The sequence below is a fragment of the Alligator mississippiensis genome, chromosome 7 (genome assembly GCF_030867095.1).
Source record: "Alligator mississippiensis isolate rAllMis1 chromosome 7, rAllMis1, whole genome shotgun sequence".
Taxonomy (NCBI): Eukaryota; Metazoa; Chordata; order Crocodylia; family Alligatoridae; genus Alligator; species Alligator mississippiensis.
The window spans coordinates 87,445,231-87,587,437 of NC_081830.1; the positions used below are offsets into that span (position 1 = coordinate 87,445,231).

At 50.5% G+C, this 142,207-nt stretch overlaps 1 protein-coding gene, 1 long non-coding RNA gene and 2 other non-coding genes across 7 annotated transcripts; 3 read left to right on the forward strand and 1 right to left on the reverse strand.

The window, feature by feature from the left end:
- Positions 1-742: 742 nt before the first annotated feature.
- LOC109286064 (uncharacterized) lies at positions 743-24,864 on the reverse strand. Its single transcript, XR_009463554.1, has 6 exons — positions 21,603-24,864; positions 11,457-12,355; positions 9,040-9,077; positions 4,937-4,981; positions 4,154-4,296; positions 743-3,435 (listed from the first exon to the last, which is right to left on the reverse strand). It is a non-coding gene; the product is annotated as an uncharacterized LOC109286064 (transcript).
- On the forward strand, positions 5,619-5,712 carry TRNAI-UAU (transfer RNA isoleucine (anticodon UAU)). Its single transcript has 2 exons — positions 5,619-5,656; positions 5,677-5,712. It is a non-coding gene; the product is annotated as a tRNA-Ile (tRNA).
- LOC132251456 (uncharacterized) lies at positions 24,310-25,893 on the forward strand. The gene is made up of 2 exons (XR_009463555.1): positions 24,310-24,393; positions 25,736-25,893. It is a non-coding gene; the product is annotated as an uncharacterized LOC132251456 (long non-coding RNA).
- Positions 25,894-43,085: 17,192 nt separating this feature from the next.
- On the forward strand, positions 43,086-99,361 carry IL1RAP (interleukin 1 receptor accessory protein). 4 transcript variants are annotated; one of them, XM_014607112.3, is made up of 11 exons: positions 43,086-43,156; positions 59,940-60,007; positions 69,357-69,642; positions 70,438-70,630; positions 73,542-73,707; positions 74,734-74,805; positions 75,642-75,771; positions 77,741-77,889; positions 82,130-82,279; positions 83,385-83,528; positions 94,573-99,361. In XM_014607112.3, exons 2-11 carry the CDS (start codon positions 59,941-59,943, stop codon positions 95,268-95,270), a joined length of 2,055 nt encoding a protein of 684 aa, XP_014462598.1. In that variant the 5' UTR covers positions 43,086-43,156; position 59,940; the 3' UTR covers positions 95,271-99,361. The 4 variants fall into 4 exon arrangements, with proteins under 4 accessions (XP_014462598.1, XP_014462599.2, XP_014462600.1 ...); XM_014607113.3 differs by lacking the exon at positions 94,573-99,361 and adding an exon at positions 87,460-91,257; XM_014607114.3 differs by lacking the exons at positions 82,130-82,279; positions 83,385-83,528; positions 94,573-99,361 and adding an exon at positions 80,898-81,231.
- Positions 99,362-142,207: the final 42,846 nt, after the last annotated feature.

The following is a 142,207-nucleotide window of genomic DNA, read 5'->3' on the forward strand; positions in this document are numbered from 1 at the left end:
TGCCTGTGCCCAAAGCTTGCAATTTTTTTTGCAAATATCTATTTGGTCTAATAAAACATATCACCTCTGCCATGAGTTTTGATTCCTATATGTTGCCTCATGCATGTGAATACAGTTAGAAGCTTTCCTCTGGGATGCCTTATGCCTTGCTGTCTGTTGCCCCCATCACCCCTGCAGATTTACTGGGCTCTGGCTTGCTTTACATCATGTTATTTAAAGCACACCAGCCTGAAACAGCTCAGACTGAAACCCCACTAAGGAGCACAGCAAAATGATCCCCAGCTGCCATCAATGCTACATAAAAACGTGGACACGGACTGAATCAGACCCTGGGTCCATCTTGCTCAGTCTCCTGTGTCACTGCCCTCGCCTACATGGCCCAGGTCTTGCACGAGGACAATCCCTGCCCCTCCAGTATCCTCCAGACCCCCACATTTTGGCAGACCCCACAACTGTCCCCATCCCACCATCTTAACAGGTGGGGGGATACCAAGCTGATCCACTTCTGAACCACACATCGCTGCCAGCTCTACATGCTCGTGGTCCGCACCCTCCACCATCCCGTCCTCGTGTCCCGTCTGCACACCCTCGGCAAGCATGGGAGTCCAGCTTTCAATGCCACGGAGGGTGAAAAGACCTGCCTTAAGTCCATTTTAAACTTCCCACCTACTAGTTTTATGTTGTGACCCCTTGTTCTTGGTCTGGTGAGAAAGTCTATAATAAATCCCTATTGACTCTTCACTGTTTTGTAAACTTCCCTTTTAATGTTGATGGACACCCGACTTCCTCTCTGATTACTCATTATATATTGCCCCCCAGCTGGGCATTTTGAAGCCTTTTTGGCAAAATTTGGCAGGCTCCTATTCCTGAACCTCGGGGTGCAGGGACTCCGACCGATGAAGCTTGGGGCATGAAAGCTTGGGGCTCGTTAGCCGCTCCAGTAATATAATCGGAAGGTGACTTCTGGTGAAATTAAAAAGGCAGGGACATATTTTGAACCAAGCAATTAATAAGCAGCAGACAATCGTGTTTTATGCAGCATGTAATGCAGACAACCTGTGGAGCTCCTCGCTGCCAGGGGTCGTTGCGGCAAATGTGCTGGCTGGCTTACAGGAAACGATGTGTAAATTTAATGCCCACTCCGAGGCAATGCAAGCTCTGATGACAAGTGTCATTTAGGATCGAGCTTCAGGGCATAAACTGGACGGGGTGGCGCGGAGGAGGTGACACACTGGGCCCGATCCTGAGAGAGCAGGGCCACCTCCAGCTCCTGTTGAGGGCAAGAGGCCGCTCAAGAGAGACGCGGTGATAGAGCAGAGAGGCCTGGGGGTGAGCGCGTTGAGGGTGAGAAGAGCTCGGGGCTCTTGAAGCTGTGACTGTGACCCTGTGAACACCACTAGTGTTGCCTTTCTGGGTCCTGTGCACATGAATTCTTCTTGCTAGTCGTAGTGCTTGTACTCTCACCCCAGGCACAGACGCCGGTTTTGCTACAGCCGTGTTTATGACCTCCTGTGCATGAGTCAAGCGTTTGAGCAGCTGCTAACAGAAGGTTTGATGGGGATCATTTGCTTGAACAGAGATTTCTTCTCTCGGACCGTGCCGTCATCCTGTGGCTGTTTCTGCAAAATCCCTAACGGGTTTACGCTCCCCCGGCTCTGCTTCTCTCTCTTGTGCAGATGGGGGCTGGGGCAGAGAGCTGGTTGCATGACTCGTCTTTGGAAGGAGCAAAGGAAGTCCCTGATTTAACAAGCAGCAGGAGCCAGGTGTTTCGGGTCCAGCTCCAGCGCCCTAGCCATCCTTCTAGACCTGAAATGCGGGAGGGTGCAAGTGGGAGAGGAACAGCGAGGAAAACCCTGATCGGAGCCACTCAGCATCCTGTTCAGCACCCACTCTCTGACCCCGGGGGTGCACATTTAGTGCGCAGTAACCAAAATCACTGCGCAGTACAGGCGCACGTCTACACGTGCATGCCCATACTGCACAATAAATATGGTGACTTATGCCGACTTGAGTGTAAATTTGATATCCACATCATGCAGGTATCAAATTTACACCCAATTATTTACTGCACAGTAATGCATGTGTGGACGCCTTGCCGTGCAGTAACACTGTGAGTGTGGACTGACCTGGGACTAGTTTTAGTCCCAAGTCAGTGCACATGCAGTGTTAATGCGCTTTAATGTCTGCATGTGTGGAGGCCTGCCTATTCCACTTACTGTGCAGTAATTTACTGCGCAGTAAATTTAAGCCAGCATAAATGCACATGTAGACATGCCCTGTGTGACACAGGAGGCTGGGCAAGAAGGACCTAGGGTGTGACCCAGGCAATGGCTATTCATAGTCTTATGTCTGGATCCCATGTCCAGTATTAGAGAAACAATGAACCATTCTCATTACTCAATCCACCCCCAAATCCTAGAGCTCCAGCTGTGGAAGTGGCCAGGCCAACTAGATAGCTCCCAGGAAGAGCTGAGGGAGCACAGCTGGATGGAGCCATAGGAGATAAGTGGGTGTTTGCGGCAGGGGGGAAAGGCCTCCGAGCCCCTGCAGCCTGCTCTAGCCAGGGTAGCAATGACGTGGCCCTGGAGAAGTGAGCTGCTGGGTTGTCTGTGGGTCTCTTGTGTGGACGGTGGAGCTGGCCCAGCTCACAGGGTGTCAACACAAGTCACCACCCCTTTGGGGTCCACGGGGCTGACACTGAAATCCAGAGCATCTGCACAGAGCAAAAGACCCCAAACCACCCCCCAGTTTGGCCCTTGTTGCAAACCCAGCAAGCCTGCCTGCACCTTCTAAACCGTGCTAAGTGCTTCAGAGGAGACAGACGGTCCCTCCTCCGTATGCAGCACCTCGGCATTGCCCTGCACATTACAACCCTGGGGCTCTTCCCAGCAGTGCCCTGCTGCCCCCGTGCCAGGCAAAGGAAGCCATGCCAGCTTGAAGCTACCGAGCCATTCATCAGCCTTCACTTCACAGAGGTGCAATATAGGTTCAAGCAGCCATAAGAGGCCAAATTTTGCAGCTGAGCCAAAATGAGACCCCTCTCCCCCCCCCCCATGGACGGATCCAGATTGACCCAAAGTAGGATGTCTGGAGCAAGTTTGCATTGCACAGGAAAATCTGCTCCGGGCAAGCATGAAAGGCCAGGGCCATTTGTGTGTTGTGTCCCTTTGTAGTTTGCAGTTCGGTGCTTCCTCCTTGCTGTTCTCACGGCAGAGTCGGGGAAGGGCCTGGGTTCGAAACACCTGCATGGAAGCCAGGAGCATCCTCAAGGCACCAGAGCTGGGCCTCAGTGCTCATGTGTCTTCATGGTATCCTCATAGGAAGGAGGGGACCCAGGTCCCGTGGTGTGGAAAGGGGGCAGGGGAGCAGAGCATGGCTCTGGATGTGCAGGGTGGGTACGAGCTTCAGACCAGGGGCACCGAGACATCGTGCTGGCTGGGGAAGAGAAGAGACAGCTGGTCTTGGTAACATTATACCCTCCTGACTTGGGAAGAAGAGAGGGGTGTGCGTGTAGATGTGGTGGGATGCTGTCTGCATGCATGTGGGAATGTGCAAGTGTGCGTGCACGCGTGTCTGTGAGGGAGTGGACGTGTAATCTACACTGATTTATGAGACTGAAATAGCAAACGTGTTTACACAGCTGCTGCAGCTCAGGGCCGGCACATCAGGCCCCCAAAACTGGGGAAGCCCTGACCTCAAGCAGCCAAAATGATGGGATCTGATGTGCTTTCAAGGCACCAGAGAGCACGCCTCACTCACAGCAGTCCTGTTCCCATGCAAGCAAGTGCAATTCCCCCCTGGTCAATGAAGATCTCTCATCAAACAGCAACTTGCCCCTATCCTTGTCCTTTGAGGAGCTCCCAGCCAAAAGTCGATGTGACCCACTGAGGTTAAAGGAGAGATTCCCTTCGACTTCTCCAGGGGCCGTATCACATCCTCATCACCCAACCCTGCACGGGTTTGGATGCTTCTTGGGGGCAGATGAGACACAAAGGGATTTGAACGTAGCATCACTTGATCTACTAACCCCATGACAGTGCCCCAGTGATGGCTTTGATCCCACCGAATCCAATAGGACCCTCCCCGCAAGGGCCAAATGGGTCATAAAATATTCACAATAAGGGGCACCAAAACGACAGAGATGGAAACCAACCACAAAAAGTGTCGGCATCACTGAGGGCAAACACAGCCAGGGCGCGCCGGGAAGGCAGCCGGCTCCGCTGCTCGAGCCAGCACTGCAGGCAGAGGAGGATCCCGCAGGACAGGATCAGGCCCAGGACAAACAACATCAGGAACCTGGTGCAGAAGATACGGAGGAGTGGGGGATGTCTCTATTCTGCCTATTGAGAGTCTAAGTGGATGTAGGGTGTGTGGTTTTTATCCTGCCTTGACTGCTATAACAACTCCGTCATCTGCCCCTTAAGCTGAAGTCACAAAGCAGCACCAAGGAAAGGTCAGACCCACCCGCCTTTTGCATTAACTGGGTCTGACTCTTCCTTGGCTAGCTCTGGGAAGATCAGGGCCGCGCCGTTTTTTTTTAAGTGTGGGTGAACTTTCTTTTTTCCCATTTTTCTGCATTTTAGGTTGCATGGAGAGGTCTCAGCCCTCCAAAAACAACAGCCTGCCAGGGGCCAGGCCCTGGGTCTTGTGAGGGTGGAGGGGAAGAAAACCTGAAAAGTTTGACATTGGTTTTTTGCCCATGAAAAATGTTCATCTATCAGCTTGACTGTCTGCAGCTAGTGAGGGAGGATAGAAAGAAATGATTCCCATTCATCGGTAAAGACAGAACACAAAATCATGGGCTCCAAGCGGGGAAAATGTGGGTGAAATACTAAGAGAAATGCTCTCTCCCCATTCCTTCCTGTCTCTTGCACTGTCTCAGCGTAGGCTGTTTTGCCAGCTCTTTCTTCAGAGAGGAGTCCGAGTCCGTACTTACCAGACATACCAGGTGCTGAGGTTTTCCTCGTGGTGACCGACACACCTGAGTGTTAAGAAAAAATATTGGAGAGTCAGCATGAGGGGATTTTATGGAGTCCAGTCCTATGATCTGTGAAGGCAATGGAAAGTGGTCCTAACGTCAGTGGCGGATGGAGTCATCCCATTAAGGAAGCGCTATTAGTAACCTAACTTTTCCTGTGACTAGATGCAAGTGGTACAGCACTGTTTCCCTTTAATTATATATAGATATGTCACCTATGAGACTTGTGCGCTTGCTATCCCTGCTTTATGGCTCAGAAATGTGGACTGCATATGCTAGACATCAAGAGACCGATCAGCTCCCATGTGACATGTCTGGGTAACATCCTGAACATAAAGTGGGAAGACAGATACCGAACGGAGGTGCTGGAAAGCGCAGGACTGACGCACTTCAAAACAACCATCAGGAAAAGGAGGTTGGGATGGGTGGGCTATGCTCAGAAATTGGGAGGAGACCATATCCCCAAGAATATTTTGTAGGGGAGATTCAAGATGGCTCTAGAAAGAGGGGTCGGCCTCTATGGGTGTACTCCGATGTGTGCAAAATGTTCACAGGTCCTTGGTAGTCTAGTGGTTAGGATTCAGCACTCGCACTGCCGCAGCCAGGTTCGACTCCCAGTCAAGGAAAAGCACTTTCAAGTGCTCCAGTGGCGCAATCGGTTAGCGCACGGTACTTATACAGCAGTACTTTGGTGAGCCATGCCGAGGTTGTGAGTTCGATCCTCACCTGGAGCAAAATTTTTATGGGGCATGGTTTTCCAGCCAGTGTTTTTGAAGATTGGAGGTGCACTGAGTGACAGTGATTGCATTTTGATTAGATTTGCCATCCACTTCAGACGGGCGGACTTTGGAAAACTCAGGAGTTTGGTTGGAAACCAGCGATGGACGATTCGGGAGCTCACGAAGGATGGCGCTTCCTTAAGGAGGCTCAGAAAGAAGCCATCCCCATGCGCTCAAAACGAGGGAACGGAGCCAAGAGACCCGCCTGGCTCCACAGGGACATTAGGGAATGTCTCAAAAAGAAGCGTACATGCGATGGAAAAACGATTCAGCATCCAGAGAAGAGTACACTCCTGCGGCCAGGGTCTGCAGACATGAGACAAGGGAAGCCAAGGCATGCATGGAAATCAAGCCGCTGACTGGAATGAAAGAGAACAAAAAATATTTCTACAGGTACATAGGGAGCAAGAAAGAAATCAAGCCCCACTGTGGCACCCTATGGAAGCCCACAGTTGACCCCGTGAAAAGGCAGAGCTCCTTAATACTTTCTTCACATCAGTATTCCTGAAACCAGGTGAGAACGCATCACCTGTCCAGAGGCACCGAGAGTACGGTGATGACAGCAGACCCCATAAAAATCGGTCCCAAACAGGTGAAGATACTCTTAGATCACATGAATGTTTACAAGTTGGCTGGGCCAGACAACCCACATCCAAGAGTGCTGAAAGAGCTGGCCGAGCTCATAACGGGGCCTCTGGCGAGGCTGTTCAGAGTCGTGGATCTCAGGAGTGGTCCTGAACAACTGGAAGACGTGAACGTGGTTCCCATCTTTAAGAAAGGAAAAGAGGGATGACACTGATAATTATAGACCGGTCAGTCTGACTTCGGTCCTGGGAAAAATCTTTGAAAAATTTGTCAAGGAAGTCATCTACCACAAGCTCGCAGCTGGTGGGGTGCTGAGTAACATCCAGCATGGCTTTGCCGAGGAGAGGTCATGCCTAACAAACCTGGTGCCCTTTTATGACCAGGTAACTCACCAGTTGGACTTGGGACAGGAGGTGGACATCATCTACCTAGATTTCAGCAAGGCCTTTGATACTGTTTCCCATGAAATCCTCTCAACTAAGTTGGAGAGGACTGGCCTAGACCAGGCTACAGTAAGGTGGGTGGGCAACTGGCTCAGCGGCTGATCCCAGCAAGTCATAATTGATGGGGTGGCCTCATCCTGGAGGGCCGTCTCCAGTGGTGTCCCCCAGGGCCTGTGCTCTTTAATGTCTTTATCAATGGACGAGGGAATGAAAAGTGCAATGATTAAGTCTGCAGATGACACCAAGCTGTGGGGACAAGCAGGCATGTCTGAGGACAGGCAAAGATCCAGGATGACCTTGACAGGTCCTATGGGCCGAACGCAATCAGATGAGATTCAACAGGGTCCTACATCTGGCTAGGAAAAACCCTCACCATATCTACATGATGGCTGCTGGTCCACTGCCTGGCACTGCATCCGAAAGGGACCTGGGAGTGAAAATTGCCCAGAGGAATACAAGCCAAAAGTGGGATGAAGTCGCCAACAGAGTAAATAGGACTCTGGCGTGCATCAGCTGATGCGTCGCCAGTAGATCCAGGGAGTTGCTCTCTCCCCTTTATTCGGCGTTGATGAGGCCAGAGCTGGAGTACTGTGTCCAGGTCCGGGCAGTACACATCAAGAAGGATGTGGACAAGTTCAACATGGTGCAGAGAAGGGCCACCCGCATGATCAAGGGCCTGGGGGACAGGCCCTGTGAGGAGAGACTTTGGGATCTGGGTTTGTTCAGTTGGAGTAAAAGAAGGCGGAGGGGCGACTCGATAGCTACCTACAAATATGTCAAGGGAGAACACCGGGATCTAGGACCCCATAAAATTCAGTCCCAAACAGGTGAAATACATGCAACTTTTCAGACAAGCACCCCGTGGAAGGATGACGTCCAATGGGCACAAGTTAGTTGAGGAAAAGTTTTGGCTGGACATAAGGAAAAACATCTTCTCCGTATGGGTAACTCGAATCTGGAACATCCTGCCAGCAGAGGTGGTGCAGTCGCCATCCCTGGCAGCGTTCAAGAGGAGGATGGGCAAGCACCACGTTGAGCTCGTTTGAGCCCAAGGACCTCCTGCCCATGGCAGGGGACAGGACTTGGTGATCTTACAGGTCCCTTCTGGTCCTTTGATTCTATGATTTTATGATAGGAAGTTGTTCAACATCAATGTAGAAAGCTGGGAGGAGGGCGCAGAAGCCTGTCCGGTCTGGAGGGAACATCTGGCACTGGGTGCAGGTCGGCGTGGCGTGGCTTTGAACCAGAGGATGGAAGCAAAGTGAGAGAGAAGAAATCGGCGTGCTAGAAACTTGGACTCCAACTCAGACCCCACCTGGATCTGTGACACCTGTTGCAAGCCACGCCGTTCTCAAATTGGCCTCGTCAGCCACAGCCAGGTCCATCAGGCATCCAACTAGATGTCTTATGTGTACACCATGACCATTGCCCACTCTGTGAAACTCATAGTTATTCTTGCAACGTGTAAAACAGCAAAATTATAAATGAACCTGACAGCAGACCTTTGCTGTGCTTCCCTCTGTCTCCTGTCAAAGAGAAATTCAAAGAGCCTTTGCTACCCCTTACCACCCTCTTTGCATTAATATCTATGGCACGAAAAAACCAAAGAGCCTTTGCTATCCCTTACTACCCCCTTTGCATTAATATCTATGGCACGAAAAAACCAAAGAGCCTTTGCTACCCCTCACTACCCCCTTTGCATTAATATCTATGGCACAAAAAAAAACACAGAGCCTTTGCTATCTCTCACTATCCTCTTTGCATTAATATCTATGGCACGAAAAAACCAAAGAGCCTTTGCTACCCCTCACTACCCCCTTTTCATGAATATCCATGGCACGAAAAAACCAAAGAGCCTTTGCTACCCCTTACCACCCCCTTTGCATTAATATCTATGGCATGAAAAACCAAAGAGCCTTTGCTACCCCTCACTACCCCCTTTGCATTAATATCTATGGTTCTCTTAGTTAAAGCATCTAGGGTTTCCTAGGTCACAACTCGGGAAGACGGTGGAGAGCAGCACCTGGGCAGACACAGTTCTTTGGGTAGATGTGATATCTTTTTATTAGACCAACTAAATAGTTGGCAAAATAGTTCTTTGCAAACTTTCGGGCACGCACCCTTGCAAAGAACTATTTTTCCAACTATTTGCTTGGTCTAATAAAAGATATTGGATTCACCCAAAGAACCTTGTCTTTAGACCAACACAGCTACAACTTACACCCCTAAAGCATGGAAAAGAGCAGCTACTTACGTTTCATCAAGTTCACATTTAGGGTCGGAGTCCGCCAGCTGAAACACACACACACACACACGATCCCAATCAGGGCAAGCATCATAGCAATATAAGCTTTTTTTTTTCTATTTGAAGGGTGACGCTCATATGAACATGGAAAGGGCCCCATCCTGGGACTGTAGGCTGTCCCGTTGAAATCACGTCCTTGACTGAACACTAATCGCACCTGTAGAGGTTGTAGGACAGTGAATATCTGGCATAGGAATTACTGTGGAGAGGGTCAGTGTGGCAGTACACTGGGTGTGCCTGCCACTTTAAGGGCCTGGAGCTGGCAGCCTCCAGGTGCCTGAGGATGGCTGCCCTCGTCAGGCACCTGGAGGCTGCCAGCTCCAGGCCCTTAAAGTGGCAGGCACACCCAGTGCACTGCCACACTTGGTAACGAGTGATAGGTTGAAATCCCAGATACAAACGAGTCTAACAGACAAATTTAGGAGAGTGGAATTATTTTGTTATTAAATAAATGGTTGCTGAATAATTTCTGGGAATAATTCTTGGTCTGCAGCCCACCGAACAAGCAGCTAATTGAGACTGTTTGCTATTCATAATTGGAGGTGTTTTTGCTACACCTGGAGATGGCACACAAAGTTTTTTGCATGACCCCAGGTGCGTTTAACTCTTCGAGTCAGGTGCCAGCATGAATATTTGCAGTGATGAATCTGGAACGTGTTTATAGACTATTTTCCATTATTTGCTTAAAAAATAATTGTTCCAGCACACATTTCGGCTGCTATCTCCATTTCCAAGCTTAATTGTGGAAAATGGGCAAAGCGTCTCATGAGCGCAAACTGAATCAAATCCATTTAAAATCTCAAGTGAATCTCAGTGGAAATGTTTTGACGCTTCCCCAGCTCCGCTACAGAAAACATTAAACCCGACAGAGAAATGCAATAATGTAACGGCAGAGGGCAAATAAAATGTGGAAGAAATGTGTTTCTCAGATAAAAGTATTATTTTACAATTTGCAGATAATTAATGCACTTTATAGTTCATTTTGCATGCATCTGACATACCTATAGATTTCTGTCCTCCTCCGAGGCAAATTAAAATCCCTTTTGTATAAGGAACAAGTGTTTGCATGGACAGACCCCGTGTTGTATTTCTAATTAACAGGGATCATTTTTAAGGGCTTTGTTGTACAATGCTAGCAGCACTTTAAGCAGCAAAAAAATCATCCTGAAAATCTCTATCCTGGGCCCAATCCTGATTGCTTTGTCATTTATTTCAATAGGGGCAGGCTCCATCTCCAGCGTTCACAAAAGTCCTTAGGTAGAATGAATCCCGCGGATAAAGCATTATCTATGAAATTTCACGGATGGTTTAAAAAGAAGCTTGGAACAAAGGGAGAGATCGAGAATTCACAATGAACTTTTTCCAGCCTTGTCCTTGTGTAAATGGCACTCGTTTGCTATGTCTCACATACACACGGGTGCAGAATATTTTAATTGTTTTCCTCACTTCTGCTGATTGCTAGGATAGCAGGTCAAACCACAGACAGTTCATTGCCAGGATTAAACGTGGCTCTGAGAATTATTTTTAATGGATGAATGGAGGCCATTAGCTTATATTTTACATTCCTTAAGTATTTACTGCTATCGCACTTTGTTAGCAATACCCTAGTGATGCCAGTCATTGCCTGGATACACGGTGACTGGTGCCTTCTAAATGAATTACCTAGCTAGCTAGTTAGTAATGTCTGCATGTAAAAACTATCTATCTATCTATCTATCTATCTATCTATCTATCTATCTATCTATCTAGATCAATGTCCATCTGTATCAGTGTCTATCAACATATCAATATCTAGCTATATCAATATTTATCTATCTAGATCAATGTCCATCTGTATCAATGTCTATCGATATATCAGTATCTATCTATAACAATATTTATCTACCTATATCAAGGTGCATCTGTATCAATGTCTATCAAAATATCAATATCTATCTATATTAATATTTATCTGTCTAGATCAATGTCCATCTGTATCAATGTCTATTGCTATATCAATATCTATCTAGATCAATGTCCATCTAGATCAATGTCTATCGATATATCAATATCTATCTATATCAATATTTATCTATTTATTTAGATCAATGTCCATCTGTATCAATGTCTCTCTATATCAATATCAATCTCTATCTGTCTATCTACCCAGTTCAGCCAGAGAAAAACTCCCTTACCTCAACAGCAATATAGGCTAGTTTACAAGAAGAAACATTACTCACGTATTAGGCGGAGCTAAACATATAAAATCCCAACAACTTGGCGAGCTTCTAAAAAAGGTAAATATTTTAAAGGACTCTGCTTATCCAAGTCCCCTTCCCGACAGAACCATACCAATCAAGTCGGATCTCAAGACAAGGGCTGGTTACCTGGAACACCATCAAGCACAGGCCTCCGATTTCTGAGATTAGCAAGGTGAAACGCGAAGCTCTGGGTTCCCACATTATCGATGCACGGGGCCCAGGTAGGGTAGGAGCTTGTTTGCAGCTCTGTTTTATTCCCCGGTGGGCGGATTGGACCTTTTAAACTTCTCTAGAAACGAGCCCCCAGGCCGTGGCATATATTATCCAGTGGCTCCTCATGATGCAGAACGATGGCTGGGGGACGAACACCGGTTTGCTCCAACACACTCTGCTGCCAGGAATGAAATGCTGATTAGTGTAAGGACAGCACTTTACAAGTGTTCAGATGCTCTGAGAGCCGTTCAAAGGCTCCTTTGGCGAGTCCCAGTGCCGTGCTGATACAGTGCTGTCCATTTGCCGGCACCTACCGCAATTAGGCGTCCACAGGCTGAAGAAGACCGTGTCCTCAGAAGTCCTCCTTCTACAAACTCCCAGGGGTTTGCTATTGGCTTCACTTTCCTCCTTTGTTGGTGACGGGCCTTGAACGCTTTATCTTTACATGGACTCGTGGTAGAGGTGATATCTTGTATTAGACCAACTAGATTTTTGCAAAACAACAACAATTCTTTAATTGCAAGCTTCCAGGCACTGACACCCTTCATCAGGCATTGAAGAAAAGATTGTAACAGTTCTCCTGGGTAGAAATGAAAGTTCATATTTCATGGGAGAGTTGAAGGCGGTAAAATCTCCTCTTTGGAAAGTTCATTTGATATGCAGATTTGGCTCAGAGAAAAGTTGGAATAGTCTGTTTACTTCCAAGTTGTTTGCTGGAAATTTCCTTCTGGCGATGGTGGTTCATATTTCACAGAGGAGTAAATGGATGGGATGCTCCTCTGGGCAGGAATTTCTTATCTGGTGAGGTGTCTCTGTTGGGAAGATGCAAATTACTTCAAACAAAGGCAGGAGCAGGATCTCAGGTGTCAGGTGCTCAAAGTTGCTTGTAAAATTATGAAGATTTCATTTTTTAAAATGGCCTAAAATTCAATATCTTCCATGTGTCATTTATCCAGGCTGTCACCATATGGTGATCTATGACCATATGGTGGTCTAGAGGAAAAAGTAATCAGGACTCGTGGTAGAGGCGATATCTTTTATTAAACCGACTAGATTTTTGCAAACAAAAATTCTTGAATTGCAAGCTTTAAATATACAGGTTAAGTTACTGCCTGTGAGCTCAGCAGGACTATGAGTTTACTGCCTGGATGATATGCACTGAGTTACAACAGCTAGAGGAAGAGGGGAAGCATCCCATCAAGGCCAGACCTGGAGGTAGCTACTGCCGATGGAAGAACACCCAGTGGATTGCAAGGGTTTGGGATCCTGTCATTACCGTGTTCAGGAGAGAGAGAATTAGGCAGCTACGATTTTGGTGCTGAGTTAGGCAAGTAGGCTCCCTGTACCATGCATGGGGAGAGCATCTCAAAAGAGCAAGCCCATGCAGTAAGCAGGGAGCCGGTCGGACCCGACATGCAACAGATGTGTTGGCCATGCTGTCCTCTCTCAAGAGCTTGGCTCTGTGACGCAGGGCGGTGGGAAAACATCTCTGGGCTCTTGGCCCCAAATACACTCCCGAAGGTGAGGACCTCCCATTGAGGTGTAAAAATCAGGGTGGGCTCACTGCTTGCTTGCACGATGCTATAGGGTTGGTGCTGGCACTACCCTTCTTTTACACCATAGCCTACAGCCTAGATCACACGTAGGAGACCCAGGCTCAGTGCCATTATCTGCCTAAGGGGATCCAGACTCTCCCAAGTGCTATCTTTTGGTACAACAGGATCTAGCCCCCACCTTGATGGGGCTGCTGATCTGCCCACATTAGCATGTAAACCCTGATGAAACACAAGGTCCAGCCATGAGAGCATGACGGGACAGTAAACACCTTGAGTTTGAGACTCCCCTTCTACTAGCTGCAGCCTCAGGTGTTCGTGCTAAATGAGTAAAGAATATCTGTGCTCAAATGGCACAAGCATGGCTTGTGCTCAAATAAAATTGAGCACAAGAAGCCTGGGAACCAAAGGTCCTCATGGCTTTGATAAATGGAGCTTAGGCACCTAGGGCAGATGCATATAATTGGCAGAGTGAAAGCATGGATGGAAAATTCTTTGCACATTTGCTTTGTTTGCATCAAAACAGCTGATACAGGTTTGTTCTACATCCATTACTAGATTGTCACCGAGGCTTACAACCTGGGGCTGAAACGCACCATTAATTTTGGTCCTTCCAGCTCTAACACGAAGGGTGTTGTTGTGAATAAGTTGCCCTGTAATTTCAGGTTAAACATTAGGCTGAGCTGCCCTGGCTTGTGGCAATGAGTGACGAAGCGGAGGGATAACTAAAGTGAACTTCTTTGATTTGGCTTCATCTCAAAGAGCTGTGCAGTGCGGACAGTGTTAGTGTATGTAACTAATGCAGTTGTGGGCATTATTAAAGCTTCCAGTGGACTACATGATTTCCTGAGGTCCCTTCCAACCCTAATTTTCTATGAGTCTATGACTTTTTCAAAGCTCAGGCTTGTTTCTGGAGATGATTTGAGGCCCATCTAATTAGAGGTTTAGCTCTGCCCCTACGGCACCCTTTGGGGTAGGTATGCTACCCATACACGGCTGCTCTGAGACCCATGTAGAGAAGTGCTTTGAACAACATCCTCTCCTAAACACGGAGAAATAAGCTAACGACGTTATTCAAATCCTTCTGCTGAACCTCGGGGACATCTTGAACCGTCAGGCCCATTCCTTAGCTTTTTCTTTAAAATAAATAAAAACCTAACCGCATAAAAATGTGTCTGCAACATTGATGGGAAAACCTCGTTACTTCTACCATTTCAGCCTTCAAAGGGATCATCCATCACAGAACTAATTTCAGATTTCTTCCTTTTGCAATTATTTCCCCTGAAATGTCCTCCCTGCGCTTCAGTAAGATACTTCTATCAAGAACTCCAGTGCAGAACACCGAATTGCTTCAATTAAGAGTTGGCCAATGCATCATCCATGCAATGTTTCATGGGTGAAGTGAGCTCGCTTGTTGAAAAGTAAGAGAGAAAGGGGCTTTTTTTACCCTCTTAGGAGGGGGGCAGGAGGAGCTGGACTGGACCCACTCTTACCACCCTGCAATCATAGGCAGCTGGCCCAGTACTGATGGATCATTCACACTCCTTTCTCTAGGGCTAGGGACAGAAGTTGCACAGAAACTGGTTCAAGTAATCAGAAACTGGTTTAAATTTGTAACCAAACAGAAGTTCAGTGAACGTGAACCAGTTTCAAAATGGCTGAAAGATAAACCTGGTTGAATGGAGTATCAGACTTCACTGATTTGGGTCAAACCAGTTTATGAAACTTCTGGCCAGACCCTAAAACAATGTGAATCCCACCTCGAATTTCCTGGCCAGAGATGCAGCTCTCAAATGATGGCTCATGGGCCATCGTCACGTTTGGGGAGCCCTGAAACATGGAACTGGAAATCACACTGAGAGATTTCCAGCCACATCTCCCATCCTCCACGACTCCCGTGTGCCGTGCTTTAGACCCAATCCCATTGCCACTAATATTTTGCCGGAGCGGGCATCTAATTTCTTGGGTCTCTTAAGTGTTTTCTCCATCCTGACCATTGCTATGGACTCTTCTTATTCCCTCCAGAAGAACTTGTGTCAAACCGACCTTCCAGTCCTCATGCTTTTGCTGAAGAACAAGTTTTATTTCTCCTTCTTCCTTAATTAATGGTGTCCATGTCTTCACCTTAATGCTGGAAGCTACCTTGGAGGCATAGCAGTTTGCTGTTTGAGCAAGACTTTCTGCTCAGCATTTGCTCACTTCCATCATACTAACAACCCGTTATTTCCCAGTCATCATATGCCGTTGCTAAGTGACAAATGGACCACTTACCTGGCAGAAGGGACAACAGAAACATGCAGCAATTTGGGACCGTCCATTATCCCCTGGCTGAAATTGCGTGGTCTTTATGAGAGGAGAGAGAGCTGTGACCTGAGGACATGCCGAAGGGTGACTCTTGAGGGACCGCACTTGAAATCAAGCCAGGTGGAAGCAAGACTCGTGGACAGACAAGGGGCCTCTAAAGCAACAACAACAACAAAACTTCCTTAATTGCAAGTTTTTGGGTACTGACACCCTTCATCAGGCATCGGAGAAAAGAGTGTAACAGTTCTCCTGGGTAGAAATGAAAGTTCGTATTTCATGGGAGAGTTGAAGGATCAACATCTGGATAGGGCCACAGCTGGAGTGTGCAGCTGCGTGCAGCTGCTTGGGGGCGGGATTGGATGTTCTTCCATTCATACCAACATATTTAATGCATGTAAATAAGGGAGACATTTATTCTCTCTGCCATTTAGCTGATATTAAGCAGAAGCTTGTTCTGTCCTTTATTTCATGCTAGACGTTGTGAAGAATATTCTGGTATTATTTTCCACCCCTTTCTCCCTCGCTCCCATGCATGCTTCTCATAGCCTCACATTGTGATCTTTCTACACATAACTACAACAAGGTTGATTGTGTCAATTTTAGGAATAAGTCAAAACAAAGACTTGTATAGGATGGCTTGGGATGAGCCTACCTTGAGCAAGGGGATGACTAAATGACCTCCAAAGGTCCCTTCGAGCCTACTTTTCTGTGATTCGGTTACTCAAAGTGCTCACCTCGCTTTGTAAACTCGTTATACCTAATTAAGGGAGAGCACAGAAAATAAGTCAGCTTAATTCTGGCCTGTCCTCAAACTAACACTACATAAGGCAGCCTTGGGAGTTTCCATTCTGCTCTGAACACCTTCAAATCCAAGCAGCTGATGAGCAGCAAGGATCTCTCCTGCAATAACCTCCAGAGGCATGTCCTAGTTACATGTCGATTCTTCCTTCCAGATGTCCTCATCATTTATCTGTCCACCCGTGTTGCAGATGGCTAACCAGGGTTTCTTCTTCTCCCTTGTTCCACTCATATTGTGCGGTAGGTCTTGCCAGCTGGAGAGAACATGCATGAGCACAGACAATGCATATTCAAGACCACGAGAGAGGCCTGGGAGCTGAAAGAGTATGAGGCAGGCGGAGGAGATGGTGAAGCTGTTGCTCTGCTACGACTTTGCTTGAATAATACATTAATCCAGTTTCATCCTGTTAATTCCTTGCCAGCTTGAGAAGAGCTGCAGCCTGGCTCCTGTTTATCCCAGCCCTTCTTGCAGAGGGGTCAAAAGATGACTACGAGGCTCTCGCTCTGATTTAACCCTTGTATTTTCATGCATTTCCATGACTGCTTTTGTTCTGCAGCAGCTTCCCTAGGTGCTTCGTGGTTTCTCATTTCTTGGCCTCTGCCTGTTGTAGGCTCCTGTCAGCCTCATGCCAGGAGAAAGTGTGTGTGTCACAGCTCGGCACTGGGGCTGTGTTTGCACTTACCCGTCACCACTTTCTCTCCTGCCTTTGCTGTTTGGTAGCCCCTCAATTCAGGGTCTGATGGCCACTGCAGCTCAGGCCAGTGCTATGCTACAGACCTTTAGCTATACCAGGGAGGAGTGCAATGAGGTGTAATCTTGGACTTAGCGGGCTGATCAAAACCCCTTGTATAAACATACTGTTCCTGACCATGCAGCTTGTGTGGACTGTTTGGACTGGGATGAGCTATGCTGGTGATAACACAGCCTCCCTGTAAAAGACACATCAGGCGTGTCTACACGTGATGCTTTAATGCACATTAGTCTAAGTTAATGCGCATTAAGGGCACACGTATACACATGCACAACCTTAATGCACGTTAAAATGGTGAATTTAGGTGTGACTAATTAAAGCACTTTAATGAACATGTAGACACATGCAAGCACATTAACACTGTGTATGTCAACTGACTTGGGACTAACTTTTAAACCTGCTTAAAGCGCATTAAGCTAATGCGCATTAAATTCAGGTGCACTTAAATGCACGTGTAGACATACCCATGCACCCTCAGCATGCTTGCCCAGTGCATTGTACAGGAGTATTACTTGGGACTAACTTTTAAACCTACTTAATGTGCATTAAACTGATGCACATTAAATTCAGGTGCGCTTAAAAGCACATGTAGACATACTCATGCACCCTCAGCATGCTTGCCCAGTGCATTGTACAGGAGTATTACTTGGGACTAACTTTTAAACCTGCTTAAGGCGCATTAAGATAATGTGCATTAAATTCAGGTGCACTTAAATGCACGTGTGGACATACCCATCCACCCTCAGCATGCTTGCCCAGTGCAGCGTGCAGGGGTAGCTATCTAGGTAAAGAGCTTCTAGGGTGGACCTGACCTGACATCAATCTGGTCAGCTCCTCTGCACTTTGGACAGAGCTGTTGACTGGCCAGGCAAAGCAGGGACTTGCTTTCAATGGAGGGTGATGTCTGCTTGACCTTAACACCCTCGTGTTGCAAAGCTGCAAGAGACTAGCTCCAAAGTCAAAAGGGATCTTTTTGACCTCTCAGGACAGATCTGTACACTTGAAAAGCTGCCTGCACTGCAAAGGTTGGTCATCCCCCGTGTCCAGCTTATCTGGTCTCCCTGCACCATTGCTAAAATAGGCAGAGTCCAGCCAGAGCTCTGCTAGGGGTGCAGACACTCTTGTGAGAGGGGAAAAGACTGCAGGTCAGAGATGCCAGCACATCCCCCATTGAGGGGCTTGCAAAGCAGATGGAGAAACCAACATGAAGGCACATCATCACCACCCTGAAAGGGTCTGCAGGACCAAATAGGACTCAAGTCCTACCCAGGGAGCTTATCCTTCTCAGTGGCCTCCATGCAACCTCTCTGTTTGGTGACCCACATCAGTGGGTTAACACTGGCAGAAAGCAGGGATGAAGTGAGCCGACCGTGCTGGATTCAGAGGTCAAGCCAAGCAATCCGTTAAGGTCAGTCATTTGTACTGTGGACCTCTCCTTTGGTTTGTTTGGGTTTCTTTATACATCGTGCTTCAGTCCAGCGGATGTCGGCTTTCAGCAAACATCGATCTAGCTGAATGCTGGTCTTTTTAATCAAAGAATCGTAGAAAATGAGGCTTGAAGGGATGTCAGGAGGTCACATCTAGTGCAACCCCTGCTTCAAGCAGGACCAGCCCCAACTGCATCATCCCAGCCAAGGCTTTGTCTACCCCGGTCTTCAACACCTCCAAGGACGGAGATCCCACCACCGCTCTGGGTGACCCATTCCAGTGCTTCACCACCCTCCTAATGAAAAAGTTTTTCCTAATATCCAACCTCAACTTCCCTTGCTGCAACTTGAGCCCATTGCTCCTTGTTCTGTCAATTAAAGGGACCATTAAAGGGTCCCCTAATAGGAAATATAACCTTGTAGTACCTCCAAAGCACTGCTGTGAGAGACTGTGGTGAATTGTCCAAAATGCCCATTTTCAATATGGATAATACGCACCTTGGTGCAGAGAAGCTGGAATGACCAAGGTGCTAAAAATCCTCTGATGGGGCTGAGCAAGAGACTGAATAATTCATAAGGGGTGCAGCGCTTACAGCACAACCTGTCCAGCAGCTCTGCCGGGCCTGGGTTTGCGAGCTGGGTATTAGCTCTGCTCTGTGGGTCTCTAGCACAGCAGTTGTGTGTGTGCACTGGGTTGTGACAGAGGGGTGAAAAGGCTAACAAAGGAGGTAGAAGCAAAGCCTGCACTTGAATTTTGCTCATGCATAAGGCAGACCTAAATTATATCTTCTTGTGCACTGTAACAGGATGAATAGGACTAGCCTGGCCAAGTACTGAGCCCTGCAGGAGCTGGAAGGGTCCAGGATAAGACCTCAGTGATACCAGGAATGAAGACTTACTGCTGAGTGGGGACCAGGACCCAGGCATCTTGGTTTAATCCTCAGCTCTGCCACTGACTGCCCGTGTAACCACAATCAAGTCCCTGGACCTCTCCGTGCCTCCTGTCTCGCCTCTCCCCACCTTTCTCACTCTCCACCTCTGTCTTGAGACTAAAGGGACTGTGTTGGACTGTGTCGGGGTGTAGGATTCGGCTCCTACTGGCTCTACCACCAATGAAGAGTGAAGGAAATGGAAACAAAGAAAGCCGACGTGACCGCACAGACTGACGAGTGGGCCATAAATACAGTCAATTAATCAGCAGTGAAAACATTCCCCTTCAGGTTTGGTTTGCTTTTTTTAAAGTAAAATCGCATCTGCTAGCTAACAGGTTCGATGCCGAAAGCCACGCAGGCCTATTTACATCTCCTCGCTCTCTTACCATCCTTCAAGCTGTATTTGTATTTTAATCCTTTTTCTTCTGATTTCCCTTCTTCTTAACTGTGTTGCACAGAGCTGAGAAATTACAGTAAAAAAGGGAAATGAAAGGTCTTTTATATTTGAATCCCTGTAATTTACTTAGCTGCTGGATGTAAAAAAGACAAAAGGAGACTAAATTGCATGAAAATGGATAGGGGCTTCATTTTTTTCCCCTTGGCTTTTGGGTTAGTGATATGGTATTGGACACCACATGGGAGGTTTGGATGCAGAAATTAGTATGAGACTATCTGGCACATCCTGAAATACATTTTCAAGTCTGTTTCCTAGGCAGAATCATTTAGCAACTGGGGCTGAAATATGTCATCTTATCAGCCGAGACATGCACCGTGTACAGGAGAAGTCCCACGGCTCTTGGGACAGCAGGACAAAAGGGCTGGCAGAGGACAGAGCGGTGCACGGGTGCCCCTGAAGGGAACAACCCTGCATCCTGCTGCTCTTCACCCGGAGCTGTCCTTAACTCAGGCGGGAGCCCTGCTGCGCCAGAAAAGTTGCAAGAACGGGGGTTAGTTAGGAGGAGGAAGAGAAACCCGAGGGGGGATTCGATAGCAGCTTGCAAAGGCAAAAAGTGTGCTGATGATGAAGTGGATGGCAATCAATTATTCCCGGTGGGGACAGAACAAAGGGATGGGCTGGAATTGCAGCAAGCAAGAGTGAGGTTGGCTGTTAGGATGAGCTCTCCAAGTGTGAAGTTATATTATATATTCCACTAGGTGTGTCTACTTGTGAAATTGGTGCCACGCAGTAAACTCCTGCGTGAACTTGTGGCTCTTCTCCGGCAGAGGCGGGGAGCTGCGGTGCATGCAGAAGAGCCGCTCGAGTTCATCTCATGAAAGCCACCTCGATGTGCAGCCTGGCCCTCCTGCTCTGGTCTTCTTCCTATTGCCCTTAGACCCACCCTGCCCTCCATAAAGCACCCCACAACGCCTCACCCTTCTTCCATTCATCCTCATCAAATATGCCCAGGCCATTGCTAGACTAAGCCCCCCTCTGACACATGGACACCATTTCAGTGCTGGCATTACTATGCACCATCAGGCTTCCAGGCCCTATAAACTCACACTCAGCCCCCCCAAGCCTGGCCCAGACAGCTAGAGAAAGCAGGATGCTTTAGCCTCCCATATCCCACGGTCCTCTGCATCCGTGGGAAGCAAACAGTAAGAATGCCCCACACTTTATTAACCAGGAGGGTCCCCCAGAAGGACCAGTATGGACATTTTACATACTGGGCAATTTGCACAGAGGTCCTGTGACTTGCTTGAGGTCACAGACACTTGAGGGCAGAGACCAGTGCAGAAAACCCAGGTGCTCCTATATTAACCATTAGTCACGCTGCATCATATCGGGGACTCCCTAGAGCCTGGGTGGTGGGGGACAAAGTAAATGCATCTATTAAGCTGCTGGAAAGCTTCAATACATGCACCCTGTCTCACACATGGACATTCACGTATACCAACCCCACCCTTTTAAAGCATCCTAGATAAGGTCTATGTTGTGTTCTGCTCAAATGCACTGATTTGGGCTAGAGTCAGTAAAACTGGGGAGGCTCCCTAGGGTTTGGGGCTGGACCTGATGGACTTCATTTTCCCCACATCAGGCCTGATTGTGTGCAGGCTAATGCTGCCAGAGGCCCCCCGACAGCAGTGAGCTCCTATGCCCTGGCTGAGCGGAGCGTAAGCATCTTTGGATTTACTATTCCTTCTCTGGTGGTAATTAGTTATTTACGTAAAACTCTGGAGCATTTTAATTAGCCGCGTTCATTTAGAAAGCATCGAAATGGAGCCGTAAAAGCCTATTATAGGGGACACTTATTCAAATGAAGCCTGAAATGGTGCGTGGGAACATACTCACAAATCTCCAGTGAGCGCAGCAGGTCAAGGCAGGGAGCTTTGACGAATGCCGTTCACTTCTTGGTGTGTCTTCTGCCTCTGCACCGGGCAGAGAGGGCTGGGACCGGGACGATCAATCGTCCCTGCTTGTGCTCTTGGGGTTATCTGTGCAGGGCCATTTCCCAGCAGCTGGGAAAACCCTCCTTGGGGCCTTTCAGAGTGGGAGAGGATGCTCATGGGGAATCAGAGGTTGGTCCTTGGAGGTCTTGTGTGACCCTGCAGCTCAGCTAATGCTAAGTGCTGGCTGGATGGAGAAGGGACTTCAGCTTGCAAACTTTCCCATCCCCCAGCACTAAATTCAATTAAAGCCACGCTGCAAGTATGCAGCTGGACTGAAAACTCAGTTAATCCATCTGTATCAGGTGGGCAGGCTAGCTCCACAGTCTAAATTGCACCATCGCTATTAATTCCCAGATAGAGGACTGTCCAGGGAGCTGGATAATATAGAAGGCACTTCCCTATGATTTTGTCTGCTGGGGGAAATTGTTTCCTGGGTAAAATACAGCTCAGAGGGCCCGATTGTGTAAACCTTAAACTACGCACAGCGTGTGCTTGCTTGGAAACCCATTTCCTGGGAAGAGGGTAAAGTCACACAGTGTATTGAACCGCAGTAGTGTCATGCACTGATCTAAGGGCTGGTGAAGAGAAGGGGGATGGAGGCTGTAGGCAATGGGCAGTGGGTCTAATTCACTGGTAATGAAGCTAATGGGGAGAGTCACTGGTGACCCATCTACTCCCTTGGGATGCGTGAGGCTGCTGTGCTGGTCCAGGGGAGGAAGGGGCTGAGCACACTCCAGCCACCCACGTCTGCTGCCGTGCATCGGGCCCAGGGCTGACAACGGGTGTAGCTCTCAGGCTGGATGGAGACCAGGAGCAAGTGCCAGGGTGAAGCCTCAGCCAGCCTGGGAGGCAAACTTTCTGCCTGGAGCTGCTTGCAAGCTAGCAGAGCTTGCTCCATAACTGGCTGGGGAAGGGAGAGGAGCTGGCAAGCAGTTCACAGGAGCCACCTCCACTCCTCCAGCCCCTGGAGCAAAGGAAAATCTTTGCCTGACAAGGCAGCAGCTGCATAAAAGAATGAATGGACACCAATTCAACATCAATCCCAGACATAAAAGCCTGTCCAGCTTCCCTGGGCTTTTCATCACTGGCTTTAAGAGTAAAGAACAAATTTTAGCAACCAATGGGTCTATGAAATTGCAGAAGAAGAAACCATCCACAGACAGGATGGTGTTAACCTTGGTCTCAGCCGGGGCTGTGGTCTCTTATTGCATTCCCTGGGCTAGCTGTTTACTTCGGTGTCCTTCCCACCGGTGTTCAAGGTTAACTGCCTTGTTCCTCTAATCCAGCCCTGTATTACCTCTCTTTGCTCTGCCCCCTACCTCTATCCCTTTCCCTTCTACATTTCTTTCCACCAGCCCATTCCTAGCATCGGAGGGAGTCGTTTGTGGCAGAGCAAAGCCCACGGCTTTCTGAATGGGTTAGTCTTAAAGGTACCACCTGGCCCTGCCTCCTGTTTGTCCACACCATGTGCAAATGAGCCGTGCACCTCATTGCCACTGAATACCACCGAGAGCAAGAACCGAGCCAGGCTCCCAAAAGAGGGATTGGATGTCTCTATGGGAAACGAGACCATGCAGAACAGCATCCCCAAGTACTGAAGTCACAAGAAATGCTGGAAAGGATAGAAACCCTCTCATTTCAGGGCATGAGCTGCATTGGCATTTGGACAAATCTTAGCTCATAATCACCTTGTGCAGAGGTTGTTGCAGTCTGGTGCTGGCTAGTCTTAGAGATGAGGATACCGGGTCTCGCAGATCGGTCCCTACATCATTAGTCCTGACCATGGCTATTTATTAAGTGTTCTCCCCCTTGACCCGTCTGCCGGTTGTGACAAGTTGATTAAGTGCACACGCCAAGAGGACTTTCCCTGCAACATCAAGCAGCCAGAGTGGTGCATGGAGACAGACGGACAGCTGCAAAATGAGTGACTTTTGCTTTCGAGTGCGCTGCACGGTAGCTGGGAGTCACAGCAGCGCAGCTGCATAGAGGAGGATGTACTGGGAGCAAGAGCTGTGGAGTTTAATTCAGAGCAGTGTCACACACAGCCCGAGTTACAGGGAAGGCTGGGACACAGGCAGGGTTGCCTGAAGCCCCCCAAATTTCAGAGGAGTATCTGGCATAGCAATGCTGTGTGCAAAGAGGCTGCAACCCTTTGCATTTGAGGGCTTCAAAAGCATGGAGCGATTCCAGAGACCTGCAGCAATTTTCCTCATTTAGCAGCTTTGCTGCTAGAAGCCCCGAGGGAAGGGTGCCAGCAGGGCAGTGGGCTCCTGCACGGCTCACCAGTCCCTTGGGACAGACAGAAGGAGATCCTGTTTGCATCACATGCTCATCCCAACCACAAGCCCTAGAGCCTTCCTGCATCCCCTGCCTCCACTGCTGTTTGTTCCACATTTGGGGTTTGTTTTTGCGGAGGCCGGGGTTGTGTTGTCTGGAGAAGGAAGGCCTTCTCTTCTTGGGGTACAACCCCCTGGCTCTGCTTCTGACTCCTCAGCTGAGCGGACTCAAAGGTAGGGTTTAACTCCATAGCACAGGGGGAGGCAGGAAGGGAATCAGAAGAGCATGAGTTGTCTTTAAAGTCTAGGCTCTCAGGTACAACACAGCCCTGTGGTGCATTGCTGCTCTTCCCAGAGAGCGAGGAGACACTGGACCTTGAAGACCTCCTGGATCTCCAGAGCTGAGCAACAACACAGGTGAGTTATCAGTGTGATGGAGCTGCGTATAGGTTACCAAGCCTCCCAGGCTGGGGAGCTCCTGCTCCCAGACTCCAGTGAATGCATAAAGGTGAAGCTACGTTATACCTAGAGCTTACAAAAGGCCCTCGCAGTGCCAACAGCTCCACATTAAAGCTCATTAACTCAGGGTAAGTACCCCATGAGCGTATCAAAGTGGCTCCACTTCAGGTGAGGGTTTATTCTGGGCCATGCAACCTAGCTCATGTTAGGATAAGCTCATTAACTCATGCTAAGTACCCCGTGAGTGTATCAAAGCTACACCACTTCAGGTGAGGGTTAAATTTGGGCCGTGCTACCTTGTGTTAAGGTAAGTTTAGTCTCCTCCAGGGAGATAAAATGATCAGTTTTCCATCCTCCAGTATCCCAAGATGCCATGCTCTCAATGTCCTGCTCCCCCAGCAGTGATAGAGGCCCAGTCTCCTGGCTCCTATCCCCTCCCCTGCTCACCAGCCCTCTAGTGGCAAGTCAGAGCAGTGCAGGCAAGAAGTATAATTAACCCTTAACGAGAGACAGCTCACGTTCTAACTTTAACACCGCTGAACCAGCCGCAGAGTCAGCGTGGACTAAGTGTAACGTGCAGCTTCACCCTAAATGCATCCTCAACACCCAGGAAAGGTGAGTAGAGCTAACTCCATCAGAAACCAGGCTTGCAACAGCTCCTGAAAGGCTTGCACTTGGCAGCTAAAAAATGCAAAGCACATCCTGTAAATCCTACTTAAAAGGGCAGTGAAAATTAATCTCCCTGCCGGAGTTCTTCATTCATTAGAGCATCATTTATCAATTTAATTTAACATTAGTTTATCTGCTAAAAAGCCCGGAGAGAAAACCTGCATCACACATGTTTGAGCGTTAATGCCTAAGGATCTAATTGGGAAATACTTGAAATACCAAGTGAGGGCTTTTTCCTCTCCAGACACATTGTAATCAGAGATGCAGAAATGCGTCCTGCTATATATAATAACAACGTGTATTAGTCAAGACTTGTAATCGGTGAAGAGAATAGCAAAATAACAAAAGATTTGATAAAAGTGACTCACAAATGAATCTCATTAGGTGTGAAATGGAACAGCTCTACGTTCCCGGTGTAGATGTTTCAAGGATATTATTATTATCTGCACTTCTGCAATGCCTTTCATTTGACAAACTTAGTACTTAACAAAGAGTAATTTATTAAGGCTCCCGCATTGGAGAGGGGGTGGGGGTTGGGGGCAGAGAAATGTATAACTTGTGATGTACAAAGACAGCATGCAAACAGTCCATGAAATTGTGCAAAAGAAAAATAAAACTCTTTTCATTTCAGGGCCATTTTGTGATGAAGAATTTTGCCTCTTGACTCATCTTCAGGGAAGTGGCTGGGGTTATGTATGAACATTAATGTGAAAAAAGCCCAATGTGTGTGCTTTTTATCTGAAAATTGCTCTTCAATTGAATTAAACCTTGACCTGTTTCCCATCAGAAGCACCTTGGATTTCCTAGCCTTCTCACTCCTGGACTACCTCTGCGGCATTGCAGCAAGGTGCTCAGACCTCCTGGCATAACTGCAGGTTTCCCAAGAGCAACCCCATGCCTTGCACGTTTCTGCACTGGTGCCATGGGGAATCAGGGGTCCAGAGCTCTGAATTTCCTTGAGGAGGGATCATAGAGTCTCCAGTGTACGGATGAGACGCCTGAGTTACAAAGTGTCTTGACTTAGGACATACAGTAAATCAGTGGCGTGCCAGGATGTAAAACCCCAGAGTCTTGCTCCCCAGACACTTGCTCTGGCCATGAGGCAAGTTTTGCCATTGCACTGAAAGCTTATTAGGATGCTACCACCCTTGAAAAGAATAAGCCAGAGAGTTTCCACCAAAGGTAGCAGGGTGCTTCAAAGGTGAGCCAAGAACCAAAGACCCCATGTGCCAAGTCTTCGTGAGATGCCCCTCATCTGTCCTCATTGGTCCTGCCATTGGACAGCACATGATCCTTTGCTCATGGAGCTGTGCAGGGTGTTTCTGATGAGTGATGAAGGAGAAAAATACAGTTTTGTGGAAATTAAACTATTCAGAAATTCAGGCCATAGTATGCCCCCCCCCAAATGAAACGGGGGAAAACATTCAGAAATTTCAAACGGTGCTGACCTGGGCTGCACGTGCACAGCCGGTTTGCATCAGAGCAGACTTGTCTGATTGCGTCCGCTCCACCGTCTAGCTAAAATGCTCCCACATGGCCTCACTGTCATGTGTATAAGCTCCCATGGGTTTAAAAATGGCCACTGGGGCACTTCAACTAAACTTCATTGAATGAGGTTTAGGTAAAGCGACCTGCAGCCATTTTTAAATCTACAGGGGCTTAATACGCACAACACTGTGGCATTTCAATTAGAGCGGCTCTCTGGGAATTGTTTTAATTAAACCCTGCCCTCCCCACCCCAATCCCCTCAACTCCCAAGCACATGTACCATTGTTTTTAACCCAAACTTTTCAGCTGTTGAGTTGGTGTTTTCATTTCAACACATCATCTGAGATATGTACATCCATACCTATACATATCTATAAATATACACTAGGGTGGCCATCATAGGGGACAGTCCGGCTGTCCTCTGTCCTCTATTGGTACACAACCGGATGCTTTTAATGACCTCTATTTTTCTTCAAGAGAAAAATAGAGGACATAAAGGTATTGGGTTTTGTATCAATAGAGGATAGAGGATAGAGTAGCAGAAAACCGAAATGTCCTCTATGATGGCCACCCTTATATATGCATGTGTGTGTATGTGTATATACACACACATATATACACATACCCAGACACACACATGTGTGTGTGTGTATGTATGTGTGTGTGTGTATGTGTATAGCTATAGATATAGATAGGTATCTATATAGATATCTAGACATATCTAGATTTAGATCTAGACATATCTATATAGATACCTATCTATATCTAGATATCTATATCTATCTAGATATATATAAAGGGAAACAGCTTTAAAAAGGGAGCTAAAAGAGCCACGTGTGAAATAAAACCACATTTTGCTGTCAGGTAAAACATGTGGCCTTGACACAAAAAGAAATGTGTCAATGTTTTTTTTTATTTTGCCAACTTCTCTCCCCCTCACCAAATTCCTGTTTCAGTCAATGGAAACTATTTCCATCCTCATTTTTGATCGAGTCCCTGGAGTAAAAACTTTGCTGTTTGCCCAGCTTTACTCCTATGTTTTTCCCCTCCAGACCACTTAGACTGAGCTGGTAGTTCAATCTACTGGCATGGGTATAGCCCTTCTCTACAGCGATGATCTTGCCATGTAGAAAGGTAATATCCATCCCGTGGTTCCCTGTTGCATCCTGAGCCTGGAGAGCACCGTGGGCCGGCACTCGCTGCAATTCCCACACCAGAGGTTGTTGTCAGACCTGTCCTGAGCCGACGTCACAAAACTGCCCATCCTGCAAAGAGCTAGAAAACACCAGCACTTACATCTCCACTCCCAGTCACCCATGACTAAATCCCCCTAAATTACTGCCTCTAGATTTGGGACAAGACCCAATCTCTGACTCTTAGAGTGACATTTTCAATCAGCTGCTGCCTGCCTTTTTCTTGGCTTTCTGCAGGCATCTGCCTGGTTTTATTTCTGGTCTCAAACACTGCAAATTTAATCAATCATCATCCCCCTGTTCTAGGCATATGAGGCAGTTTGAAAGCCCTTGCACTCACCGAATGTCATTAGGCTGCTGTGATGGAGTTGCTGTGCCTGTACCCTGGCCTCACTGCTTATTACAAGGCAATAAAAGATAACGCTGTTATTGCTCAATAGCCCCCTGCTAGGTAAAGCCCTGAATAACCTATGAAAACAGTGTGACTGGAAAAAAGGACAAGACTTTTACATTTCTCTTAACTAATCTAAAAGGTTAATGGAAGGGGGAAAGTAGGTCTCCTGCAAGCTATCATTTTGCATGCTAAGCCTTCTTCAGCAGCCGAGTTGCAAGACTACAGGGCTGTCTGCTCCTTAGAAGAAGTCGGTGGAGATGGAAGAGTTTATCCTCCATGCCTGAAAAGGTGGATGGGTGCAATCAAGAAGGCAATGACTGGCAGTGCTGGCTTTTAGGTTGGGGGATCTCTGTTCTGGCTGGCACATAGCAGCTGATAGCATTGCTACAGGTCAGAGCTGGGGACTGTCTGGGGGATGGATCACGGCATGCACTGCCCCATGCACTGCACATCGATCTACATGCAGAGGGTGTTTGCTTAGAAGAAAAGACCAAGATGTTTCTCTCTTGCAAGCCCCGAGGTAACTTTTTCATGATCCAGGAACAAACACGGCTCAGAACCACCCTCTGGGCATTTCAACGTGGGAGTTGTGAGGGGATGTCAGAGGGTCTGCTCCTGCCATACTGAACCCGTGAATAGGGTGGTGTGACAACCAGAGGCTCATATTGCTATAAGTGGAGAGTGCAGTGGGATAAGCTTGCTTTCTGGGGCAGGTTGGCTATTAAGCAAGGGGGAAACCCCTGTGGGTGGCTAAGGAACCACCTGACAGGAAGGGGAGGTGCTTAGAGGCATATAAAACCAGTGCCCAAAGCAAGGAGGGCAGTCTGGCCCTGCAGGCTGCAGGGGAAGGAGCTCCTGGGAGAGAAGGGCTTCAGGAGTCAGACCCATGTCTACTCAAGGGAGCTACATGGAGACAGCTAAGGGGGATTAGCACTTGTTCCTGCCCAGAGCAGGGAGTTGGACTTGATGATGTGACAGGTCCCTTCTAACTCTAGAAATCTATGATTATGGCTTCTGGAGGGGTATGGACTCAGAGGGAGGATACATTTTAGTTAGGAAGTGATTTGCTTCTATGGGTGTTACACTTAAGGTTCAAACCAGAGGACTGGATTGTGACTGCAGGGGTGGTATGGAGGCCACAGGAGTGCCTGGGAGGTACTCAGTGTTGAGCCCTGGAAGGCTCAAGGACCCCAAAGGGCTGAGCTCTGTGAAAGCAACCTTGCTTGGGTCACGGACCCCAAGGGGCTGATCATCATGAGAGTAACCTTCCCTGGGTTAGGGAATCCACCCACCTCTGCAACCTGTCTGGATCTAGCTGGATTGTGTCCCTCCCCTCCAGCGTGCCCCCCTCGCCTCACAACTTGGCGTCGTTAGCGACTTTGGATAGCGTGCTTTCCACACCCACCTCCAGATCGCTGATGAAGATGTTGAACGGTACAGGCCCCAAGACCTGGGCGACCCCACTACCCGCATCCCTCCAGGTTGAAAACGACCCGTCCACCACCACTCTCTGGGTGCGACCATCGAGCCAATTTGCCACCCATCTGACTGCGTAGCCATCAATGCCGCAGTCACCTAGCCTTTATATGAGAATGGGGTGAGAAACAGTGTCAAAGGTTGCAATACGTAAGAGACTGTGACTCACTCCCAGAGGAGTGGACCAGACACTCCTGGTGCTGGTGGAACGGGCCCTGGCAGGTACTCCGGTCCCCGTGTGTGCTTATAGCTGGGAGCTGTAGTTCACGCAGGAAACCTCCCCTGCAAAAAGGCGACATGGTAAAGCCACCATTCAGCTGTTGCTCCTTCTTCATAAGCAGGCCCCCTTCCTCCCTAATTAGCAGACTGACACCAAATAGAAAACTCAGCTGTTGTCCCATTAAGAGAAATAGGGTCAAGCAGATGGTGGTTAGCTTCGGGGGAGAGAAGAAGGCAGAGCTCTCTCTCTCACTTGTTTGCATGTGGGTGCTGGTATAACTCACCTGCATTTAAATTAAGTGCCCCCTTGCTGGTTTGCCTATCACCCATGTCCTTAATCTCTCAACTAAGCCAAATCCAATGTCTCCTAGCTCAGAGGAGGAGTCATTCAGGTTTCTTGAGAGGGAAATCATGTTACCTTTTAGTCTCATTAACAGAGAGGAATTCCTTCCCGGGCAGGAGGAATTAATTTTCCTACAGTTGTTTGTTTTTAAAGGAAGCTCTGCTTTTCAGAGAGGGCCTGGCGATACTGTATTTATTTATATGCCACATTTACATTTTTTCCCTTAAAATTAGCAGCTGAGGATTGGGATGAGCATTTAAAATCAGTAAATTGATTTTGAACAGTTTGGTTAAAAGGAAAAATCTCTTCTTCTTCATTCTGCCTTTCCAAAACATGGTGCGTCTCTTATTTGAGAGCACGTGGCATGCAAATAACTATGGCATTTTATCCAGAGGTGGAACTGGCTCTACTATCTGTTGCAAATAATTTTAGCAATGATCAGAGCTGCCCTTTCTGTAAAAGGAGAGTAGTCTGATGTTGATTCCAGGTTTCTTTGACTATTCTCCTTGTCTAGAAACCTCTGCTGCTGTGGGTTAATAATGTTTCAAGTCTAGGCTGTTCACTTCTCCTATTTTCTACCCAGGTCCTGCATCTCATAGCAAGCAAACCAAGCTGCCCCTTGTTTGAAAAACTGCAATAAGACTGATGAATAACAGACAGCATCCAGACATATTTTTCTGTTGTTATTTCTAAAGCGGCTATTGTAGGTCACAGGCACTGTACACGTGTTACAGAAACCAGTGATTTCTTCTGAGTCTTTGTTTGTGCTGCATTCAAGGATTGAAAAACATTTTCACAAATACCTGGGGCTTCTCTAAATACCTGCAGTTCAGATAAGCAAGTAAATGTGTTTAAACCCTACCGTATGCAGGGAACTATTTAAACATATACTTAAAAATTTCTATTGAAGTGCATGGGACTTAAGAGTTAAACATATGCCTTCCTGAATAGGAACACTTTCTCAAATTAAGTCTTATATAGCTGTCCATTGCGGGATCAGCCCCAACAAATCATAGCCAACCCGGCATGATCCTTCATGATTCACGAAAGGATGCTTGAATCAGATTTTTGCCTATCCACCCAGCTTTAATCATAAGCTCCACACATTGCCTGCTGTCTTCATCATTCAGCTGGCTAGGAAAAAAGAGATAATTACAGAACATTTGTTTGGTAATTGTCTACTTCTATTTTGGAGTTTGCTTCTAGCGCTAACGAATGTGAATCCATTATACCATTTATCATGCTAGGAGTCAGGTTGAGGAGCATTTTTAATCAGGAACTATTTGGGTTGGTATGAGAAATAACCCTGTAGGACCATTGACAGCATGTGTGAGTGGAAAAAAAATCTGCGGTGGGAAATGAAAGGGTAGGTAGCTTCGCAGAATAAAGAGCTCCAGGAAAGTCTCTCTTCTTCAGTCGTACAGCGTGTTCCCGTTGCCTGTGAAGTGGGTAGCTGCAGACTTCCCCCCGCCCACAGTCACTGATGTCTAATTCTTTAATCTCCTAAATGGTTATTAGACGGCATTTGTTTCCTGTTCCCCCCCCCCCAACTTCCATGCAACAGTCTTGTACATCGTTCTTTTAATAGAGGCAGTGTCACTTTAGAAGCATGGGGCACTTTCCTGTGACTTCACACTTGGCACATGAGACAACACGAGCCAGGACCACCCACTCATCCAGAGGGCTAGACGTTCATCTATCCGCCTTGTTTAGCTATCTGCTGCTCCGTGGACAAAAGTCACCCTGGGCGCTTGTACACGTCACGATTCTGTATGTGTATAGAGGCATTGCTCTCCTCGGGCTCAACACAGAGGGGCTCAACCCGATGAGCTGCAAGGTCCCTTCCAGCCCCTAACATCTGTGAGACCATGAAACAGGAGTGAACATCCTAGAAATACACAGTTGTGTGAGAGTCATCTTGCAGCTTAGCACACACAGTATCTTCTCTCTTAAAATAACTGGATAATTGATGCACAAATCGTGGGGACAAAAATCTGTCTGGAGGGGCCAACCACTGGGTTGACAAAAGGCATCGTCTTTACAGAAGTAGTTTTCATTATATAAGTACAGCAGGAAGTTTTTGAGGATGCTTCGATTTGGCGTCTTAAAAGACGAGGTTGCTTGACAACAGTGGTCCCTGGAGAGCTGGGTAAAAAAGTTTGGATGATGAATAGCAAATTTCCTGAAAAATCTTTACAAAAGACTGTGATGATTTGGAAAACTTCCCCTCTTCCCCCCAACAAATGGGGGATGGGGCGTCAAAACAGTGAAAATACAGTATAGCATTTCAAGGTCTTCAACGTTTTGTCTCAGAAATGCCATTGTAGTTGCTGGACATTTTCTAAATAAAACTGTTTGAATTTTTGTTTCAAGCAAGACTTTTTCTGATGTTTTAAAAATAAATAAATAAAACTGACCAAAAATTTGAAAGGAAAAATGTATTTTTTTTTAAAAAAGGGATAAATGACTCAGAAGGAAGTGATTCATTTTGGATCGAATGAAATGCTTTAGCTTGATTTGAAATGTAATATTTCAGGGAGTTTTGCTGAAAAGTTTGAAAGCAATCAAAAACTTTCTATTTCAGCTCAATCCCAACCATTTTTATTTTTGTGTGTTGGTTCAGCCTTTGGCCCAGATATTGCTTCTTCGTTCAGCTCTATCCTGCTGCACAAGTTTCACTGCACATAAGAATAGCTTTACTCGCCCCTGCAATTCAACCACCCCTTACTGACACTCACCGACTGGTCTGACAATGCATCTGAACACAGGACCAACAGCGCGGGTGGGAAGGTGAGTCATAGACTAGATCCATCAGGACCGCGGCGAAAGGAATGGTAACTTGGCTTATCGCTGAAGCCTGTTCTCCTCCGGCGCTTATGAAAACCATGCTGCGGGCTGAAGAGAGAATGAGAGCTGGCAGTCTCAACCCAAGGGACTGCTTCAAATAATCCACCCAACCTCTGTATGAAATAGCAACCATGTAGGGCTCATCTATACCATGGCACGGCTGAGCCCTGCCCACCCGACTCCTCTGACGTGGGTCAGGCAGATCTGCCCCCAGGTCTGCGATTTCCACCGGGTGCTGGGGAGGAGCCCACAGTGGTTTCACTGAGGGACATGGACTCAATGGGTGGGGTGTAAGTGGGGCACCCTCAAGCCTCTCTGGGAGATGCCACTGCTGCAGTATAAACCAATTTTTCATTTGTGGACCCCTTTGGAAATTTTGATCGGCAATACGGGCCCCTTTGAATTGCACATGTGAATATTCATGTACTTTTGATTGATCATAGCCATCTTGGACCATTGGGCTTAGAAGGTAGTAATTAATGGCTTAATGTCTAGGTGGCAGCTGGTATCAAGTGAAGTGCCCAAGGAGTCGGTCCTGGGGCCCGTTTTGTTCAATGTCTTCATCAACGACCTGGAAGATGGGACGGATGCACCCTCGGCATGTTTGCAGATGACCCCAAGCTGTGGGGAGCAGTAGATATGCAGGAGGGTAGGGCTAGGATGCAGAGGGACCTGGACACATTGGAGGATTGGGTCAAAAGAAATCTCATGAGGATCAGCAAGGACAAGTGCAAAGTCCTGCACTGAGGAGGGAGCGATCCCCTGCACTGGTGCAGGCTGGGGGTGACGGGCTGGGCAGCAGCTCTGCAGAAAAGGACCTGAGGGGATGGGGGACAAGAAGCTGGACAGGAGCCAGTAGTGTGTCCTTGTTGCCAAGAAGGCGAATGGCATCCTGGGCTGCATTGGCAGAAGCGATGCCAGCAGATCCAGGGCAGCGATTCCTCCCCTCTATTCAGCACTGGGGAGGCCACATCTGGAGTCCTGTGTCCAGCTGTGGGTTCCCCATGACAGAAAGGATGTGGACAAGTTGGAGAGAGTCCAGTGGAGGGCAATGAAAATGGTTGTGGGGCTGGGGGACAGGACTGGTGAGGGGAGGCTGGGGAAACTGGGCTTATTCAGACTGCAGAAGAGAAGACGGAGGGGGATTGAATAGCAGCCTTCACCTCCCTGCAGGGGGGCTGCAAAGAGGACGGAGCTGGGCTGGTCTCAGTGGGGGCAGATGACAGAAGGAGCAATGGGCTCAAGTTGCAGCAAGGGAAGTTGAGGTTGGATGTTAGGAAGAAAAATTCTCACTAGGAGGGTGGTGAAGCACTGGAACAGGTTACCCAGAAAGGTGGGGCAGTCTCCATCCTTGGAGGTGTTGAAGACCCAGGTAGACAAAGTCTTGGCTGGGATGATGTAGTTGGGGCTGGTCCTGCTTGGAGCAGGGGTTGGACTAGATGTGACCTCCTGAGGTCCCTTCAACCCTCATTGTCTATGAGTCTATGATCCTCTTGTGGGGAAACTGTTTTAAAAATAAAGTATTCTGATGGCTACAGGAGTTAATGTTAATTAAGGCTGGACCAATCTGGACCTGATCCAACTCCTATTAAAGTCTTTGGTGTAAAGTCTAGGGAAGGTCCTGATAACTCTGTATATCCATATGAAGGGCATTTGCACCCAAAAACTTGCAAAGGACAATTTTTCCAAGTATTTCGTTGGTCTAATAAAAGATATCACATCTGCCCAAAGAAGCTTGCCGGCCTATGAAACGCACTGCAGATGTGACCCTCGTTGTCCTCTGTGGAGGGGACGCTCCCTCTTCCTTGACATTTTGCATTACCAAATCCCTCAGGCACCAAGGGGTGGTGCACCTCCAGTGCAAAGAGGCTATTTTAATTTCCAAGAGCAAAGGATTTGGCCCCCATTTAAGAGGTTGGATCCTAGCTTTTCACTTGTACTAAACCAGTAATATTAACTTCAGAGCCCAGTAATCGACTCCTGCCTTGTACAAACATTGTGCAAGGTGCCGTGCAGCCTGCCAGTTTGTTTTCCACATCTGATTTGAGCTGTGTAACCTTTTTAAGGGCCTTCCTAAAGCAATCCTTAACTCACTTGCAGATAAATTGTGAGTCTAAAGGTTAACAGTGCTTTATTACTGCTGCAATGGAATCAAAGATTTCAAAGGCCACTGTCAAAAGGATTTAGCATTTTTAAGGGAAAAATCAACAGCTATTGATTATAATCATAACCCTTTCAAAGGGGAAATTGGGATTTTTTTTTTTCCTTCACTAATTATGCGTGCTTTTCCTCCGTTGTCTGGCCACTCTTGTTTATGGAGGGTTGCTTTGGAGACCTGGGGCATCGGCAGGTTTGATTTTTCAAACTGAGTGTATTGAAAAAGTACATGAAGAAATGCACAGACTTTAAAACTAAATAGGAAGGGAATGGTGTGTTAAGTGGTCTGTCTATAAGCCAGGTCAGTGTCCTAGAAAATAGCTTCATCTTGCTTAGGCAGTCTGCATCGCGAAATGGTTTTTCCCCCTCTCACGGGCAGGCGAACCCTGCTATCTTGTCACGAGGCTCGGGAGCAAGAGGCCAGACACCCCCTGATGAAACAGAAGCAGGGCGACCAACTGGCCTGAAGAGGCTTTTACACAATCTAACACCTTAGAAAGTCTTTGGTGACAAAATGCCACTTCATTGCAATCAGCATCTGTGAAGAAGGGGTGAGAGAAGTTGCAGGTAATCAGGGATCAGAGCCGATGCCGACTGTCAAGGCTTTCTGAAACGGGTGCTGGCCCTGCTCAACTTGCAGTGCAAGACACACTCAGAGACAGATCAGGCTGGGAGGGAGGTCCAGAGGTCACATCTACTCCGACCCCCTGCCCAAGGCAGGATCAGCCCCATCCAAACCAGCCCATACAACCATAGCCTAAACTCTACCTAAAGCGACCCTCATCCCTGACACATCACAGACCTCACACCTGAATGTGCCACAGGTAAAGCAGGGGGATCACAGCAGCCAACATCCTGCTCCTACAAAATATGCAAAGAGAAGACAGGATTACTTGCAAACTCCACGGTGAGAGTTTCTCCAGCTTCTGGTGCACTTTGATTTCTGGCCCAGTTGGATATTTTGGCAGAGTATGGAATAAAGGGATGGATTTGGTCCAACATGTGTGTCTGAATTGTCAAAATTATCAGTGGGAAGAGATGCTCCCCTAGGAAAAGGAACAGACATTGCATGTATCCCTGGATAAGTTATGATGGTGTCTGTCCCGGAACAAAAATATCCCAGGATTGGCATGTTATACACATCACCCTTCTAATCCGAGTATTTGAGTCCTATTGATTTGATGATGCAGTCCCAGGATAACTGTACAGGTCTACTTTGCAATATCCCAGGATAAACTGTTACTACCTTTTATATGGGAAACTCTATTAGGATTTATCCCAGGGCAATGGATGTTGACATCTGTATGACTGCACTTTCTCCAGGGGGGGAACTGGCTTATCCCGGGATAAATGCAGCATCTACTTGCAGCCTAAGTCTCAAATTTGAATCAGATTCCTTTTTGGCATAAGCACACCTATATCTTTCATGAATAGCTGGATGAGACAGAAGCAGACTCATGGGGGACAATTGCTTTTTGGAAACTATCTGCATTATGCAATGGAGAGGCTATGAATGTGCAGGCCACTATCTACCTACTTGTCCTTTCAGGACAGATAAAGATTAGACTCCTAATGGCCCCCTGTCTCCAAATTTTTTAGAGGTTTCCACTGTATCTTGGGTTTGAATCCAAGCAAAACCCAGAAACAGGATGACCCCAGACTCTGACGTGAACTGTGATGGCAGCAGTCAGTGAGGATCAGACATCGAACATGAATTTGAACTGGAGGTCTTCCAGGAGCCTCAGCCCCACCTCAGCCCTGGTGTTACCTTGCTTGGAAACTTGGCGGCTCTGCCCAGCTGAGTAATTCAAGCTAGTTTGCCAGGCACCATTGCACAAGCTCCTCTCTGCAAAATGTTCTTCTATGATGTAAGCCTGTATGTGCTCATTTAGGAAGACACCTCCCATTGCTGGGCCTGTCCTCTGATTTGTATTTTAGCTAGAAGGCAATTTCTCTGATGAGATGTGGATCTATAGTAGATGCAACGCCTTCATGGAGAATCCTGCAGATTATAATCATGTCTATTTTAGGGCTTGCTTCCTGGAATAGGAGGAAGGCAACCTTGGGTAGATGAAGCTGATTAAACAAGCAGGAACAGGATGAAATTTAACTGTACAAACGTCAAGGTCACGTCATTAGGGACAAAGGAGGAAGAAGACTTGAGCGTATTGGTCAATCACAGGATGACGAGGAGCCTCCAGGATGGCTACAGAAAATGCGAACATAGTCCTAAGCATCGTCGTCTTCTTTGGAAGATTCATCGTCGTCTTCTGTGAAGGATTGCTATCTTCTTTGGCAATCCTTCACAGTCGAAGGTGATTGTCTTACCTGTATGCCTGAAAATGTTCCCTTCCAGAAGAAAGTATAGCCACCTCCCTGTTCTTTGAGCTGCCCATCTCCTGCTCGCCGGGTCTCGCTCAGTGCAGCGACATCCATGTTGTCGCCTGAGCTCTCGGGCCACGATTGCAGGGCAATGATCTGGGTGTCCATGCTTAAGGTTGTCCATAAGGGTCCTGATGTTCCCGGTCCTGAAAATAATGGTGTGTCTTTGCTAGTGTTTTCAACCACAGTAAAGGTGATCCCACTGGACGCGGTGATCTAGTCAGGAAGAAATACAGAATTACAGTATTGGACAGGCTATGTTTAGGGTATCTTTCTAGCCCCTCCTCATGCGAGGTGATCAGAGCCAATCTGGAGGAGGGCTGCTCGATCACAGTTACAGCTGCCAAATTGCTCTCTTGTCTCATCCAAGTGCTGGATGACCTTCTTGCAACTGCTGCCTTTGTGCCAGTTCATGACTAGGAGCTTCCACACCTCGTCATCTTGCTCCCAGCACCATTAGCTGGTTGCCAAAGGGCTTGAGGCACGTGTTGGCATGGAAGACGCCTGTGCATGACTTCTTTTAGCTGCTGCATATCAGCTTCCACATGGCTCTGGACAGATCAAGACCTTGAACCAATGGCGAGGAGACGGAGACATCTGGGGATCTTGTTCTGCTGCAGCCTTTGTCCGCCTTCACAGCCATGGAGATTTTGACATCTTCTTCCACCGGCTCTGCCATTGAGGACCCATGTCTAAGGACTGGGCAAGCTTATAGTGGTGACCTGTACTTGCCATGTCACAGCATGTGGCTTTTCAGGAGAGAAACCATTACTATCTGCTGTCTTCACATCCTGGTGGTGCTGCCCTGGCTTGGTCTGCAACTGCTTATTCATCGGGGTTCCCTGCTTATTTCACAGTGAACCTTCCCTGAAGGTCATTCCTTCTTCCACCACCCATGGATGAGCTGGGTAGCGGTACAGCTCTGCCCCATGGGGTCCAAAGCGTGTTATACAAGGGGCTGGACGAGTTCACCTGGAGTCCTATGCATTGTTTTGGTGAGCAGGGTTCAGGATAGATACATTTATCCTGGAACAGTTGCAGACAAGAGGATGACAGGGGGAATGGAGGAAGGCTTATTTACTCGGCCTTTGCACCAAGCCTGGGACTGCAGCCTAGATGCACCCTCTGCTCATTCGTTCCTGCTCAGGGCAGGGCAAAGCCCACACTGGGCATGTCTACACGTGCATTTACACTGGCTTAAATTTACTGCACAGTAAATTCCCTGCACAGTGGGAATAGGCCAGTGTCTACACATGCAGGCATTAAGACGCATTAACGCTGTGTGTGAACTGACTTGGGACTAAAGTCCCAGCCTCCTGGCATCATTCTAGGCCACACTTCTCCCTAGTGCAATTTTCTTCTGTGGTTTCCCTTGACGAGGCTCTTCGTTCCCTGCCCAATGCTGCTCTTTGCTATTAAACAGCTGCTGTACCTCAGCCAGATTGAATAAAATAATAATAATAGTCATTAAAATCTTTTATGTGGGTCCCCTCTTTGCAATCATTTCAAACTATGTATTTAACGAATTGCTATTCAAATCCAAGTGCAGCTCCCTCTGGGGTGTAGCCCTGCTGTAGGTAAGCGTGCAGCACAACAGTGCGCAGCAGCATAGGGCAGGAGCGAAAGGGGTTGGTGTTTAAATAAACCTCCTAGCATCACTCAGTGAGGAATCGTAGCCCCATTTTTGAGATGGAGGTGGTGATGAAATGTTGACTGAGAAGCCACAGAAGACAGGCCTGACGTGGGGTTTTGCAACCAGCTTTAGTTTGGGGTTCTCGTCCCTGAAAGCTTTGCTCACATTCATGAACCATCCATGCGAGGCCAATGCAGCTTTGCTTTGGGATCAGGGAGCAATCCTGATGCCCATCCCCGGGCCTAAAGTAGCTCTGATGGAGTTCTGCTTTGAGAGCCCGGAGCTGCTCGAACCAAGAAAGCAAAGTGAAATTCAGTGCACGTGAGGGAGAGAGACACGGAGACACGGATGTAAACCTGCATTACTCTGATTTGTCTTGCAGCAGCACGAAGGCCCTCAAACCAAGATAAATCACCTCGTCCAGTCTACGGGTGGAAGCATCATACCAGAGTGAAGGATTATTTTGTTCCTTATGCTGGGCTCATCCCCGTGCACCACCCAGAATTGCATTCAGTGACATGACTAGCATCTCAGAAGGAAGGGTAGCGTTGCACCTTATCGACTAACTAAATCAGAGATACATAGCATCCGCTTTCTTAAGCAAATAGCTTGCTTCAGCCCATGCTGTCAAGCAAGTTGATGCCTGTGAAAGCTGATACTGTCTTTGATTTAGTTGGTCTATAAGGTGCAAACCTATCCTAACTTCATGGCTCGCTACCTCTCTACATTCAGTATCTGCCATGGGTTGCTTTTCCTCTCCAGCATGGTGAGAAGCTTGTGCCGCGGGGTGCCGTGATTCAGTAGGGGGATTTTCAGTACCTGCATTGCTCAGTACTTTTATCTTAGAAAAAGGAGGTCAAAGAAATATGCCTGGTACTTCGGGGGACCCCAGCTCAGCCCCCAAGCTGCATGGCTGTGACAGTGCAGACTAATTTATCCCACTTCTCATGGTTAATTGCTTTCCCAGCAGGGTAAATTAGCTGAATACAGCCGCTGGTGGGATCGCTGCACACTAGTGGGTGTCTCTGCCCCACGCTGCATTTTGCCATGTGGAAGGTGGGGAGCCGTGGGCTTCTCTTCTTTCCTCCCAGGGGAGCTCAATCCAAAGCCTCCGAGGAGCCCTGCCTCTGGCACTAGTGAATGTGACACTCCTTGCACACCGTCCTGTTGTGCCGGGAGCAGATTTGTGACTCATAGGTGTGGTATCGGGGTGTCCACACTGCACAATGAGAGGATGGGGCAACCAGCTCTGTGCACTGGCTCGTAGCCTGGGCACGCAAGGATGAGACGAGGCGGTGAGCAGAGGCATGCTTTGCTCCTGAGCACACTGGAAAATCAGGTCTCCAGCCCAGCACCAAGAGTGTGCCTGGGACAGCTTCCTCCCTGCTTCTCTTCCCAGAGTTAATGCATCTGGAGTGGGGATGAGTGGGCAGGACAAATTGTCTTGGCAGCAGGATGCAATGCAGACATAACCTTGGAGACCCTGCTCCAAGCTGTGGATCACCATGGAGATGAAGACAGAGACTTGAACTTGATCCAGTGCACAGTGGGAAGCCTTGGTAGTGGGGAGGACAGCTCCCATGTTCTTGCCCTAGGGCTGAGATGTGCCAAAGTGTCCTGGGATAACTGCAGTTTCCTCAGTACTGAGCCTCGAGTCCAGATCGACTGCGTTGCTGGAGGCCAGCCCAGAGGGAACAACGCCAGGGCATCCTCTGTCAGGATCCTCTTTGGCAGCCGGAGACGATAAAGAGCATCACCTACAGCCCCTGCTTCCTTGCTTACAGCAAGAACATAAGAGAAGTCCCAAAATATGAGCTGCTTGTACCTGCAACCCCCTCAGGACCCTCCCACAGCCTGGGTGTCCCAGGTCCACCTTGCTCTGGCTCCATGCCTGGGTGACCCCTGGACCATTGTGATGGATGGTGAGGATATAGGCTGGAAGGGTTTGTAGGGCTGTGTCAGCTGCATGTGGCTGACACCTGAGTGCATGGTACCTCATCTCGTGATGTCACATGGAGGTCCAAAAGAGCTTCTTCCTGGGAAAAATAAGAAGCCAGGGGGTGATACTAGCACCCATTGAGCACAATGCTTCTAAAAAGGACTTTAACTGCTTTCATGCATGACCCTGGCTGCCAGCCACCTCTCCTAGGCAAGCAAACATTGCATTGTGCCAGCCCAATGCTTCTCAACCAGGGTACCACAACCCGCTGGGGTGCCTTGAAATCCACCCCTTTCTGCGGGGTGCCACGCCGTGTTAGTACATCTAGGTGTGCAAATAGGATTCACAAAAGAAACCCACAGATTTCACCTAGGAATGCAAAGCTGGGTCTTTCTGAATTTTTTTGCAACAGAAAAAAACGCTCTGTTATTTTTCTGTAGGTGAAAAAAAAAAGTGAAAATGAAGAGCTGGCATTTTCTCAGTGGGGTCTCGAGTCTATCCAGGGATGCCTGCATAGGATGGGAACCCCTGTGCTAGGCATAGCACCGGCACAGTGCAAATGCCCCTGTTTAAGGGAATGCAGCGTCTCAGCAAGTGAAGGGAGGAAGCAATATGAGTGGATCCATAACCCGTGCCCTTTGCTTCTTTCCTGCCGGCCCCAGGCCGAGGATGCAGGCTGCACGAGGAAGAAAGGAGACATGGTGCTGTGCCTGATATTTGTGTGCATTTATATTCCCAGATGAGAGTGCTCCCTTGAAGGCCTGTGCTGTGGAAGCGGCGCTCAGAGCAGCTCAGGCTTCAGACACGCTTCCTGCTTGGCACGGCGGGCAGGAAACTTTCAGCTGGCAAAATAAATTTGGACGGTAGAGGGAGCCAGGATCCCCTACTATCCGAAACCAGGCGGGAAAAGAGCCTTGTCTATATGCCTGTGGGCCACTTGGGAGCCTTCAGAGTAGGCAGAGGAGACCTCTGACCCCCTCCACAGCCATCTCCTGCAGTCTGGGTAAGGTGTAGTTTGCAGAAGTACCCCAGATGTAGGCTGATCCGTGGGGTCCCTTTAGGACCTGACTCTCCCTGCTTCCTTCCTAGGGGACACCCAGCTCCCAAAATGCAGTGAAGGTGGGGCATGGTCCAGGCAGATGTGCCCCTTCCCCTCTGAGCCTGGGGCAGTTCTGCCCCATGGGGGATAGGGGCTCTTTTGCTGTTGTGAGCATTGACCCGTGTTCAGTGCTAGGGGCCCTGAGGCTGGTGTGCGGAGGCAGCTGGGTCCGTCCCGTCGTTGCAGGGCCGTACGAGGGCCCGTCCCTTTTCCACCTGTGGCCCAGGTGTGCAAGGCCTGGCCTGCATCGGGTTTGCTTTATTTGCTGCTGCTGATCTTGCAGCACAGCAGACGCATGGCAAGAGCCACAACTAAAACTCTCCCAGGTCTTGGTTGTCAGCCTGCCCTTGGGCTCCTGCTCCCGGGGAAGGCTGCCCAGGACCCCAGCTCCCGCCCTGCCCCTCTTTGGGTCCTCCCTGCCGCTCACCGCAGCCCCTTGCGGTCTCTCGGCCTTTGCCCTCCGCGCTCCCTCAACTACCTGACAGGTTGAGGCCAGGGAAGTGGCCCAGCTCTGCCCTTCCAGCTGTTCCAGGGGTGGGTATGAGACCCAGGGAGGACAACCCCCTGCACCCCTCCCAGAGGCACAACTGGAAGAGGGCAGGACCCCCCCAGGGCTGCAACATCTGGAAGGGAAGCGCCCCCTCCTCTTACTGCCTGGCCCATCTGGAAGAGGCAACTGGAAGAGCAGGGCGCCACCCCACCCGCTGGCGGCACATCTGGACGGGCACATCTGGAGAGGGGAGGGAAATCCTCCTGCTTTGCATAACGAGGCGTCACTGGGGGGTGAGCCAATCAGGGGCGAGGGGGCGGGGACAAGGAGCCTCCGGAAAAGAAAGTGCAGCGGCAACAAAGTAGCAGACGGGGCTCGGGCCGGGGCGGCAGGTGAGTGCCGGGGGCCGGGGCCGGGGCCGGGGCCGGGGTGGGGGAGGATCTCCCGGACCCCTCCCGGGACTCTGCTGACCGCCTCCACCCCCCACGGGGGGCCGGGGAAATCCCTCGCCCTGCCTCAGTTTCCCCGTCCAGGCCGAGGGCTGCCGGGGGGCAATGGGCGCTGCCCCGGGTCAGGAGCGGCCCCGCTTGGAAGAGAAGGGCCCTAGCTCCACATCTGGTGGCATCCACTGGTTGCCGTGCAACAGCAGCCCCGAGATCCGGGAGGAGCCCCAGCCCCAGATGAGGCGGGGCGCCCCTGCCCGAGCTGCCTTTGCTAGGGGCACCGCGCTGGATGCTGATGCCCTGGCCCCGCATGCCTGCGTGCTCAGGGACCTTGCCCATCCTTCTCCTCTGCAGCCCGGGCACAGGCGGGGAGCTGGACCGTGTGCCCAGGGCCCCTGCCCATCCTTCTCCTCTGCAGCCCGGGCACAGGCGGGGAGCTGGACCGTGTGCCCAGGGCCACTGCCCATCCTTCTCCTCTGCAGCCCGGGGGGAGCTGGACCGTGTGCCCAGGGCCCCTGCCCATCCTTCTCCTCTGCAGCCCGGGCACAGGCGGGGAGCTGGACCGTGTGCCGAGGGCCACTGCCCATCCTTCTCCTCTGCAGCCCGGGCACAGGCGGGGAGCTGGACCGTGTGCCCAGGGCCCCTGCCCATCCTTCTCCTCTGCAGCCTGGGCACAGGCGGGGGAGCTGGACTGTCTGCCTCCAGCCAGACACTTTACCCTCCATGTTTCAAGTCCCAGAGCCTGGCATGCTTGCCCTCTTCTGCTGCCTGCCTGCTATTTTAAATGGGGAGGGAGACAAATACCCCTGGCAGCTGGAAAGGAGAAGGGGGCATCCCCTCCCTGCATGCTCCGTGTTACCGAAGACAGCCAGGCACGGACATTTCGCCCACGCAGAAGCAGTGCTAGATAGACCAGGCTCGCTTTGTGGGTGGCAGGGGAGAGCAGCTGGGAGGCCGCCAGGCTCCCACCTCCAGCGGGGCTCCAGGTCCATGACCCGTGTTCATTTATTTTATAGATTAGTGGGTTAATAATTGCTGCAGAGCACAGTCCCTCGCAAGATGCCCAGGAGGGACTGTGGTGGGGCTTTCTCTAGTCTGTGGTCATGTAGGTCCTAAATTCACCCGCGCAGGTGTGCCCATTGCGTGCACGTACACACGTCCTCACGCACGCACGCACGCGCTCCCCTACAGCCTTTCTGCTTATGGTCCAGCTAGTTGGGATGCACTTGCCAAACCTCGCCTGGCATTTGTTCGAACGTCCTGTGCTGGGCCAAGGAGTGGGTTGTGTTTCTAATTTATTTTCATTATCCCAGCAAGCGCCCTCTCTCTTGCTCCCTTTTTACCTCTGGATTTACGAGGCCCCATCCTTGTCGGTGGAGAGTTGCATGCTCTCATCAGCTTGCTTCTGTCTCTGCTGCCTTTCCCCACTCCCAGCCTGGTGGGACTAGGAGCCCTGCACGCCAACGGCTTTCAGCACGTTATTTATTCGGCGTAGTGCAGAGGGCACGCGCCTGGTCGCAGAGAGAGCCATTTATAACCGGCTGCCTCGGAGGACGTGCGTGTTGCATTGTTGCGCGCCTGGCAGGGAGCACCGGTATTGTGTGAGCGTGGCGGGAGCTGGGAGTAGCAGCCCCGGGCATCACCCCATCCAGGCAGCTCGGTCGTAGAGCACCAGTGAAGGACTTCAGGTGCCCTGCTTCCCTGCTGTGCTTGGGACAAGGGTGAGCAAGGAGAGATGGAGCTGTACAAGTGTTACACACGCAGGGCTGGTGGGAATGCCCGTGGAGGGATGTGCCCGGCTCTGGGGTCACCTTCTCCAGGGAGCATCTCCTCTGACGGTGTCAGGCCCTCATGTCTCCCAAGCCAGTGGTTTTTGTGCTGGTCTGAAGGGAGCAGGGGAGAGGGGCTGTGGTGGTGATGGGGCAGAGGAAGGGGAACAGAGGACACAGGACCGGGGGCTCCTGGCTGAACCATGGAGAGATGCAATGCACTTTTGGTGGAAGCAGGGGAGCAGCATGCAAGCAAGGGGCTTGTTGGAGAAGGGTTTGCACTGGAGGACCAGGCTGTGCCAGGGGGGTGAGGCACTTGCAGATAAAGGCAGGACTATGCAGTGAGACCTTGTAGTGCAGGGGCTTAATGGAGGGAGCAGACCTAAGCAGAGCCTGGGGGTTGCATGAAGGGAAAGAGGGGAGTTGCAGGGGTGAGGCCCCGGAAAGGGCAGGGGGAGGTTGTGGGACTTGCTGCGTTGGACCCTGCAGCGATAAACTCTGGAGCCTGCATGCTGAAGGGGAGAGAAGAAGCTATGTTAGGGGAGTAAGCCCATAGATGAATACCCCTTAGTGCCCCCTCTCTGCCACCCACCTGGATTTCTGTTGCTGGCACTTTGGCAGTCAGACACCAGTGTGCAAAATGCTGTCTTAATGGGAGGGGTTGTGCAGGCTGAGGGGCTCCGGCAGGACCCCTTCTCTTGGGCACAGGTGAGGAGGGCAGGAGCCGGCCCAATACCCAGCGCACAGGCTGCTTTGCAGAGCTGGATGGTAGAAAAATGTGAGTGGAGGGGTCCTGGCCTTCTGGTTTTCCTGTAACCACACCGCCAAGTGCCATGCTGCTTTAGGGAGATGCTGCAGGGCTTTGCAAAGCCTCGGGTATTTAAAAGAAACCGAGGAAGAGGTGCTGCGGAGGTGACAAGTCGCTCCACACTGGGGCACTTTTGGAGGCCCAAGCTCAGGTCCTTCCTTTCCACAGCATTTCTTTTCACTCGCCTCTGACCATGCAGGGAGTTGCAGCCTTCCTGCTTGGAGGCTCGCTGGTGGAAGGAAGCACAGTGCCGTGTTGTATTTGAAGTGACTTCCCTTCTTCCCTCCCATCTCTGAGCCTGGCAAGTGCTTGGAGGCCAAGCTCACCCCAAGCCACACACACCTCTGTGCTTCAAGCTGCCATCAGCTGGGTGCAGCCTCTTGCCATTTGACTAAAAGAATAACCGCCCCTTCTTCTAGGCCTGCGTCGAGGACTCTTTTGCTCCCCGCACCCTTCTCCTAACTTTTTTGCAATATCTATTTTGTAATATTTATTCTGCAAAACTGACTCGTAGAATAAAATCCACTCCTACAACCTCAGATTTAGCACGTGGTGCAACCCAGATTAGAAATGGGCGCCGTGCAGGGCTAACTAGACAGGGTTTGTTCTGTGGCTGGAGGCTGATAGGGTGGCCTGAACGATGGGTGCGGGGTAAATTGGTGTTAAAAATATGTTCAGTTTTTGGTAGTCCAACAAGTAGTTGGGGCAGGAAGGAGAGGGCTTTTGCAGGTAAAAGTTTCAACCTGTTTCTCTCTCTTTTATCCCTCGAACCGGGAAGGATGCAACAAGTGGTCTCCAGATTTTGGAGATAAATCCAAATGTGAGGAGCCGTTTCTCTTTAGACCCTGGCTCTGCCCGTAGAGACTCCCTGGTTCCCCTGTGCAAAGCAGTCCTTTCACGGTGGCCTATGGGGCCGCTTAGGTGAGCATGTCCACGTATAGCCAGAAATGCTTGCAAACCAGTGACCCTAATGCTTAGAGCTAACGGGAAGTTGTATAACTTTATGTTGCTATAATTTATGCCAAATTATATGTGGTTTTCTGTTAGAGGGACACTGCATTTTTCCTTGCTGGGATTTTCCATTTATTGCGCTGCTTGTGCTTGTAGCTGTTTCTTTCCTCCTGACTGGTTTGCCTTGTGTCCTAGATGTAAATAGCAAACTAATTACCGCTAATCCCAGTGCCGGGGAATTGGATTTTTAAAAGGTGAAAAATAATTCCCACCGTTAGCTTGGCAATGGCATTTTAGAGTGTTTCGCCGCGCGAAGGGATCGAAATGGTGTGGTTTGATTTATTAATTTTTTTAACGTTCTCCCTGTGATATTTAGACTGGCTGTTTGAATCATTTCGAAAACAAATAGAAATGAAAATAGCGTTGTGAAATGGATTTGGCCATGCACTGGACGTGGTGATTAATGTAATCTAACGGCTCTGTCTTGCTCTTGCTGGAATCAGTGGGAGTTCTGTCGCTGCAATTCGGAAGATGCAAAATAAGCCTTAATTCTGGAAAGGTTTTGTAGAGAGGCACTTACTTCTTGAAGCAATACATTGCATTTCTGTATGATCCATAAGCTGGGGCTCTTGTGTGCCCGGCAAACCAACCAGAAGATGGCTTGTTTCTGAGGACTACTGCATAATATTTGCAATGGTAAGGCAGGTTTGAACTATAGGTTTCAGAGTGGGATGAGGGGCCACTTTATCCACAACAGCAATGCAGATTGCAGTGCAGAGGGATTGGAGCTAACTTTGTGTGCTGGTACCGTGTGGTTCATGAAAGCATGTGGAAGCACTTTGCACATCTGGAGGGTCACACCTGTGTGAGGCAGGATGGCATTAGCATCATCTTATGGGGATTTGACCCCAAATTGCTCCATTTCCTTCCTAACCCTTTTGGTTAGTCTAATAAAAGAGATCACATTTATCCAAAGAAGCTTGCCTGCCTACGTCCTTAGACCAACACGGCTACAACCAACACCCCTCTTCATAAACCTCTTCATCACTAACTCGGTTGCTTGTTCAGCCCGATGTACCTGGAGCTTTCTGTGCTGTTTGCTGTAGGAGAGTCGGGGCCCTGTCCACATCACCACCCACGTAAAATGGAGAGGCCCAAAATCAGTGGGTGGTTTAGAAATATGTGGATTTCCAAATGCTCAGCAATGCACTGCTAGAACCCAACAGCTGGCCCTACGTAAATGCTGCACTGCAAAGAGCCAAAACCCAAGAGCCAAATGCCTCCCCCGCCCTACAACCACTGCCAGCCAGCCCCTCCAGAAGAGAAGAAAAATAAATCCAGCTTCAGTCCACCTCTGTTAGTGACTGTTGGTCAGAGGCCCTGGGACCTGTACAAAGTGTTTACCCCGAAGGTCAGGGCTTTGCAAATATGCCTTTACGTACAGGTCATTGGATCGCCCTCCCTCATTTGCAAATATGATAATGGTGGAAAATCTGCGTGCTGCGGCTTAATGCAATCGAGCTGGCAAGCTCCGAAGGTGAGCGTGCGCAGGTGTGTGCATGGGGACAAGGGGAGCAGGTCTGAAGCAGTGTTTGGCTCCCAGGATGGATGTCGGGAGGCAATCCTAGCTAGGTGAAGTTCAGCAAGAGGTGGGTGCCAGTGTGTCTGCTTGGGTAGAGGGCATGGTGAATGCCCGCTTGATTTTGTTTTGGGCTCCTTCGTGCAAGCAGCACCCGATCAAGAGTGATGGGCTGCCTTCTCCCTGCCACCCAAAACCCTTGCCTCTTTAGCCATTGTCAATACAGGGGTTGGTGCCTGCCTTATTCCTGCCAAGGACGCTATGAGTGCTTCATTCTCCCTCCCAGCTCTTCAGACCACTTGCCTTCTGGCCTCTCCTGCAGCATTGGGACACAGTTACTTCAGATGGATGCAGGCGTTACACTTAGCGTGCATGAAGTGCGCAGAAAGCGCTTTAAAACTGTAACCAAACAGACATTCATGGCACATAAAGTGCTTTAAAAATGGCAAATCCTGCTCTAAGATAACCCTGGATGGAGGTGCCTTTAGACTAAAGTGCTTTAGGTTACGGTGCTTTTTTGAACGTCTGTACTGCATCTTCATTGCTGGGGCAGCTGCCCCTCTCACTGAGCTGGGGCTGAGAAGCAGAGTGTGGTGGGTCACGGGAAATACCAGCCTTGAAGAAAAGCATCTGGAAGCCAAGCAGTGGGGGGGTGGGGGTGCATGGCAGGCCAGTGGCAGCTGTAGGGTTGTTGGGACCCTTGGCATGAGAGTCATTTGGGGCCGCTAAGAGGCATAAGTTGAAGAAAGAACAAAGTTTTAAATAAGTTGCAGAAAGGAAGAGGGGGAATTAGATATCTAGTCAAGTGTTAACGTGCAAATGAGTCACTTTCTTGCAAAAAAACCCCCCCCCCCCCAATGTGTTGCAAAATTTTGCAGCACCCTAAAGTGTGAGGTCCCAGGCAGTTGCCTGGTTTGCCCTCTCCTAAGGCTGTTACTGGTCAGGGGTGAGAGGAATGGGACGTTGGGCTCCTCTTTTAGGATAGGGATAAACGTGTATGTTGGGCCCAAGGCCACTTTTGGAGAGGGATCGACTTCCCCCATCCATCCCTGGTGGGGGCTGAGCACAAGGAGGCACCCGAGGGTGGTGACAAAGGAGGGAGCACATCTCCCCGGGACTGCCGCCACCTTCCTCCTCTATGGAGACAGCTGATGTAGCCAACGTGAAATGGATGAAATGGGGACCGTGATACAGGCCACGCTAAGCACCCTTTGCATGCACCAAATGGACGTTGCTGCGGAGAGGTGTCGTGGGGCGAGAGGTGACCCTGGACTCTTCTTTGCATGAATCTTTCCCTGCAAAACAGATCCCTGCTTTTCTGAGACCTGGAGACGAGGAGGCTTTGGGGGCTGAGCAGAGCAGCTGAACCCCCAGACAGCGGAAGGAGGAGGAGAGTCGGGCTGTCTCTCTCTGGCCACCACTCTCCTGGAAATGCCAGCTGTGCATGCATTGCCTTTTGTTTGTCATTCAGCGCAGGAGACGAATTCATTACCCTCACGAGATCAATCATGTTCCACCCCCCGAATAATTAATGTGGCTGATGGCTGCAGCGCTCTGCTGCTGCCCAGAGTCCAGCTTCTGCCACCCCTCTTGAAGGCGGCCCGGCGTGAAGCGAGCCTTCTCCGGGAAGGACGCGTGACGTGATCATTTACCGTCCACTCAGCAAAGGGCGAGTTGTGCGCCGGAGAAGGGAGCTTGGCCCGACAGCCCGTCGGGGACTGATGGTCACAGGAGAGCTGTTGTGGCCCAGTCATTGCTCCAGATCTTAATGCACAGAGGAGCAGCTGGATCCCTTGGTTAGATCCCGTTGCAGCTGAAAGAGTTGGGACTTAAACTTGGAGGGTCCTGGTTACAGGGTCTTGCCCCTCTGCTTGAGGTCAGACCGATGCCAGATTTGGGGTCCAGAAGGAATTTCACTCCCCGGTCTGATGGGTATGGAGAGCGGGGGGAGGAGGGTAGTTTGCTTTCCTCTGCAGCTGCGGGTGTGCAACCTCTAGCTGGGATTTCTTTATGATATGTTAACAACCTTTGCAGCAGCAGGACGTTGGCTGCCCTGATTGCCCTTGCTTTACCCGTGGCAAGTGCAGGTGTGATGTGTGCTATTGTGTGGGGGTGGACCGTGTAGTTTTACTGAGGGTTTACCGAGTGGGTCTGTCTGGGCCGGTTTGCACAGGTCTGACCCAGCCTCAGGCAGGGGTTGGACTAGATGAGACCTCTGGATCTCCCTTCCAGCCCCTCTTCTCTGTGGTACGACAATCCTGCACCCCTGCGTGCTGCTATCCCCATTGCTTAGGTGCAGAGAGGATAAGTGACTGCCCGGAAGCTGCTCCAGTGCACGGGCAGGGACCCCAAATCCGGTCCTTTGTGCTGGTGCCCTCATTGCTGGGCCATTTTGCATCCCAGCCCCCCGCACTATCCCATGCATCATGTCTTCATTCCTCCCTGTGACACTGCTCTACTTGCTGCCCCTTTCCCTTGCCCCCCTCCATGAGCTTTGCTCTGTGAGATGCAAGGATCTGTTACCCCAATATCCTCAGCCTGTTGCTTCCTGCTGTGCCCCATGGAGCGGCCTGGTTCGAGGCAGATGATGGGGCACCTTCATCATTTATTCTTGGGGAAGGGGTTTGCTGGTAAGGTCCTAACCAAAATCAGTGTCTCTCGTCCAAGCGGGAAGAAGGATTTAGCCATGATGACCTCCAGCCCTGCTTTCCTATGATCCCAAGTCAGGCAGGGGAGGGGCACACCTTATAGACCAACAGAATCAGAGGTGCATAAGCTTTCATGAGCAACGGCTCATCGATCCACCTTATAGCAGGTGCTCCAGGCCTGATCCAAAGGCCAGGGAGGTCGGCGCAGGTCTCGAGTTGGTGTCAGATGAGGTTCAGCTCTGAATGGAAAAGGTCTGAGTATGTGGGAAGATGCTTTCACAACAGACAGTGCTGTCCTGGGCTTGCTAGAAAGGAAGGAAACTACAGACATGCCCCAGTGAGGGGGAAAACCCCGCTGCAGCATTGCTTAGCTAAGATCCCGACACTCAGGCTTGCTCAGCACCAGGTTTCAACCGGTGGGTCGTCCCTAGCAGGGCTGTTGCACAAGGGTGAAACACTTCTTTCCTCATAGCTGTGCTCAGTGCACACTCGGGCGGTGTGCAAGGGGTTGCAATGGCTAAGCCACATGGCAGGGACGGAGGTGCAGCAATCTGTGCAGGGTGGGTGATGGTGGCTCCGGAAAAGGGAAGTGAAGGTGGTGACGTGCGTGCCAGGAGGTGGTGATGCTCGGCCTTTGGCTTGCCAGGCTGAGGATGAAATCTTCCTCCGGCAGAGCGGGGGAAATAGATCTCCGCTTATTGCCAGGAACTGCGGAAGTTCGGTCTTTCCTCATTTTGCACCAGGGTAATAGGACATCCCTCCAGCGAGTGGTTCTCAACCCGTTTCAACTCTAAGGCACTTCTCAATTAGACTCAAGGCATCTTGGTCATTTTTTGCTAACAAGAACATAAGAGCTGCCAGGTCCTGGGACCGCTCTTGCTCAGTCCCCTTACCCGGAGAGCAGATGCTGGAAGGGAGAGTGAACTGGGTCTGACCCACATTTACCCAAAGAACCTCATTTGCCTGGGTCTGACCTGGGTTTTCCCCTTGTTCCTCTCTCCCTTGCAGCCTCCAGCATTGAAGGTCCGATTCGGAGGCCGTGGCCCTCGCTCCCGTGCTCAATAGCGACCGATGCCCCTTTCCTCTGCACACGTGTCCGGCCCCTTGTGAATCTGGCCAAACTCTCAATTTCCACCACATCTGGTGGCAATGAGTCCCACGCTTCAATAGCACGCTGGGTGACAAAACATGCAACACTTCCTTTTGTTAGTTTTAAACTTCCTGCCAGCTCGTTCGATGTTGCGACCCCTCGCTTTTGTATTGAGAGAGACAGTCAATAATAAATCCCTGTTGACTTTCTCTTCCCCATTTAATAGTTTGTAAGCCCTTCTCATGCCCCCCCCCCCCCAAGCATCTCTTTTCTAAACCGAGTGGGCCATGATAATGATGCTGATAATCATCATCATCATCATAATAGAGCAGATTTTCTGCTGCGAAGAACTCGGAAAAATCACAGCAGGGCATGCAAGGTTGTTTTTTTTTCCTTTCTCCCCCGCTTGGATGCTCTTGGCTTCTTTGCTTTAATTGCATTTCTCTCTCTTGTGTCCCCTGAAGACTCGGGTTTAAAAAAATAGCAACCACCCAGCCCACCTCCCCAGCACTTGTTGCATCGGAGGATGCCGGGTTGGGCTTTCCAGAGGGGCTGAGCTGCATGTGTGCATATTCCCCGGTGTATGGAAGTGGCAGAAAGAGGAAATCCACCCCTGTTTTGTGTTGCAGAGGTTGCCTTCCCCCTCCCCTGAGCTCCAGATTGCTAGCTGAAATCTCGAGGGTGTTGGTTGTAGCCGTGTTGGTCTAAGGACAGAGGCAGATTTACCCAAAGAGCCTTGTGTGTATTGGAAATCTCTGGGTATAGCTGCTTAACCATGTTTGCACACCTAAGAGTGCATCGTGTGGCACCCCGCAGCACCCTTGAAAGGCTCTCGAGGCACCCCAGGGTGCCAGGTGAGAATCAGTGGACTCAGCTTGCTAAGTCATTTTGGGGTGCCAGAGGACTCGGTGTCGCTGCTGGAAGCGTTTCATTTCCCGGCTATTCAGACATACAAAATAGAGGCTCCCGGCTGGAGACGGCGCTGCAGCACGGCCGTGCTCTTGCTGACTGCAGCTCGCGCTGCTCCGCGTGTGCTCGTCGTCGCCGCCGGTTGATTTCTTAGCTGTGCTTCAGCCTCCCTCTCCGTGGCCCGCTCGACAGATCTCTCGATTATAGTCCCCGGTGTTTATTTGTCTCGCTCAGGTGTGCGCGTGCTCCAAGATGGGGCTTATTATGGGGCCGGTGGGTTCGAAATGTAGGGAATGCGGCGTGCTCGGCTTGCTGAACAGATGCCGAGGATGCAGCCAGCAAAGCAGCATGTAAATTGGAGCAGGAGGATCTCTGCAGAGCCGGGAAGGGGGGCACGGCCATGCCAATATGATCCCCACCCACATCCTTGCCACAGACCTTCTCCCCTCCCCTGTCCCCAGCCTGGATAGTGCACGTTAGCCCTGCTGCAAACCCTTGTCTCACCTGGGACTGCTTCCCTGGACGTGCAAATGGGCAAAGCCCAGGGGCTGGGATGGTCCAGGGCTCCCATCTGCACCCCTTCCTCCCCGCCATGCTCCTTTCTCTCCTCCTTGCACGGTCCCCTTCGCTGCGTTCGGTGGGCACCTCGAGAGGGACTGGCCATTTCTGTGCCCTGAGAAAATCCAGGAGATCGATGGGATTTTTTCCTTTTCTTTTCCCAGGTGAGCTCCTGGGAAACGACATCCTAGAGGGGGGAAACCCTGTGTTTTGGGTCCATTCGGTTGTTTCTCTGCAATCCATCCAAAAGGCCTCTCGTTATGCATCTAGCTCTGTTGTGAGGCTACAAAAGAAGCTCTTGCTGTCCCCCACCTATGCAACGCGCTGGCCAGCGCTTTGCCTCCCTTTGTACCATGGGAGGAGAGGCACAGAAGCTAAGTGACATGCCCGAGGTGGTGTGGGAAGCCTGTAGCAGAGCAGGGGGTGGCATTTGGGCTTTCCAAGCCCCCCATCCCCTTCCAGGGGTGAAAGGCAGGAATTGCAGGCCTTCCAGCTGATCTCTCAGCAATATGCTCTGTATTTCTTTTGCAATGTTACAGGGATACGGCTCCACTGGCTGTCCCGAAATCGCAGCCGGATGGAGAGGAGAGACACTTCCCTATCCCGCAGCAGGGTTCAGCCTTTAGAAACCATCTGTGTAGCATCTCACCGGCATGGCGGGGAGGAAGGGGTGCCGAGCAGCTGGGCCAGTGGGTTTCTAAGCTGAGTTTTGACTGTTGTCTCCGCTTCATCCTTAAAAGACGTCTAGGAGGGGACACATTAATGAATGCAGCTTCCAAGGGGGAGAGACCAGGGCCTGCCTTCCCATCCCCACTGTTCAGCCTGGTGTTGCACGGCTCCGAAGGGCTCTCGGGAGGACGTGTGAACGCGCCACGGCGTGGATAACTCACAGCCAGCCTGGCCCGCAGAAGACCGATGCGGCTGATCCCAGCTAAATGGAGCCCGGGTGGTTCATGCTACAGTAACTTCCCTTATTGTTCGCTTTACTCAGCCGGCCCGAAGGGCCTTTCAGAGCCTCCATTAGTGCGCTTATTTGTGTGTTTGTGGCTGCTTTCGCCGGCAGCCCCTTTTCTTTCCTTTTTTCTTTCTTGGATGCTCTTGGCTTCTTTGCTCTAATTACACTTCTCTCTCGTGTCCCATGAATAGTCGGGTTAACGAACAATAGCAATCGCCCAACCCACCTCCCCAGCACTTGTTGCATAGGAGGATGCTGGGTTGGGCTCTCCAGAGGGGCTGAGCTGCATGTGTGCGTATTCCCCTGTGTATGGAAGTGGCAGGAAGAGGAAATCCACCCCCGTTTTGTGTTGCGGAGACCGTGTTGTGTTCCCCAGTGCTGCGGGACTCAAAGGACTCAGTGTAGTTTTGCCCCAGGGGTATCAACGAAGAGCAGGGTTTTGCTAACTGGAGCATGGCCTGCATTTATCAGCTTCCTCCGCTCTCCTGCAGAGCCAGGCCAGGCGGCAGAGAGCGACCTGGCCCCTTGGTCCTCAGCTTGAGCAAGGAGTCCTGAAACCAGACTTGCCTTCTCAGCCCGGAGGGACTGTCCAGGTGCAAGGTGCACTGGTGTCAAGGGCACGGATGCTGCAGCGTGCGACCTACCTCCAGTCCCGCCGGGGTAGAGTCAGTACTATCTGCGTTGGGTGCTGTGGATGGAGACGTGCACGTGCTGCATGGCCTGGCCTGGAGAGACCGCCTGGTGCTTCTCGCAAGAGCCCGAGTCCAAGAGGAGAGACGCAGATGAGTAGAAGGGGAGCAAGCAGCGCATCCCCCAAAATGGAGTCAATCCCCCGTCCTCCATCCTGCTGAGCAGCTCAGTGATTGCCTCAGTTTCCCTCCACCTCGAGGGGTTTGGGGGAGAATTGCATGAAGAAAGCAAGCTGCTAAGTTCCTTCCAAACCTCTGCAAGCTTTCCAGCATCCCTGCCTCCCAAAACCCTTCCCTGGCTTTCAGTGCCCTTTCAGCCAGAGCACTTCGTGGCAAGGATTTGAAGGGAGGTTTTGTTCTGCAGAGAGCGGAGTTGAGTCCTCGGTGACAAGTGAAAACCTGTCAGAGCTGTACAGGCGCTGGGGGTGGGGAGGGAAAGGCAGATGAGTGACAAATAGGAGGTTGTTCTCCAGAAGGAGCAGGGATGTTGGGAAGACGAGGCAGGAGTCACTCGGAGCTCAGCTCTTGCTTAACTTCAAGCACCAAGGCAGATGCCAAAAAGAAATTAGTTTGGAAAGGGCTGAGACATTGCTGAAGAACTGGGGGACTGCTCAGGGTTGGCTTCCACTGGAAAGGGAAACGTAAAACAGATACAGATATATAGATATGTTTTACCTTTCCCTTTCCAGTGGAATCGAACCCTGAGCAGCCCCCAGTTCTTCAGCAGCACAGAAACCAGGTGTATATATCTATATCTATCTAGAGAGAGATTTATCTATAGAATAGATTTATCTATTCTATCTCTCTTGACAGATAAAATCTATCTCTCTAGAGAGATATATATCATTTAGATATCTATAAATCAGATAGATATATAGGTTTCTATAGAGAAATCTATCAATCTATAGCTATAGATATCTATATATAACAATGCACACACAAAACTACAGTGTGTGTAATATATATGGATACATGCACGCACACACACACACACAACTATATATAACTACACACACATAACCCTGCGTGCATGTGTATACATCACTAAACATGTATAACCCTGAGTGCGTGTGTAATATATAGATGTATATGCACACATACAAACGCAGCTATATATAACTATATATAGTGTGCATGCAATATATATATGCACATATACACACAAAACTATATAAAGCTATATGTATGTAATAAACATACATATATAAAATGTTATATAACTATGTGTGTATGTGTAATATATCTATCATTTTTAATTTGATGTGTAAGACATTCAGCTTTTTAGCTGAGCAAGAAGAATATGTCAGTGGTTTCCTTAACTTCAGGTCACGGAAGCAGCTTATTGATATTCTTTTTTTTCCCCTCTTTGTCTCTCCTTTTCTCTGCCCAACAAATGGAAAACAAGGGTTTAATTTTCCTGGGATCCATTGAGTGTCTCTGAGCTAATCACTTCCTTGTCCCCGCAGGGGTAGGGCATTAGCAGTGCCGTCCTCTCCCGCGCCGTTACTCGTGCTGAGTTTGGGGTGTTCTTGGTGTTTTGGACATTGTGCCTCGCAGCTGAGTGTTGAAGGAGCGGGTGCGGGCATTTCTTGGGTTAGTGCTTGCCTATGAATGGAGGTGACTGAACTCCACGGTCCGGGAGGATGCTCCCAGTTTTGTATTCCCACCTGCTGCCCGGCCCCCGGCTGTACAGCAGGCAAGATGGAAAAAAGAGCGGATGGATGGATGGTCAAGGGGCCGGGCTGGGGACATGCTCCCTGCTTTGGGGAGCTGTTTTCTTGCAGGACTGGAGACCTAAGAGTCTCAGCAGGACGACTCGATAGAGCAAACTCTCACGCCTGCAGTCAGTGGGTACAAAATGTAGTCGGGATTTGCATTCCCCTGGTAGGGATGCAATAGCTGGTTGGAGGACCACAGGCCAAACTCATCCTGGCACGAGCAGGAGGGGCCCTGCCATAGTCGGTGGTGGCAGCAGCTTGGACGAGAGCTGATTTGGGGGTTAAGAGTCAAGCAGATTCATTGCTGCAAAGGGGGAAAGGACTTGACATATATATAGCATGCTCGACACAAGAGCTTATGCATCTTGTGGTTCAGTTGGTCTGTAAGATGCATCTTTACCCTGGCTTCTGCTTTGCTTTCCCCTACCTCTGCTTAAATATATCCTCCTTCCTCGCTCGTGCCGTCAGCTCTCTGCTTTCAACTCGGAGGATGCTGCGTCCCTCTCCAGCCTGGAAGGGGAAAAATGAACAGGGGTTTTCATCTTTCTTGAGGGATGTGAGCAAGTCACAGCGCCTGTTGGCTGATGAACCTGGGGGCTGCTGTAGATGCAGGGCTGGATTTTGGTTTGGATGACAGAAACATCAGGAGAAGATCAGAGCTTAAATCTCGGCTCCCAGAGCAAAGAAATCAGCTCACAAGCAACAAATAGAAAGGCCTGGTGTCTCAGGTCCCCATGCCCAGCCCAGCCCTGTCCCCTGGAGCATGCCAGCGGGGCTGGACTGACATCTGGACAGATCGGTTATTCATTCGGACTTGCCGCTTGGCATTAGCCAAAAAAACCACTTGCAATTCGGGTGAAATCTGCTGGAGAGCTTCGGCAGGCCAGAAACGGGGGAGACGGACGCAGCTTGTCCCTTCCCCACGCGTCCGTCTGAGTCTTTCTTTTTTTGGCGTTTCCATTTTGACATTTGCTTGCTTGAAGGAGAAGGAAAAAGTAAAAAAGGCTGCTGCACTCTTTATTGCACGGGGTTTTATTTTCCCTTTGGCTTTTTTTTTATGCTGAGAAAAACCAGAACTGTTTCATTTCTGCTCAAACAAAAATGAAACTTCTGATTCCTTATCCCCCCCCACTCTCTATTTTTTTGGCTAGCAGACTACGACGACCCACTATTCGTAGAGCTCTTATTGTGCTTCAGCACGGCTGATAAATTTAGGCCAGAAATAAGGGGCAGATCTGTAATGGGAGTGTGAATATGTATTGGACCCACTCACCCAGGGTGCAGCAGCCTTTCCCTCACCGAGTCAAGACTGGGGGTGTGTAAAGACATTGCTTTTTTCGCCTTTTAAAGTGCTTTATTGCCATGACTTAAGAGAAATGCATGGCTTTACTGCACTTTAAAAAATGGGTATAGTGCTTTAAATTAACCCTTGTTAAATGAGGTATTAAATTTGCAGCACCGTATTTTACTGCAGTTTAGCAGCGCACAGTGCTTTAAATAACTTCTGTACACATTTCTGACCAGTGGAGAAGCCCCAGGAGGCCGCAGAGCATCCCCTGCCTCTTCGCCGGGGACGTCCAGGGAGGCTCAGGGCCCTCCAAACACCGCACGTCTGTCATGGTTAATAGTGTTGTAACTTTATAGTGCTTTAAAAAGTGCTCTAAATTACAGCGCTGTGAAAGGTGCACACAGCACTTCTGTGCACATCCTGGATGTCTCCCAAGCTGGGAGAAAGCAGGCTGCCTGTGATATGTGCATGTAGGGAGTCCGGCCAGTGGAGCACTGGACTGGTTCGTAGCTTATAGCCCATCTCCGCTGCTTTCCATGAGGGTCTGGAGGTGGGTGAGCTCTTCTCAGCTCCTGTCCTCCGCTTCTTTCTCCGGCAGGGCCCTGCTTTCCAATGCACGGACTTGAAATGAAGCTCCTAAAGCCACAGCTGGATTTCACCGAGCTTTCTCGGTGATTTCTAAACCTAGGTTGCTCTGTGCTCCCGGCCTCCAAGGGCCCACATGTACTTGGGAGCAAAAGCCAGCTTCTCGGAGAGTTTGCCTAACTCCTGTTAATGCACCTCTCCTTCCTTGAAGAGCTAACGGCGCCTGGGAATAGCAAATGAAGTCTTTAGTCCCACTAATTAGAGCATCTAATAAATGTCAGCTTTCATAAGCAGCCACTTATAGCTGGCATCCAGGGAAAACCTGGAGATGGAGAGGAAGCTTTGTTTTAAAGACCGGGAGGATTTGCAAGGCATGGAGATGGGCCGGGATTTCTGCATCTCGGTCCGGAGGGGACCGCGGCGGATAAAGTGCTAGTGTGGGACTCGGTCGACCTGGCGTTGGTTCCTGGTTATAGGTATCAATCCCCTTTGACCGGGGGCAATTAGCATGCTAGTCTGAAGTCCACTAGAAGGCAGGAGGGATTTGCTTCTTATAAACCAACCTCAGCAGATCTGGGAGGTCACCAGATGACACTGGGATCCAGGTGGAAGTTGTTGCCAGCTGACACCCTAGCCCTCCTTGCAGGCAGGTGCTCCCTGGGGCTGGGTGAACAACTGCAGTCTCTTTTCCCCCTTGCAAGCCATCAGCAAACACTTTGTTCGGGTCTCGGTGGTCAGGCATTGTTCTTGGATGTGTTTCGGCGATGGGTAAGTCGTTATCTGCCCACTAGAAAACCTGCAAACACTCTTCTACCTTTCTTCTGTCACTGGTTATCTGCTGGCAGCACTGGGCCACGTGGGTGAAAGTCTTGAGTTTGTAAAGCGATGGCTCAGGGTTTATATTCTTTCCCACGACATGCACACAGATTTGACAGGGGACAGTAGCACCTAGGCACATATGCAACCCTTGATTTGTTGCTATGAGCCCAAATGGGTAACTCAAGACCCCTCTTCCCAGCCATAACCTTCAGGGCTTAGGAGCCTCACGCTATCTGCAAACAGAACAGTTGGGTTTGTAGCAACCGCTGGACAGAGGTTGAATAAAGACAATAAAGGACAAAAAATCCTGGCCTGGGAGAAATAGATTTGCAAGTAACTGGGACGTCTCTGTGTTTGCATCGACAGGATGAAGTTGCGCTGGGCCCTGCTGCTTGCTCTGTGGCTGGAGATGGCCACGCCCGGCACTGGCTCAGGTAAGACCGCTGCAATATCTTGGGGAAGTGGATGCAGTGGATTTTTCACTTTGCATGCTTTCTTCCATGTAGGATGTCCATTTTCATCTCTTAGCCTTTAGACTGGTGTGTTTAGTGCTGAAAAAGAAACAATCATAATTTGGGAGTGCTGGAGTGATGTTGTATTGGGTATCTAAAGTCCTGACTGCAGAAGGCATCTATGTAAGCCCGGTGTGGAAGTGTGCTAGCTGTTTGCGCTGGCTGTGCAAGCCCTCAGACACCACAGTGACAAGTGTGCATGCAAAGGCATGTCTAAGCACCATCCATTTGAGTGCCCTGCAGAGACCAGCGTCACGCCACTCATAAAATCATAGAAAGATGAATGTTAGAAGGGAGATCAGGAGTCACATCTAGTCCAACCCCCTGCTCCAAGCAGGGCCAGCCCCAACCACATCATCCTAGATGAGGCTTTATCTACCCAGGTCTTCAAAACCTCCAAGGACAGAGAGTCCACCACCTCTCTGGGTAACCCGTTCCAGTGTTTCACCACCCTCCTCATGAGAAACTCTCTCTTAATATCCATCCTCGACTTCCCTTGCTGCAACTTGAGCCCATTGCTCCTTCTGTCAGATCTCTCCATTGAGACCAGTCCATCTCTTTGCAACCCCTTCTTCGGGGAGGTGAAGGCTGCTATTCAATCCCCCTCGGTCTTCTCTTCTGCAGACTCAATCGGCCCATTTCCCTCAGCCTCTCCTCACCAGTCGTGTCTCTCAACCTCACAACCATTTTCATTCTAGCCGGTCTCATCTGCTGGTGAAATGAAGGCAGAATGAGTGACTTGCCCAGGGTGACTCAGTGAACCGGTGGCAGGGCAAGGACTAGCACATGCTGATCTTTCCTTCCTGTCAGATCCGGGGAGCGAACCTTTGGCCCTCGCCTTCTGACTCATCTCGGTGACAGACGCCGAGGCCGGGGCTCCTTGAATAGAGCGAGCTCTCATACCATCTCCATTGAGTCATTTTCTCTGCAGGAAATGTGTTGTAATCCTCGCAGCTTCTTCTGGCACGCGCTCAGCTTGGAGCCGTTCACGAAGTGTGGGATTGTGTCCAGCTCGGCACAAGGCTTCCGACATGGGGGCAGAGGATGGTGCGGTTTGCAGAAGGGAGGGAAGAAAGCCATACAGGCATCGGCTCTCAGGCCCCGTTAGCCTCTTTGCACTGTGAGGAAGCCTGTCCCTTGTGTTAAACCATGAGCACACGCACAGCAGAGGCAGCTCATGGTGCAAGACTCATCCCTCTGCAGCTGCAAAGCCCCGCACAGGGCTGGGGTCCAGGACTCTTAACTGGCCTGCAAGACTCGAGTCATCTTTGCTGGTGATGCACGCCCTGGATAGACCTCCTCTCTCGAGCCCCGCCTTGCAGAGATGGGGGTCAGCCCCTGCTCCATGAACTGGCAGCTTCTCCCTGGGAATTCCCGACATTGCACCCGTTTCTGGCAGCCGGCGGTGTCACGCACGGGGCGCTGCGCTGTTTCCCCGGCCCCAGGCAGCGTTGTGACACCCACTGCAGGATGCCTGAATATTGGGAAACACCCGCAGTTCCCCAGGGAGTTGGGAAACAGCCCCAGAAGCTGCATGTAAGGTTGAGACGAGCCTCTGATCTGTGGGATAAGCTGTGCGGGGGCAGGGATTGCATGCTCAGCTGCTCCTGGAGTCCTTGAGCTGTGCACCCTGCATGGTTTCAGCCCCCCTAACCCTAACCCTAGGGTTTGCACAGGGACGGCCGTACTTGTGCTGATCAGTCGGGGTAGGGAGCTGAGCCAGGAGGGAGAGCCCGCAGGACCAGGCTCTGTGCTGATTTACACCAATGGTAGTGTCCAAATTGGGGCTTTGCTGCTGACTTTCATTGGGCAGTGTGCATGGAGCCCCTCTCTCCACCCTGAGGGCCCAGTCCTGAGCCCTACAGCAAGGCAGGCTGTTACTGATGGAGACCCCCAGTAACTCCCGACGTCAGCATCCTCATGACCCAAATCGGGGTGCAGGGGTCATGCTTCTCCCCAGTCAGGGTGAATTTGGCTGTTATATTGAATAGGCGTGCGGCAGACCAGGGAGAGGGGAAGATGAATGGGTTACAGCATGTGTAAATGCTCAGGGTCATCACCCTGCAGCTGCGAGACTAGCGATGGGGCAGGTGGCAGCGGCCTTATTTCTTTCATGATTTGTGACAGCCCTGGATGCCGAGAAGCTTATCCCGGTGTGTGAAGTAAGACAAAAAAAATATGTGAATAGATTCTCCGCTGCCTGCTAGTATTTCCTGCCTTCCTCCTCCTCTCCCCTGGCTCGTGCTGGCTGTCCTAGCCCAGGTAGATGCTCATCACCTGCCCTACCGGTGTGAAGCTACCCTGGTCTTATTTGTGTGCAAGACTTTGGGATGAACTGATCACCCTGGCATGTGCAATGCTAGGGATGGAGCCCGGGAACAGGTGGGCAGACCCCCCAGGTACCCCCCCGCTGCATGTCAGCAGGGATGGAGCCCTCCTTGGGGGAAGCGAAGAGGAGGCAGTCTTCAAGGCAGACCCTGCTTGCGCTGTGCATGTGTCTAAACTTATCTGGAGACCATCCAGTCCCAGGCAGGATGCAGCCCACCTCACTGAGGTTGCCAGCCTGTTGTTTCAGGGGAGATGTTGGTCCCATTTTGCATGAAGCCAGTTTTAATCATCGGCCTGTTTGCTTCGAGCTCCATAGCCCATCACGTAGCACACAGAGGCACCAATTTAGACATGATAACAGGGCTTTGAACGTGCTAGTCAGGGTTGCAGCTTGCACTTTTGAGGTCTTGTGAGCCTGCTTTCGGGTGTGTTTTCCTTCCGTGCATCCCTACTGCCTGTTTTGGAGCGGTTTGATGTCCTGTCTGAGCAGGATGGGGCAGCGATGGACAGCAGTGGTTATTGCAGCCTTGTTGCCTCTAGCATGGTCAGCATGAGCCCAGATGTGCTCGGTGCTTGGATGAGAGCGGCCTGGTAACCCCAGGTGCCTCCAGGAGTTGGGCTTATGATTCAGTCGGTGGCATCGTCTGTTCAACCAGTGCCCTGGCTTGATGGCAGGGACACGGGACCGCTCAAGGTGCAACCTTGGAGAGATGCTGTGAGGAAGTAGACCCCCAAGGTCACTAGGTTTCAGGCACTGTAATGAGATTCGAGTGGGACTCTTGTGACCTAGCCACTGGGAGTGATTGTACCCGGACAGCTCGCTGCACGGCTTGAGATCTCACAGCGCTGTGCCGTGTTACTGGGTGCTGAGAAACAGCGGTGGCGTTCCACCCCAGAGGTGGCCGCAGCTCAGCGGTAGGGCATTGGAGACATCCCTGCCTGCAGATCCCTTTGGGATCCTTCCAGACGACGAGTAAGTCCAGGAAGGAGGAATAACAAGGTATGTGTGATGAAGGGGAGCAAGGGAAGCTGAGATAAGAGGCTCGAGGTACAAGCCAGGCAGGCTGTGAGAGAGCTGGGAGTCGAACTCAGATCCCGAGCTAATGCTGTGACCGCACCGCAGACCCTTGCCAGCATCACGGTAGCTCCACAGATCCCAATACACTGCATCTGGGCATTTGCACTGGCCTTTCTAGCCACCTTCTTACACAAAAGCTTTTATTCTCCCCTTCTGCTGCCCTCTCCCACCCACTTCATTGAGGGCACTGATGGGCAGGGGCTTCCTCTCGCTGTGAGCACTGTCCGCATGGGGCACAGATCTCCCTAGGGACACCCCTATCTAGCAATGCACTGAGATTGCTCAAAACCAGCAAGGACTTTCCCAGGCACCGTTGCATAGTCTTTTATCATGCCTGGATGTTTGCATGAGGTATCGAGCAACATAGTGATGGCCTGAAACTTGGAAATCCTCGTGCTGCTTTCCTGAGTCGCAGTCACACCAGCATTGGCTGGAGGGACCCTTTGCAATGAACTACAATCTGGAGCCCAGCAGGGTTGGCAGAAGTTCATTGGCTACGAGCTTTGAAAATTAAGGCACTGGGAACAGTTTAGACCTGGGTCCTGTTTCCTTTGAACTGCTGGTACAGGGGAAAGTGGGGTAAAGCTGCTGGGCTTGCTCGCTCTGTACTCTATTTTTGGGAACCTCTTATGGAGCAAGTGATGGCTTAAAGCAATGCCGTCCAGCTCCATGGGCCAAAGGAGTGGTTTGTGGGGTCAGTCCACAGCCAGATCCCATGCAGGGTCAGCACATGGGGTCGGTCCACGGCTGCAACCCTGCTCTCCAGATCCAGTTGCATACTGGTGCGCATCGTATCTGGCCTCTGGAGCTGCTCGCAGGTTCAGACGTTTTTTCATTGAGCGACTGGCTATGGACACTGCCAAATTTCTGGACCCTCGGGGAGGGGTTGAGACCCCCTAGCTTGAAGTCCTTGCACTATTGCACCATACAAAGTGATGCTCCCTGCTTCGCTGCATGGGAGTGAGCGTGCATCTGGAAGAGGAGGTTTTGAGCCTGTGCCTAGGGCATGCCTAGATGCATAGGAGTTTGGGAGAGAAGAGGTGTCCCATGACATTTATTGCCTCCTTTACTGAGGTCCAGTGATGCTGGGATTTTTTTCCCCCTTCCTTCCCTTCCATTTTCTCTGGATCTCTTTGCATCCAGGAGCAGCTTCCCAGATGGACCCTGCCCGGCAGATTCTCCCTGATGCGCAGTGCATGGCCTGGCTGAGGACAGGGGCGGCCTGTCCAGCTTTTGTAAGGAGGAAGAGGGATAATGAAAGACAGGGCTGGTGGGTGAGGGCAGACGGTCCTTCGCTTCTGCCTCTTCTCTGCCCCCCTGCAAACGAGCTCAGCAGAGACGAGCTTTCGTCTTCACCCCAAGGTGCAGTCAGCAAGTGCTGTGTCCTTACAACGCCCTTCGTCTCGGCTCAGCCTCCTCTCTGGAGGTCGATGGCTTGCTTGTGACCCACCAGCTGGACTGGAACAAGGCTGCCAACACCTTGTCCCTTTGCCAGGGAGCATTGCAAACCATCTCTGCTCTCCCATCGCGTGCATAACGTGTCCCTTGTCATCGTGTCTGGACATCCAGACAGGTTTGCAGTTGAAGACGCTAAGTGAGGACATGGGAGATGTGGGTCCGATGCCCACTTCTGTGCAATGTTGGGCAAGTCGCTTTTGCTTCTTGGCACTGAAATCTGGGAAATGGGAACAGCAGTGCTACTGTTTCTCTGCATTTCTCCTGCCTGCCCTCCTTCATCTGCAAATGCTTCCAGACCGGGGCTCGCGCTCTCTGGGCATTCATGCAAGGTCTCACCCGTAGGGTCTAGCTCAGCAGAAATTAATAATAGAGAGAGAGAGGGAGAGAGAGAGATGCATGCATTAGTGTTTTAAAATTAAGTTGTGTTGGCAGTTCCAGGATGAAGCTTTGCTGAGCAGAGTGGCGTGGCGGGGGGTGGGGATGGGAGGGAAGGAGGGGGTCTGTTGTCTCCCTCTGTCAGGCATTTTTAAATGCAGCTGTTTCCATATTGTCATAAGGGCCAGAATTAGCATGCACATCCTCGCCTGCCTCCTGCCTGAGCTCCCCGTGGTCAGGAGGGGTCCCTATGTTGAGCACCCTCTACCCAAGCTTAGCAACATGGTGCTGCAGCTCTGACCTCCGGAGGGGTATTTTGGGGAGAGGAAATGGGACTTCCTATAGTGTGAGGCTGGAAGTGGGCATCTGGGCTGGTGGAGCTCCAGGATCCCCAAGTTTTCCCAGTGCTGGCTGCGGCCTGCAAAGGAGAAGGGGTTGGTTTGTCTTGGTGCCTGGAGCCCAGCCATGTAATCTGTGTTGAGAATGAAATGCTGCGACCTTCATCTTGCGGCGGAGAGAGATTCAGGGGTCAGGTGAGAACAAAGTGCCCTTGTCACCTGCTGGGACTGACATGGGGGACGGCTGGTTGGGGCTGAGCAGGGAGAAGGCTGCTGAATCCCTAATGAGGCCGCGTGGAGAAGGGAGGGGGGACATCCTGGCAGCGGGAGGCAGGAGCAATTCATCCTACCAAGCAAAAAGCACCCATCGCAACAGAGCTAAATGCACTCCAGCCCCGGGGTGCTGGCATTTTGGCGGCATCCCTTACCAGCAGACCCAGCCTGAGGCATGGGGGTGGGAGGGGACGTCTACCTGATGATTTAACAGCGAGATCTCGCCCTCCGCCTGTGCTCCTGCTGTCCGAGGGGAGATCGATGATCTTGGCTCCTTTCTTGCACTCTTGGAGCAGTTGTCAAGATTTATCGACCGGAGAGGGCTGGGAGAGGGGGGTCACTGCTTGCCTGCGAGCACATCGCCATCCTCAGACCGCTGCTTGGTGGCATGGGGAGAGCCCCTCTGCATCAGCAGCCTTTGCCGTTACACTGACGCCTGGGAAACCCGGACCCCTCACACCTCTCAAGTCCGTGCCGGGGGTCCTCAGCATTTTTGGACTCAGCCCCCTGGAAAACACCAGCTTTGAGCTCTCACGCGTATTTGGACTACAGACTAGGATAGAGCAATTCTTGTGTCCCTGGGAGCTCGGGAAGCCCACGGCAGGTCGGAGCGGTGTTGGTGCCTTCAATTCCTATTTGGGTTTAGCTTGTGATTGTGAGTCGGGGCTGGCTCCTCTCATATTGAGAAGCCCCCTCAAAAGGATCTGCTGGTTGAGATTTGCCGCTCTGTGCAAAGGGGACGGCAACAGCCCTCCATCCCTGCTCCCACCTGTTGCCATAGCGATTGGCAAGCATGGGAAATGAATGCTATTTTTCTGGCCCATGCAAAATGATACAAAGGCTTATGCTGGGAGAAGAGGCCGGTTGAGTTTGGCGGTGCTGGCTCATGAGCTGTGGTGTTTGCAATTGCATGCATGCATGCATGCATCCATCCATCCATCCATCCAAGAACCTCATGGTTGCCATATACATGCAAACCTCTCCAACCTGGCTTTGCATGCATGCATGCATGCGTGCATCCAAGGGTCTCACAGCTGCCATATACATGCAAACCTCTCTTCTCTTTGCTTTGCATGCATGCATCCATCCATCCAAGAACCTCACGGTTCCCATATACATGCAGACCTCTCTCTTCTCTGGCCTTGCTGTGGGAAGGCATAAAGACCTGCTGCCTTCATGCAGCCCCAGAAGGACATAGCAAAGTCGGGGTCAAAGATATCCTGCTTTACTGTCCCATGCTCTGCTCCCCAGACACAACTCCCTTTTGCAAGGGCACGGGCCAATGGCAGATTTCCTTTATGAAAACACATGGCTCTGGAGCAAATAGCCACCAGGACTTCAGCCCACATTTAGCAGGCAGTCGCTGACAGACTCATCTGTCTTGTGAGCAGCTCTGTGAAGTCTGGCCCAGTGCATCCAGTGGGTAGCTTGGGTAGATGCGGTATCTTTTACTAGAACAACTAAATAGTTGGAAAAAAAGGTCTTTGCAAGCTTTCGGGCACAAACACCCGTCTTCAGGCAGTGGGAGACTGCTGCTGCTGCTGCTATGTGCTGTCCAAGGTAGAAAAGAAGCTCCTTAGGCCAACCCAGCTACAACCAACAGCCCTGTAGTGGGTAGCCTGGCCTCCCTGCAGCTCAGCCACTTTGCAGTGTATTAGTTCGTCCTACTTGGTCACGACTGTGATGCTGGTCACAGACAACGAGGGTTGAAGGGACCTCAGGAGGTCACATCTAGTGCAAAGCAGGACCAGCCCCAACTACATCATCCCAGCCAAGGCTTGGTCTAGCTGGGTCTTCTCTGCAGACGTGATGGGCTCTGCAGTGGGCCAGCCCCGCAGCATGCCGTCATCCTAATGTAGCACTGCCAGGGCAGCAAAACCATTCCAAACATAAGAGCTACCATGTCCTGGATCAGACCTAGGTCCATCTTGCCTGCTCGTTTCATGTTGCAACTCCTTGTTTTCTTGTCTGGTGAGAGAGACAGTCAATAATAAATCCCTGTTGAATTTCTCTTCTCTCTTTAGTGCCTTGCAAGCCCTTCTCCCACACACATCAAGCATCTCTTTTCTAAACTGAACAGGTCTCCTGTCACATGGAAGCCCCTCCATGCCCCTGAGCATCCTTCTTGGACCTTCTCCTGTTCTTCTGTATCTAATTTCTGAGGCGTGGGGACCAAAACTGGGCACTGTATTCAAGGCTTGAATGCATACACCATGGATGTATAAAGGGACATTGCAATGCTTTCAGTGCTGTTCACAATTTCCTTCTAAATCATCCTGAACATTGCATTTGCTTTTTTGATGGCTGCTGAAACCTGAGCTGGTGTTTTTAGTGAACTGTCCATTGAAAATCTGCTTTCAGTACGACTTCCCTGGGTATCTGAGATCTGCACTGGCAGTGGGTCTTCCCCTGGGAGGGGAAGGGGCAGCATCAGCGGTGCCAGACTGGATGTGCTGGGGCATCGTAACCTCCCTCCCCTTCAACCATCGGGGCATGGTTGGGGAACACGGCAGGTAGCAGCCGGGTGACACTATTGTTCCCCCGTCACCAGCACTCATTTTCCTGGGAGACCTCTTTTGCCAGCACTGACTCGGGAGGGAAGAGCTGCCGGCTGAAGAAGAATTGAATTTCAGGCTGCAATTTATCTGTCTTCCCTCCATTATCAATGAAGATGGATGTGGGCTTGCAGAACAACTTTCTTCTGCACGGCTCAGCTCCTGTCTCTGCCCCCTCATCCTGGTTTCTGATGTTGGCAGGTGGCCGCGGGGATGCAATTCAGGGGACCGCTCCTTTTTTCAGGCCTGGAGCACGCTCCCCCATGATGTGTACTGTCCCGTCTCCCGTCTCACTGCCTGCCCCCAGCTTCCCTGCCTATGGGAGACTCTCAGCAGGTCTCCACACACCCGTTTATCACTGCTATTTATTATTCATGATGCCCTCGCTTGTCCAAGCTGCATTTCTGTAGCAGAAGTCCGCTGTGCCAGGTACGGCGTACATGCAAAACCAAAAGCCCCTGCCCCAAAACGCTTGCAGAGACAGCAGGTAGATAGAGGAGGATGAGGAAACGATGCCTCGGGAGCATGGCACTGCTGAACACTGCAGTGGCACCCCCCATGATGATTTATAATCTTGCATTGCCGTGCCCTTCATGCCCATTGCCTATACCAGCAGCCCTGCAGCTGTTCTCAGGGTGGCATTTGCTTTATGCCCTCCAGGAAGCTTAGCTCTCTCCCACCTTGCCCTGAGCTGTTGTCCAGGCAGGGATGAAACATCTATTTTTTGGATAGAAAAAACAGGCTTCTTGATATCCCAAATAGGGCAAAGTCTCCCAGCCCAGCTGTATAGGGACCCAGCTCTAGATGCTTTGGTGTTTGCTCTCAGCAGACGCAGGGTCAGGGCCACCTGTTCTCTCTGCCTGCAGAGCGCTGCGACGACTGGGGTGTGGACACCATGAAACAAATCCAGCTCTACGATGGGGAGCCCGCCAGGATCAAATGCCCGCTCTTCGAGACCTTCTTGAAGTTCAACTACAGCACGGCCCACTCCGCCGGCCTCACCCTCATCTGGTACTGGATCGGGCAGGATCGGGACCTGGAGGAGCCCATCAACTTCCGCCTCCCGGACAGCCGGATCAGCAAGGAGAAGGACACCCTTTGGTTTCGGCCTGCCCAGCTCAATGACACGGGGAATTACACGTGCATGCTCAGGTAGGGCAGTGGGGATTGTCTTTCAGGACCCTCAAAGTCCTTTTGATATGGGGAGGAAATTGGGCTGTCCACTTCCCATCTCCACGCAGGGAAAAGGGCGCTGTTATCAGGATGAATGGGGAAAGGACTGCAACAATGATCTGAATTTGCAGTGCCAAGCCCATTTACATTGTAATTAGGCTTGGCACCTTGAAAGCATTAATGGACACATTTCTGATTGCTAGCTGCAAACGGCCATGAAGAAACCCTGAGCAAACTCCACAGGCATGCACTGTTAAGCAATGAGCCACGCGCTTGGGGCAGAGGTATTGCTTCGGTATTACCTCTTGGCCGGATGCTCACTTGGCCACGCTTTGCAACAGACAGTTAAGGTTGGAAGGGACCTCAATCCATCCCGTCTTCCAGATACTTCAAAGGATTGTCAGGAAAATGGAGAAACAGCCCAAAATGCAGGAGGGCAGGAGCAGAGCATCCTCAGAGGGTCAAGGAGATTTCTCTCTCTCCACTCTCTTGCTGTCCACGTCTTTCTTTTGTTTTGTTTTTTGCCAGGGTGCCTGTGAAATGTTGTTGCAGTCACAAAAGAGGGCTCGGTGCATTAGTCATGTTGGCAAGTTCTCCCGCGTCTGCCTCCTGCCTATATTATTGAGGTTTCTTTTCTGCATGTAAATCTGAAATGTGAACGGTCGAATGCATCGTGTCAGCACTGGAATTTCTGAGACCCAACCTGTGGCTTTTCTTCGGTGCATATAAGTAAACCAGACTGAGCTAACAACCCGGCCACTTCTCTCCCCTTAGGAACACAACCTATTGCAGCAAAGTTGCGTTTCCCTTGGAGGTTGTTCAGAAAGACCCGGGTTCGTGCGTCAGCCGTGCCATCAAGCCCATGGAAGAGATGTTCTACTTGGAGCACGCTAACGAGGTCATCCCTTGCCCAGATATCGATGGGTTTTACCCTCCCAGTGCAAAGCCAGCTATCAAGTGGTACAAGGTAAGAAGGGTTGGGGGCGTTAAGACTGGGGGAGAGACTGGTTCTTATGGGAAATGGTGATGCACGCAGCCATCGCTGTATAAGAGCCGGGAGGTCAAGCCCCAATTACACAACTTCAGTTGGAGCTACATCAGAGCTAGCTTTCACTGAAGTCCCTGGTAAAACCCCCCTTACCTGCAATGGGACATAACTGGAGGCTATTCCCCACTCCTTTCCAGTGACTTAATTGAGACTGTGACTCTGGAGACCAAGGTTTAGCTCCTAGATATGCTCAAAGACACTCGGATGCTCCTGGGCAAGTCGCTTCTTTATAGGCATCAGCTTCCTCCTCTCTTAGCATCGGATGAAGTTGCCTGTTGCTTATGAACCAGCGAGTCTCTAAGATGCTGCCCTGCCCTGCCTGGTGGCTAACCAGCTCTGGGCCTCCCCTTCTGTGAAACGGAAGTGAAGATAACCAACCTTTGCATCCTGTACCCTAGAAATCAGCAGAGAAATCATTGCCGTGACGTTCAAGTTTTCAAGCCTTGCATCTTCGCATCACAGTCTTGTGGTTGCCAAGCTGGACACAACCAAGTGGGGCCTGATTCTCTGAAAATGCTGCATGCCCCTAGCTCTAAAAATCAGGCATCTTCCCGGGGTGTCTGATCAGGCATCTGCAACCACCATGCATTGTTTAAAATCCTGACTTCAGGCTCCCTCGCTAGCCAGTTCTCATTTTGCAGGAGAAAACGGGGCTGTAGCAGCTCTGGTTAGCAACAGGGAAGAGAGATCTGAAGAAATTCTCCACGGACCTGTTACTACAGGGGGTTTTGATGCTTCATTCACTGGGGGTTTGCAAAGAGCTGTGAGATGCGTAGCTGGGAGGTACTGGAGCAGCGCAGCTGCTTAATAGGAGCCAGTGCATCTCTTCTCACTAAACGCCATCATTTTTAGCAAAGGGAAGTCAGTTCATTTTGTGGGTTTAAATGCCTCTCTCATCGCCTCCATTGAAATTCACATCTCGACAATCAATTAGCAGAGTGAAACAAAAAAGCCCCATGGAAATCATTGTGCAGACAGCAAGTCATCCCGCGCCTTATAAAAACCATTACAAATGGTATATTACTTCTGCCTTAAACTGCCACGTTAAGATGAATCTGACTTGGAAATGCACCATTCAGAAATAATCTCAGAGAAAATGTGCAAATCTTTGGCTTTTATGACCATCAAGATGTCATCGCCGTAACCCTCTTCCTGAGAAGGGATCAGCCGCTTGGCACATTGTCAGGCAAGGCAGGAAACCTGCACTGAGTGGAAGGCTCATTAAGGTTTCTCAGTAATTTATGCCCTTCTGTCGGCTGCTTGGCGGGGGCCAGGTCCCCGGCACGAGTCACTCAGTGCAGTTCCAGTCCTCCCAAACGAACCACGCACGTCAGCGGCAGATGAGGATCTAGGCTTGGACCTGGGGACTAGTTTGTCATGCACTTGGAAGATCTCTCCCATCCTGGTTTTGCTTCTCTCTCTGCCCATGGGTCAAGAGCCCTGCCCATGCCCGTGCCCATTCTGGATGCTGAATCGGGACCGCCTGCTGGATCCCGCCCCCGGACAGAGCGGGCATTGTCCACCCAGCTCGCCGCGGTAGATAGTTCATAAGTGGCTGGACTGAAGTAGATGAAATTCATAGACTCATATTAAATGAGAGTGGGGAGGGACCCCAGGAGGTCACATCTAGTCTAACCCCCTGCTCCAAGCAGGGCCATCTCCAGCTACATCATCCCAGGCAAGGCTTTGTTTACCCAGGTCTTAAAAACCTTCAAGGATGGAGACTGCACCACCTCTCTGGGTAACCTGTTCCAGTGCTTCACCACCCCCCTGGTGAGAGAGTTTTTCCTAATCTCCAACCTCAACTTCCCTTGCTGCAGCTTGAGCCCATTGCTCCTTCTGTCATCTGCCCCCACTGAGACCAGCCCAGCTCCATCCTCTTTGCAGCCCCCCTGCAGGGAGGTGAAGGCTGCTATTCAATCCCCCTCGGTCTTCTCTTTTGCAGGCTCAATCAGCCCATTTCCTTCAGCCTCTTCTCACCAGTCCTGTCCTCCAACCCCACAACCATTTCCATTGCCCTGCAGTGTGTCCACATCCTTTCTGTAGTGGGGACCCAAAACTGGACACAGGACTCCAGATGTGGCCTCCCCAGTGCTGAATAGAGGGGAAGGATCATGCCATTGATGCCTCATAGCCTTTGCAAACTCAGGGCTAAGGGACTTTGTGGCAAGAGGCTCCGAGTGGCAGCGTCACGCCTGATCCTGTGCTCTTTCCCCCCCCTGCACTGCAGGAAGCACACGGCAATATGCACTGCAGTTAGGTTTGTGGTGTGCATTGATTTGGGGAGCTGTTGCAAACAGCAAGGGATTTTGGCTTCTTGTCTGAATCCATTTAAATGCAGTCAGTTCTCAGGGCTGAAAGGCTAGCAGAGAACTGGTTGATGGTGCCTGGGTGGAGCATCCTGCAAGGAGGAGCTGCCCATGTGCCTTTACAGACTCTCTGGCCTGCATCACATGGGAAACCAAGGCAATGCCTCTATTTCTCCTGCCACCGACAACCACCCGGACAGCTTTTAGTCTCCCATCCTCAGGAGGGAACTAAAAGGGGGTTGCACACACAAGTGGCTCCATCCTTTGAATGTCCTTCCATCATATTTTCCATTAAAATCATTGTTTTATTCTGGGGAAACTGAGGCACGGGGTAAGACCTTTCCCCTCCCTGCATGCCTTCTGGCCTGCAGACCCTCACCCATACGTGGCACCAAATCCATGTCCTGGCACCATGTTTCTGGGCTTATCACTGCCTCAGGTGCTGGTGTTTTACAGGGAGGGGATGGAGCGGGGAAGCTATTTTGCTTCCCCACCTGAGCGCTCCCTCTGTCTGCCTCCAGAACTGCGTGTTTGTGAAGGACTTCTACGACATCTATCCTCACGGGCCCACCCTCACCTTCGGCATCATCCGCGACACCTTCAAGGGAGACTACACCTGCATCGTGACCTTCCGGGAGAATGGACGGGCCTACAACCTCACCCGAACCGTGCGGATGAAGGTGGTGGGTAAGGAGGGGAAACTGAGGCAGGAGATGGGGAAGGATCCGGGGACCAACTAAGACAACTCCCCCAGACACCAATACGTGGCCTGTGTGTGTTCAATGGGCTCTGCGTCTCCTGGTGTACGGATACCCAAAGCATCACGCAGTCATTCCCAGGATGGGGTGGTACGTGGGTACCACACCCCATCAGCAGAAAGTGTGCATTGGTGTTGACAGCCTTTTAGAAAGAGCTTCAAAGTTTCCTCATGAGTTTTGGAAGTTTCCACCTGCCTATTTTAAAACTTTAGGTGCTTTTCTGTGCAGTTGAAGGTGGCCAGGTCATCAGGGCTGGGCTGGTTCTTCTTCAGGGCTGCCCAGGTCTGAAGACTAAGCCACAAAAGCTTAGTCTCGATGGCAGCAAATTCTTGGTGGACTTTAAAAGCCTGGTGAATGCTAGTTGTATCCGTGTTGGTCTAAGGACATGGGTAGACCAGGTTCTTTGGGGAAATCCAGTGTCTTTCATTAAACCAAGCAAAAGTTTTTGGTCTAATTTTGTTTTTAGGTGATATACTAAAAAAATATCAGATTTAGCTAAAGATGCCCATCTGCCTGGTGAATGCTAGAGCATGCCCTGGTCATGTGGCAATAGCTATGCACTGAATGCACAAGGAGGAAGAGTAATTTCAGGCAGGAGCAAACAGCTTGCTGTAGGGCCAGGAGAAGAGTCTGGCTTCTAGGTTGACCTAGGGGTGATATCGGAGATGCCTGGGGTAGACGGGAGAGTGCAGATGAGCCCAGAGTGTCTCTCCAGATGTGGCAAAATGTAGGGGTTTTCAGAAGAAACCAGCATCTTTGCAGTCTGCCTAGATTGAATTCTGCCCTTCATGTTGCTCGTGCAGCTTGTAGCAGCTGCGCTGCAAGATGGGCTCCTGCAGCCACACGCTAGAGTTGTTCGGGGGCTGTGGGGAGTTAGCATCAGCCTGTGCAATGGTCCTAACGAAGCCAGATCTCATTCTCAGCTCAGGAGGGATCCCGTTTTCTTCTCCCGCAGGGTCTCCAAACAAGGCGTTGCCGCCGCAGTTCACCTCTCCCAACGAGAAAGTTGTCTACAAGCTGGAACCAGGTAACGCGCCGCGCTCTCCTGTGCCATGTAGGGGTGGTGGGGCCGTCTGCCAGGATGGGGAAGGTCTTGCTTAAGCAGTGCAATGAACCTGCAAGTCCGTGTACTTCCTCTGTGCTCACGGGGGCTGTGCATCGTCTGCCCTGTGCTTTGGGACCTGGGGGTGGGAGCAGCTGCAGAAGCAGATGGAGCTGGAAGTGTCACCCTTAGGGAGGTTTAATGGGGGGGAACTAAGCCCATCCTCTGCCTCCTTCCCATCCCCTCCAGTTTCCATTTAGCTGGCCCCCTTCCCCTCCCAGTAAAGCATGGATCTAATCTGCTCTTCCCTGCCTGCACATTGTCATGTTGCTAATGCACCCCGCAGAGCATCCCCTCATCTGTGCAGACAGCCAGCAATTTGGGGCAGGGACCTCTGGGTAGTTTGTGTCCATACAGTGCCTGGCACGGTGGTGGTTGGCCACTGCTGCATTGGGAATAACCTTATATTTAATGCACTGTTTAAGAAGTCTGAAAGCAGGTCCTGCTTCTCCCCCAGACTTCCTGGGCAACCTTAGGCAAATCTCAGTCTTCACGTTTGTAAAATGGATCTAGCAGCATTTCCCCACCTCATGAGAGAGCTGAGAGAAAATGTGCCTTCGTGTGCGTAGGTCACTCAGGCTCCTAGGAAGCAGGAAGGGACCTGTCGGGCACACATTGCTCCCGTGTAGCTGGCGGTCAAGGGAAGGGGCCGTGTTATTTCATGCTTCCTGGATCTCGGGTGTTGTGTTCGGTCCCTTCCCGGTGGGGAGGGAGAACGAAGGCTGGAGGGGCTGCGTTTCATTGGCATCCTTCTGTCCTAGGGGAAGATCTTGTTCTGCCCTGTCAGGTCTACTTCACTTTCCTGAAGGACTCCCGCACCGAGGTATGGTGGACCATCGATGGGAAAAACACGGACGACATCACAGATCCGCGGATAAAAGTCACTCAAAGGTAACAATTTGCACGTCAGACCTCTGCTGTCTGCATCCTCTCCTAATTATCCCACAGCTGGACCTTGGACGCAGGGCTGCACCAGCACAGCCCCTCCGGGCATCAGCCGCAGCTCCCTTTGCTAATAGCTGATCAGGATGTGGACTAGTGACAGCCCAGGGAGCTGCATTATTTTCTGGCTCCTGGCCATTTCAAATGGCCCTCAGGCCCAAGCCTCAAAAAGAAGTTATTTAGGGTTGAAAAGCAGCTCTTAAGTGAACTGGTGACTTTCCAGAGCTGCCCTCTAATGCAGCGGTCCCCAAACTCGGACAGATTGTGCACCACCAGTTTAAAATGATATGACCTTTAAAGCACCACCAGAACATTTTTCAGTTCAATCTTAAGTACCACCAGCAAGTTTTTGCCATATAAAGTAATTGTGCACCACCAATTTAAAATGATACGACCTTTAAAGCACCACCAGAAAATTTTTCAGTTCAATCTTAAGTACCACCAGCAAGTTTTTGTCATATAAAGTAATTATAATCAATGTGTTAATGCGTACTACTGACGGGTTGTCTGTGTACCGCTGGTGGTACCCGTACCACAGATTGGGAACCACAATGGATAATAATGGAACAGCTCTTCTCTGTGTCATGGGCCCTGTACTGTCAATGCATAAGGGAGGTTCTCCTGTGATGCAGACAGCTGGTTTTGGAGCAGGAGGATCGAGATCTCCTCACCCTGCCCAATACTGCAGAGAAGGGCCTGAGGGTTACAGTGGACCATACACTCAGTATGAGCAAATAGTGCTTGTTGCAAAAATAAAACAAACCCCGACCCAGTTCAGTCCTGGGTTGTGTTAATCAGGAGTGTCACCTGCAAATCAAGGGAAGTGATTCTTCTCTGTTTAGCCCCACCGAGACCCTACCTGGAGTATTGCATCCACACTTCAAGGAGGATGTGGACCGACTGGAAAGAGCCCAGTGCAGAGCAACACAAAATTTATTAGGGGCCTTGAGAAGCATAACTGATGTGGAAAGGCTGAAAAAGCTAGTGTTATTTAATTTGGAGAAGAGAAGACTGGGGGAGGAAGGGGATTTGATAACAGTCTTCAAATAACTAACGGGCAATTATAGACAGGAGGAAGATGGGCTTTTCTCTGTGGCTGCAGGGCACGGGTCAAGGAGCAATGCCTCAAACTGCAGCAGGGGAAATTTAGGCTGGAGAGGAGGAGGGACTTTCTGACCAGGAGAGTGGTCAAGCACTGGGACAGAAGCTGTGGTCTCTCCAACCTGGGAAATGTTCAAGAGCAGGTTGGACAGACACGTGGCCGGGCTGGTTTAGTCCAGGATGCTCTTGCCTTGAGCAGGGGCCTGGACCAGACGTGACCTTGTGAGGTCCCTTCCAGCCTGACCTGATCCTTTGAATTGCTGCAGTACCTTGTACTGCTATCACGTGTCTTGTGGAAAGTATAGTGCCGTCTCACAGAAAGGTCCCAGGCAAGAGTGGGTCTTTTTTGGGCAAAGTGCTGCACAGCACCAAGCAAGAGAGCAGGTTGCAAATAGACATGGCCATGTGGGGGAGAAAGGAGAGAGATCATCACCCCTGCTTTACCATCCAGGCACATGAAGCAGTGTTTCCAAAGTCACACTGGCCATTGGAAGCAGAGGCAGAAATTAGACTCGGAGGTTAGGAAACCCAAGTGATTGGAGAAATCTCCTCTCTCAAATCCCCTGTGACACACAGCCGACAATCGGGCAGCAGGAAACAAGCAAAAGTAGGCAGAAGTTGCCCATGGACCAGCTACCCCGTGCAGTGTGGAGCACTGACATTCAGTGCAAAACTCCCGATCTGCTACCAGCGACGAACGACTGATCTGTTAATTGTCTTTTGTTTTGCCAAAAATAAAGGAGAAGTCTAAAGTAAATAGCAACAAATCGCATGCACATCGCTGGGCTTCTGCATGCTAACCCTTTTGTTTTCCCAGAGAGATTGCCCAGCTCTTCGGAGACAAGGACATTGTGAGGATGCTGATGATAGCAAAGGTCACGCCGGAGGATTTGAAGCACAACTACACCTGCCATGCCAGGAACAGCAAAGGAGAAGTGCAGCAGCAGGCTCTGGTGAAAATGAAAGGTAAGGGATTGGCACCCGCAGGGGGGTACGGGATGCAGCCTGGCCGGCCACGGGAGCGTGCCTGAGTGCAGAAGACGTACCTTGGGGCGAGGCAGGGCTGGGGTCCTGGCATGGCTCTTTGTGGGGATAACAGAGGGGGTATTTCCTGCTCCCGTGCTGTCCCAGCTGGCACTAACAGTGGCACAGACATGAGGGATAACGAGTTGCACCCTGACATGAGCGTGTGCCTTGCTCTCCCTCCCCACAGACAGGGAGCAGGGGAAGGAGGAGGCCCAGGTCCTCTGCAGCGGTGCAGCTGTGTCCCTTCCCACTGTGCTAAGCCCCGAGGGACTGTTGGGCCCGGACAGGGCTCATAGCTGGCAGGGGGAAACATGTACTTTATCCCTGGGAGGGGACGAGATGGAGGGCAGGTCTGCATTTTGGGAGCTGCACTTCGTTGCTACACACGAGACACCTGCAGAAGAGGTATTTGGTATTCCCTAGGGGCCTCTTTTTTCCATTGGGCTTGCACACAGTTCTCAGTTACCTTTGCGTCTCTGCACCTGGATATCCAACCAGCAACCAAACCCAAATTGCTTTCTGCCCCCGCACCCTAAAATTCTTTGTTTTGACCGAGTTTGGTCAGGCAGGAGTGGCAGACCGTTTTGTGCCCTGTCCGATATTTTTGTTTAAAACATTTCAACAGTTTGTTCTGCTCCGGAGATAATAGTCTAATAAAGTTAGAGGCCAGAAATCCCTAACGATATTAATTTTTCCACTTGGTGAAGACAGCACTGCATCAAACTTACACATAGATTAGAAAACATTAAAAAAATAAACCTTATTTAAAGCTCAGACGTTATCTGTCACAGGCACGTTTATCTCCATGAACCCCAAATCCATCCCGCTCTAGAGACCCGAGAGATGCTTTGCTCTGGGGCGGTTCCTGGCTGCAAAACAGCAAGAGACATGAGAAGAACAGGGGAGATCTTGGCACGGGGAGGCTGAGCAGCAGATAATTAAAACTGACTGTAAGCTGATTAGACGTGCGCTCTGGAGTGGGCTGAACCAGGCTACCGGCATCCTGGCTGCATTGGTAGGAGCGATGCCGGCAGATCAAGAGCAGTGATTCTTCCCTCTATTCTGCACGGGGGAGGCCACATCTGGAGTCCCATATCCATCTGTGGCCTCACTACAGAAAGGATGTGGACACGGTGGAGAGAGTCCAGCGGAGGGCAATGAAAATGATTGTGGGACATGTCTTGTGAGATGAGGTTGAGGGAGATGGGCTGATTGAGTCTGCAGAAGAGAAGACCGAGGGGGATTGAATAGCAGCCTTCACCTCCCTGCAGGGGGGCTGCAAAGAGGATGGAGCTGGGCTGGTCTCAGTGGGGGCAGGTGACAGAAGGAGCAATGGGCTCAAGCTGCAGCAAGGGAAGTTGAGGTTGGATATTAGCAAAAACTCACTAGGAAGGTGGTGAAGCATTAGAACAGATTACCCAGGGAGGTGGTGCAGTCTCCATCCCTGGAGGTTTTTAAGACCCGGGTAGACAAAGCCTTGTCTGGGATGATGCAGTTGGAGCTGGTCCTGCTTGGAGCAGGGGTTGGACTAGATGTGACCTCCTGAGCTGCCTTCAACCCTCATTTTCTGAGTCTGTTATTCTAGGAGCTGGGCTTCCCCCTGGAGTCCAGCAAGAGCTGCTTGTCCAGGCAGTGCTCAGTATCCGTGCTATCGGCAGAGTCTTTTCCCCTCGCTCTGGCAGCATAGCAAGAGGGTCACCGAGGCCTCAAGCCAGGCTAGAAGCTGATATTCTTCCAACCAGACCTGCCAGCCTCCTAATGAAAGCAGGGGGGCTAGTTGTGTTGGTGGGGGGGGGCTCCTTTTGTTTGACGTCTGTTGGAATAGGCCTCTGAATCAGGCTTTATCGGGTAGTCGGCACTGATTACCCATCCCTCGTGGGCCGACCAAGCATCCTCTCCAAGCCTGCAGCTGCTTTGGAAATGGGGGTTGCAAATGGCAGCTGCTGCTTTTGAATGCCTTGGTGCCATTTTTTGAGCAGGCCCCCCATAATTTGCTCCCAGTCCAGTCAAAGACCAGTCCTTAAGGATGCTGCTGGTCTGACAAGCCTTTGTGGTCAGCCTCCTCGGATAAGCCCAGCTGGGAACTGGCCGCGTGGGCGTATCATCCCATCACGTAGCAGCACAGGGAGGAGACTTGTGCTCCTTCTGTGCTGTGATCTGTGAGTAGCATTCGTGCAAGGAGCTGGTCCCGCTGACCTCTGAGGTCCCTTCTGACCCTAGGATCTTATGCCCTCTGGTTTACAGACATCTTTATTGAGAAGATGCTGAAATGGGAGTCACAGCCCTCTTCCTTGGGGGTCTCCAGTGCATTTTAACACCCCTTGCAGCACAGGGATGCCCTTGTCCCTGACTTTACCTGCAGCCAGTTTGAAAGCTTTTGGTGTCTGCGGGCCACGGGTCTTGTAGTTGTGCGACAGGGTTGACTGTATTGTTGTGGGACTAGGTTAGGCAAGGGGTGGCTTGCAGGGGGCTGCACTAGATGTCCCTTCCAGCCCCACTTCTCTGTGTTTTTGTGGCTCCTCAGCTATTTTGCTGTGGCTGGGAGCGTAAGGACCAAAACCTTCCTGTCTTAAGATGGTTTGGATCAGCGCCTTGCTCTTTTTCTCCCCTCCCTTTTCAGAACTGCCCACTCAAGGCAGCCTTTTGTAGCCCATCAGAAGGGGCAGCTAATTAGTGAAGGCCAGAGCTATTGGGTCATTTTAAGCTTTCTTTCCACGTTGCTCAGCACGGTAGTGCCTCCTCCCGTTCCTCTTTGTGGGCTGATTGAGTGCATTGGTCTAGCAGGATGGAGGTCTGCAGCATGCAGGCTCTTCGTTTAGAAAGGCACCATCTAGGATCCCTCCTCAGCGACTCTCTAGACCCCAGGATGGGTGATTGGGAGATGCTCTTGCAGTAGACAAGTGATTTAAATGCCCCCTTTTTTTTGTTGTTTCTGCTCCATTTCGCAGCAGTTTGCAAGAACCAGACCAGACCACTGCTGGCAGGACCACCCTAAGCTACAATCACCTAGCTGCAGACCAGCACTTCATGCCATTCGATTCCAGCTCCTAGCTCCTTAAGCCCATTTCCCTCCTAAGCCCACATGCTAACGCTTGGATTTCTTTTATGATGGCTAGAAGAAAAATTTCCCCTTGCTCCCTACCAGTATTAATTTCTCTCTTTCTTTCCTGTATCTTTTGTGTCGCTCGCTTCCAACTGGGACCTGTTGAATGCTTTCCATTTCAATCGTCTCTGTCTGGTGATCGGTGTGTTTGCAAATAATAAAGTACAGTTAATCCAGGAGTTTTGCGATGCGCTCTCTTGTACTAATCTCTATTCAGTTTGCCAATGTGCGTGCCGCCTACCGCAAGCATCACTATTCACAATTCGATATTTCCCCAGAGACGCTAGGCAGGTTTTTTCCTGTTCCAAGTATAAGGAAAAAAGCTAATGGCATGTTAGTGACTCTTGGGAGCAAGCATAAGGTCTCCTTTACCTGTGTTTTGATTTGGAAACAGGTAAGACTCCTTGTCAGACATTTCGATCTTCTAGAAAGTGTCTCATCTGGGCTACAGACTTACTTGAGGTCACTCTGCGACTAGCTAAAAGAGAGGCATACATCTGTGATAGGAGCCAGGGTGCCATTCATTTTGCTACTGGTTTGGGCAGGCGGTGATAACCGCTGCAATGATGCTTCCAGGGTGGTGTTTATTCCCAGAGTTCACAATTTTAGTATTTTGGCGAGGCCAATTCTTTGGGCTTAGCCCATGAGCTGGGCCAGAGGAGCTGCCTCTGACAAATTGTGACTTGGAAATATTCTGCTCATGTTCCTGGGAGATCTGGGGAGGAATTGACCCCTTTTCAGTGTGAGAAGCATGGAAGAATTGGGTCTTCAAGGTCTTTTCACTTCTTCTGGACTTCTTCCATCTGAAACTGCTCCAGGGCTGAGTGCATGCACACTCAGCGTGCACATGTGTGTGAGTGTATTGTGCGTGCGTGCACATGTGTATGTATATATAATTATGTATGTAATATAGGTGTGTCTGTACTGTGTATATACACATACATTTTTCTGCCCGGGCTTTGAATCTCCTATAAGAGCCTCTATTGCTCTGCTCGCGGCATGACCCCGGCCATGCCTATTCGAATGATGGTTCCATACGTACTACCGAAAAAAGACCTGTCTGTGTTTTCCACCCAGTTGCAGCTCCGAGATACACCGTGGAACTGGCCTGTGGATTGGGAGCTACCATCCTGCTGGTCGTGGTCCTGATAGTCATCTACCACGTGTATTGGCTTGAAATGGTCCTCTTCTACCGGGCTCACTTTGGCACCGACGAGACCATCCTAGGTAAGGGCTTTGGGGGAGCGCAGCGATCGTGTCCAGCCACTGGTCCCTGTGGTGCTGTGTAGATTTCTCTGCAGGCTGTTTTTTACCCTCTTCAGAGATAGGGCCCTGCCTTTTCTTAACAGTTTTCATACAACCATAGAAAATGAAGGTTGGGAGGGAGCTCAGGAGGTCACATCTAGTGCAACCCCCTGCTCCAAGCAGGACCAGCCCCAACTCCATCATCCCAGACAAGGCTTTGTCAAGCCAGGTCTTCAAAACCTCCAAGGATGGAGACTGCACCACCTCTCTGGGTAACCTGTCCCAGTGCTTCACCACCCTCCTGATAAGGAAGTATTTCCTAATCTCCAACCTCAACTTCCCTTGCTGCAGCTTGAGCCCATTGCTCCTTCTGTCATCTGCCCCCACTGAGACCAGCCCAGCTCCATCCTCTCTGCAACCCCCCTGCAGGGAGGTGAAGCTGCTATTCAATCCCCCTCGGTCTTCTCTTCTGCAGACTCAATCAGCCCAGTTCCCTTAGCATCTCCTCACCAGTCCTGTTCCCCAGACCCACAACCATTTTTATTGCCCTCCACTGGACTCTCCCATGTGTCCACATCCTGTCTGTAGCGGGGTCCCACAGCTGGACACAGGACTCCAGATGTGACCTCCCCGGCGCTGAATAGAAAATCACTGCCCTTGATCTGCTGGCCACGCTCCTACCAGTGCAGCCCAGGATGCCATCAGCCTTCTTCACAAGGGCACACTGCTCACTCCTGTCTATCTTATTGTCCCCTGTAGCCCCTGCTTAAATGGGTGAAACAAATGCTTAAATGGGTGAAATGAATGGTTCTGGGGCGGGTTGAAACCACAAAGCAAGGGTGCAATAGAGATGTGGGGATGGATTTGGGAGCTGTGCTGGTCTGAGATGCAAAGAAATGCAAAACTCTACAAATCGTGGTTCAGAGATGACCCCTTTCCTTAGAGCAGCCAAGAGGTGTGGAGCACTGTTCAGCGAGATGCTTGCAGGCAGGCTCCAGGGGAAGGGTAGATGGGGATACTGCATTGCTGATAACACTCACTCACTCACATCTCCTGTGCTCCCCGCGGTCCCCCTGACCCCACGCAGATGGCAAGGAGTACGACGTGTACGTGTCCTATGCCCGTAACGCCGAGGAAGAGGAGTTCGTGCTGCTCACCCTCCGCGGCGTCCTGGAGAATGAGTTCGGCTACAAGCTGTGCATCTTCGACAGGGACAGCCTCCCCGGGGGAAGTGAGTATGAGCAGGGGACGAGCTGCGACTCACGGCTCTGGGGAAACCCAGCTGTACTGGGAGCGATCTGCTGTCATCCCACAGCCATCAGCCCCCGTGCCAGCCTGAGAAAGGGGGGATCAATCAGGGCTGGACCAGGATCAGTCAGTGCTGCCTGCATGGTGTGAACACATCGCTGGCAATGGCTAACACCATCTCCTTTAAGGTGTGAGACCCCCTTGTGCAGGGGTTGGAGAAGCTGCTAGCCTTCATTGCTTAGCCGTGTGTTTGCAGGGCTGACCCTGCTAGGGGGAAGAAGTCTTGCAAACAACCCCCGCGGGATCCTGGTGCATTCATGGGGCACCCACTAATTATGATCCAACAGAAGGAAACTGTCTGGACTAGTCCTCAGGGGGGTTTCTAGCCTCTCTGTGCAGCGCTAGGGTGAGCGGCATGGTTTGTCTCAGCTAACATGTCCTCCAGCAGGTGCATTTGCTGAGCTGAGGATGCACGTTCAATTTTTCACCACTTTTTCTACCCCTGCCAGCCCTGCAGAGCTGGGAGGCCACGTCTGGTCACATCCTGCACTGGGCATCATCCTTGGAATTGCTGTTAGGGTCCAGTTCTGTGTTTGCAGCATCCCTGGAGCGAAGCAGTCCATCTCCAGTGTCCTCATCATGTACAAGAATCCAGCTGGGCTCTCGGGACGTGTCTGCGCTGTAACGCAGACGTACCCCGCCAGGTTTATGTGAGCCAGCTGGGGGTTGCTACAAGCCTAGCTATGGGATGGTGGAATGCATTGCAAGATGCAAAGCCTGCTTGAGAAGCAGGGTAGGCACCCCCATGCTGAGCTCCCTATTGCTGCCAGATCCCTTGCTAGCTAGATGATTGCTAACAGCAGGAGGGCAGTTCTGCAGGGTTTGCAACACAGACCCATTGCTGGACACCAGGCAGGGTTTGCAATGCCGCTGGTCAGACAAAGCAATGTCTGCTCGTAGACAGAGAGCAACTACTTCCTAGTAAATGATGCATGTGGAAGCTGCTATGCCGTGAACACGGGTTACCGGTGAGCTCCAGCGGTGCGGCACGTGGCTGGCCTGGAGAGCCCCTGACCAGTGATGATGGATGGGGCAGGTGGTGCTGGCTGGTTACTTTTAAGGCATGCTTAACCCTTTCCTTTCTGTCTGGCTTTGGTCCCAGAGGCCCACTAACAGGTGGACTTGCCTTCCTCTTTTCGCTTCATTTCTCTGCTTGTTCTGTTCGACAGCTATTTGATCGCAGGGCAGCTCGCTCGGTGCCTGCGGCGCTCACGGATCTGCGCCACCACGAGAACGCACGCTGGCCCCCAAAACTAACTGCAACGCAGCTTTTCCCTTGGGGGTATCGACTGCTCTCCCTCTCTGTGGCCATCATCCCTCTCTCCAGTTCTTTCCCCATGTCCAAGACAACATTGCAACCTCTGTCTCAAGGGTCCCAAAGCCCTTTCCAAGCAGCATCCACTGGGATCACCTATGTTTGACAGCACGTAGCCTGGGACATGAGGCACGCTCCATCCAGCTGCTCCTGCTGAAGAGGTTCAGAGGGGGAAGGAGTTGCCCCCGGTGGAAAGGGCCACAGGGATTTCCTTGCCCGCTGGTAGGAAGAGAGCATCACACTGGAACGTGAGCTCTTTGCAAGATGAGCTGCATGCAACCTCCATAGACCTGGACAGGGACTTGCTTCACAACTGGATTCAAATCCTGCGGTGAATACTGTTCCCACCCCCAGCTGCCGATCCAGCTCTGCTCCCTGCACATTGATGCAGCCTCCTTTTCCTTGCCTTTTTTTTAAAGATCAACAGGGATCAGGGTTGACCCTGGCATGAAAACTCTCTACAACAGGGTGAGAAGCAGGGGGACCGGGTCACAAAACAGCTCCGACGGGTATTGGCCACATCTGTCTCTACGAGGCAGCGGCTCGTTGGGTGCAGGAGGTCCTTGCACAGGGGGTGTGCAGCTCATTGGCACTGCTTTGTGGTCTGATCTGTACATTTGTGCACAAATGGAAACCTCCGCGTTGCTCCCCGTGGGTGCTGCCATGGTGCACGAAGCTGCTGCCACTGGTCTGCCTTGCTGAAGGAACAAGCGGAGTGCCCAAATCAAGCACCCGTGTCCCCAAGCTGCTTGGGGCTCCTTGCAACACCCCCTGCCTGTGATCTGGCTGCAGCCACCTGTCATGCTCCAAAGACCCCCCCCCAGGCTATGCAGAGACAAGGGCTGCCCTCCTCGCGTCTTGCAAAAGGACATTGGAAAAGCGCCGGCCACCGCCTGCTTAAAAGCAGATCGTGTGGGTGGATGGATCATGGCACTGAGATGCTGGAAGTTGGAGCCTGCACCCTAGCATCTGCCTCTCCCTCCTGCCTGCATTGGCAGTGGTGCCAACGCAGTCTGCCCACTGGAGACGAGGCAACCGGGGGTGCCTGATTGCAGAGCCCAGCTTGCCCTTGACCAGCTGCAATGAACTTCCAAGGAAGAGGGGTCACGGGCATTCTCCCGCTTGCTTATTTAAGCCTGGAAGCTGGCATCTCCTTCTCTCTCTGGCTCTGCTATCACTTCTCTGCTCATCTTTTTCCTTCCCTTTTCTCTTTGCAGGGCCTCTCCCTTCCCAGCCACCCTAGCTGTAGCCCACGTCCTGCTTGACCGAATGATATAGGCCCTCAGCAGAGGTCACTTAGATGCTCGCTCTGGACCGATTCCACCACCGACCGCCCCCAGAGCCAGCTCCACGCTTCCTGGCCGGAGATGAGGTCATTTTTAATTGCAGTGCCATATGCAAACGCTGCTGTTGCTTGCCCATCACTGGTTCACCGGGATTCAACTAATCTACTTCTTGGGGAATCGTGGCAGGCCAGGATGTAGCTTTTGGCAGCTGGTCTCCTGCCTCCGGAGCGGTGCATCTGTGGCACAGGTAGCGAATTATGCTGTCCTTGATAGAGAAACAGTGGGAGATGGATTATCCTGCCGAGTTTGCTGACAGGAACTAATCAAACACCCTTGACAGCTAAATGAAGTTGTGCTTCAGTGTTATTTTATTTTCCATGCTACTTTTTGACCAGGCGCGAGCCTGTCTTTTGTCAGTGAAATACAGAGGCTCCAGTGATGGAGGGATAGATGCGTGCTGGGGGACTTTGCATTCATTATGCAAAGGCGGCTCGAGCAAAGCAGCTTGCTGCTGCTGGAAATCAAAGCAGACCCGCTGCAAACTATCATGCCACTGTGTCCTGTGGGGATGTCTTTGAGGCTCGGCATTGCAAAGCACGGGGCAGCTGCCGCGGTTGGGTCTTCAATTGCTCCGGCATGGCAGGGGTGAGGAACAAGGCTCAGGATTTAGGGGTAGGGTGAATGCAGTCCTAAAGGCAGACCCTCCCTGCAGGATGATCTCCCTGTTTTGCAGAGGGAGAGAGCTGGGGTAAAGAGTGAAGCGATTCACCCCAAGCTGCAGCCGCTTGGAGCAAGGGATCTCCGTAGTGCCTGTTCTGCTTAGGCATGTCTCCACATCAGTCCAGCTGCTGCAGGGATCATCTGCAAGCCTCCTGCCTCCCTCCTGTGGCTTGCTCAGCCTCCTCTTGCACGCTGATCAGAGCAAGGGTCAATTGGGGCTGGTCCAGCATGGCCTCAGCTGCTGCACGTGCCCTTCTTGGAGCAAAGGCGTGCAACAGCTGAGCTCTGCCCTTGCAATGCATGGCCTCGTGCTACCCACAGGAAAGGGAGCTGGCATCTTGGGGTCAGCAGAGAGGTGTCTATGAGGGGCAGAGAAAGCCTGGCTAAAGGGAAGGAGGTGGGTCCTAGCACCTGGAGCTAGAATTGCCTTCAGCCCTTGGGAGTCTCCTACATGCCGCGATTCCCAGCAAGTCCCGGGCAGCCCAGCAGTGCATCACTAACCATCCTGGTGTTTCTCTCCCCACTTCCCCCAGTTGTCACAGACGAGACCCTGAGCTTCATCCAGAAGAGCCGGCGCCTGCTCGTCGTCCTGAGCCCCAACTACGTCCTGCAAGGGACGCAGGCCCTGCTGGAGCTTAAGGCAGGGCTGGAGAACATGGCCTGGAAAGGCAGCATCCGGGTCATCCTCGTGCAGTACAAAGCCATCCGGCAGAGCAAGGTGAAGGAGCTGCAGCAGGCCAAGGCCGCCCTCACCGTCATCAAGTGGAAAGGCGAGAAGTCCAAGTACCCCAAGGGCAGGTTTTGGAAGCAGCTGCAGGTTGAATTGCCCCTCAAGAAACACCCCTGGGGCTCTGGCCTGGCTGAGCAGGAGCGCTCCTACTGCCCCATGGGACACGTGTGAGGGGCTGGGGCACAGAGAACTGCCTCTCTGCAGCTGTGCAAGGAAGGATCCGGTGTCGAGTGTTTCGGAGGACAGCATCCCTGCTGAAAATGCACTCCCCCCCATTTCAGGGCAGCAGACCCCGCTGCCCCTGCACTCCCAAGGTCCGGGCATCTGCCACCCGGGGAGGGTGCAGCCATCCTTCGGGCCACTGTTCTCATCCTGATTCCTATCAGGTCGCTCCTGCTTTCTGGGATCACCTTTCCCTTGGCTTCTCCGAGATCTCCAGCCCCTTCTTTCCCATGCTGACCATTGCAGAGCCCTCTCGAGGGGCCATCGGACTGGTCTCCTGCCCAGCAAGCAGCTACAGATGCTTTAGGAAAGGACTGACATCGGTTTGCTTGTGCACTCCTTTGCTTTGCTGCAGGGTCACCGATTCCTGCTTCACTACAGCATGTGTGCCCAGCACTGAGCTGGCTGCTCGGGCACCTTCCCATCCAGATAGCGCGCACTCGTTTTTTTAACAAGGTAGAGCAGGTGTCCCAGCACTGTCCTGTTCCTCGTTTTCAGGGCTTTGCTGGGTGGCATTTGTCTTCAGGAATATCTAGGAAGACTCCTGGCAGTCTTCTGTGCTCTCCAAATCCTGTGGTGCTGTCACTGATTGATCCAAGGAGAGTTTCTCCTGCATTTATAGTGCCTCAGATCACACCCTTGCATGTCTGACTTATTCAAAGAGTAAACTCAGGGACTTTGCAAGGGTTGCAAACTGCCTGCATTTACTACAGGGCAATGAGCAATGTCTCCCTTTAACCTAAGCTGCTGGCCATTGGAGAGTACTGCAGAAAGAGCAGGGGTTGTCTTCTTTTTTTTGCTAGGATGTCGTCTTTTTTTTTTTGCTGTGCAACCCAACAGGATGGAAGTATGAGCTTCTGTTCATTGCCAGCTGCTTCACAACTGTCTTCTCTCCCTAGCTCAGTGATTTTCAACTGGGGCCACAGCACTCAGTAGTTCCTCGAGTCCTTTCAGGGGTGCCTCAACATTAGCACCGTTAGGTTGACCAACACTATTCACCCCAAGATTTCAAATAGAAGTCCATAGCGGTGGTCTTTGAGTTTTTTGCAACAGAAAAACTGCTCTTCTTATTTTTCTGCAGACTAAAACCAAGTGGAAACTAAGAGCTGACATTTTTCCAAGGGGTGTCTTGAGTCTAAGAAAAAAAATAAGGTTGAAAGGTCCTGCCCTAGACAAGCAAGAATAGAGTCATCAGTCTGAACCAGAGGCCTTGTAACATAAGGTTCACATTAAAACTGGTCTGGGTTTGCAAAAGAAAGCCCTACCCAGAGGGTTTGCAAAGCAGGCACTGCCACCCCTATTTTTGCAGCCTCTGAACTGGAGGGAGACCAAAGCCGTGAAGCATTTCCCTTCCCGATGCTGTTGGTTTGGGCAATGTGCCCTCCTGTTTGAAACCATCCTTGGTTTCAAATCACATTTTGCAAAGCCCATGCCAGCCCTTTCTAGGTTTTGCGCTTCTGCAGTCCTGGCAAAGGGGGAGATGTGCATGCTCTTGGCAGCTCTAGCTCTCCAGGTGCAGAGCCCCGACGGCAGGCCTGCCTACTCCAAGGACCATGCGATGCTGTAGCACAGCGGATTCGGGCATTAACTGGTCCCACTGGTCCTGAGCTCTCTCCTTCCCTGCTGTCACTGGTGCTCAGCTGTGGGGCGTGAGTACGGCCTGTCTTCCAGGCATCCCTCCTGTCTCCCCTGCAGCCAGGCTTGAAGCGGAGGACCTCGCAAGCACTAAGCCCTGAGCCCAGCTCTGCTCCTGGTGGAGCCCCACATCTTGCTGCTGGGAGCAGAGGTCGGCTGGCACCGAGCACCCAGAGGCAGCGTGCACGGGCTGGCACAAGGATGCTAAACCATTGCATCGGGGCACGAACGTGCTGGGTCGAGAGCCTGTCTGCTAGCACAGCGCACGATGCTATCCCAGTGCTCAGCTGGACGGTGGGCAGCTACCGGCGTAAACGAGACTATAAAGCTGTTGGGGCTAGCCAGCTCTGTGCTGCTTTTCCAGGGAGGGTTGTTTTTCCCAGGCATCCTGTGGATCATCTACTACTGTCTCCAAGCTCTGCACTGTCTGGGAGCTCCCCCCCGAGTGCAGCGATCTTGACACCGTTTCAGGTCCATCCTGGCATCCCTCATACCCCTGGACGTGCCTGTGTGCTGTTTGTAGGAGAAGCCTAGCTGCTATTTTCCCCATGACTCCCTGTCGTTCCTGTGGTGTCTGCAGGCGAGACCTGGACTCGCATTATGGTGCTGTTTTAAAAAGCCATGAAGAGCCAGCTGGAGCTTGGAGACTCTCCACTTGGCCATACACATTCATGCTGTTCAGGGGTCCTGGCTGTGCCTGGCCGGACCCCGCTCCAGCCATTTACACTACTACTACTACTACTACTGCCTAATTCAATGCATTTATTAGCATAGCTCCTGGGAGCCTTAGCTGCCAAGCCCTTGGTGCCGGGCACAGTCTGAACCCCAAACGGGGAGATAATCCCTGCCTCAAATGATGCATCCTTAGTGCCAAGGAAATGAATCGGTCTGGGATGCCACATCCCAGCTGACCTCAGTGAAGTAACATGGGCCCAGGGGCTTTGCTATCCATGGAGGGAGCAAGGTTGTTTCCTCCTCCACCCATTCGATTTGCACCCATGGTTTTTGCTACATAGGGTGAGGCCATGATAGCACTTCATCCAGTTGCATGTTCCTCCTTGCCTCATTTTGTCCTCCCAAAAGCAGGCCAAGTGGCCATCAGGCAGCCATAACAACTGCAGGCAGGAAGATAGGCTCCAAATGAAGATGAGAGCTCCTTTTTCTTCCCGTTAGATGCAACGAGTGCGCGCGTGCACGGCTCTGCCAGCTCCCAAGCGGTAGCGTGGTGCATAAACCACCTTTGGGGTGCAGGGAGAGAGCATCTGCCAAGGTTTTGGGAGGTGACTGTATTAGGAAATGAGTCCCCATTTGTTTGATTTGCATTTGCTTGCTTTTAAGCAGTCTGATTTAAAAATATTAATGATATATTCATATTTATTTTGCTTGTGTAAAACAGTCACTCCAGTGACAGCAGGGATTTCTAGGCCGTGGCCCTGAGAGAAGACAGTCTGTGTTAAACTCATCACTGAAAGCAGCAGCCAACTCATCCCTTTAGTTCACCTTATTCATGTGGGTCTTTGTGCTATAACCTAGCATTATTTCATGTAAAGTTTTCCATTTTATTTCACGGGGATGGGGTGGGGAGGAAGGGGATAGCTCACTTTGGGATGGACACCCCCCTCCACCCATATCATTTCTTTCATGGCTCTTCCCACCTTGCCCTGTGTGATCTCACATCTCATTTTTGTTCTGCAAAGTGTCAGTGTTTGATTTGGCTATTCAATAAACCATTTTTACTTTTGCATTTCTGTTTGTTCGCAATTTTGCACCTCTTTGCTGGCCCTGTGCCTCCCTCAAAGGATCCTGTCCCAATATCAGCGCACCTGGGCAGAATAACCAGAGTGGGTAGAAATCATCCCAGGCCCAACCCCAGGCACCGCACGTCGGTCTCGTGTAAGTCGTTAGGATACGTAGTCCAGGCACTTCCTCGGGAGTAGAAATGCAGGGGAAGACGGTCCCAGTCCCAGAGAGACTTCAGCCTAAAAAGGCAGGACCAAAGCAAAAGGAAGCATTATTATTCCATTATAAGTGATGGATTTAGGCCCCAGGAGACTAAGTGAATTGCTCAGAGTCATGCAGGGGCAGGTCTTTGTCCAAACTGGAAAGGATGCAATCAGTGTGGACCACAATCAAGCTAATTACGCGATGCCTCCCCTAATCCCATCGTAACAAGCTAATACAAGGAGGCGGCTTTTCAATGTCATTCTTCGGTTATAACCGGGGTGCTGTGCCGCAGACACGGGTATCTGAGTAGGTACCAAAATCTGCAAGGGGCCAAGAGCAGGTCCTTCATTACAGGCTTATTACTAGTGTCCTTCCTGCGGTCCCCTTGGTGCAGAAAAGGTCAATCCTTTACTGGACAGAAGTCAGAAAAGCAATGCCAGCAAAGCAAGAATGGAGCAGAGAAGGAGTGAGAATTGAACTTCCCCCAGCCTCCTAAGTAGGGACGAAAGATGGAAACCTCAACATTTTTGCTAACCAGGATAAAGATTTGCAAAAACCAAATAGTGAGATTGGAGCCATCGAGGCGTTTTCCATTCCTTTGACATCAAAGTGAAAACATTTCCATTTTTTTTTAATTTTATTTTTATTAGTTTTATTGCAAATTAATTTACATTTCAAAAAGGAAAAACCATTTTGCTTTGAAAAAAAAGAACAGCTTTTAAAAAAAATGCTGAAACCTGCCTAGTTCCCGGTCAGAGCTTCAATCGGTTTATGAAAGGGGTGATGTGATGTTGTCCTTGATAGGAGGCGATGGGGCGTGCTGATACAGTCCAGCCTCCTGTGAAATGGGATAGTTAGACAATTGCAAAAGGGTTTTTTGTTCCCCCAAAACTTTTTCAAATGGGAAATTTGTTTAGACTGATCCTTTCCTAGGAACAATTTGTTTCAATGGACCAGTTTTCCTACAAAAAAAAAAAAAAAAAAAAATCCCCAAAACAACCATTTAGTAAAAAAAAAAAATATTCCAACCAGCTCTTTAAATTATAATATAAATATGGATGTGCAAATCTGCTCTCTTTCTCTCTCAGAAATGCCTGTTCATGTTAAATCTATTCTTCAAATCCTGAGTTCCTGGCTTAATCTTTGAAATGCAAAAATCGAGAACTCTCCATTCAGAGATGATACCTTTTATTAGACCAGCTGAGCTATTGCAAAAAATAAAGAATAATAATAATTATAAGAGGTATCTCTGAGCCAAGAATTCCAGATTTTTGCATTTCTTTTTGTTTCAGACCAACACAGCTCCCAAGATACACGTGTCTGCACATCTTCATGGAGGCAATTGGGATAAGACTTTAAATTCTGCAATGATTTCAGGGAAACTTTGTTCCTAACTTGAATGAGGTTTTGCTCTGAATTCTTGATGCCGTACATCCCTGGCTTAATATTCTTGATGCCGTACATCCCTGGCTTAATATTCTTGATGCCGTACATCCCTGGCTCAATATTTTGCATTCATGAGATGTTGATAATAAATATGCATTGGTAATTCCAGAGCTTAACCAGGCATTGCTGGAGGAAATATTTCTTTTGACTGATTTTTACACCTGCTGCCATTCGGTGTCAGTGAATGCTCCTTAGTTTGTGTGATGAGACATCGTCAGTAGAAATCCCCCGTACCAATAAAAGGGCAGGAGAAACACAAGGTGCTACCGACGTATTATTGTTGTCACCATCACCATCATCTAAACCCCAAGTTCTCTGCTGCTGGAGAAAAGAAGAGGGCCTCCATAGCTGGACACGAATATCTTCTCAAAGGCAAGCACTTAAGCCGCGATACAAGCTCAGACCGGCATCAGCGCTGCCTGATGCTCTTCGGTGTGCGTCCTTTCCCAGCATCTGATGAAATGAAGCTCATGGAAGATTATACATTTCTGATTTTGTTCGTCTATACGGTGGATGTCTACCCTGCCTTGTCTTAGGAGAGTAACCACAGCAGAGCGTGTTTCAGGGCTCAGACTTTCCCAAAATACAGCACTGTCGTGGCAGGCAGACCCCTGGATTTCCATCCTGCCTACCTCCGTGCCACCGTGCAGGGCCCATGGCTATACCAGCATGCCAGATGCAAATCCCAAATAGAGAAGGGCAGATGTGCATGTTGCAAAAGCTGCGTTACAGAGCAGCAAGTTGCAGCTGTATAGCCTTCCCCCTCGATGCGGCTGCTCCAAGGCCTTAGTGGCCTGAAGGGGAGGGGAGGAAGAAACCGCCGGGGTTGCCCCGGTGTGCAAAGTCCTTTATGGGATCCCCCTGCAAAAAGGGGTTTTCTTCTCCCTGAGGCGATTAAAACTTGACCTCCAGCAAGCCCTTGGTCGGACGTTGCTGGTGGCATGCTGTCCTCAGCTCCCTCGTGCCATGGGCCATCACTCACGAAGTGCACAGCCCTTCTGTGTTCATTAGGCTTTCCTGGTAATTGTGTTAATGAGGGTGAATTAATTTCTTAAGTGGTGTAGTCCTGTTAATTCCCATCCCGTACATCGCACAGCCATTAATTACAAATCTTTGGCAACCCCCTAATATGCCTGGCGTCTCTTGTCTTTGCTAAGTTAGACAGAGGGCCTTCAGTATTGCACAGGGGAATTAAAAAAAACAACCCTCATTCATCATCTTCCCATGCAAAGACCCCATGCAATATGAATGAACCCTAAGAAGCCCACCTGTCATTAAGCCCATTTTACAGAAGGAAGGACCGAGGCACTAAGGAAATAAGGGGCAACCTTTTCACTTCATTTTGGGTGCTAACTTTCTGGCTGTTCAACACGGGAGAAAGTGCCGGGGATTTTCCGAGGGGCTAGCCTCGGGGAGTTGCAAACCTCTGGAAAACAGATCGTGGGGGTTGAGTCCCTGATTGCTTTGCACTGCTCTCTCGATACTCAGGCAATGTCAGTGCTAATTGAAGGAGCTAGCCACACCTCCCTTATTGTAATGGATGTTTTCTGGGCTTCTCTAATGCTTTTCTCTCTTCTCCAGGGGCAAAAGGCAGTGCCCGCCTGGGTGTGGGGATACGGCTTCATGCGGCTCTCTTCTCTCCCTGCCCCCCTTGCCCTTGCCCCTCCAGATACCATCGACGCCGTCTTCAACTTCATCCAGCGAAGCCGGAGGATGATCGTGGTGCTGAGCCCCGACTACTTGACGGAGAAGAGCATCAGCCTGCTGGAGTTCAAGCTGGGCCTCCTGTGCCAGAACGCCATCTCCACCAAGCTCATCGTGGTGGAGTACCGCCCGCTGCAGTGCACCCACCCCAGCATCCTGCAGCTGAAGGAGTCGGTCTCCTTCGTCCCCTGGAAGGGGGACAAATCCAAGCGGTCCGGCTCCAAGTTCTGGAAAGCCTTGCGCCTCGCCCTGCCCCTCCGCAGCCTGAGCGACGGCACGGGCTGGAACGAGAGCTGCTCCTCGCAGTCGGACATCAGCCTGGATCACCTCCAGCGGCGCAGGAACCGCTCGAAAGGGCCCTGGGAAGCCGCCGTTGCGCCGAGGGGTGCAGCCGGGGCTCCCCGCTCGAAGGCCACGCAGCAGACCAAGCCCTTCCTGGCCTGCCGGTGCTGCGTGACCTACTGCGACGAGGACGGTAAACTCAGCAAGAGCCGCCCGGCGGCTGACTCCCAATGGGAGACTCGCCTCTGCAGACCGGGCAGGCCCGAGGCACGGAGGGTGCAAAACGGGAGCAGACCGGAGCCCTCTGCGGCCCCGATCCCGGCACTGGCGCTCCACCAGTACGCCGACTTGTCCAACAGCAGCGACTTCTACGTCCTCTAGCCCCTTTACAGACTGGCTCGGCCTCCTCCAACATCTCTTTGTTTGCTCTAGAAAGGCTGGAACGATTCAGCTCGGCGCCCTGCAAGCAAACCCACTGGGGACCCGCACAGCTCGGGTGGGCAACGGGGGCCGGCAGCTTTCCCTCTCCCCATTGACAGCTGCTAAATGGAAATAAAAGAAGCTAAATGGACTTCCTCTGCTGCTGCTTGCCCATCTCAGCAGGGGCCGTGATGACCATGGGGCTGCTTCTGGGATTGCTAATGGGAAAGCAGATAAACGATCTCTGCACCAAGTCGTGGCAGCGTTGGAGGGGCCCTGCCTTGCCTTGCAGCCTTCCCTATTGATTTGGGGACCAGACCTCTCCCCTAGCATTGCAGGATGGAGCTGTACAGCGCTGAGTCCAATCTGGTTATAAAGGGACATAGTCATACCCTGAAAATCTCCAAAAAGCCTTTAATTTGCTGCCGTTCCAAGCTGCAGCGAAGGGAACCGGGATGAAAGACGGAGGGGGCACGCTGTGCTCCCGACAGCGTTTGGCCTGGGCCAATAGTGTTTGAGAGGGGGTTTGGAGGCATCAAGGGGATCAAGGTGCTGTCCTGTCACTGGAGTCCCAGAAGGGCTGTGGGGACAGGTCCGTGCCGTGGTTTCTCCTGCAGAATTAGCTTTCTTTTGGGTCAGTGCAGCCTTTCACGCTGCAGCCGGGGAATGCATTACACGTGGAAGGCAATGGGATTAAAAACCCACAGAAAAAGCCAGGGGGGCAGGGAGGCACCGATTAGAAAAGACTGTGTTTGAAACCCAATGGGTTTCACTCTGGCCGTGTTTTATGCCGTGACACAATCGATGGGCCGTGGGGGCAGATGTTCTCCCAGATGTTTCTGGCCAGGATTCCTCCAGAACGGAGGTTTTCGGTGCTCAGTTGTAGCTTGTGAGATATAACCCCCTCCTTTTGGGACCTTAGTCACTCAGGGGGGGTGGTCTTCAACCCCCCCTTACTCCCACAACCACCATTTGGCCAAGCCAGGCTATACCATCCGGTTTTCTACGCCTTTCCCAGTAATATAACCTGGGCAGCCTTTTATATCGTCTGAGCCCAAAGACAGGTCCTACATTTTCTCTGGTGTTGGAGGCATGAATTGGGACCCCCTCTGCCCCTGGGGATCTTATCCTCTTTTGCCCTGTTTTGCCTTCAAGGGTTGAAAGGACACCGCCAATATTCAGTCACAATTGACCCAAGGAGCTGAGACAAATGACTATATTTTTCCCGAAATTGTTTCCGGAAAGCCTGATGTAGAAAGAAAAGATTTTTTCCGGAGTCATGGCAGATTGCTCCCTGGCTGCTCCAGGTAAAAGGTGACAGTTTTAGCCCTTTAACAGCTGCTGCCCAATTGACAGCAGCTTTTGGCTGCTCAGCTGAAAGCTACTGCCTGTTTGGCGAGAGGGTTAAAACTGGACTTCACCCCTGCCACTTGCTGGCTTGGAGAGAAGCAACAGCCACTACAGTGCAGTGTCTCCGTGCTTTCCTTTCAGCAGAGCAAACTCGGTTTCCCTCCTTGAAACGTGCAACTCAGGTTTGGAGGGCTGATTTTTGGGGAAACAATCCATGTCGTATGCAACTAAATAGCACATAAGGGAAAATGGAGGGGGGTAAAAAAATATCCTGCAACGTGGAGTTATTCCAAATAAAACCCAGGTATGAAATCAGCAGCCGGCCTATGACAAACTAGAATAGCGGGTGCTAGCTAGACACCTTTCCCATTAATCCATCCACGGCAGGATTGTGCCTCAAATGACCTTCTCCAGCACCTCAAACTGGCTCATTTTAAATAACTCGGGCCCCGTGTGTCAGACCACAATGACCCCCAAGTGATTCAGTAGGAAGAGGAGAGGAAGAAAGTGTTTTTTGTGGGGGGGTTAACACAAAAGCTACTAAACTCCAGGGTGCTTTCCAAAAAGGAAAGAAAACAGAATAGACACTGTCAAAATAAAGGTGCCCATCACCTACGATCTGACCCCGTGAGCAGGTCTGACAGATTGGAAAACAAGCCCAAAATAAATAAAAAATCCCACTGCTTTATAATCAATCATCCTCTGGTACTGCCGCGGCTGTTTTATGTGGGCACTTGTCAGCTTCTGTTCAGGAGCCCTGTCCTTGTTATGACCACGTCAGAAAGTAGTGAATTATGATCAGGACAGAGAGGCAGGGAGAATTGGTTGGAGACAGTGGTAAAATGATGAAACGGCAAACATTTTGGAGCAAACCCATCAGAAAGGAGGTAAAATACCATTGGCTAAATATGCCACGGGGGTACAGAGATTGCTACTGAGCTGGGCTGGCTTATAGCAGTGGTGTAAGTAGATATTTATCTGCTGGAGAGAGAAAAGCAAAGCATTTATATACTGACTGGGACGCTTCGCTACAGCCCCAAGTCTTACACCAGCTAGGAGGAGAAGAGAAGTTTTCAGACAGTTGTCTGCTAAAGCCAAAGCTTTGAGGCATCTTGGGCTGATGGGATTTAGAAAGGTTGCTCCCTCCAGCGTATCTCAGCTCCGCGCAAGGATCCGGTGGCCGAGCTGTCAAATGAATGTAGGTTCACACTGCTTGCCTCTGGCTTGGGGTAGAAATCATCCTTGAGCTGAGGAGTTTGCACCAGGCCTGTTGCTTGATGATAGCAAAGTTTGGAGGGGGACGCCTGGCTCTCCTCCCTTTGCAGATGCATTCAGGTTAATGTTGAGGCCTTCAGCTCGGTACTGTGTTCCCCTCACCACCTGGGGCTTGTCTTAGTGGGTAGGATAGCTAGCTCACATCTATGCCACCCCTCTCTCAGAAAACTAGGAAAGGCCAGCCAGGGAGGGCGAGTGCAAGGCTTGGAAGCAGGGTAGCATTTGCAGGATCTCCTGTTGCAATGCTCCATGCATACTCTGCAGTTTCCCTCCACGAGGGCTAGACTGTAAAGGGTTTGCTATGTTGGAACAGATGCATTGGCCGGGTTTGCACCAGCGCGTGCTTCAGAGGCAAACTTAGGGCATGTGTCCACCGTCTCTCCTGTGCCCGGTGGCAATGCACTCAGAAGCAAGCTCCGTTCGCTCACTTGCACCCTGCATCCCAGAAATAAACCTACGGGCCAGGCTTCATGTAGCCCTGAGTGTGTACCAACAGGCACGCCTGAGACAGACAGCTTGGGAGTGATGCTGACTGAGCACCCCACTGCTCCATGGGTCCACATTGCCCAATTTTGGCAAGGTGCAGGCACAGGGGGGAACGGGGCTGATTTAGTCTGCAGAAGAGAAGACCGAGGGGGATTGAGTAGCAGCCTTCACCTCCCTGCAGGGGGGCTGCAACGAGGATGGAGCTGGGCTGGTCTCAGTGGGGGCAGATGACAGAAGGAGCAATGGACTCAAGCTGCCGCAAGGGAAGTTGAGGTTGGATATTAGGAAAAACTCTCCCACCATGAAGGTGGTAAAACACTGGAACAGGCTACCTGGAGAGGTGGGGAAGTCTCCATCCTTGGAGGGTTTGAAGGCCCAGGCAGACAAAGCCTTGGCTGGGATGATGTAGTTGGGGTTGGTCCTGCTTGGAGCAGGGGTTGGCCTAGATGTGGCCTCCTGCGGTCCCTGCCAGCCCTCATTGTCTGATCCAAAGACGAGACATCACACCTGGAGAGGGATTCAGAGGCCAGCTGCGTGCTGTCACACAGGCCATTTTCCCCCAAAGTCCTCTGGCACAGGCTCGGGTACCATCAGCACCTGCACTTTTCTCCAGCAGTGCCAAATTTCACCAGTGTATTGCAGCTCTTGCAGCAATTCTTGATCGATTCAATTTTTACAAAGTCCCAGCTCCCAGAGTCCCGTGATCTCACTGTGATCAGGTTTGAAACACGGTGCCTGCAAATGCAGGAGGCAAATGAATAAGCCTCAAGTGTATTATTTCTTGGAATGACATGAATTTTCAGCTGTTCTCATGGTTTTGAGGCCAGGACCAACTCAGTGGGGACTACTGCAGTCTCCCAGGCCTAGAAGGAAGGGCCTCCTGTTTGCACCAGTTTGTACCCCTCTTTTTAAAAAAGAAATAAAGCAAACCCTCTGAGACGATGGCGTGACATCTCGTTTGTGGTAGGCTCCAGCTGCCGCATCCCTATGCTATATTTTTGGCCATTTCATTTAGTTTTAAAATGGCAACAAACTCTCTTCTCCTTTCGGTTGGCTTGGGACCCCCCCGAGAATCCATATTCATGTTTTTTTGCCATATCAGTACTAGTTAAATCACAAGGAAAAGAAGAGGTGATGGAGGGGAAGTAAAATCTGGAGGGTCGTGGAGGAATAGGTGCTATCCTGTGCTCAAGTGCTTTCCTGTTCAGCGGTGTATCAAGGAGAGGCTAAGGGGGAACCTCCTCGCCTGCTGCCAGCACCTACCGGGGGATGGAGATTTGCTAAAAGAATGATCTTCACGCTAGCAGCCATGATACTAGTGGCTGGAAGGTGAAGGCAGGTCAATTCAGGCTGTGCTTTCAAATCTGAGGGCATCACTCACAGGAGCAACTCTCCAAAGTCTGCACAGATTCACCACCAGCAGAAATTCTTCAATCCAGCTGGGATGGGTTTGGTTTTTTTCTAGCAGATCTGCTGTATTGGCCTTGGAGCACGAATTAATTCCCCTGTGAGCCTGGAGAAGCTGCATTACTCTGCAAGAGGCTTCTGTTCCCTCTGGAAGACAAGAAAAGCATCCCCCCTTTCTCTCCCTTTTTGCCTTGTCTATTTAGATGATAAATGTTCAGCCAGGACTGCCTCTTTGTGTTTGTATGGCCACTCCATCGCAGCCTGGCCCGCGTGGGGACACCGAAGTACTACTGTCATGTACAAAAGTAGGTTAGGAAGTCATACGAGTATCCGCCGACGGGGCGACTGAATGCACTCATTTCTGGAAACGGCCTATATAGACCGTAAGTGATGCCATGCTCCTAGCACAGCTGGTCTCGAGCAGTATTTGGGGGGAAGCCTTTGGGAGTGGTCCCCTCCTTCCTCCTTCCAGAGCTCTGGAGAGGAGCATCCCAGCCCGCACCACCCAAAGGGATAGCAATGCACGTGCCTGCACATCTTCACGGGGGCAATTGGGATAAGGCTTTAAATTCTGCAATGATTCCAGGGAAACGTTGTTCCTAACTTGAATGAGGTTTTGCTCAGGTTTCTTGGACCTGGTGCCGATCCTTGGAGTGTGTGTTTTTATAAAGGCCATTTATTTGGCAGAGCGAGGTACGGACAGATGGTAACGCTGGGGAAATATGTTCGACTCTGTCCTGTCCTCCCCTCTCCACTCCCGTCATAGAGTTTATCTGCCTATTGCTGCCCAGTCCTAGGTGTCGTCAGACTAGGTTGGCTCTTTTTGTGTGTGTTTGTTCAGCACCTACCACACCGATGTCCAGGGCAGGGTGTGCGCGCGCTGCTGAACTGGAAAGAAACAGCAAGTGGAAGATTGCAAGACACGCGTGTCTTTAGGGATGCTCACCAGGAAAAGGGGCACCAAATACACCCCACAGACTTTTCTGTTTAGATTCAGAGCATTCAAAGCCAAAAAGGAGCATTGCATTACCTGTTCTGACCTATTGCCCTTCTCAGGCAAGACTAAATTTCATCTCATCCATGTCTGGATTAAACTGAAGGCATCCAGCCTTGGTCTGGAGGCATCTGGAGATGGGAAACCCTCTGCTTCCTCGCAGTTTGGTCCCAATGTTTTTGCTAACCAGAATAGAAAAGATTTGCAAAAACCAAAATGGTGAGATCAGGACCATCGAGACATTTTTCCATTCCTTTGAAATCAAAGTGAACGTATCCATTTTTTTTTAATTGTATTTTTATTATTTCTAGGTTTTGTCGCAAATTAATTTACGTTTCAAAAAGGAAAAACAATTTTGTGCTGGAAAAAATAAAAAGAATGTTTTTTTTCCCCAAAATACTGAAATCTGCCTAGTTTCTAGTCAGAGCTTCGATCGGTTCATGAAAGAGGTGATGTGATGTCGCCCTGGATACGAAGCGATGGGGCTTGCTGATACAGTCCAGCCCCCTGTGAAATGGGATAGCTAGACAATTGCAAAAGTTTTTCTTTTCCCCCTAAAACTTTTTGAAATGGGAAATTTGTCTAAACTGATCCTTTCCTAGGAACTGTTTATTTCAATGAATCCCAAAAAAACTTTTAGTCAAAACAAAATCCCAACCAGCTCTTTAAATTGCACCATAAATATGGACGTGCAAACCTGCTCTCTTCTTTCTCTCTGCTTCCTTGGAGTTTGGTCTCAATCTTGAAATGTCTTCACTGACACACACACAGAAGAAGGGTTTTATTTTCCATCTGGACTTGCTTGGCCTAAGTCTCCAGCCAGCAGTTCCCGTTACACTTCTCATCACTCAAGAGCTGCAGTCCTGATACATTTTCATTTTCCCCAGAAAGAAACTTAGACCCTGCAATCAAGTCACCTCTTAATCTTATCGAACAAACTAAACCAATTGGGATCTTTAAGTCCCACGCTGTCCGGCATTTCCACCCACCCTCTTATTTAGTTTTATGGCTCTTCTCTGAACCCGGAGCCATTTTTCAACATCTGTTTTGAGAGACGTAGAGTAGAGCCAGGCACAATAAATATTCTGGTGCTGGCCAGATTGTCCTGTTTGCTGCCTGTCCCTATTCACCCACTGGTGGCCACTGTAATTAGCAGTGGTTTTATATGGCCTTCCCGATGACTGGTAAAAATGGTTAGAAACACCCTTGTCTCGTGAGGATCCCTTCCTCATACTTGCATTCCCCCAGGCTTTTGCAATTGCCCCAGCATGACCAGATTCATTAAAAATCGATGTCAGGGGCCTGGCTGTCTCCTCAACCAGCTCTTCTAGGGTTTGAAAGCCTGTATCACTTTATAATCCTTTAATTAATGAGATCGGTAGGCTGAGCTTCCAGCCAGAAAGGACCATATGGGTGCCTCGTCTGTCCAGGACGCAGCATCAGATTTTTTTCACCCAGGTTGCTCCCAATTTGGAGCTGATATGTTGCATTTGGCTAAGAAGGTTTTTGGTAAATCTGATATCTTTTATTAGACCAACTCAAATGGAGCTGATACGTGGTTTGGCTAAGGCCTGTTGCCCAGACTCAGTCGTGCAATGCTGTCCCTCAGCCCACTGACACCCCTGCAGTTCTCCGAGTGGGCGTAGGCGTGATCCGGCTCAGCAACTGGCCCCGTATCACAAGTCCTGATGTTAAGCAGTATGCATTGGCACTTAGCAGCCAGATGGGCCCATGTCTCCATCCAAAACTTTTCACTCTCAGCAATGGTTTTGGCCCAAACAGACACTTCTGCAGCAGCAGAAATACATGTCTCCATTGACAAAATCCTTTGCATGCAGGCACAGAGCTTGCTGCAACCCAGAGGAACATCCCATGCAGCTCCTGCCTGGATATAAGTGCTGTGCTGTGTGGTAGATGGGTGATGCTCCACATTTCCATCTTGAAAGCATCTGCTCCCCTTGCAACTAGCCCACGGGAGAGCAGCTGCCAGGGTTTAAGCCTCTGTGATGCCAGCACATGGCATGGCAGCAGGCATGCATTTATCTACCTGCATTCAGCATCACAATGGATGTCAGCAGCCTCACTCAGTACAGCGTAGAGATGCCCCCGCCGAAAACCATGGTGACTGGGATAGATCCTGACCCCTGCTCTGGCTGGTTTCCTCTATTGTGGTGGCACAAGTTGTAAAGAGATCCACCCCCCTCCAGCCTAGGACAGATCTACCATTGAGCTTGCCCTATACAAGTTGGAGAGGAAGGGGCTGGGGTATCTCACCATGCTGAAAGTGCAACCCTTAGGATAACGTGCTGCGCAGGCATAAAGATGCTCAGATGCACCATAGCATTGAAAGTGCAGCCCAGGCACAAAGGAGGATGTCATTCTTGCTGGTGCTGGGTACCAACTGAGATCCACACCAGGCTCAGCACTGGCAGCAATCACCTTTGCTATTCCCTCTTCCCCAAAGCTATCCCCAGTGCTCAGATGCTGCTCCAGGATCAAAGCCACCCCTGGATACACTTCAATAAAATATTCCTGCCTAATCTGTTCATTCTCTTCTGCCTCATTTAAAAGGTTAATTAATCGGGACACCTGCAAAAAGAGGAATCCACAAGTCCCTCCTTCCCATGAATGCTCAGAAACCCAGCGTCTTCTCTGTGCTTCCTCCCTGGCCAGGCTCCATGCTCTCAAGTTGCCCTGCGCTCACATCGCTGGAAGATGCATGGCGCTCACCCAGAGTCTCATGCATCACTTAGTTCAGCTCGGTTGCTTCCAATTTCTCTAAAGCAAATTCTATTCTTGGGGGCCAAGGTTGCTGCTTTGTAAGCTAGAAATGGAGGATGCCACTTTTCATCTCCGCAGCAGCTTTATCTGCCCCCCTGCCTTGCTCTTACAAGCCTGAAACATCCTGATAATGACAGCTGCCATTCATATTGCAGCAAGCATCCAGATCTCTCCATGCACCGTGTATAGTGTGCAGGTGCCCACCAGGGCTGGGGCTGGCATGGGGTTAAGCCTTGCAAAATGTGGCAGTGATCTGATACAGGCAATTGCTTTGGTTCAATAGCTGGATCTTTAATGCTGCTCGCTGCTCATCACTGACACGCAGGCACGTCGAAATGGTGTTTATCTGCCCCCCACCAACACAGTAGCTGGGTGTTTCGCAGTCCTTAATGTGTGCATCCACCTGTTCCCCTGGAAGCAAGGAAATGTGTGGGGTGTTGTGCAAAATACAAAGTCCCTGCTCGAATGAATCTGCATTCCTGCACTCAGACAGACACCTATGCCTGCAAGCAGCAAAGGTGCCTGAAACATCTTTAAAGCTCACATCGGTCTTTCCCTTCTCCCTGCCTTTCCCGTGCAGTCACTGGCACCGTGCACGTAACAGATGCTCTTGAGCAGTGACTTCATCCTTCAAGCAAGAGGTCACTGGGAATGCGGATTTGCAGGATAATGTACCCAGGTCACGATAGCCTCTGGGATGCCTGCTCTTTCCTCTCGTGATTTCAGACACTTTGGCAGGTTTCCTCTGCAAAGCCCAATTTGGAGGAGACCATCTCCTCTCAGTCTCTGCCCCCTTCTTTCTTTATGATCCTCCTTTTCCCAAATTATTGACCCAGGCTCCCACTCTTTGGAGTTGAGGGCGTTGGACTCTCACAGAGCAATCCTACGTGAGGCTTTCAGCAGCATCCCCTCTGTGCTACCTGGTCTGTATTTGGAGGCTCTTATGCCACATTCATCACTATAGGATTGAAATGCTGGCCAGCAAGATGCTTGGCATTGCTTTTCATGTGAGGAGCTCCAGGCACTTTGCAGGGGCTAATGGGTAGGAAGGCTGATTTTTCCTGGTGACCTGAGGCGCTCAGCAATCGAGTGACCGGTCACAGAGGAGCCAGGAATAGCTCCCAGCACCAGGTGCTGTGGTTTGCCTGTGAAAGCACCTGTCTAAGCACACAGGAGCCCCTGGGTACGCATTGCCGTGGTGCCCCTGGCTTCTGCATGCGAGCCTGAAGCAGGAGGCTGTCCTTGCTGTCAGCTTATGCCAGCACATATAACAAGATACCGCACCTTGCAACACACACACTTCAGGAGAGAAGATATGTATCTCTGTTCTTATATGACAGATGCAAACGCAGAGACAAACTGTCCCAAAGACGCACAGCAAATCAGGGAAATAAGTGTGAGCAACACCCAGCATCTTGGGCTCACAACCCTGTGCCTCAGGGCGCTTGTACACGTGATGATTTTGCGACCGCATCTTTGGGGCCATTGCCCCAAAGCAATGTTCAAACAACCTCCGCATCTGAACTTGCTCCTTGCAGCTACTTAGTTGATTGCTTTCAACCAACTCAGGAGCTCAGGTGGGGGTCCAGGTTTCTCCATCTTATACCATGACTTTCTTTGTAGCTGTGCGGTGCCTGAGGCTTCATCACCTCAACTGATGTAGTTGGAGGGGGTCAAAAAAAGAAAAGGAGACACTTCAAAGAGAAGAGCTCTGGAAGGAGAAAGCTCAGTACAGAAGGGCTGCCTTGCTTTAAAGCTGTTAAAACCCCTGACATTTCAGCTCTGACAGCAAGGCAGCCCCAGGGTCAGCATCCCAATAGGTGCAATTACACAGCAGTGATGGATGAAGTTTTACAAGCCTTGCTGAAAGGGGTTGCCAGCTCCTGCAGCAAGAGATGCCCATGTTACAAGCTTCCTTCCCCTGGCCCCAGCCTGCTGTGGGAAGGGTTTCTTCATCACAGCAGCAGCCCCCAGATCTTCCCCATATGCTCTGGAGACCTGGGGGCTTTTGAGAAATGCTTTTGCTAGCAGATGATTTTGTGGGGCTGCCAACCACGAAAGCCCCGTTTGCAAGCAGAGTATCAAGCAAATCCGGAGCTGGGGAGGAAGGGAAGAAAGCCAGCTCTCAGCTAGCTCCCCACAAGTGCTGGGAGCAGCAGGGGAGAGGAGACCTGCACCTGGCTGAGCATTTTGAAGCTCTTGCTGTTTCTAGCATCTAAAAGAAAGCAGTGTTTCCCTAGCATAGCTCTGGTAAAAATGTCTCTACCTTTCAAAAGGAAAGAAGTGGCAAAGAGATCCCACTTCCCAAGCTGGCAGAGCAGTTTCCCTCTTTCCTTTCTCTATTCCCTACTGTGCTGCCTTTCCTCCCCCCCAGATCCCAAACCTGCAACCAGGCCCATTCACACAGACCCACCCCTGGACCCCCAGAAAACACCGCTGAATATCCAGGGTGTTCAAATCACACGTGGACCACACCAAGACAGGACATTACTGATGTAGTGAAATCATGGGTGGAAACAGGAGAACAAGTCAACCTTGCCAGCTTAAATACAGCCCCTACCCTTGCCAGCTTTGATCTCGCAGCCTCAGGTGAGTCTCTTTATACTCTCCACAATTAATTTCCCAGGCAAACTAATGTTAATCCAATCAGCCCCAGACTCCCTGACTCCCTCCCCTTTGTAAACACAAGCCAAAACCCACTTGCAAAGGACCAAAAATGGGGTCAGGTTTTTTTTTTTATTTTTTTTTTTTTAAATCTTGCAACACATGCCTAATTAGTTGATTAAGCTCCAAAATGCATTATTCCCTTTGTAAATGGGAGGAGAAAAATCAGGGTAATTAGGTAGAGTTTTCTCCTGAGGTGCCCATCAAATCGTAACACATAAAAGGGCACGATGAAACAAGTGCTTTTAACTGCAAAATGCAGTAGTTTTCCCCTTGGGAATGGCTCTTTAGATAAATTAGGGCTCTATCACCATAACATCTGAGCATCTCATAGTCTTTAAAGAGCAGGGTCACCTTCCACATGCACCTCGGTGCCTTTAAACATCTTGCCCTGAGATGCACAGAAAGCATACTGCAGAGCAGAGGATAGTGTCTGGGTATCCCAGAAAGAGATGATGGGAGGAATTATTTTTGGGGGAGAATACATTGTTCCAACCAGGTGCATCTTTGGTCAGCTCAGTGCAATGGGTGGATTCAGTTCCATTTGGGGAACAGTTTAGGGGTGATTAAAGGGACACTTCCAGAATAAATAGGTTGGGGTACAGGCACAGGGAGGTTGGACATTGTTCACGCAACCACAAAGGGGACAACTGCCCTCAACCCACCAATACTATTAAGGCCTGTATTTAGGAGCCCTCAGAGAAGTGATAGAGCAAGGAGCAATGGGCTCAAGCTGCAGCAAGGGAAGTTGAGGTTGGATATTAGGAAACAATTTCTCACCAGGAGGGTGGTGAAGCGCTGGAGCAGGTTACCCAGAGAGGTGGTGCAATCTCCATCCTTGGAGGTTTTTAAGACCCGGTAGACAAAGCCTTGGCTGGGATGATGCAGTTGGGGCTGGTCCTGCTTGGAGCAGGGGTTGCACTAGATGTGACCCCCTGAGCTCCTTTCCACCCTCGTTTTGTATGACTCTGTGTGAGAAACCTTAGTTCAGGTCTTGGCTGTGAAGAGGGCTGAGGCTGAGGTTGACTTTGAGCCTGGGGCTTTCCCATTACAAGTAAAAACTCGAGTCACTTGGTGATAGAGGGAAGGCAGAAACATAATCCTCAGCTTTTCCTCTTCTTGTTCATGTGCATCCAGCCTTTGCTTTTACTAAGAAATGCCCCAGCACTACACGACCAGCATCTCTTCACAGCATACCCTAAACAGCTGGATTTGCAAAATTAAATCGGGCTCGGATTTGGTGGCTGAGCTGAAAAATCAATTATTTGCACAGCCCTAGGAAGGGCCTTAACATATTCTTGCAAAAGCCCACTGGGTCTGTGCAGGAAGCCTGCAAAGCCGTGGCATCAAGCTGCTGATTATATCTGGCACAAGAGCCGTCAGGAAACCGGCAGCATTTGATGAATACCAGTGAAATCCATCGGATAATCTATTCCATTAATACTTCCCCCTGCTTTCCCATTAGTTAGAGCCATTATGTGCTGGCATTGATATTCTTGCTTTTCATCCTTTTTAACTGATTGAATGGTTCAAGTGATGGTGCAGGGGACCTCCGTGTTTCTGGTACCTCTCTCCATGAGCACGGTTTGTGTCGGGAGAGGAGACTCATCCAGCATGGGGTCTGAATCCTACCTTTTGCACCGCATAAAAGTGCTCAGGCTTGGTTTATGGAGACAGGCATCCCAGCTGTGGCCTTCAGGTCTGCGAGCTCTACCACACAGGAGCTTTCCAGAGCTGCTGGCAGGGAGCAGAGGTACCCAGCAGGCAGGTGGCAGGGACTGGTATGGGCCGGGACCCTCTCCCTTGTGTCCTGGGAGCTGCAGCATTTGCCCCTGCAATCACAACAGTCCCCTGTGCTCAGGTCACAGGCTGACCCTCTTGCTGGATGCAGGAAGCCAACTGCATTTCTAGCAGCGGTCGCTATTCAAAGGGATAGAAATAGGACCTCAAGCTCCCAGGCATGACTAGAGGGCAGCAGGCCTCTTCCAGGATGGGTGCTGCAGCTCTCCGAAATGCCACCCTCTTCCCAACAGCAGTCTCGTGATCAGGATTGAGTCTCATAACAGTGGGGCGACCACGATGCCAGCCCTGGATGTGGGAGAGGTCCATGGCCATGTGCTACACGGGGTGGGGGGTTGCTTCACCCCCAAATGCAAAATCACGTGTTGCCTGAGATGGCTCCAGCTTGCTGTTTCCTCTAGTACCTTCAGTGAGATTGGTGAAGCAGGGGAGTGACATAGAAAATGAGGATGTAGGGACCCCAGGAGGTCACATCTAGTGCAACCCCCTGCTCCCACCAGGACCAGTCCCAACTTCATCATCCCAGCCAAGGCTTTGTGTACCTAGGTCTTCAGCACCTCCAAGGATGGAGACTGCACCACCTCTCTGGGTATCCCATTCCAGTGCTTCACCACCCTCCTCATGAGAAACTTTTTCCTAATATGCAACCTCAACATCCCTTGCTGCAGCTTGAGCCCATTGCTCCTTCTGTCGCCTGCCCGCATTGAGACCAGCCCAGCTCCATCCTCTTTGCAACGCCCTGCAGGGTGTGGAAGGCTGCTATTCAATCCCCTTTAATAGCGATTAAATCCCCTTAAATCCCTGCCTCAGTCTTCTCTTCTGCAGATGAAATGAGCCCAGTTTCCTCAGCCTCCCTCCATAAGCCGTGTGCCCCAGCCTCCCAACCACCCTGTCCCTGTGCATTGTTCCTATGCTCCGTGCACAGCCTGGAGGAGGTCACCTCCATGACAATGGTGCTAGAATTAAATGCACATCTTGTTTCACCCGTGTGCTTCCCAAGCCAATGCCCGAGCCTCTGCATTGCAATGTGGGAAGGTTGCACAGAGCTCGGCTCCAGCCCCCCGGTCCGCTCACCCACCTGCCCGCCAGCCCGGAGCGCACCGTGTCACTCTGATACAACCGCGCTGCTCACAGTGACGTGCTCGCCCCGGACACATGGCCGGGCAGTGTCACTTCCCATCATGTTACTGCATGGGCTGGGTGTCTGGGGACGTGTGTTGTGCGGGGAGGACAGGGCATGCTTTCAGGCTCTTCTCCTTGCACCCCTCCTCCACACACTTCAGGCTGTCCAGCGTATCTCGACAGAGAGAGGAAAGCATTTGCTAAAAATATTTGGCCAGGAGTTATTTAGGGCTCGGTTGAGATCAGGCAAGAGGCAGCCGTGACTTGGTGCTGCACAGAGAAGCCCTTGTCTGAAAAGCAAGCCTCCAGCTGCATAGCTCTCCGGTGACCGCTGATTTCCTAAGCGACTTCACCCTTTGAACCAAGGGAGCTGGAATCCAAGGCTTTGACCCTAAAACCAGGATGAGCTCAGCCTCATCGGACAGGAGCTAAGGAGTTAAGAGATGCTCCGTCTCCTCCCAGCCTGGGGGGACCTTTGCTATAAAAAGCATAGGAAATCCTGAATCACATCTCTGTGATGGGACATCTTCCCACGACAAAGCCAGGATAAATGAATTATATATAACTATAAATGACATAGCACCAGCAGACTCTCCCTCTGCCTGAAGAAGGGTGTTTGTGCCTGAAAGTTTGCAAAGAACATTTTTTTTCTAACTCTTCACTCGGTCTAATAAAAGCTGTCACAGTTCCCCAAAAAACCTTGTCTGGCGGGAGAAATGAAAGACACTTGTCTCCGGCCTGAATTTGGCTCCTGATAAATTGTTTGCTGTGGTGCCAAACTTATCTTCTGTAGATGGAGGGAAAAAATCCTGACTGTAGATGACAGAAGATAACCTTGTGCCATAAACTGGGCACCGAATCTCTGCTAGCCCGAGTTCAGGCAGGATTGTGAAGCCAAGCAGGGGGTTGATAGGACTACGGGCATTAAGAAAATCTGTAGGTGTCTGTGTCTTGTTCTGGGTTTCAAGTGCCAAACTCCCAAACTCAGTGCCATACAATCATTGAAAAGTAGGGCTGGAAGGGACCTCAGGAGATCATTTAGCTCAGCCCCCTGATCGAGGCAGGATCATCCCTGAGCCAAGTGTCCATCCAACCTGCTCTTAAACCCTCCCAGGATGGAGACTCCACAGCCGCTCTCTAGCAATCTTTTCCAATGCTTAACCACCTCCATAGTGAGAAAACTCTTCCTAATATCCAACTTAAATTTCCCTTCTTGCAATTTCAGACCTTTGCCCCTTGCCCTGTTCGCTGTGGAGGCAGAGAATACGGGCAATGGTGCCCGATTGCATCCGGCTACTGCATTTCTGTACCGCTCCCTGGCTTTGCAGTAAAAGGATTTTCACCGTGTACCTGTTGTTATGTATTTAACTGCTGGCAGTGAAGAGAGTCTCTACCCAGGAGGTCTTACAGCTTACAACCAGCTTGTGCAGAGGTCGTAACGTCTTTGCTGTATGGGAAAGGGAATCGCACCAGGCCACTGCACTCATGAAGGTGTTTCACTCCCAGCATCCGGATCAGGAGACAGCACCGATGCAAAGGCAAGACCAAAACAGTGCATCTGAGTCCAGACTCCTCTAGGGTCGAGCGCTGTTCTCAGCCATGGTTTTGGGTTAGCTTGTAGGAGGGTCGATGCCAGAAAAGGGGAATTCTGACCCGCATCCAGAGTCCTGCCTTTTTGCCACTGGGGCAATTTGGGTCTATTGTTATCAATGCAGCTATTATAAAATCATGAGGATTGAAGGGAGCTCAGGAGGTCACATCTAGTCCAAACCCTGCTCCAAGCAGGACCAGCCCCAACTACATTACCCCAGCCAGGGCTTTGTCTACCTGGGTCTTCAACACTTCCAAGGATGGAGATCCCACCACCTCTCTGGGTGACCTGTCCCAGTGCTTCACCACCCTCCTGGTGAGTTTTTCCTAACATCCAACCTCAACTTTCCAAGCTACAATGTGAGCCCATTGCTCCTTCTGCCATCTGCCCCCACTGAGACCAGCCCAGCTCCATCCTCTTTGCAGCCCCCCTGCAGGGAGGTGACGGCTGCTATTCAATCCCCCTCGGTCTTCTCTTCTGCAGACTCAATCAGCCCAGTTCCCTCAGTCTCTCCTCACCGGTCATATGCCCTAAGACATAAATTAACTGAAGTGAGTGCATCACAAGTCCTCAGTATTTGATGTTCTCCTTAAAGCACCAGGCCCTGGATTCCTGTGATTCTGCAAGACCATCAGCTTTCCATTTGGTGTTTAAACAAATGTGAGATGCTAGTCCTTGTGTGGAGAAAAGCTTGGCAATGTCATCCCTAAATACAAAACGATTCAACCTCAGGCTGCAGGAATTAAACCCATCTCTCCGTCCTGGAGATGAGGAGGGAACAGATGTGAGGGGCGAGTATTGCAGACCTGTAGCTGTGGGGTTCGTTCCCCTTCCCCTATAACCTGTGGTGCTGGCCGGTATCAGACAGTGAATCCGGTACTCACTGGCATGGGTGGATCTAGGATTTTAGAAAGAGGAGTGCAGATGGTGTGGCCTCATCACATATAGCACAACACACACTTTTATCAAGTTAAAAAGAAATGAGAAGCTTTACTAATAAGCTAGTGGTGGCCTCAGGCTATATTATTCAGTTGAAGATAAGAACAAAAACAAACACAAAATTATTGGAACATGCATTAATTAGCTATATCCTATTTTATGTAGAAAAACTCAACAAATCAGGGAAAAAATATTCAAAAGATGTTGTTTCATTAGTCTTGCAGTCATTAGAATTAAATGCACATCTTTTTTCAGACTCGTAAAACAAAATCTAGCCTTCTTGCATATCTTGACAGTACCTTTAATGCTTCACTGAAAGCATTATTTCCACACCTGAGTTAAAGTTTCTAGCTAGAGCTAAAGAAGAGTCTGCAGGGCTGCGAACTAGGAGCTGCCGTTACCAGGAGCAGTGAACAGACAGCAAAATTGCACATGAAGGCTTAGCTTGATTAGTGGACTATCAAGGCCATTAAAACAGAGAGATGGTTGTTAACACTTGTGCAATGAAGAGCTCAGAAGGAAGCAGGTAAATTTGTAATGAACCATGAAGTGAATTGGCTCCTTCAGCATTGCCCGAGTGACTGGGCTGGGTTGAAAGCCAGGTCTCTGCAGAGTGCATAAGCCACAGGAAAGACGGTGCTTCCCCCCGTGGCAAACTAAACCACCTCGGAGACGTTTTATTTTGCGGTGCCCCAAAGTCATTTAACGTGCATGACGCCGCTGACACGTGCAAACAGCCGCACCATTAAAGCGGTGCAAAAGGGCATTATGCCGCTTTAAAGGCCAGTTTTGTGGTGTGTACAAATGGCCTGAGATCTCACCGCTCTTGTGCTCAAAAGATATCTACCCAAGCCCTTTCCAAGATAAACATGGGAACAGAAATCCATTTGCCTACTCGACACTAAGTACCAGGACTCTGACACAGACAACGACTTTATGGTCCCTTATAATCTACCAGACGCTTGCTAACCTCTGCCGTTAACAGGTGATCACGACCCTCCTGAACAATCTTGGTCCTTCTTTATCAGGTTTTGCTGCATCTCTCCATCCTGTTGTCTGCCTGGTAATTTCTTCTTTTCATTTTACAGATGAAGATTTATGCAAGATTTTGTTCCATGGGTTACTTAGCTCTGCTGTGTCTGCTTCTCTCCCAGAGATGTGAGGAAGGGTAGTGGGACACCCAAAAGCTTGTCTGTGTGTATCTGAACCATGCAGTTGGTCCAATGGCAGATATCACCCATAAAAATTCTTGCCTCTCACCTATATCCTGGACCATCTCTGCAACAGCATCACTTCAACGCTGCCGTAAGCCACAGGCTCCTTTCCCGAATTTCCAGCCAGGTTGGCTTTGCACCATCTAGCGGCTGCTTGACAAAAAAGCCAGTTTTAATTTTCTTTGAAGTAAGTGCTGTGCAACAGGAGAGGGGAACTCAAGTCCTGCCCAGGAGTCAAGCACTATAGAGTTTTTGGGGAAATCAGGTGCTGCAATTAATACTCAACAGCTGTCCTTGTGGTTTCCAAATGAAGATTTGGAAAGATGGCTCTGAATTGGCAAAAAACAACTCGATCATACAAAGGAGAACATGGTTCAGGGGAGTTTGTCCAGATGCAGCAGTCTGATTTACACTGACATGTGTAAGTGGGCTCCTTGTATGTATGTATGTATGTAACGATCGATAGATATGTGTGTGTAAGTATATTTATGTGTGTGTGTATGTGTGTGTATGAATGTATATATATGTATGTGTGGGTGTATGTATGTGTATATATGTGTGTATATATATGTGTGTGTGTGTATATGTATGCCTAGATACAGATGCAGCTATAGAAATAGATACAGACATAGATATGTAGCTTCTTTAAAAAGCAGAGATGGATAGATACTAAATACTGAGGCTCCAGCATGGATTCATAGCCACCACTGAATTAACAGTGTCAGACTATGTAACAAGCCTCAGCATGGAAGTATTCAAATCCAGAATGGGAGAAAAATACAACTATTCATTCAAGTTAAATGCTTGGATACCACTGTGATGAGAGTGGCATAAGAGCATGCATGAAATAGTTCTTATTTAAAACTGAACTGAAGAAGGTATTAACACTTCAGAGTTTAAGTAACCAATACAACCCCCTTTCCTTTGGTAATGAATTATTTGCAAACAGACTTTGATTTTTTTCTTTGACTAATTTGTTTAGTCTCTGCCAATGTTCAGGGGATGATTTGTGAGGACCTGTTTCAGCTGGATAAGGATGCACATGCGAAGATGTGTTTCAAGTGCATTTGAGCAAATATGTGTTTGCGTGAGCCTTCCAGTCGAGGCCCCGGTCAACAATTTTCCATCAATGTGTATTTTCATTGCAAAACTGGGTTTTTGACTAAGAAAAGTGTTCATGGAAAGTGGGTTTTCTTGCGGGGGGGGCGGGGGGAGATGCAATTTGACAGAAAACCAAAAGTTTTCAGCCACAATGTTTGGCTTTAGGAGTGCTTGATATTTTTTTAAGAAAAAAAATTATATGGACCCAATGAAAACGATGCCAAAAATGATTTTCATTTAAATTCTCCCTGAAGAATCCCATTTGCTGTGCAGCCTTAATCCTATTCTCTTGGCAGGGACATTTTTGCAAACAAAATCTGACCTGTATGAAGAGTGGCAGGGGGATAGTCAGAGAGGCTGTGAAGTCCAACGGTCTCTATGCAAGTGAGACACCTGAACCAGGTTGTACTGCCTCCATCGAGCATCCATAGGGACTGCCTGAGCATTATTCTGTTCCTCCCTATTCAAACCCTTGAAAAGGACCTGGGGGGACAGGGGACAAGAAGCCAAATAGGAGCCAGCAGTGTGCCCTTGGTGCCAAGAAGGGTAACGGCATCCCAGGTTGCATTGGTAGGAGCGGTGCCAGCAGATCGAGGGCAGTGATTCTCCCCTCTATTCATCACTGGGGAGGACACATCTGGAGTCCTGTGTCCAGCTGTGGCCCCCACTGCAGAAAGGATGTGGACAAGTTGGGGAGAGTCCAGTGGAGGGCAATGAAAATGGTTGTGGGGCTGGGGGACAGGACTGGTGAGGAGAGGCTGAGGGAAATGGGTTTATTCAGTCTGCAGAAGAGAAGACCGAGGGGATTGAATAGCAGCCTTCACCTCCCTGCAGGGGGGCTGCAAAGAGGATGGAGCTGGGCTGGTCTCAGTGGGGGCAGATGGCAGGACAAGGAGCAATGGGCTCAATAATTTCATAGTGTCATAGTAGCTAGGGTCAGGAGGGATCTGAACAGATCATCTAGCCTGACCCCTGCCACAGGCAGGAATGAATGCTGGGTTCACAAGACCCCAGACAGGTGATCGTCCAACCTCCTCTTGAATATGCCCATGGTAGGGGCAAGGACCACCTCCCTGGGAAGTTGGTTCCACCCTAACTGTAAAATATTGCCTTCTGATCTCCAATTTAAACCTCTTCTCCATCAGCTTATGACCATTGTTCCTCGTCACCCCAGGTGGTGCTGGGGAGAAAAGGGCTCTGCCTGTTTGCTGTTGATCTCCCCAATGAGCTTGTAGGCAGCCACCAGGTCCCCCCTCAGCCTCCTCTTGCTGAGGCTGAACAGGTTCAGGTCCCTCAGTCTCTCCTCGTTGGGCCTGTCCTGCTGCCCTCGCACCAAAGCGGGTGGCCTCCTCTGACCCCTCTCCAGGCTGGTCACATCCCTCCTGAAGTGCGGCGCCCAGTACTGGACGCAGTACTCCGACTGTGGCCTGACCAAAGTCGCATAGATGGGGAGGATCACCTCTCTGGACCGGCTTCAGATGCACCTGTGGATGCATGACAAGGTCTGGCTGGCCTTGCTGGCTGCGGTCTGGCATTGGCAGCTCATGTTCATCTTGGAGTCAGTAATGACTCCGAGATCCCTTTCTGCCTCTGTGCTTTCAAGAGGGGAACTGCCCAGCCTGTATGTGTGCTGTGGACTCCTTCTCTCCAGGTGCAGCATCCTGCATTTGTCTGCATTGAACCCCATCCTATTCTCGTCTGCCCACTTTTGTAGTCTGTCTAAATCTAGTTGCAGCCTCTCTCTCCCTTCAAGTGTGTCCACCTCGCCCCACATCTTAGTGTCATCAGCAAACTTGGACAGCGTGCTTTCTACCCCTTCGTCCAAGCCGCTGATGAAGATGTTGAACAGTGCGGGCCCGAGGACCGAGCCCTGGGGGACCCCACTGCTCACATCTCGCCAGGTTGAGTACAACCCGTCCACCACTACTCTCTGGGTGCGCCCCATCAGCCAGTTTTTTACCCATCCAACTTTGCAGGCATCAGTGTCACAGTCGCTTAATTTATTGATGAGGATGGGGTGAGAGACAGTGTCAAAGGCCTTCTTAAAGTCTAGAAAGACTACATCCACAGCGACACCATCATCCAAGGATTTAGTTACTTGGTCGTAAAAGGCAATCAGGTTGGTCTGGCAGGACCTGCCTTTGGTGAACCCATGCTGATTGCCTCTGAGCACGATCTCGCCCACAGGCCCCCACAGATGTGCTCCTGGATGATCCTCTCCAAGAGCTTCCCGAGCACCGAGGTGAGGCTTACAGGCCTATAGTTACTGGGGTCCTCCTTCCTCCCCTTCTCAAGTTGCAGCAAGGAAGATTTAAGTTGGATATTAGGAAAAAACTCTCCCATGAGGAGAGTAGTAAAGCACTGAACAGGCTCCCCAGGGAGGTGGTGGAGTCTCCATCCTTGGAGGTGTTGAAAACCCCGGTAGACAAAGCCCTGGCTGGGATGATGCAGTTGGGGCTGGTCCTGCTTGGAGCAGGGGGTTGGACTAGATCCCTTCCAACCCTTATTGTCTATGATCCTATGATTCATTAATATATCTGCTTTTGCAACACACCCATTTTCAACGGGGTAATTGCCATTTCTTCCTGAGAGAGGCAGGTACAGCATACAGCCAACACCATACAGCCCGCGGTTTTGTCAGAAACACAAATGCTATTACATGCTTTTTTAGGGGTTGGGGCAGAAGGGCAGGCATTAGTTGCTTTTCTCGATCAGGGGAAAAAGTGTTTTCAGTTTTTTCCATCTGCGGGAGCACCCATCTGCCCACCATCTCAACAGCTTGCAGTTGTACAGCGCCTCTTGGCGCTCATCTCCAAAGCCTTCAGAAGCAGGAAGGGAAGAGGTGAGAAAAAAGGACAAATGAAGCCCAGAGAGGCCAAGGTCCCCGCTCAAGGGTTTGCTGTCAGTCAGCCAAGGCCAGAGGTGGAAATGGAGGTCAGTTTTCCTACATCAGATCCACCTTGCTTTGAATCAAGCTCTTTATTCCTACTCGTGTACCTTAAAACACACCTGTATTTTAGAGTAAATGCCATCATTCATTGTTGCAGCTCATTATTTTATTTTGCTAAGAGAAAAACACACCTTCAGTCCCAAATAGCTGCCAGCCACCTGTTGTCTCAAAGACCATTGCTGGGGCCCCTTGGAGCGGGTTGAAACTTTTTGTTGGGACCTTTTTCCAGTGAAAAAGGGCCTTTTACTGCATCTAAGCAAGAAGACCTTTGGGAAACCATTCCTTTCCTTTCCAAATGCCTTGGCTTTGATTAAACCTCAGCCAACCACCCCCAGTAAAGCTTCATTTGTACAATAAAAAAACCTTTAAAAAATATGTGCACAAATTTCTTAAAAGTAATTTAATTTTTTTTAATTTAAAAATTAAAAAAATTAAAAAGTAATTTTAAAAAGATTTCTAGCTTCAGATTTTTTTTAACAGACAATTTTTTTTCCCCAGTTATTGCCCTCGCTCTGTTATCCGATCTCTTTTTAGCGATCTGCTCTCATCTTCCTCTTTCTCCAGCACGGCTCCACTCTTCTCCTTCGCAGACAGATGAAGCTCAGAGCCGCTATTTCCCCTGCTAACGGCCCTTTTAATAGTTCCTTAGAGACCATCCGCTGAGCTCATATTCGGATGAATTGACAATTGATTCAAGAAGGGTCCCCGGAAACGTGTTTTTGGAAAGGAATGTGGCGATGCTATTTTTTGAGCTCATTTTTCATCCATTCCTCTCTTCCCCAGAAAAAGGCTCTTCTCAGTCCCAGGACACGTGCGCACTGGAAATAGAGCCAGTCCTGGGGGGCTTTCCCTTACGATGCAGGAAGACGCTCCGTTCCCAATTTAGCATGTCTGGTCTAAACTTTTCCAAAGAGCGTCTCCCTCCCCTCGCTCACGGCCCACCCATCCAGAGCAAGTGGCCCCTCTCCCTTGGCAGTGCTGGGCCAGGCGGATCAGAGGAGCTTGGCATCGGAGATCGGGGCTGGTGGGCTGGATCCACGGGCTGTGCTTTTCCTTGCCTTCTGTTGAACAACCAGGAGGGGGCAAAGCAGGTCCCTATAATATTGCCTGTTTGCTAAGAAGCAGCTCACCTGTTACAACTGCTGACTCTGGGACACAGGGCTCTCAATGGGGTCTTCTTCCTCATTCCAACCTTTCCATATGGTTTGCTCCCAATATTTTGCACAGGCCGCTGGTGCTGGTGTTGCCAGATCTTGTGGGGTGCAAGGTGGTGCTGCTCTACAGGCAGGAGATGAGCCAGGGTTTGCGTCTCCTGACAAACACAGTGGTTGGTTGCATAGAGGCCCTATGGTTTCAGATGCATCTTCCAAGACCCACTCTCCATGCGGTGCTTAGGGCTTCAAAGGACTGGGCTAGCCTGGTGGCTGCAGTGCGGTTGTCAGCAGGTGCACAGTGTGATCCGGGGACCTAAAAACTGCCGGTATCCACTTGTGCACGGCATTGCACAAGCACTGAGCTGGCTAAAACGCCACTATCTTGTTCAAGCTGAGCAAAGCAGCTGCAAGTTCTGCCGAAATGAAAACTTTGTCAAGGACAGCGGGCTGGAGGTTTCAGAAAGAAACAAGAGTATGATTAAAAAAGACAATCTGGGTGTGTTTATGCAGATGGGGTTTAAAAAAAAACAACAAAAACCCTCATAGTAAAAACCCCATAATGCAAATTGCCTATAAAGAGCCAATAGCTGTAGCAATAGTCCTGATGACAATAATGAATAGGTACATCACAAAGGCATACACAATATTTGGGAACAAAGGATTGTTGGACTAACTAGATTGCTGGATGACTAGACCAGCACTGTGGACCTCCCTGGGGTGTGAGATGTGTGCACTGGAGAAGCAAGCTCACACCAGCTGTGCCCTTAGGAAAAGCCTCCTGGTACTTGCTGTCTCAGCCCAAGAAGTAGCCCAGTGCTCTGGAAGGACGCCCAGGAAATCTTGGCTCCATCACCTTGTGCATCTTCATTACAGTGGTCCTGTGTGATTAAGCCTCCCTCATTTCCTATTGCATGGGGTGCTGCTGAGGTGGGGGATGAACTCTCCAGGAGCCCAGAGCAACCAGGCTCCTCGCTCCTCAAGTCGCTTCCCAATGCATTGGTTTCTTAGCATCGGGCCAGGCAGGCAGCAGCGGGGCGGGGGCTCGGAGGGCTTCCCAAATCCCTGGGAGTCTACTGATTTCATTGCAAATACATCCCTGCTCTACCACATGGGTTCAGGTCCCAGGGGTTTGCAATCCATTCCCATTGGTCCATACTTTCTCCCCTCTGCCCAGCTGGCTACCACAGGCAGCTGCCCTGATGCCACAGGAGACATGCAAACAGCCAGAAACAGCTGGGAAAACCAGTGTCCTGAGGAGCAACAGAGCGAGGGATGAGAAGGGGCTCTGCCCTGTGACAAGGGGCTCACATTGAAGCAGCAGTAACTCCCCCAAGAGATAACTTGCTTGTCTTCTTTCAGCACAGGGAAGACCTTTTCCATCTGCGAGGAAGCTCCGAATTGACACCTCACCCCCGTCAGCATGCCCGAGCCGGGGCCAAAGCCAACACAGCCATGTGCTCCCATGGTGCCGGGATTGTTTTATCACAGATTTCACAGACATTCAGGCTGGAAGGGACCTCAGAAGATCATCGAGTCCAGCCCCTGCCCCAGGGTCAAAGGATCAAAGGATCCTTGAACAGGTTGCAATGGATCCCAGCAAAGGCTCCTTGAACAGGTTGCAATGGATCCCAGCAAAGGCTCCTTGAACAGGTTGCAATGGCCTGTATGAATCACGATTCATGTGATGGGGGCATGGAGCATGGTCCAAACCTCAGCTGGGGTAAACTGGCCCAGTTCCATCAAACTCCAAACTGGGGTAAAGCAATGAAGTCAAGAGAGCTGATTCGGAGCAGCTGAGCCGCTCACCCTGCCTGGTGTCTGCACCTTTCGGACAAGGTCTAGGCATCTCCACCTCACTGAGAGCATCCTTACTTATGGAAATTCATGCAAACAGAACAAGGGTGTTCTCAACAAAGTGGAGATGCGGAGACCTTTGACCCCGCTCATTTTAGGGAGACTCGTTATAGATAAAAGAACGAGCAAGATTCTGCCGGATCGAAGCTCTGCTCTCACTTTTCTCTTACTGGCAGCTGGCAAAAAGGAGGATCTAGCCTGGAAGTAGTTATTCTGACTTGGACTGTGGAAGATATTCCTGGAAAGCTTCAAGAGAAAGCACCGAGCCGTGTTGCTGAGCTGCGGGTTATTAAAATGACCCCCGGTTGGAACGGGTGACACTACTCTTTATTGCCACCCGCGCTCAATAACAGCCCTCGCAGAGTCAGTCCCCTTGGAAATCCCTGCACCAGCTCTATTTGAATGCAGGTCATCAGTAATGAAAGCTGTGCAGACTGGCGATCTGTGGGCGTTCGAGGCCCAGCCTGCCCCGTTCGCGTCAGCGCGACATATCACACTATTCACCTTTGACTTCGCTGCAAATGAAGTTGCTGGCTGCAATGTTTAAATGCTTGGTTAAAGCCAGGCATCTGGATCTGTATGCTGCATTGCAGAAGTGCTGAGCACTCCCTGCTCCCCCTGGCAATCTCAGGGCCTCAGGAAATCAGGCCATTTGTTTCTGTCCCTAAATACAGAGGCAGATGCAACCCCAGCTTGCAAAGTTTGGCCGTAGCCGCTGGTGTGCGACAAAGGCTAACGCCAGTGTTTGAAATGAATTCAAACGGATGATAGCCAATTGCCTGCAATTAATTGACTGCATGATGCTCACGGACCATCGTTCTTCCATCCCCGTAGTTGAAATGCATCGTGCGAAAATCTGCATTTGCTTTGGGTAATCTGTACTCACCGGAGAGGGCGAATAACCTCTTTTTAACCTTCTTTTCCAAACATATATTAATTTACAAGGAAATCAACCTGCCACAAAATACAGAGCCTTTCTCTCTTCAATTGGCATCTCACACCTCGCTCAGGCGGTTGAATGATAATCGGTTATGTTTGTGTGCTCAGTCGCCGGCTGGAGGATGGGTTGGTGCCTGTGGATTCATTTCCTGGTGGTGTCCACATCGTGGAGCGCAGGACTGATCCTTTAGTCACCGGTCTCAAGAATTAAAGAAGCTAAGATTTAAATGAGCATTAGGAACGAATGGGGAGCAGTGGGGTCAAGGGATAGAAGCAGTGGGGCATGCAAGAAACAGCCCAGCCCACTGTCCAGTCAAGGCATGGCCAACAATTTTCCATCAATACGTGTTTTCATTGCAAAACTGGGTTTTTGCATAAGAATGGCAGTTCATTTCTCCAGCACTAATTTGCAGAGAATCAAGAAATATTAATAAACTCGTTGCTTTTAACATGAGGGAATTAAGGCAAACATGAATTCCAAAGCTACCATGGAGCTGAGGATGGCAACCCAAGTAAAGGACAACAAGAAATTGTTTTTTAGATATATAGGGAGTAAAAGGAAGGCCCAGGGAGGAATAGGACCCCTGTTAAATGGGCAGAAACAATTGGTGACAGACAGGGGGGACAAGGCTGAACTCCTCAGCGAGTTCTTTGCCTCAGTGTTCCTAAGCGAGGGGCACGACAAGTCTCTCACGGGGGTTGTGGAGAGGCAGCAGCAAGGCGCCAGACTGCCATGCGTAGATCCTGAGGTGGTGCAGAGTCACTTGGAAGAACTGGATGCCTTTAAGTCGGCAGGCCCGGATGGGCTCCATCCGAGGGTGCTGAAGGCACTGGCCGACGTCATTGCAGAGCCACTGGCGGGAATATTCGAACGCTCGTGGCGCACGGGCCAAGTCCCGGAGGACTGGAAAAGGGCTAACGTGGTCCCCATTTTCAAAAAGGGGAGGAAGGAGGACCCGGGCAACTATAGGCCAGTCAGTCTCACCTCCAACCTTGGTAAAGTCTTTGAAAAAATTATCAAGGCTCACATTTGTGAGAGCCCGGCAGGACAAATTATGCGGAGGGGAAACCAGCATGGGTTTGTGGCGGGCAGATCGTGCCTGACCAATCTAGTCTCTTTCTATGACCAGGTTACGAAACGCCTGGACACAGGAGGAGGGGTGGATGTCGTATACTTAGACTTCAGGAAGGCCTTCGATACAGTATCCCACCCCATACTGGTGAACAAGTTAAGAGGCTGTGATGTGGATGACTGCACAGTCCGGTGGGTGGCGAATTGGCTAGAGGGTCGCACCCAAAGAGTCGTGGTAAATGGGTCGGTCTCGACCTGGAAGGGTGTGGGCAGTGGGGTCCCGCAGGGTTCGGTCCTTGGACCGATACTCTTTAATGTCTTCATCAGCGACTTGGACGTGGGAGTGAAATGTACTCTGTCCAAGTTTGCAGATGACACAAAGCTATAGGGAGAAGTGGACACGCCGGAGGGCAGGGAACAGCTGCAGGCAGACCTGGACAGGTTGGACAAGTGGGCAGAAAACAACAGGATGCAGTTCAACAAGGAGAAATGCAAAGTGCTGCACCTAGGGAGGAAAAATGTCCAGCACACCTACAGCCTAGGGAATGACCTGCTGGGTGGCACAGAGGTGGAGAGGGATCTTGGAGTCCTAGTGGACTCCAAGATGAACATGAGTCGGCAGTGTGACGAAGCCATCAGAAAAGCCAATGGCACTTTATCGTGCATCAGCAGATGCATGACAAATAGGTCCAGGGAGGTGATACTTCCCCTCTATCGGGCACTGGTCAGACCGCAGTTGGAGTACTGCGTGCAATTCTGGGCGCCGCACTTCAAGAGGGATGCGGATAACCTGGAGAGGGTCCAGAGAAGGGCCACTCATATGGTTAAGGGCCTGCAGACCAAGCCCTACGAGGAGAGACTAGAGAACCTGGACCTTTTCAGCCTCCGCAAGAGAAGGTTGAGAGGCGACCTTGTGGCTGCCTTTAAGTTCATCACGGGGGCACAGAAGGGAATTGGTGAGGATTTATTCACCAAGGTGCCCCCGAGGGTTACAAGAAACAATGGCCACAAGCTAGCAGAGAGCAGATTTAGACTGGACATTAGGAAGAACTTCTTCACAGTTCGAGTGGCCAAGGTCTGGAACGGGCTCCCAAGGGAGGTGGTACTCTCCCCTACCCTGGGGGTCTTCAAGAGGAGGTTAGACGAGTATCTAGCTGGGATCATCTAGACCCAGCACTCTTTCCTGCCTATGCAGGGGGTCGGACTCGATGATCTATTGAGGTCCCTTCCGACCCTAGCATCTATGAATCTATGGAGGTATAAAATGGGAACCCCACACACGGTCCCGGGAAGAAATCTGGAGGCTGACATAGCATCTTTGTGCTGCACTGAGTGCTCCCCCCCTTTATTTTTGACATATTCAATGATAAATGTTTAAACAGCTGCAATTATAAGGTTCAGGGAAGGAAAAAGAAAAGACATTGTCTTGCATTAAAGCCACAGTGGGCACGTGGCCAGAAGTAAAGAATTTGTGGGTGACCTAGGTAAATTTTCCTTCATTTTGCCCGGTCCCCTGCATGGCGTAACTCTCGCTGCGGGAGATTTAGCCAAACAGTCAGAAGAAAAGAAAGAAATGTGGAAAAACCAGCTTTGGTGATTTATTGTCTTGCAGCCGTTCTTGGGAGATTGTTCTCATTGGGCATCGGCGAATTGTTACCTACTTGAGCCGAAAGGGAAGGGAGGCACTGGATGGTTCGCTTTGTCCTGAAAGAAATCTCCATTCTTCACTTGATGGTGTGGAGATTGAATGGGTGTGTTGATTTTATCACCTGCTTCATTTCTTGTTTCATTCCCCCCCCCCCTTGCAAGCAAATTAAATCAAAAGAAAGAGGCTGAATCCCTTCTTCCAGGGGAAATGTTATACGTTTGCTAAGTGGTGCTTGCTGTTGGGTCTGTGGGAGCAGAGAATGAGCCCTCACAGCAGGGTTAGGGCCATGGTGTTACCAGGGCGGTGAGTGATCCCCGGGAAAGTGAGCCTTTGTGGGACGTGCCGTCCTGGGTTTCCTCCTGGCCGTGCCAACGGTGATTCATAAAGATATGGTTCCTCATCCAGCAGCCTGAGATCTCCATGCCCAGTTAACTTCACCTGAAGTCCCTGAGAAAGCCCAAAGCTTATCAGTGCTCATTAGGAGACTGGCTAGATAAGAGAAAGCTGATAAGTCCTGATGAATGCCTTTGGCTTCAGGTCCCAGGGTTTCATTCAGCTTCCCAGGATCGACTGCTGAGGTCCAGAGGTCACTGGCAACGAGTTGCCATGCGATGCTCAGTTGTTAGAAGGCCATCTTCAGCTTCCTCTTTGCAAAAATTAAGTTTAGTTTCTGCCTATGCGGACTTTTTAGTGCCATCTTGACTTTGCCCTGAGCCTGAGGGAGGGTGTGTGCACCTGAAAGCTTGCAGAAAAAGATTATTGTTTTGGGTTTTTTTGCAATTTTTTTAGTTGTTCTAATAAAAGGGATCGTCTCTGAGCCAAGAGTTCTAGGTTTGGCATTTCTGGAAGGTGTCTAAGGACGTTCAGAGTTGGTGGGACAGAGCGCTAGGTTGTCAGTCCCTGTTTTGACTCTTCCACGGGGGTAGGGACGTGGGCTCCCCCAAAGTGAGACATGCCCTTGCTGTCACAGCAAGCTGAAGATTAGCATTTTCTTGATTTTGTTCTCAAATACAAAATAAAAAAAATCCTATTTATGCAATGAGAGAAACCAAGAGGTGGATCTTGGATACATTTTCCAGCAGAAAGCATGGACACCACCCCTAGCTAAGCTGGTTTTGCTGCAACCACCTGCAAATGTTCACTGCTTCTCTGGTTTTCATGGGGGAAATGGGACATGCACTGGGTTTCCTACAGAAATGACCTCTCCGGTACATCCACCACCTGCTCTAGTCTGCTGCCATCAGCAATGACGGAGCCACGGCATGCAGGTGAGAGCTGTGAGATCGGGCTCACGGCCCAGGGCCATGGCCGTCCTAGCAATCCCACCGAGCTCCAGACAAGGATCTGGTTTCTCTCCTGGTTTAGGGAACATTTGTCCCAGAGTCTGGTTTTAAAATGACATCTCCGAAAGGAGATGCACGTTCTCCTTGCTGCAAGAGTAGCAACCCCAGGTTGCAGGACCCTGGCTCTGCTTCCCAGCCCCCCGGTTTTTCTTTTCAGGTCACCCCTTTGCAGCTGGCAGCGAGCTTCAAGGCTGCCTGGTCCGGGGAGGACCCGCAGAGCGGTAACCCAGTGCCAGGCGCTCCATCACCTGGGATGACAGGAGAGCTTTCTTCTCGGTGTAACCTCTGGCCCGCCGAGCAGCTGCGCCGCACGCGAGCACAGACCACCATGGCTCTGCAGCCCCTCCTACGCTGCTCAGCTCGCTCCAGGTTGCTGTAATTAAATCTTCTCCTTCAGTTGTCAGATCTGCTTAAGGTGCAGTAATGATAGCGTTGTGGGGACACAGAAGGTGCCATATGACTGCGCCTGAAATGCCAACGGGAGGATTAAGTGTTCTTTACCATTACACCCGAGCAGGACCGAGCCAATTCTGTGTGCAGTGACCTCAAACTAGCGCCTGCCTATACATCACTTGGCTTTGAATTACTAACTCTGGTGACAAATGAATCAAGTATGCACATTTCTTCACAGCGGGGAAGAAAAGGAGCCCAAGAAGAAGAACAAGACACGGCTGCTCCCCAGGGAGACTGGGGTGGGCACATCCTTCCTTGTGGGGGCAAAGGTGGTAATTGCAAAGGGATGTGCTTGGGTTGGGGAAAGCGGATGGTAGTAGTGATGGGGAGAGGGCTGGTGACCTGGCTGCAAGGTTTCACTCTTTAACTTCTCTCTGGGGCTTTTTTATCCAGAGGGTTGGCCTGAAATCATGTTCCCTATGGGGGGTGGTGACTTAGGGGTGCTGTTTCCCCACCATCTCTGGGTACTGAGGAGCTGCTGGTGCAACAGGGTCGGATCCAATGCAAACTAAAATTCATGTGAAGGCATCCAGATGCTTCATTCAGCGATATCCAGCCTTGCGGTAGCTGTCACAGCAGAGGTCCAGTTCTTGCAGGGCTTGGACCCGAGGTCCCAGCATACCGGTGCTGCACACACCAGCGGCCATTCAGACAGGCATTTGGATGAATCTGCCTTTTCTGGGCTGCAATGCAGGTGTGCAAAGCTGGTGACAGCCTCTCTTGTCCAGGAAGCTCCTGAGTAGCCCCAGCTCCTCCTGTGCACCCACGGCAAGGGCAGTCTGGCCCGTCACGGCAGTATCTCTGTGCCCATCCAGCACAAGGCTAATCCAGTGGAAAGATTTCCATCCACTTCCCTTGGAGGTGGATTATGCCCTGGGGAATTAGGCATTTGGGGCTCTCTGAGCTAAGTCTGCCTGCATAAGCAGGCCTAAAGCAGAGAGGTAGTGTCTAATAGTGAGGGTATTAGCTTGGGAGTCCATGGGTCCGGGTTCAATCGTCCCTTGGTGCAGCTGGTGTTTTCCCACTTCTGCAGAGAGCTGCTGCCTGCACTTCCATATCTGTTTAGCTTTAGGAGCCCAGGACAGAAAGGGACCTCCTCGCTATTGACTCCATCATCCCTTTCATACCTCTCTGAGATGGAGAGAGGCTTTTTTTGCCCTCCTCTGCTCCTCTTGCAAGGCTGTTTCGGAGTCTTGTGGCTTCAGGAGTTAGAAACCCTGCAATTCCCAGCCTGCATTTATTCATAGCTAGCTCAGAGGTTGTTGGTTGTAACCGGGTTGGTCTAAGGACATGAGCAGACAGGGTTCTTTGGGTAGATGGGATATCTTTTATTAGACCCACCAAATAGTTGGAAAAAGTGTTCTTTGCAAGCTTGAAAAATTTGCAAAGAACAATTTTGCAAAGAACTGTTGAGCTTGCAAAGAACATTTTTTCCAACTAGATATCCCACCTACCCAACTATTTAGTGGGTCTAAGAAAAAGGTATCCCATCCACCCAAAGGACCTTGCCTGTCTAGTTATCTCAGACCCATTCATTTTTAGGAAACCAGAACTGCAGGCAGGACTCCAGGTGAGGTCTCACCTGGGACTTGTGAGCATCACCTCTCACCAGGTCAGTGGGCCTTTGGTGATGACACCTGGGGCTGAAACTTGAATTGCTGTCACCCCAAGAGTTGTTGGACCCTGTGTGATCAGAAATAACTATTCTCTGATCAACACGTGGTTGTACCCTACCTCCTTTCTGCACACGTCTCAGGGTGTTTTTAAGCTGACCCAAAGGCATTGGGTGCTGGCTGCAGCCCAGGATGGAGATGGGGACTGGGGTGGGTAATGCTCCTGCTGGGACTTAAACCTGAAGGTTTGTAGCTAGAGAGTCCTGCCTTTCTATTCAGGGTCAGACTGATGCCACATTTGGGGTCAGGAAGGATTTTTACCCCATGGACTGGGGGTGTTTTGCCTTCCTCTGTAGAGGGGGTCTTGGCTTCTACTTGGGATCTCTTGAGTGTGTATTAACCACTTTTTATAGCAGCAGGACACTGAGTGCTGTGGTCCCTCTGCTTGTCTTGTGTTTGAGTGTGAGGGCTGTGTTGTGTCAGGGTCAACGGTAGTTTTGCTAGGATTTTAGACAATGCATTTGTCTGGGGTGTTTGCACAGGGCTGATCCTGCCTCAGCAGGACTAGATACGACCTCTGCAGCTCCCTTCCAGCCCTATTCAACGATCCTCTGATTTTCTGAAGTTAATATCACAGTGCCCTATAATATTCCCCTAATAGCATTGCAGAATTCCCTATCCATAATCAAATTTGCCCACGGCAGGTGGCTATAGCAGGCCCCTAGCATTATCCCATTAAGCACCTCTTTTTCCAGAGTGAATTTGACCCAGACAGATTTATTCACTCCTCCCTTCATTTTTCTTCACACATCCTGAAGACATCAGGTGTCGGGGGCAGGCACCCCCATCCCCATCCCCGCTGGGGGCTCCGCTCTAGGCTGGGCAAGTACCCGTGTCCACGTAGGTATTTGTGAGCTCTCCCCGGCCCATTGCACGAAGGGGAAAAGATCGGATGCGAAGGCACGCGTTCCCCGATCTGCCCCAGCTGCAACCAGGATCGCTGAGTGTCTGGCAGGAAGCACGGCTTTATTATCACTTCCATGGTGTGGCGCAGATAACCATCATGTTCTGATGACAGCTGGGATAAGGCAGACAAAGGCTCGTGAACACCCTTTCCAAGGCGCTCTTTTCTTACCCAAATCGTGACTAAGCCACCGGCTCTTCACGGCATGTTTTTCTAGGAGGCTAGAAAGCACACAGATGCTTCAGGGACCAGATTCCTCTGGCCCAAAGCGGGGGCAGTTGTTGCACTTCAGTCTGCAAAGTGGTATATTTGGGACCTGTAAGTCCACCCCGGTCCCCACCAGGAGAAACCCTGGAAGAAGGCCTGGGAATACAGGTGGGCTTTCATGGGTATCTCCTGCCAGCATGCCATGCATAGGATGAGATGATACCCTGGTACGCTTGCAGACACTGCCCCTTTCACCGCCAAACCTCCTCTGCGGCACAGAGAAGGTCTTGGGGGTTGCAGTGGGCAACTGTGCAACATTTCTGGGTTTGCTCCTTGGGAGTTTTCCTGGGGATATGCATGTGGTCTCCTAAGGATCAATGCAAACTGTCTCCATCCCTTCCCCCCCATACCCTTGACATACCACTTTTGCAGCAGTTGACATTTAATAGGGACTTTCTTTTATCTTCAGCTCTCCCCATACGTGGTACAACCACATGATTGCCTAGCTAGACTGTTAATACTGAGAGAGGAAATTAATTCCCCCCGGTGCTCAGAGGCAGCACAAAGCCCTAGGCTTGAATGGCTCTGCATTTTTATTAGATTTTTTTTGATGAAATATGGCTTTTTGACCAAATCAATTGTTTTTCAAGGGAGAAAAATGATTTTTTTCCCCCTAGTTTTCTCATGAAAACAAATGACGAGTTTTGAGGAAAAAATGTTGTTTCCAGCAAATAAATTTTCAGGCTTAGAAAAGTGAAAACTTCAGAGTAAGGGGGTTTTTTTGTTTGTTTAAAGACAACCTCCTCCCCAACCAGCCAAAATTGTTAACATTTTCCACACCACAAAAAATTAAAATAAAAATAAAACCAAAAAACCCTAAACAAAGAAGCAAACAAAACGCCCCGGGGTTTTCATTCGGGCTCCGCTTTGTACCTCTTTTGTACAATTTAAGCTCAGAGGACCTGGTACCGTGAGATGCCAGGTACCCACACAATTTTTCTACGCATTATGACAGGTCTTGTGCTGGATCTGGCAAAGGCAGGGGGGTTTATGGACTGCCAAAGCCTCTAGCTGGATTATCTTTCCCAGCCTGCCAGCCCCATGCAGAGATCTTGATCCCATGGAGACTATTTCATAGGGCCCTGGTACAAAAGCATTGCTGCTGCAGAGTTTCAAGGGTACTAATTGTAGCTGCATTGGCCTAAGGACATAGGCAGGCAAGGTTCTTTGGGTAAATCTGATATATTTTATTAGACCAAGTAAAAGAGTTGGAAAAATGCTTCTTTGCAAGCTTTTGGGTACAAACACCCTTCTTCAGGCAGAGGCAGAGCGCAAAGCAACTGTAGGTGCTTCCTCTGCCTGAAGAAGGGTGCTTGTACCCAAAAGCTTGCAAAGAAAGGTGCTTGCAAAGAATTTTTCCAACTATTTAAGTTGGTCTAATAAAAGATATCAGATGTGCCCAAAGAACTCCTCTTGCTGCTGCAGATGCGCTCACCCTCCAGCCTTTCCTCCCCTGGGAAGGGTGAGATTTAGGTAGGAAGGTTCCTGACATATATGAGTCTCAAGGGCTAGATCCTGGGGTTAGTAACACACTCACTCTTGGGCAACATGCTAAGAGGAGATCCAATACAGGAGACCAGGGTCTCAGCTCTGTGTCTTATCCCAGAGGAAGCGTTTCCACAAGCTCACCGGCTTCTGCTCCCCTGTGGACCCCACCTAGGGATCTCCTGTCCACACTCCCAACACTAAGGTCTCATCCTACTCATGCCAACACGAGGTGGGGTCCGAGCCCCTGGCCACCCCTCACCCACTAACCCTAAAAGCAAACCATGGGGCCTGATCAGACCATACTTGGCAAGTGAACCATGTCATCAAGCATCAGGAGAATGGAGGAGCACGATCGTGGCAGGTGGGAAAAGCTTGCAAACAACCTCTGCATACTGTTGGCATCGTTTCTAGGGCAGAAAAAGCAAACAGAAGAGTCATGCTTCGTTTCCTCCCCATGGAGCTATTTTTTCTTTCTTTCTTTCTTTTGCAAGTCCATAATATTTTAAAAGCATGGTCCCCTCCCTGACGCAGTGTCAAGTAGAAACCAGGTGTGCGTTTAAGAGGCCTTGTGCAATAGATCTCAGCGTGGGACTGGGGCTGGGTTGGAAGGATTTGTGGTAGGATCCAAGTTATTTGGTTGCACTAGAAAATGCTGTCACCCCCTCAGACCGGGACACGTGGAAGATAAGGAGTGATAAAGTACATTGGGCGAATTGCTTAGCTTTATCAGGATGACTTGTAATATCAGAGCCCAGGAAGCACCATGGAGAGTTAGACCCACATCGTACCAGGTGTTGGACAGGCTCCCCCTTCCCCAGATTACACCCACACTGGGCCAGGCAGGTGGCCCAAGTTAACAGCACTGACCCGTGTGATGCTGGTGAGAAGATGCTATAAAACAAAGTTACCCGTGAAAGGAGAAGCCTGCCTTTTTTGCAACCTGGACCCTTCAGGCTCCGGGCCAGGGCGTGAAAATGGCTCTTACATTAAACCTAATGCAGCCAAGGGCAGATTTTCCATTGCTGTCCACATAAGGCCAGGATTTGGTCCACAGGAAACCCACTGAGCGGCGTACTTATTTTCCGGTTTCCCACAGTGCCCATCATAATAGTGCAGGACTTCGATGATTATTAGCGAGAGAACAACACGCGCTTGAGACAAAAGGACCCGTGAGCTCGCTCGGCTACGTTGGCAGAGCGCTGCTGTCCTGCTCCCGCGTTGCAGCATGGGTGATGAGACACGGAGAGAAACCAGACTGCGTGGGAGGCCTGGCTTGGGAGAATCAGACCCTGCATTTTGGGTTTCCTTGAGGTCACGAGGAATAAACCACCGTGGCAAGTCCCCAGGCCTGTCTGTGCACATAAGAACACAAGAGCTGCCATTGACTGGGGCAGACCAGGTCTGTCTTGCCCCGTCTCTTGTGTCACACGTGGCAGAGCGCGGAGGCTGGAAGGGAGAGGGCCTGGGTCTCAGCAGGGTTTTTCCCTGTTCCTCTCTCCCTCGCAGCCTCCAGCACTGGAGTCCAGGCAGCTCGGATGCAGAGGCCATGCACCTTACTCCCATGCTCAATAGCAACCACTGCCTCTTTCCTCCAAGGATGTGTCCAGTCCCATTAGGAGCCTGGCTAACCTCTCAGCTTCCACCACATCTGGTGGCGACGAGCTCCATCTTTTAATGACATGTGATGTGAAACAAAACTTCCTCTTGTTAGTTTTCAACTTACTACCTACCAGTTTCACTTTGTGACCCCTCACTCTGTGCTTCCATCTCCGTCTGCACCGGGGGGACAGCGACATGTTCCCATCTCGCAGCTCGTTTCAGACAATGCATCCAAGGCGATGGGTAACAAGAAACCATAGCATGGAAAGACCGAGCGGGAGTCTGCATTGCAACGCGGCCGTGTGACTAAGGGAGGTGACTGTGGCAATGGCTCCGGGCACCAGCTTGGTGGGGGGAATTAAAATAGCTAACAGCCTGGGCAGTGTTAGTGGTAGAGATAAGTGCCTTGGGTTTTTTTTCCTTATCAACCAATGCAGAACACTTTTTGTGCTGACAAACCCTCCATTTATATCTTCACTGACTGCCTTTCTTGCATGCAGCCCAGCCTCTGGCTTCTTTACTACTCATTCAATCCAGGAAGAGCACACACACCAACTGCAGACGCTTCCTCAGCCTGACAAAGGGAATTTAAACCCAAAAGCTTGCTAAGAAGAACTTTTCCAACTATTTGAGTTGGTCTAATAAAAGATATCAATGGACCCCAAGACCCTTGTCTGCCTCTAGAAGTGGGGGCTTTATCAGCAGAGCTATGTCAGTTAAGGGGGCAGGATCTTTGCACGCCATTCACCAACATCACCATGCCAGCAAAACCATGCAGCGAGGTCCAGACCTCCGTTTCTGAGCCACGTGAGTTGAAGTAGCTGCAAAGCTTCCCAGAAAACAGCAGGGACGGCTGACACAGCTCAACGTGGACTCCTGTCTTCGTTAAGTCTCCGGTGCAGCGGTGGGACGGAGGAGCAGGATCGAACCTTCTTCGTCATTTCCTCTCGTTCCTCTTGGTTTCTCTTGTTTCTCTTCCAGTAGGTGCTGGGTGGGGTGTGGGGAGGAAGATGGTGCCAGGGTATTGGCCAATTACACGATGTGCATGTAGGTTTTGTAAGCTGAGCTCCTGTATGAAAGGGAACGCTAAGGCCAGTGTCAACAGCTGCCAACCCACTCCTGTTTGTGTTTCGGTTCGGCTGCTGTAGCATGTTCTGCGGAGGCTTGGTTTTATTTTGCTAATGCCGGAGCTGAGCTGATGCCCGCCTGGGTCTCCACTCCCTCAAGATAACTCAGCAGCCTGCACACAGCTAAGGGCTTTTGTCCAACACTTTCAATCTCCTTGTTGCATCAACTTCCTTCTATCAGCATGTGGCTTTGATTAGCCCAGAGATAGGACATTTGTGGGGCAGCATGTGTGCAGTTCACCATCCACACCTGCAAGCTGGGAAGGGGTTCAGTTGTCAGGGAAAGTGTGGGTTCCTTACTGAATGGGAGAGGCAACCTGGTGACTGAAAAGGCTGAAGTGCTCAATGCCTTTTTCACCTCGGTCTACACAGACAAGGTCAGCTTCCAGACTACTGCACCGGGCAACACAGTTTGGGGAGGAGGGGAGCAGCCCTTGGTCATGAAAAAACAGATTAGGGACTATTTTGAAAAGCTGGACATGTATAAGTCCATGGGGCTGGATGGGATGCACCCAAGGGGGCTGAGGGAGTTGGCTGATGAGATTGCAGAGCCGCTGGCCATCATCTTTGAAAACTCAAGGCAATCACGAGAGGTACCACATGACTGGAGAAGGGCAAACACAGTGCCCATATTTAAGAAAGGGAAGGAGGAGGATCCAGGGGACTACAGACCAATCAGCATCACCTCAGTCCCTGGAAAAATCATGGAGCAGATCCTCAAGGAATCCATTTCCAAGCACTTGTAGGAGAAGGTGATTAGGAACCGTCAGCATGGATTCACCAAGGGCAAGTCATGTCTGGCCAACCCAATTGTCCTCTATGGTGAGGTGACTGGCTCTGGGGATGCGGGGAGACCAGTGGATGTGGTGGACCTTGATTTTAGCAAGGCTTCTGATACAGTCTCCCACAATGGTCTTGCAAGCGAGCTAAGGAACTATGGGCTGGATGAATGGACTGTAAGGTGGATAGAAAACTCGATAAATCATTGGGATCACAGGGTAGTAATCAATGGCTTGGTGTCTAGTTGGCAGCCAGTATCAAATGGAGTGCACCAGGGATCGGTCCTGGGGCTGGTTTTGTTCAATGTCTGCATCAACGACCTGGAAGATGGGATGCAGGTCACCCTCAGCAAGTTTGCAAATGAGGACCTGGCTGGGGGGAGTCATAGATACATTGGAGGGTAGGGCTAGAGAGACCTGGACACACTGGAGGATTGGGCCAAAGAAATCCCATGTGGTTCAACAAGGACAAGTGCAAAGTCCTGCACTGAGGAAGGAGCAATCTCCTGCACCGGTGCAGGCTGGGGGTGCCGGGCTGGGCAGCAGCTCTGCAGAGAAGGCCCTTGGGGGACAGGGGACAAGAAGCTGGACAGGACCCAGCAGTGTGTCCTTGATGCCAAGAAGGCGACCGGCATCCTGGGCTGCATTGGTAGGAGCGTTGCCAGCAGATGGAGGGCAGTGATTCTTCCCTCTATTCAGCACTGGGGAGGCCACATCTGGAGTCCTGTTTCCAGCTGTGGGCCCCCACTGCAGAAAGGATGTGGACACTTTGGAGAGAGTCCAGTGAAAGGGCAGTGAAAATGGTTGTGGGCTGAGGGACAGGACTGGTGAGGAGAGGCTGAGGGAAATGGGCTGATGGAGTCTGCAGAAGGGAAGACTGAGGGGGATTGAATAGCAGCCTTCACCTCCCTGCAGGGGGGCTGCAAAGAGGATGGAGCTGGGCTGGTCTCAGTGGGGGCAGATGACAGAAGGAGCAATGGGCTCAAGCTGCAGCAAGGGTAGTTTAGGTTATATATTAGGAAAAATTTTCTCTTGAGAAAGGCAGTAAAGCACTGGGACAGGCTCCCCAGGGAGGTGGTGCAGTCTCCAACCTTGGAGGTGTTGAAGACCCAGGCAGACAAAGCCTTGGCTGGGATGATGTAGTTGGGGCTGGTCCTGCTTAGAGCAGGGGGTTGGACTAGATGTGACCCTCTGATCTCCCTTTACACCCTCATCGTCTCTGATTCTCTGATTCTTTTGTTCAACCCTGCTCTACACTGAGACATTTCCATTTCTCCTGTGATTTTCCTGGCCTAAAGGTTTGGAAAGTGTAAGCTTTTTCTGGGAAGTGCCACATTTCCATGAAGCTGAGCAAATCCAACTTAAGTAAATGAACATGTGGAGTTTGGTTTGAGTCAGGACTGATGAGGGAGACAGTACAAAGGGCTTGTTGGGCTTTCCAGGGTGAATCTGGGAGAACTCCCCCTGACTACTGAAGCCTATTTAAGGCCTCACAATCCATCAGTCCCAATTATATCCATTCAGGAGGAAGTGTGGCTCCATATAATGCTTTAAAACCCAGTATTACACATTGCATTAGTTCCTAGCTTTAAAACCCAGTATTACACATTGCACTAGTTCCTAGCAGCAGAAGTGATACCTCAAGAGGACCAACTAGAAATCTGAGTTTGGACCTGAAGGAGCATGCCTGGCATTGGAAAGCTTGTCTAAATCTGCCCTAATCATGCCACTGGTCCAATAAAAGGTCTCACTCACACAAAATCCTTGCCTCTCGTGACAATGAATGTGTCCCTGATTGTACAGCACCCGGCACAGCGGAAGATAACAACATAAAGATAAGGGTCATTTAGGGCCAAATAGCACTTTTTCGGTCAACACAATAGACTACTTTTCCCGTGACAGGACAGCTCCATGCCCCAGGCAGAGAGCGAGGCCAAGACCTCAGCACGAGTGAAACATTAGAAATATCTGGAGTTATCATCATGAGCTTTGACATCTCTTGGATGCTAAATTTGGGGCTTTGGGGTTAAGCCAGCCTCGATGAGAGACCAGGGTGCTGTGCAGGGTGGATTAAGCTACAGAAGCACCTGGCTCTGATCACTCCCAAACACGGGATACCAGGACCTTTGACTCCATCTGTGCGCTCATAATGGGGCGTGGGTTCCCTTTCTTTTCTCTTCTCCCCCGAGTCCTTCAGCTGAACGCTTTTTCCTTCGAGTCGACCGGCTGTCCCAGCAGAGTTTCCACCCGTGGCCAGGACAGAGCACGTGTGTCAAGAGCCGGCCCACAGGATGGAGAGGCGGAGGAGTGCAAGGGCAGGTGCCCGCGGCAGGTTTTGCAAGCAGCTGGGAGTCGGGGGAGACGACGTGACCACTTCATTGTCGGAGCCTTGTTCCAATCCCAATTCATCAAGCTCAGGAGCGGCTCAATTAGAGCCATAAGTTAAACACTGCTGCGTGGGCTGAGAGCACGGAGGTGGATGCAGCCAGAGCTGGAGGTAAAAATAGCTCAGCACAAACATATGGCAATAAATTATACCAGAGCCTCCCCTGGGCACGGCCGCGGCTGCTCCATGCGCCCGTGTGTTCCTGTCTACCGTCTAGCTTCCCACCCTCTACCTAGATGGTGACTCCTCCATAATCCCATCCCTATTTGCCAAAAATCCTGCTTCCACTGTGATGGCTCTTAGTAGCAGCCAAGGATGCTCGGCAATGGTTGCTCTGCTCATGGTGGAGTCTGCTCCACTCCGGGCATCTTCCACCTTGCATTGCAACCACAGAGCTGGCCTGGGCTGTCCCGACGAGGAGAAGCATTAGCCAGATGCACACATGCATGTGCCTGATAGGAGGATAGATGGGGGGGTCAGAGCATAGGTCCATCCTGCCCGGTCTCCTGTGTCACACCGGGGCACAAAGCAGAGGCTGGAAGGGAAAGCGACTGGGTTTTTCCTCTATTCCTTTCTCCCTTGCAGACATTTGAGGTCTAGGATGTTCGGATGCAGAAGCCAAGCCCCTCACTCCCATGCCCAAGTGCTCCTGATGCCCCTTTTCCTCCAAGCATCAGGCTGAACTCTTAGTTTCCACCACATCTTGTGGCCGCGAGTCCCAAATTTTTATGACACGCGGTGCAAAACAGAACTTTCTTTTGTTAGTTTTAATCTTACTGTCTGGCAGTTGTGACTTCTTGTTGTGGTCTGTGGAAAGCCAGTCAAAAATTAATCCCTATTGACTTTCTTTTCACCATTTAGTATTTTCTCATGCCCCCCTAACTTCATTTGACTATCACCTCTTGCAAAGAGGGCAAGGCTCACTTCCCTACCAAGGGAAGTGGTTAGACTGTATTCCCCGGGGGTGCCGGCCAGCCAGGCCACGGGGATTGCCCAGACAGGACTGCAAGATCCTTGCACCCGGGATGTTCATTCTGGGTATGCATGTGCAGCATGCAGCTGGCTCTGCCTTGGCGTGTTGGACGTTACTGCAACATGCATTATAAAATAATCATCGCGCCATTCCTCAGGCCCCAGGTGTGTGAGTTCAACAGCTTGCTCCGGCCCCAAACACATCATGGGGAGGGAGCTAGAAACAGCAGACCTTGCCCAGGACATGGGGCTAAACCTCGCCGAGGATGAGCGACGAAGAGAAAGAGAATGAGAGGGTTACACGGTTGCAGCCTATTGAAGTGGGTGAGGTATTTTGGCAGGCACCAGACATGGCTGTTCCTGAAAATAAATAGCCCCGATTGCTTCAGTGAAAGCCCACGGGACATGGCCTGATTGTTTAAAAGAGCCTGATGCATTCATGAGCTCAGCAAGTCAGGAGGAACCTGTTCTGGCCCCATTATGATGATTTTCTTGATTCAGGTCCTTTGTACCAGCCTAGGCTGCGGCAATTAATATTGGCTGCAGGTTACGCTGCTTTGACAGCCTTTTGGAAGAGGCGTGCTTTCACGTCTCCTGCCAGGGGAGGATGTTTGTGAGCTCCGAGCAAACCGTGCAAGACAGAGCTGGGTGCTGGGGGTAGTGAAGGAGCGTCCGTGCTGGGCGCTGGCAGGACGGAGCCCTTTGTTTGCAAAGCCCTTCGGAAAGGAGAGGGAGCAAACCCTGTTGGCATCTTGGGAAGGGGATAGAGGTCTGCCCTGCCCCTGTGCCCATGGGTTAGCACGGTGAAGGCAGCTGGTTACTGGAACCAGTGGCAGACTGGAGAGGAGGTGATAGCATCACCTTGAGCTGCTTTGGACTTCCCTGGGCTTGGTGTGATGGCTCCCACTGCTTTTTTTTATAGAAAGCAATGCATTGCAAGCCAAACCAGGCCTAGGATGGCAGCTAGCAAGTGGCTCCCCCAGGGTTGTAGGAAGGGACGAGTGATGTTCAGGGCCGGGATGATCTTTCCTCGAGTGTTTGCACAGCCTCATGCCTTGGGTCTGCCCTGCTGCTGGCATTGCTCGCCCCCACGGTATCCCTACGCGCGGTTGCTTCCTCCCGTGCCGAACCGCGGACACCTCTGCGCCGAAGCACGGGAAATGTGCAACTGGGCCCTGGTTATGAATCCCACCAAAGCCACCCTGCCCTTCGTCTGGGACTTCCCTATTGTCTTTGCAGCCTTTGGAGGAACGAAAGGCCGTCTGGCAGAAGTGCAGCTGGGCAGCTGTGGCCCATTGCAGCCGTGCAATTAGCTGCTGCTCCGTTACTGACTATTTTTGCACCCCTTCAACAAGAGGGACCCTGGTCCTCCTACTCCATTGCAACGCTGCTGCCAGTTGTGCATACAAACCCTGTCAAAGGGGCAGGCTGAGGTTGGTGGGACGGGTATAGTTTTAGTGCCAGGCGACGGCCTGACCGCAGGTGCACCTGGGGTTTCACCCGGTGAGCGATACCTTCACTCCTGCCGCAGGCAAAGAGCCGTGACCCCGCCTGACTTGCAAATGGGCGGCGAGAAGAGTTGGAGCCGGCGTCCCGCAGTGGCGTGGTGCTGGGCACAGATGCTGGGACTGTTTGCTCAGCACTGTCCCCAGGGCACGCTGAAAGAGGCTCCTAGCTGGGTATTTACCTACATGCTTTCAAACCTCTGTTTGACTTTGCCATGGAAGAAAAGCCGTTTATAAAGCCACAACCCGTGCAGAAGCCTGACCCTGCAAGCCTCCCTCTTGCCTCTGCTGGTAGAGGCCACAGGACGATTTCCAGCATTGTGAGCAATTGATGTGTTGAAGTGACCGGGTCGAAGGGAGCAAAAGTACCCGAAGAGCTCTCGCCATTCCCCATTCCCACCAGTGTAGATGTGCAACATGGGGCTGTACCCATGCTAATTGACTGCACCTCTGAGCAGAGTTAATGAGCATAGCCACCCCCATGCAGCACAGCAAGACAGAGCTAATAGCTGACAGGGGGCAGGATAGCTGCCCAGACAGCCTCACGCTGCATCCTTTCAGCAGGGACAGCAGGATGGTGCTGTCTGGTGCTGGGTTTTGAAATTCATAATGAAATCCCCCTCTCAAAGCATCCTCAGGCACACAAAGGCTGACCTGGGGGTCTGGGCTGCCCTGCAAAATCCAGCCTGGCTGGAAACACATGCTCACACCCCCTATCTATGGCTGAGAGGTCATTAGCTGGGTTAGTCTCGAGGGAGGCAGGGCAGGCTGACACCTTGCAGGCTCCTTCTGAGAGGCATGAGCTTTTGTAGGCAACAGCTTGCTTCATCACATGCTAGGGAAGGACTTGGCTTTGTCAGCTGTGTGGCTACAGTCCTGTAATAGCAGCAGGGATCTTCACTGGGAAGACAAGAGGGATCGTGCTCTTGAAGAAGTTTGCTCTCACACAGTTTCTTTTCCAGATGGCCTTTTGGAGCAGGCTTCGTTCCCAGATCCTCTCCATTACTGCACATGAAAGGGAAGATCCTTCAGTGCTGGGACGCTGCAGCCCAGCCCCGTCTGCTGCACCCTAGCCTAACTCTGGATACCCCCGCAGTGATGACTGCACCCTGCTTTTGGGGGGGTGAAGTCACCTCTCAAACTCCTCACACCCATGCCCACCTTTGACTCATCAAATCATAGAAAATGAGGGGTGGAAGGGACCTCAGGAGGACACATCTCATCCAACCCCCTGCTCCAAGCAGGACCAGCCCCAACTACATCATCCCAGCCAAGGCTTTGTCTACCTGGGTTTTGAAAACCTCCAAGGATGGAGAGTCCACCTTACTTGGGAACAGCCCCTGTCCTGCCTCCACAGGGCCCTCCACAGCTGGGGGGAGCCTCAAACTTCCCGACACTTGCTGAGAGCAAACGATGAAGCTGCGATCCCTTCAAGCAATGAGCCCAAAGGTCACTTAACTTGGCAACGCTCCCGGGCCTTCCTGGAAAAGGCGAGGGGGTTTGCAAAATGTGTTTGAGTTTTAAAACTCCTCACTGAAAGTGCCTTTTCAAGGGAGAGGTCCCTTCAGCCAGGCCATGTGCATCTCCAGCTAAACAGAGACCTGTGCCGAGCAGACAGGATCCGCTGCAGTTCGAGTTCCCGTTTTGCATGTGGCACGCGGCATTTAAACTTCGGTGCTTGCATCTGAAATCTGGTGCCGAGATCCTCGGCGGGTTTGCTCCATCTGGAAACAAAGCCTTTTGCAGGAAAAGCCTGATTTCCATGTTGAATTATGGTCCAGGGGCCTGGGCATCGGTGCATTTATATGCTGCACCGTGCATGCCACGAATTGGGGAGGTTTGTCCAGAGAGATGGTGAGAGGGAGAGACCCAGGGGCATTTAAGCTTCACAGAGCCATGAAGTGCTGAATTATTACTGGGTTAGTGGCCCAGCGATTGCAGTCAGCATGTAGCTTCCCCTCACATGACTCTTCATTCCTGTTGTCCTCGAGTTCCCTGAGTCTTCTCTCATTTTTTCTCTTTCCCCAGCACTTCCCAGGTCTCTGCTACACCAGCCAGCTACTCGACAGCTGACTTTCTTCAGGGTTATTGAAAATCTACATTTCAATCCAGCCAGGTGCCCAAGGGCCTGGAGACCCCCTGAGTCACTGCTTTCGGCTGTCTGCAGGCTCAGGCAGACGCTGCTGTGGGTGCTCTTGGGTCACATTTGCAAAGTTGGCTCTGTATCATGAGAGCTAGGAACAGCCTATTTTATTGAAAGCCATAACCGGAGAATCAGATGGCAACAGGGGCTGTATGTGGCCCATAGCCAGCCTGGGGCTGACATCCCTGGGGGACCAGTTCATCCAAGGCTGTCCTGCCTGGGGTCAACATAACAGGATTTATGCTTCCAGGCCCAACAAGCTGGACTTCTTCCCACAGTCAGGATAACACATAAAGTAGTCGCCAAAGGGGATTTGATTCTCAAACCTCCCCGAAGCAGCAGGGAACGGATGGGGGAAAAAACACCATGCACTAACTTTTCAGTGTTTGCCTTTGCAACCCGAACCAGTCTTTTAAGGTAATGTGTTTTTGTAATATAAACTGCAGGGACGAAGGTAGACATTAATTCCATCCTGATATAATCTCTGTTTATTTGTCTGCTAAACTGTTTAAACTAAAAAGGGAAGAGCCCAGAGGGGCTTGGCTGGGTTGTCTGGTGGGCAGGAATAATCGGAGAGCACTCAACTAGAGCATGCAGAGCAAGAAACAAGCCTTAGCAAATGGCTTCAGGGAGAAAGTCTTTGCAATCCTCCTCCTCAAGATGTTTACATGTTGAAACCATTACTAACCCGAGAACCAGGAAAAGAACAGCCCACCTGACACACACGGCAGAAATCACCTTGATCTGGGGGTGACATGTGAAGAAAACCCACGTGCTGCAAAGCAGCCAGGCTCTGCTTTATTCAGAGCGGGTTTTGCATGTCGGGGAGGTTCCCCACCAGGGCTTGGGAGGGTGGACGGGGGCTCTGCATGTCTGAGCATAGTCTGTGCTTTTATTCAAGGAATGCAGTCTCCTTTTTAAGCCCCGCTCCGGTGCGCGGGGTGCCTCATCTCTGAAAGGATGCAACCTTCTAGTTGCCAGCTTTGCAAAACAGGGTGCACAGGGAACAACGTGGCATGGCCTCCTCCTGGCTCCAATGGGCCATGTATTTATTCAGTGGGGGAAAAGAAACAGGCACATCCCTCCCGATAAACCACTGCGTGCTACAACACCCTGTGTTGCTTAGAGCAGGACTTCTCAAACCAGAAGCAGATACTGGCATTGCCCGCAGCCCCGGCATCGTGGTGCACAGTATGCAGAGCCACCTGGCAGCGTGCATCCAGGATCATAGTGAGCAATGTTCCTGTTAACTAGAGGGCTGGACCCCGTGATCTTATGGGGGCCCTTCCAGCCCTAAACTTCTGTAAATCTGTGAAAAAAACACATCTCTCTCTCTCCTTTCCTAACTCAAGCCCCTCTGCTGCAGTTGATACTCATTGCTGCAATCATACTCCATTGCTCTTTTCTCCTCTTTATTCCAGGCTAATCTCTGCAGCGTGTTGAGCGAAAGGATAAAGGCGGCAGCGCTTGGGGCTTAGCCAAGAAGTTGGCCAAATTAGTATAGACTCAAGGAGGTGTGAAATGTGTACACACAAAACGGCCTCCCATTGTGAGCGTGAATCACAGCCGTGGAGCAGGTGCAGCACCAGGAGACGTGGGCAAACTTTCCCCTGGAGTCTGTCCATGCAGATGGTTACACCTTGCACATCTTATTGAGCCTGGAGGAAGACATGGCAGGGGAGGTAGGGGTGAATTTGAGTCTCAGGGAAGCCCAAAGAAAGGCTCCTGTTGCTGTTGCCAGGTTTGGGGCCTGACCACTGGGTAGTAGGATTATGTACAAAGATGCTGGGGAGCCAGGGATGCTGATTTTTGTTCTCCTATGCATGGCCAGGGACCAGAAGTAAGCACCTGCAGTTCCTTTGACCAGCAGCAGAAGAGACCTAGTTTAGTCCAGTGCGGCCATGGACTGACCAGGCTG

Excerpts from the sequence above, each read along its gene's own strand:
- IL1RAP (XM_014607112.3), top strand. The coding sequence starts at position 59,941 with ATGAAGTTGCGCTGGGCCCTGCTGCTTGCTCTGTGGCTGGAGATGGCC. Across the intron at positions 70,631-73,541 it reads CAGCTATCAAGTGGTACAAG|AACTGCGTGTTTGTGAAGGA; the intron begins GTAAGAAGGGTT and ends GTCTGCCTCCAG. Across the intron at positions 83,529-94,572 it reads GGACAGCCTCCCCGGGGGAA|ATACCATCGACGCCGTCTTC; the intron begins GTGAGTATGAGC and ends TTGCCCCTCCAG.